This window comes from Mya arenaria, chromosome 14 (assembly GCF_026914265.1).
Source record: "Mya arenaria isolate MELC-2E11 chromosome 14, ASM2691426v1".
Taxonomy (NCBI): domain Eukaryota; kingdom Metazoa; phylum Mollusca; class Bivalvia; order Myida; family Myidae; genus Mya; species Mya arenaria.
Genome location: NC_069135.1, coordinates 24,792,555 through 24,918,715, shown reverse-complemented (window position 1 = coordinate 24,918,715; position 126,161 = coordinate 24,792,555). Strand labels below are relative to the sequence as shown.

Below are 126,161 nucleotides of genomic sequence, written 5' to 3'. Positions count from 1 at the left end.
ATCAAGGTGACCTTTAATGACGACGAGCGATGCGTTAATCATGGTGACCTTTAATGACGACGAGCGATGCGTTAATCATGGTGACCTTTAATGACGACGAGCGATGCGTTAATCATGGTAACTTAAATGACGACGAGCGATGCTTTAATCATGGTGACCTTTAATGACGACGAGCGATGCTTTAATCATGGTGACCTTTAATGACGACGAGCGATGCGTTAATCATGGTGACCTTTAATGACGACGAGCGATGCGTTAATCATGGTAACTTAAATGACGACGAGCGATGCTTTAATCATGGTGACCTTTAATGACGACGAGCGATGCGTTAATCATGGTAACTTAAATGACGACGAGCGATGCTTTAATCATGGTGACCTTTAATGATGGCGAGCGATGCTTTAATCATGGTGACCTTTAATGACGACGAGCGATGCGTTAATCATGGTGACCTTTAATGACGACGAGCGATGCGTTAATCAAGGTGACTTTTAATGACGACGAGCGATGCGTTAATCAAGGTGACCTTTAATGACGACGAGCGATGCGTTAATCACGGTGACCTTTAATGACGACGAGAGATGCTTTAATCATGGTGGGCTTTAATGACGACGAGCGATGCGTTTATCATGGTAACTTTAATGACTACAAGCGATGATATAATCATGGTGACCTTTAATGACGATGAGCGATGCGTTAATCATGGTGACCTTTAATGACGACGAGCGATGCGTTAATCATGGTGACCTTTAATAGCGACGAGCGATGATTTAATCAAGGTGACCTTTAATGACGACGAGCGATGAGTTAATCATGGTGACCTTTAATGACGACGAGCGATGCTTTAATCATGGTGACCTTTAATGACGACGAGCGATGCGTTAATCATGTTGACCTTTAATGACGACGAGCGATGCTTTAATCATGGTGACCTTTAATGACGACGAGCGATGCTTTAATCAAGGTGACCTTTAATGACGACAAGCGATGCGTTAATCATGGTGGCCTTTAATGACGACGAGCGATGCGTTAATCATGGTGATCTTTTATGACGACGAGCGATGCGTTAATCATGGTGACCTTTAATGACGACGAGCGATGCGTTAATCATGGTAACTTAAATGACGACGAGCGATGCTTTAATCATGGTGACCTTTAATGATGGCGAGCGATGCGTTAATCATGGTGACCTTTAATGACGACGAGCGATGCGTTAATCATGGTGACCTTTAATGACGACGAGCGATGCTTTAATCATGGTGACCTTTAATGACGACGAGCGATGCGTTAATCAAGGTGACCTTTATTGACGACGAGCGATGCGTTAATCATGGTAACTTTAATGACGACGAGCGATGCGTTAATCATGGTGACCTTTAATGACGACGAGCGATGCGTTAATCATGTTGACCTTTAATGACGACGAGCGATGCGTTAATCATGGTGACCTTTAATGACGAAGAGCGATGCGTTAATCAAGGTGACCTTTAATGACGACGAGCGATGCGTTAATCATGGTGATATTTAATGACGACGAGCGATGCTTTAATCATGGTGACCTTTAATGACGACGAGCGATGCGTTAATCATGGTAACTTAAATGACGACGAGCGATGCGTTAATCATGGTGACCTTTAATGACGACGAGCGATGCTTTAATCATGGTGACCTTTAATGACGAAGAGCGATGCGTTAATCAAGGTGACCTTTAATGACGACGAGCGATGCGTTAATCAAGGTGACCTTTAATGACGACGAACGATGATTTAATCATGGCGACCTTTAATGACGATAAGCGATGCGTTAATCAAGGTGACTTTTAATGACGACGCGCGATGCGTTAATCATGGTAACTTTAATGACGACGAGCGATGCGTTAATCATGGTGACCTTTAATGACGACGAGCGATGCTTTAATCATGGTGACCTTTAATGACGACGAGCGATGCGTTAATCATGGTGGCCTTTAATGACGACGAGCGATGCGTTAATCATGGTGACCTTTAATGACGACGAGCGATGCGTTAATCATGGTGACCTTTAATGACGACGAGCGATGCGTTAATCATGGTGACCTTTAATGACGACGAGCGATGCGTTAATCATGGTAACTTAAATGACGACGAGCGATGCTTTAATCATGGTGACCTTTAATGACGACGAGCGATGCGTTAATCATGGTGACCTTTAATGACGACGAGCGATGCGTTAATCAAGGTGACCTTTAATGACGACGAGCGATGCGTTAATCACGGTGACCTTTAATGACGACGAGAGATGCTTTAATCATGGTGGGCTTTAATGACGACGAGCGATGCGTTTATCATGGTAACTTTAATGACGACAAGCGATGATATAATCATGGTGACCTTTAATGACGATGAGCGATGCGTTAATCATGGTGACCTTTAATGACGACGAGCGATGCTTTAATCATGGTGACCTTTAATAGCGACGAGCGATGCTTTAATCAAGGTGACCTTTAATGACGACGAGCGATGCGTTAATCATGGTGACCTTTAATGACGACGAGCGATGCTTTAATCATGGTGACCTTTAATGATGGCGAGCGATGCGTTAATCATGTTGACCTTTAATTACGACGAGCGATGATTTAATCATGGTGACCTTTAATGACGACGAGCGATGCGTTAATCAAGGTGACCTTTAATGACGACAATCGATGCGTTAATCATGGTGGCCTTTAATGACGACGAGCGATGCGTTAATCATGGTGATCTTTTATGACGACGAGCGATGCGTTAATCATGGTGACCTTTAATGACGAGGAGCGATGCGTTAATCATGGTAAATTTAATGACGAGGAGCGATGCGTTAATCATGGTAAATTTAATGACGACAAGCGATGCGTTAATCATGGTGACCTTTAATGACGACGAGCGATGCGTTAATCATGGTGACCTTTAATGATGGCGAGCGATGCGTTAATCATGGTGACCTTTAATGACGACGAGCGATGCGTTAATCATGGTGACCTTTAATGACGACGAGCGATGCGTTAATCATGGTAACTTAAATGACGACGAGCGATGCGTTAATCATGGTGACCTTTAATGACGACGAGCGATGCGTTAATCATGGTGACCTTTAATGACGACGAGCGATGCGTTAATCAAGGTGACCTTTAATGACGACGAGCGATGCGTTAATCATGATGACCTTTAATGACGAAGAGCGATGCGTTAATCAAGGTGACCTTTAATGACGACGAGCGATGCGTTAATCATGGTGACTTTTAATGACGACGAGCGATGCTTTAATCATTGTGACCTTTAATGACGACGAGCGATGCGTTAATCATGGTAACTTAAATGACGACGAGCGATGCGTTAATCATGGTGACCTTTAATGACGACGAGCGATGCTTAAATCATGGTGACCTTTAATGACAACGAGCGATGCGTTAATCAAGGTGACCTTTAATGACGACCAGCGATGCGTTAATCAAGGTGACCTTTAATGACAACGAGCGATGATTTAATCATGGCGACCTTTAATGACGATAAGCGATGCGTTAATCAATGTGACTTTTAATGACGACGCCCGATGCGTTAATCATGGTAACTTTAATGACGACGAGCGATGCGTTAATCATGGTGACCTTTAATGACGACGAGCGATGATTTAATCATGGTGACCTTTAATGACGACGAGCGATGCGTTAATCATGGTGGCCTTTAATGACGACGAGCGATGCGTTAATCATGGTGACCTTTAATGACGATGAGCGATGCGTTAATCATGGCGACCTTTAATGACGACGAGCGATGCGTTAATCATGGTGACCTTTAATGACGACGAGCGATGCGTTAATCATGGTAACTTTAATGACGACGAGCGATGCGTTAATCAAGGTGACCTTTAATGACGACGAGCGATGCGTTAATCATGGTGGCCTTTAATGACGACGAGCGATGCGTTAATCAAGGTGACTTTTAATGACGACGTGCGATGCGTTAATCATGGTAACTTTAATGACGACGAGCGATGATTTAATCACGGTGACCTTTAATGACGACGAGCGATGCGTTAATCATGATAACATTTAATGACGACGAGCGATGCGTTAATCCTGGTGACCTTTAATGACGACGAGCGATGCGTTAATAATGGTAACTTTAATGACGACGAGCGATGCGTTAATCATGGTGACTTTTAATGACGAAGAGCGATGCGTTAATCATGGTGACCTTTAATGACGACGAGCGATGCGTTAATCACGGTGACCTTTAATGACGAGGAGCGATGCGTTAATCATGGTGACCTTTAATGACGACGAGCGATGCGTTAATCATGGTGACCTTTAATAACGATGAGCGATGGGTTAATCAAGGAGACCTTTAATGACGACGAGCGATGCGTTAATCAGTGTGGCCTTTAATGAAGACGAGCGATGCGTTAATCAAGGTGACCTTTAATGACGACAAGCGATGCTTTAATCAAGGTGACCTTTAATGACGACGAGCGATGCGTTAATCAAGGTGACCTTTAATGACGACGAGCGATGCGTTAATCAAGGTGACCTTTAATGACGACGAGCGATGATTTAATCATTGTGACCTTTAATGACGAAGAGCGATGCGTTAATCAAGGTGACCTTTAATGACGACGAGCGATGCGTTAATGATGGTGACCTTTAATGACGACGAGCGATGCTTTAATCATGGTGACCTTTAATGACGACGAGCGATGCGTTAATCATGGTGACCTTTAATGACGACGAGCGATGCGTTAATCATGGTGACCTTTAATGACGAAGAGCGATGCATTAATCATGGTGGCCTTTAATGACGACGAGCGATGCGTTAATCATGGTGACCTTTAATGACGACGAGCGATGCTTTAATCATGGTGACCTTTAATGACGACGAGCGATGCGTTAATCATGGTGACCTTTAATGACGACGAGCGATGCGTTAATCATGGTAACTTAAATGACGACGAGCGATGCTTTAATCATGGTGACCTTTAATGACGACGAGCGATGCGTTAATCATGGTGACCTTTAATGACGACGAGCGATGCGTTAATCAAGGTGACCTTTAATGACGACGAGCGATGCGTTAATCACGGTGACCTTTAATGACGACGAGAGATGCTTTAATCATGGTGGGCTTTAATGACGACGAGCGATCCGTTTATCATGGTAACTTTAATGACGACAAGCGATGATATAATCCTTGTGACCTTTAATGACGACGAGCGATGTGTTAATCAAGGTAACTTAAATGACGACGAGCGATGCGTTAATCATGGTTACCTTTAATGACGACGAGCGATGATTTAATCATGGCGACCTTTAATGACAATAAGCGATGCGTTAATCAAGGTGACTTTTAATGACGACCCGCGATGCGTTAATCATGGTGACTTTAATGACGACGAGCGATGCGTTAATCATGGTGACCTTTAATGACGACGAGCGATGCGTTAATCATGGTAACTTAAATGACGACGAGCGATGCTTTAATCATGGTGACCTTTAATGACGAAGAGCGATGGTTCAATCATGATGGCCTTTAATGACGACGAGCGATGCGTTAATCAAGGTGGCCTTTAATGACGACGAGCGATGAGTTAATCAAGGTGACTTTTAATGACGACGTGCGATGCGTTAATCATGGTAACTTTAAGGACGACGAGCGATGCGTTAATCATGGTGACCTTTAATGACGACGAGCGATGCGTTAATCATGGTGACCTTTAATGACGACGAGCGATGCGTTAATCATGGTGACCTTTAATGACGACGAGCGATGCGTTAATCATGGTGACCTTTAATGACGACGAGCGATGCTTTAATCATGGTGACCTTTAATAACGATGAGCGATGCGTTAATCAAGGAGACCTTTAATGACGACCAGCGATGCGTTAATCATGGTGGCCTTTAATGACGACGAGCGATGCGTTAATCAAGGTGACCTTTAATGACGACAAGCGATGCTTTAATCAAGGTGACCTTTAATGACGACGAGCGATGCGTTAATCAAGGTGACCTTTAATGACGACGAGCGATGCGTTAATCAAGGTGACCTTTATTGACGACGAGCGATGCTTTAATCATGGTAACTTTAATGACGACGAGCGATGCGTTAATCAAGGTGACCTTTTATGACGACGAGAGATGCTTTAATCATGGTGGCCTTTAATGACGAAGAGCGATGCATTAATCATGGTGGCCTTTAATGACGACAAGCGATGCGTTAATCATGGTGGCCTTTAATGACGACGAGCGATGCTTTAATCAAGGTGGCCTTTGATGACAACGATCGGTGCTTTGATCATGATGACCTTTAATGACGACGAGCGATGCTTCAATCATGGTAATGTTTTGATGACGACGAGTGATGCTTTAACCATGGTGAACTTTTATGACGACGAGCGATGCATTGATCATGGTGAGCCTTTATGACGATTTTGATGTGATAACCTTAAATTATTTTTTTCCTGTATTTCAATTATATGCAGGATTATTTATAAAAATGTGAGTTTACCGAATCGAGCTCAAAACTGTGCTTGTAATTTTACTTATAGTGAGTTTTAAAATTGCCCTCAGTGAGTTAAAATCAATTGAATTATATATTGTAATCACCAAGGTCAATATGGTGATGCCTATATATCTTTATCAATGCTGTGCAACTATATGTGTCTATTTTAGAGGTATCATCTGATGCTCGCTCTTTGGAATGGGCAGTATGACCGCGGATCGACCAGATTCTAAACTGCCTGCGAGACTGAGTGCTTTCCATCCACACCTGGCCGTCGTTATCCTGATGAAAACGCCATCTTCACAACGTCATCACCAAGACGGATCGCCGGAGATGTCCTACATGTAAGATATGCCAACATTAATGCTGGAGTAGCAGACGTGTACCTGTATAGAATCCCACAACGGGGGAAGCTTTTCCGAGGGACAAGAAGATGACAGCCGAACCCCGTTGGCTCGAACTCGTTTGTCTCGATTATCTCTTTGTCTCGAACTGGATGTAAATGACCGATTCCTTTCAACTGAATGTAAGCAAACTCACTTGGCTGGAATTTTCGATGCATGTTGGCCTGTCCCTGAGTTCGAGCCAACATGGTTCGACTGTATTTAGATATCAAGAGGGAGAGGATTGGACGCAGTGACACACTTATATGTTTGAGTAAGATCAGGTCTCTTCTCCAAAGCATCTCTTAAATAATTTAGTTTACCTTCATGAGACCGGTTTGAGGCTAATTTTACCTCGCCCTTCCACATGCTGTCGTTGTTAAGATTATTTCATCTGATAAGGCTTTACCTGTCATTATTGTTTATGAGAACTCTACATTTTTGTAGTTGATGTTGTTTTTTCTAAAAAAAGTATTTATAATATAGGGGTGTGAGAAAGCTATTCTTTCTAACATTTGTCTATTTATTTGCAATGCGACGCGGATCAATATCCATATATAGCAAGTAAATATGTATTATCAGTAATTCAAAACCAGTTGCTAGCGTCCAACATTTCACGAGAATAGAGAATACAAAGTTCAACACCAGCAGCAATAATATTACCAAATTATCTATATACCATCAGTAAAAAGGGAAATTGATACTTTATATAATTTGATTTTGTCATTGATCTACGCCTTTACTAATAACCGGAATACACTAATTAAGTCATTAAGTTATCACTATTATACATAGAATCCGAAGTCCAAACTTTTGCATGGCATACTTCCTTAAAACAAGGAAAGAAATAATGACTGTTTAACATTGTATCACATTCAAATGTATACCTAAAACAGGAATTTAAGGTTATATCTTGCAAGAGAGCGACGCTGGTTTGGTCTAAAACTTCTTTAATTATAATAATTATAATATTCCTATTTTCATGTTTTGAAAAAACATACTTATTGAAAACATTGAATCCATACTGTTTGTGCATGAAAAAAGTGGTGTAATCTTAAGGAAGCGCGCTTGATAACGTGTCTTTTTATGTCTATTTTTAAAAGCATGCCTCTTAATTTTTGGACAACATTGTATTTCTCAATTCTAGTCAAAGTGACGCCTTTTTATCAACATATAAAGGTCGCAATCCTATTCTAAAAATGTTGAAAAAACACTCAATCGCCTTTCAGCTTACATATATTATTAATGCATTCATATTTCGGGCGCGTAACTGACAGTACGCAAATACGCAGTTGCTTAATACAATTTTGACAGGTCGAAGTTTTTGTCATACCAAAATATAAAATCGATGGGGGTAGGGATGAAGGTGTTAATATGCTGTCCGTCATCGATCTGCGTAATCCCAAATTGGCCCTAGCTATATGTCTGTATTTGTATTATAACCATATTGGATAGTGTCTTCATTGTTTCGGGTAGATTGTATGTATACGTTAGATCCTATATCGGAACCGTAACAAGTATGTAATAACTATCATGTGGATAAGTTTCAATGATAATACCTTAAACGTGCGCTAGTTATTGAATGTTGTCCTTGACAATATTAATAGTTTACAGAACAGTTACTTAACCCATAACCCTCGAGATTGAAATTATACAACTAATGCTTCGCGCTCATCAATAACGTCAATTACATCGGTAGTAAGTGCATTGGCTTTTACTAATTCAGTAGAATTATGTTATACAGATGTTATTTAAAGTGATAGTCACTTCGTACTGAACTTATTGAACCTCATTGGTGCTAATTGAAAATCGCATATTCATAACAATGACTCAGTTATAACATTTATCACTGTCTTATTGGGGATATTGCCTCTTGAGTTTAAGTGCAAGTTTCATCTTATTATTTAAAGGCATGCCATTTCAAAACATTTTTTTCCAGTTTTACGATCGGTCCTCATTTTTGTTGGCATTCGACTAATCTGCTTTCCGGACACAACTTTAGCCGACAATGTTTTTTTCCTGGGTATATTTTTTATACTATATTGCACCAGAAATACTTGTATATGTACATGTTCAACGCTCTAAGTAAAGTTTACCAAGACAAAATGGCGACGTTTTAAAATGTGGAACGCAGCTTGTCCAGAAATTAATAAAAATATCCCAACCTAATCACCATTTTTTAGTGAAATCGGACACTAACAGTTTTCTTGTCTTGACCTTAACAGTACGTCATCATTCACAATTATGTTTATCAATGTGATGTGGACTAACTCTTCGAGGAACACTGGACATTAGATGGCTTTTTATTAACTGTGTGCATGTATCTTTTTTTTTCTCATTTATTTTTTGCATAGCATTCATTTTAACAAACAGATCAAGAACAGATTCATACAAAAACAAAATTCTATGCATTTTCTATATGCGCATACGCACACGTGCACACACGCGCACTCACACACACACTCACATACACACACTCACACACACACACACACGCACACACGCACACACACACACGCATACATTCTTGCTCTCCCCTATGGATTGTATGAGTATTATTATATCATAAATAGTAGAAAAAACAGCTTCTTACGGTTTGTGCTATTATTGCTGTGATATTTATTTTATTATTTGATTTTTAAACACTGCCATTTCCTTATGTGGGTTTCATATTTGTTGTTTGATAGTGCAATTTGCGATTCAATTTGTTCTCTCAGTATTAAGTATTGTTTATACGCTTGAAATGTTGGTACTGCTTTTTTATATTTTACTGAGAATATGAAAAATTTCATTAACAGAATAAGGAAATTACAAATAAGGGTGTTTTTTCCTTTAACAAGAATTCCTAAAAACGCCTCCTGTTTGGTAATGCAAATATTCATTGATTTAGATGTAATGAAATTATTTAGTTCGTTCCATAATGGTTCCATATCTTCAGACATTCCCAGAATAGGTGTTCTACAGTTTCTATCTCCATGTTACATAAGTCACATAGATTGGTTTCTTTTAATTTACACATATACAGATATTTATTTGTTGGTATTATTCTTAACAGAAACCTATACTGAAAACTTCGTAGGGACGAGTCTATTGACGTTGTAAAAGTTTGTCTGTAAATAGTTTCCCATGGTATATTGTTATTTAAGTTTGGAAAAACGCGTTGCCATTTAATTTCAGATGGTGGTTTGAAAATATGTTTTTGCTGTATTAAATAAAGAAGTTTATTTGTTTGTTTTGATGCTTGTATTTTATCAGTTAATTTTGCTGTTGTTAACTGGTTGATAGTTTCACCTTTGAGTTTCAGTTTAAAGGCTGCTGGTATAGAGTTAACAAGTGTTAGGTACTTTAAGAAATCCTGTTCATGAATATCATATAAAAATCTAATTTCATCGAATTTGTAACAAGAGTGAGTTCTGTAATCGTATATATGTTCAAACAGATTCATACCTTTCTGGAACCATCCTTTATAAAATAATGTATGTTCATTTTGTTTTAATGATTTATTATTCCATATGACTTATTTACTCAAAGGTTTGTCAAGATTTTCATCATGTTTATTTTTTATGTTTAACCATGACGCTAAAACATCGTTAAGAAAAGTTTTCTCACTAGCGATTCGATTGATGAATCGTTTGTCTATGTCACATTCAAAAATAAGGTTATTTCCATAGTTTTTTAGTTTTTCGTGCATAAAAATCTTCCAATCCCCTGTATTAGATGGGTCCAGATATCGTTTTATCCATAGTGTTTTTAGTGAGCGAATAAAGTATTCTATATCTGTTAGTTTCAGACCACCGTATTCATGGTTTTGATGTAATACTTTTCTTTTGATTTTTTCAGGTTTATTGTCCCATACAAATTCATACATCGATTTTTTAATATCATCAATTGTTTGTTTACTTGGGTTTGGAAGGACAGCAAAAGGGTATATAAGTTTTGGAAGAGCAAACATTTTAACAACTGTAACTTTCCCCATAAGGGTGAGTTTTCTGTGTTGCCATTGTTTTAAGACGATTTTGAATTCTTTAATTTTGCTTTCTATATTTTTCTGTAAGTTTAACTGCTTATTATTTGTAAAAGTCATTCCCAATGTGGTTGCACTTTCAGATGTCCATATAAAGTTTTTGGTGTTACAAAAATGTGTCTTTGTATTTTTCAATGATCCCACTCTAAGAATTACAGATTTATTAATGTTGAGGCTTAGGCCTGAACAGTCAGAAAACAAATCAAGTGTCATAACAAGCGTTTCAAACGATTGCTTACTATCATTATTGAAGAAGGTTGAATCATCTGCAAAAAATGTCTGTTTTATAGTTTTCCCGTTAATTGTGATCCCCTCGATTTGAGTATTGTTTGTTATATGGTTGGAGAGAGGCTGTAGACAGATAATAAACAATGTCGCAGACAAGGGGCAACCCTGTCGAACGCCTTTTTCTAATCTAAATGATTATGATATGTTACCATTATTTATTATTAGACTCTGAATATCGTTATAAAATAATTTTGTCCAGTTTATAATATCGGGCCCGAAATTAAGTGATTTAAGACATTCAATGATATAACTATGGTTTAAGCTATCAAAGGCCTTGGCAAAGTCTGCAAAGAATAAGAGGCCGGGTTTGTTATTTTCTTCTAAATATTCTATAACATCAAATATCAGTCTAACATTTTCCCCAATATACCTTCCTTTGACGAAGCCAGATTGAACATTGCTTAATATGTTAGGTAATAGTTTTTTAATTCGGTTGTTAAATGCTTTTGTTGCAATTTTGTAATCTACGTTCAATAAGGTAATTGGTCTCCAGTTTGTTAATTCCTCTAGATTTTTATTTGGTTTTGGGATAAGAGTTATTATTCCTTGTTTTTGTAGCTGTGTAAATTGACCATTTATAAAAGAATAGTTTAGTGAATTTACTACATATAGGTGTATGGTGTTCCAAAACAGTTTATAAAAATCTGCCGTTAGTCAGTCGGATCCAGGGCTTTTATTATTTTTCATGTCTTTTAGAGCTGTCTCGCATTCATAACTGGTTAACAATCCTTCTGTTGCACCTTTTTCTTCTTCTGTTAATTTTCTATAAGGGTTTTCTAAAAATATTCTCATGTCTTCTATATTGATTTGTTTATTATTAGAGTAAAGTTTTTTAAAAAAGTTAACTTTTTCGTTTAGAATATTCTCTGTTCCAATTATGGTTTTATTATTAACTGAGAGTTTATTGATGGACTTTTTTTCCGCTCGTTTTCTTTCAAGGTTTGCAAAATATTTTGTATTTTTTTTCATTATTTTCTACATGAAATGCTTTTGCTCTTAGTATGTTTCCGTTGATTTCAGTCATTACGATCTCGTCTAAGTTTTGTTTTTTGTTAATAATATCTTCCGTTATTTTATCTATTTCATATTTATCGTTAGTATCTAGGTTTTTTTTCTAACTGTTCTATTTCGTTTTGTAGTTTAGATTTTTCTTTATTTTTGCTTTTTTTTAAGGTGTGTTGTATATTTAATAGTTTCATTTCTAATAGAGCCTTTGATTAATTCCCAGAGTATGTCTGGGTTGCATTCTTTGTTGTATTGAACAGTTTCTTCAATACATCTTTTAATATTATTCTGATAGTTTTCATCGGTTAAAATTGAATTGTTAAGTTTGAAGTATCCAGGACCTTTTTTAGTTTTTATCATATTTAAGATTATAATGACCAGTGAATGATCTGTTTTAAAGCTTGCTTTTATTTGGGCTTTTGTTAAAATGTTTATTAGATTTTCGGAAATTAAAAAATAGTCTAGTCTGCAATGGATGCGGGGTTTACTATTTGAATGCCATGTATATTGTAATTTATCGGGGTGTTTTAGACGCCACGCGTCGGTAAGGTTTACAGCTGTCATAGTATTAGTAATAATTTCTCTGTTGCGTTTGTGTTTACCTGTCGCCCCATTTTTCTTATCAATGCATTCATTTATAACTGTATTGAAATCTCCACCAATAATTAATGTTTTATCATCGTTTTTTTGAAATATAGTCACCTAGTTTTGTGTTAGAAATCTATGTCATCTTTATTTGGGCCGTATACGTTTACTAGTGTTATTTCAAAATCGTTAAAAATTATTTCAATCGCCAAAATTCTTCCTTCTATTACTTCGGTTTGGCTTATAATTTCCAATTTATGTTTTGTGTTGAACAGTATTGCGACGCCTTCACTATTAGACTTATTTCCACTAAATATACATTCACCGCCCCATTCTGATTTCCATCTTTGGTATATATTTTTTGTGCAGTGTACTTCTTGGAGCATATAGATATCGTTGTTATTCAGATTTAACCATTCAAATATTTGTTTTCGTTTCAAAGTATTGCCTAGACCTCGAACATTAAGTGTTGCTATTTGGGTTTCCATAGTAAGTGTTTAATCACGATAACGTAGCACGCATTAACCATATGTGGTGGGTCTTGATTTATACTAATGAGTAGCATAGGTGTATATTATGATTAAACCATTAGATCGCGTAATTATTAAAAATTTAGTTAGTTTTCAGGTTATGTTATTTAATAATTTATTATACTTCTTCTGAAGTGATGATAAGTTGTTGTATTTACTATTTATATTATGCACTGACTAAAACGGATATTAATTGGTGATTCTTTTAATATACGTGAATAATTATATTTTATAAAGGTTCTTGGATTGTGCAGTATTTATGTTATATATATCGTTGTAGTACTGGTCTTGTAACCATAAGAATAGTCACTTTAGGCAAGATATGTTACACTGGTGTATTGAGACTGGGATAAAGTGAGTATTTAAATCATAACATAAAATACAATGAATATAAAAGGGAACTGTTACAAAAGCATATTCAAAAAGTGTACAACAAAATAATGCTAGGCTACTGTTTGTGCATGAGCTAGAGTAGCAGTCACATTAATAGGAAAAAGGCACAGTCAAAATACAAAAATAATAATATAAAACAAAACAAAATAAAAACATACCTTTTCAAAGTTTAGAGAGTTTTGTGTATGTCTTATTCACAATCAAAGATATCTCGTTGAAAAGGTATGAGATGCCTATATAACAAAGTTGTATGCTGCTACCTCTTGTGCATAAAACTATATTATCGCTAGCAGACATGTAAACAATGAATATGTTCTAAAAGTAAAGAAGCCAATACAATAATAACTAGTATACTTCTAAAAAATTTAAAGATATACAGATGTAACATATACTTCAAGTTATCTTGTTGATACAGATTAATAGAGTATTATCAAATTATGAATTGATGAAAAAAAATATATAAGTTTTTTAATGTGGACATAATGCATGTAAAAATATGGTCTCTTAACCGTCATATAACGTATCATAATTATACAAGTGCGTAACTAATATTACAAATACTATGCAAATGTGTGGATAAGTATATGAGATGGTACTTAAGTAAACAACGTATATATCACTAGTGTAAAAATTTAAACCTTGATATCTTTTACTTCTTATATAATAGATGTATGCTCTTATAAATCAAGTTATTTCTTTCTTCAAATGAAAAATGTTTAGGATACGAAATAGTATTTGAATTACACTTATTTCTTATAAATTTGAATTAAGAATATTTGACGGTATTTTCAATTATACAGTTTTATTAATTACTTGTAAATTCAGTTCACATGTATTTGCCCGTATTTAATCCTGAAGGTTTAAGTACATGCTTTAGGATAGTGTCCTATTGTTTAATAGTATAGTGTCCACGAGGTGAAAAACGAGTTTTGGTATACTGCACTCCGATTAAAGCGTTACTCGGTCATTGATCGTCGCACAATCGTATGCCACTGCTGTAATCCTGTCCAGTATCTATAGTCTCTTTGGTGTATTTGGCGAATTTTCTGGTCGTCCCCTTTGTGGAAAATCTTTCCATCCCATACCCAAACTCGCTCTGATGATTTGTCTGGCTCCTGTAGACTCTTTCTAATGATACCGAAAACAATCTTGTTCATTTTTGTAAGGTCTTCATTAATATATATCTGGGTACCTTTCAGTTCCTTTCTACGCTTTAGTAGTTCATTTCGTTTCATCCGCGATACATATTTCACTATAATGGGTCTTGACCTTCCAAGCGGTTTTCCTAATCGATGACATATGTCAATATCGCTCTCGGATATATTTAGCCCTTCAATTTTGTTATTTAATGTGTGGATAATGAGCTTTAATGTATCCGTCGGGGTTTCATTTTTCTGCGGGGATGATTCGTTTATGCCAGTTATCACTAAGTTGTTTCGCCTGGAGTATTGTTCCATTTCATTCATTTTTCCCCCTTGTATTAGTACCGTCTCTTCTAGATCTCTTACTTCTTGATTTCTGTCATCTATATCCTTTTCATTTCTTTTACTTTGCTCTGTAATTTGCTGTTTAAGTTTGTCGTTTTCTGTTTCTGCATCAAATACTCGTGACTCCAATTTGCCAATTTTTTATTCAAACGTTTTACTAATTTCTTCTTTCACTTGATCAACTATTTCTTTTATTATTTCTTTCAGTGCTTGGTCATTTTTAAGGACTACTTTGTTTAGCTTTTCGTTAAGCCCTTTGAGCTCGCTTCGTATCTCGCTGATAGCTTTCCCTACGTTCTCTTCTGTTTCGTCTTTTTCTTCTAGCATTTCCGATTTACTTTTTGCCTGTGTCATTTCCTTCTTTCCTTTCTTTTTCCGTTGTTGTTTTTCTGACTGATGTTTACTTGTACTGGATGTACTACTATCAAGTTCACTAATACTACTATCACTTTCCCTAGTTCTTTTTTTGTTCATGTTGTTGCATACTTTTTTTCAACAGTATAGATTTTAAAATTTTCATGCTGTGTATTAGGCAGCTAGTTTGTTACCATACTGTATTATCTACCTCAATACTGTATCGATAGTACTTGTTTATAACATGTCCGCATAGAATACACGATCTAATGGTTTATATAAAACGTTTATAAAGTCATTTTTCTGGAGTTTTCTCGACGTAAATATACTTTTTTGAGATTACCTGTGGTTTCACTGTCCATTTTTTATAACTAAATTCACATTTCACTCTAGTTTGTTACTTTAAAACACTTAAAAGGTTGACACGATGTAAACACACATAAACCCATCAGGGGGAGCACTCATGTATCTTATTACGGGTGTGGTTAGTAGTATATCTTAGTTTGGAATGGCATAAATACCGGTAAGAAAATGTAGAATGACATGCTTTAGGCCATCATTAAAGATAAATATTATACAATTTAAAAAAAAAATATATGGCAGTTCTGCTAAGTTCAAAAAATGCACTTATATCTGCTGTAATATCTTCGACTCAAAGGCCTTAAAATGAAAGTGAATTAATGTTTAATAAGGATGTTAAAACTATCCATTCTACTTATCATGTGTTTAAAAACAATAATTATAGGTGGATCTAAAGAGTTCTCTTAGATTGTGTCAGATTTGCAAGAGTTTTATTCTCTTTTAAATGATTATTATGTGAAATTATGTTCCAAAACACTACCCTATCTTTCCCAGTAACGTGATTTAATTGGAAACATAAAGTTGACACTGTTAATTAAACTACGATCTAATCATCTGTTGTGAAGGAAATGTTTAATGAAACTGTGAAGACCAGGAAGAGAAGACAATTTATTTAGGGTCTTTGCGCGTACAAAATATTTTTGTTGCACGTACTGTTAGATGTATAAAATAAAAGTGTTCAATAGTTTCAGGAAACAGAAGGAAAATGACAAAATAATGTAAAATAGGCAACAAATATTTTTCAGAGGTAAGTTCATATTTTTGCGACTGAATTGTTAGTTTTTTATCTACTGAGCATTTTTTGGTACATGTAGAATTATCCAAGTTTTAGTGTTAGCTCACGCAAAGACTGAAATGAATGATGTGAAAGACTTACTCGTTATTAATTGAAAGTATAAAGACAAATTACCTGTTGTTTAGAACAAAAAATATATAGATATAAAGAATGATGTTAAGATTTTTCTTTTTTAAATATAGAAGGTTTTTAATACGTCAACTATGAGCTTAAAGTTTCAAGCCTTTAAGTTCTAAGCCAAAATTTCGATATTCTATTTAAAATACGAATATGATATACCAGCCTGATTCCGTGTACAGTAAATAAATGGAAGTGTCCTACTAGCCTGAAAACGGCTGTTGACTGACATTTAAAAAGCACCATATTGGTATAAATCATCATTAACAAATTCGTTATGGGAACTTCTAGAAGGTATACATATTTTTCTGCAGAACTTTATTTGCACAATACATGGTAATATATTTTTAACATGAGCAATTTATTTTACAAGAAAGTAGCATTTTAGATTCTGTTTTTACGGTTGGGTTATTTTTCTGGTTGACGAATTTCCTTTATTTCAGAAAAAAAAGGAAATGGAAGGATTTAGAAGGTGTACCACCATCCTCTTGACTCTGGCTATACTTGCTGCTGTTATAGAAAGCGAGACCGAGATTGTCCGAAGAGGAAAGGAGTTGTCAAAAATTGTTCCTTACAATGGCAGCTTTTACATAGCTGATGGAAATGAAGTATACAAGTTGAATTCCAGATTTGATGAAGTGGAACGAGCAAACCTAAGTGAACATGGATCAAATGACAATACAGTAACATTGATATTGGTTGATGATAAGAACAATAGTTTGATAGTGTGTGGACCTTTTGGGGTTGTATGTAAATGTATCCACCTTGATAGTTTGGAGGAACAATTTACATCTGATGATATAGTGGTTCAACAAAATGCTTCACATTTGCAGGGAATCATAATTCAAAAAGAAGAAAAGTCTCTTTTGAATTTGGCAGTTTCTTTGAAACATCCAGAGGAAAGTCTCAAAATGATTGAACAATTTGTGATTGAAAACCATTTCCAAAAGGCCAAAAATCGTTATGTTCAATTAAAACGGCCAGTACAAATAGATTATAGAGCAGTGTTTCAGTTTGGTCATCACATTTTCTTTTTTACAAACCAACAGCAAACAATTAACGACGAAGTATATATATCCAAAATATCAAGAGTTTGCAAAGACGGGTTTTTCACGTTTGTTGATTTGCAACTGCGATGCAATGGATATGAATCATACAATTTAGTTCAAGATGCTATATTGATCAATCAAAAAACACTATTTGTTACTTTTGTCGAAGGACAAAAAACAGAAGAAATACAAAGCGATCATGGAATACTGTGTTTAGCTGATTTTGAAGTTATAAACAAAACCATGACGAAAGAGCAAAAAAGAGTCATTGATTGCGAAAACTGGGACGAGAATACATATTTAAAAAACGAATGCCTCCCGAATGTAAGTCGTTTGCTTTTTTATATTATACGCAGTTTTACATGTTATCTTTTATATAATAATGTGCAAAATGTTACCAATTTTAAGCTGGGATTTTTCGATTTTCTGTTTTATTCTGGAGATATGAATATTTTTACGACAAAAGAAATATGCAAAATTATGTGCGTGTGATTATTTAAAGTGTATGAAATAGTACAACTTCAACAATGTGGTGTTTAAGCAATGTTAAGGCAATATGATTAAGCACAAAACATATGTTTAACGTCATCAACGCTATCAAGGACATCTTGAATTAATGAATCTCATCTTTGCATTTAATGAACATAATTGTCCTTCTATTAAACTGTAGAAAAGTTAGCTCACTGTCTTGTTTTTAGCATGTAGCCAACTGGATGCTCAGTATTAATACAGTTGTTCAACTAAAGCTGGGTTAATATTCATTTGGTGTTGTTGTTACGTGGGAAGTTTGCCGGATATGTCAGAAAATTTTATATTAATTCAGTGCACTATTCAATACATACCTTCAATAATGACACGCTCACTGCTATACCGAACATTATTCTTCTAATTGCATTTCAGTGAGGTTGATATGGTTATTTATCGGCCTAGGGTGTAGCTTCACAGTTTTGTACCCAAGCGATTATAAGTGTGGGTAGTTTTGCTTTGTGTTTTAGGCTCCGCCCATGAGTCACAACGTATATTTATCACTAATCATGTGCCCACATTTAATCAAATGGAAAACGCTAAACCAATATAAATGTATAATAAAGTTATTTATTATATCTAAGTATATGCATGATTGGGGACATATGTTTATAAAGAAGTTGCGTTCTTCACGTCCTTTTCCATTGTGTCACGGCACGTCAAGTCAATTCCCACCTCATTATTAGATATCTTGAAGGATTGTTGAAAGTTCATTTATAGGTAGATGGCAGAAAAAAGTACTGCTCACATTATTTGTACCCAACTGTTTCAGAAGTTTTCCCACATAATTGACACTAGAAAAAAACACATTCTTTATTGCATTACTACAATTTGTAATTGAATATATAATATATAATATGGTTAAAAGTTGCCTACAATGACTTGAGGTAAGACATTAGGTATTTAACATTCGTCTGTTGTCCTCTTAAAAGTATATTAAAGAGTTCATTATTATACCCCTCCCAGGAGTCCACTTGTTTTACATGTACTTGTATAGAGAAAATAAAGAAAACTATTCTTCTCCAAAACGACAACACCTTTAGATCAAATACTTGGAATGAAGTATTGTCTGGAGGTGCTCGACCAAGATCATTTTTTACATTGACTTAAATAAGGAAACTTTGTAAGAATCCTTTTCTCTAAAACGGCAAAGCCTAGAGTTAGGATATTTGGTATGAAGCATTGTCTAGTGGCCGTATAACTAGGTTGTATAAATCATGCTTCTGGGATCAGGAATTGCCCCGTCCTAGGGGTCCCTTTTTGAAAAAAAAATCTTCCCCAAAACGACAGGTAAGATAATTGGCATGTATCATTGTTCTGTGGTCCTGTACAAAAAATGTTCAAATTGTACCCCAACAATGGGGTCAATTCTTTTACATTGACTTATATAAGGAAAATATTTAAAAATGTTCTCTCTAAAACTGCAAATATTCAGTATTTAGCTTTGATTAGTGGTCCTATGCCAATTTTCTTTATAAAACTTTACTTCACTAGCAACCATCACCTTCCTTAGCAACCAACAACCTCCTTAGCAACTATACGTTTTGTTTTCAACTATCTCTTTTCTAACCTACCTATGACTTACTAAGCAGCGCCCTGCCCCCTTAGCAACCATATATTCCCTTACCATACCTTAGCTTCCTTCACAAGATGTGTTTAATGCCAATAAAATGACAATGACAATGGCTTGCTATTTATCATCGCATTCCATAGCAACCATGGACCTCCTTAGCAACAACTAGTTTTTTATCACCTTTGAGTATCAAAAACCTTCATTGGCAATAGCTTGCATCCCATAAGAAAATTGGACTTAGAAACCATCAACTTTCTCAGCAGTCACATTTTCTTTAAGTAGCCATTGACTACCTTGTCTATTTCTTTAGTAATCATCATATTCCAAACCAACTATGGATCTCCTTTAAAAAACATTCTTAGGAACCATTAATTTCCTGCAAAACAACCGTAACACCCACTTTGTAAGGTATTTAATTCTAGAGACAGTTACCATTCGAAAAAAGTGTCATATGATTAATCCCACTTGATTGTTTTCCAAATAAATGAACGTATTTAAAACCATTAAAATTAAGAATTGCTTCATCAGCAACAGGTTGCCTATTGCTTGCAAGATGATTTTCTCACCTGCGCCGATCATATGCCATTGGGTTTTCAGTATGTCGCTCTCTGTAAAAAGACATTTCAGCGCATAACAGCATATTCAGAGAGTTCAGATCAACGAAGTTATTTACATTAATTATTATTAACTGTTATAAATTGGCAAAACAATAAAAAAAATGCACCAGAAGATACAACTAAACTCAGTCTGTTCTGCTGTTAGCATCTTCAAAACTTGCAGAAAAATGAATAGAATCTGAAAAGCACACTTTTATATATAGTATGTTTTAATTGGCTATTGATCGACGACAAAACGCAGTGTGTTCACTAATAATTTCCTTTCTTGCCAATGATTTCAGGCGTCAGCTAATCTTGCTCATATAGAATGTGATCAAGGTAAACGTTACTACTCAAGTGGTAAGGAGCCAATTAAGCTTGACTTTTTTGATAAGACGAGTGCGAAGGAAGGATATATTACGACACTTTCAAAGACACAATTGGAACGTTATGATGTCATTTTAGCAGGAACAGCAAATGGATTTGTTTTGAAAGTAAGTAGACTACAAACTTAAAAATGTAAATGTTAAAGATGCTTTTGTATTATCTTTACATTCTGTGGGGTATGATCCTTCAATTTAAAAATAAAATTCATTTTATAACTTACTTCTGTGTTATTTTTAGAAGATGATTTACTTAATTTTGATAAACAAGAATGTCTGGAAAAAAACTGAAGTGCTTGTGCTGAGATATTTGCCATGAAGCAATCAATGTACAACTATTTAATGTATATGTAAGTGGTCCATAAACTCCATAAAAAGAACAATTTATGACATATGGGTAACCATAGGCCCGAACAAGGGGCTTGTATTTTTTCATAAATGCGTATTCATGTGCTTAAAAGCTGTTACAAATTGTTCACCAAAATTACATAATGTATTGATTGTAAAGTGATAGGTAATACAGGATTTGTTGTAATTCTTCTAATCAAACATGGGCATTTTGTGGATCGATAAGAAAATTACATAATTCGTCTTAGTTTTGAAGAAAGAAATCAATAAATTTTGATGTCTGCAGCATGGTAATAATTATAAGGGAAAAAGGTTTTCCTTGATCATTTAGGAAGAAAACGTGAAATATATTCAAAAAGTATAGAGATATGTAGTGGCAGGGGTACGAAGTTTCTGCGATTAACGGATTTCGTGATTTCCGGTTTTCAGTTGAAAGGGTTTTATATTCAGAAAATATACCAATATAATAATATTTATGCAAAAAGCTACAGAAACAAGCTCAGTAGCAAAAAGATTAAACATAAACCCGGTTTAGTGGCACTGGGCAAACGCCAAAGACATAGAACACAAAATCACAAACAAGAAACATAGAAGAACAGCACAAAACTCCACAAACAACACAGTTCATACATACTATATATTGGTATGTTTATCAAGAATTGTTAGGTACCGCCTTGGAACGATCAGTAAAATGTTAATTTATTGGGGGTTTAAACCAGTTTATGTGCACAAACCACACTCTTATCCCAACAATCCTTAATAAAGGTAAAACGCAAAAGGTAAAACTTATCAAAGTTTGCATTAACTTGAGGAAACTTATCAATAAAACAAATAATAATAAACGTATAGGTAAACCCCAAGTTCGTCTCTGATTAGAGATCCCAACTCTATCTGCAGACGGAGGGATACAATTCAGAGCACCTAATGCAAACACTTTTCAAACATACGATCCAGTCATTGTTAGAAACTATAAACATCCCACACAGTCTGCCTTCTAAAATAAAAAGTTTAAAACTGTGTGATCATATAGTTTCATAATAAAAAGCATCATTGTACTACAACTGGGAACAAATAATGAAAACATTATTAAAAATAAAAGCGACGTGTATTCGCTAATCTTTCCTTCCAAATTATTTGAAAACCACACAAGCTTTTTTGGCCTGAAATGACTTAAAAATCGGTCATTTCGCGTCCGATTTGATTTTAAATAAGGAGCAAATATACAAACTGCCGGAACTTAATTTATGTTGCACATTAATGAAACATATAAGTAATCAGGCAACAGTTACCTTATCGAAAACAGATGAGGTCAAGAGGTATCGAAGTTTAACATAATAGATAAGAAGCTATAAGACATTTTGCTTTGTGTGGATCAGATTCGTAAAAATGAATGAAAACTGTTTTGATACACCTTTTGAAATTATTGAGTAACTGCCCTTTGCACAGTAAACATTAAGCTTTACCTCAGTGTTAACAATTTTGTAATAATTTTTAAAGACATGATTTCCATTATGATTGTTAAAAACATATATTCTGACTAATGCTGTTCTTAATGGTAATAGGCTATATAGTTAACTAGCCCTATATAATATTTTTTTTATAGTTCGTGCTCTATGGGCATAACAACCAGGACCACGACAAGTTTACATCCATTCAAATGCAAAAAGACGTTCCGACAGCAGTGAAAAGCGTTGTTCAGATTGAGAAGGACTTGACCTTTGCTTCAACTTCTTTAAAGGCAAAACTAGCATTATGTCATTAAACACTATAATATTATTGAAAGTTAAGCACATTCGTTTGTTGTCAACCATTGTCTGGCAATAAGGCACTCACAACATGTTCGTTTCTTGTTACCCACACAGTACTTATGAAGACACTGACCTTACCCCCTTTCTCACAGATGTAAAACTTGTAATTTAATTTAAAAGTACACATCAAATGATCATGAGTGGTAAAGATGATAAAATAATTATACATAATTCATTTTAGCTCATGTGTTTTTGATGAAACAAGGGGATGTATTAACTTCGATGTATTGTTATAACCTTGTACTGTTTCATTGTCGGTGGTATTGATGAGTAATTATTTTTATTCTTTGCCTTTACTTTAAAAACTGCTTAAGATATTGAAACTTGGTACACATGTTGACAGAGAACATGCGCATGAATACAGCAAATCCCATATGGCTCAGGTTAATACCTTAATTGAATGAAAAACAACAGATGACCGAAAAATCTCAGACGAGCATTTGCATTTGCTCCGTAGCGATCTTGTTTGTCTTTAAAAATATCAATACCTAGCATATATACATATAGACAGGCGTGACAATAAGCATGCCGAGGCAATTGAAATAATAACCTTTTTGGAATTATAAAGCATTGATGTAGTGCATTGATTATGACTTCAAAGCTAATTCATTGATCATCATGTTTGTGCACAAGCATTACTAAATGTACCTTTTATACTTTTGAATTTGAAGGTATACAAGATTTCAAGTACAAATTGCTCTGAGTTCAGGTCGTGTGAACAAACAATGAAAGGAAAAAATCCTCTTTGTGGATGGTGTGTTTATTTTCAAAGGTATGGTGTTTTTTGTATATAGGCATTTCTGTTAATACCTCTGGTTGCAGCATTTTACACTGCATAGTTCTGCCTGGATTGTTTATCCCTCTATTCAAAATTATGACATAACAATTATGTATATCCGGAAATGGATATACTTTGTACCATCTAAAATAGTCTGTTATATATCTGTTATAGCAAAATCTTCCTATTTACTGACTGTAAATTATATCCATACACTTACTCTTGTAAATTATTGTATCATTTTTAATTTACTGAAAAAAATGTTTTACAAAAAAGCTGAAATTTTTACTTTTCTAAAAATTTTATCTAGCCAAAAAGCTGTAATCTATTACTTACTTTCAGATTTTTTATGCATTGCATGATCCTGATGTTGATTTTTTTCCAATTTTAGTGCAACCAGGAGATATGATTGTACATACCAAAACAAAATGAACAATTGGTTGTCAGCCCTGTCTAAATGCCCAATACTACGATTGGAACCCACAGGGATTCCAGTTGGCATAAGCCGAAGTGTAAGTAGCAAACTTGGTTAAATTTTACCTTGAATCTTGAAATAATTGTTCTTCCCGTAACTCATTTTGTTCATAAGATGCTGTTTTATGATAATGATTCACTGGCGGTATGGTTAAATGTTTTATTGTATGCGAACTTAAACAAACACATTTTTTTTATCTTTAGTAGAATGTTTAATGAATGCGTATTCTGACTTGTGACACTTTTTGCTGAAGAATTTCATGCTTTAGACTTATGTTTTTTGTGATGTTCTGTGAAAATTATTTTCCCTCAATATCAAACCTTACTGAAAGTTTATTGCACAAAGTTTCTTGATTTTTTTTATATTTTATTTGGATGTGTGATTTTATATTTTATGAAGAATTCGTAAGATTATGGATTCTTATAAAGTTAAGGTACTGTCCCTAGCCTTAGTGTTACATACCTCGTATAAAGAACTTAACCATGTCCAAATCTAATTAGAAACATCTAGCTATCGACATGACACATAGCATATAAATATGTGAACAGGGTCAATATCAATACTGTGGATATGATATCACGATACTGATTCTGCTTTGTTTATGATTATTAAGTTATTTCATCCCATGCACGGCGAAAACAAGTTGGTTGCTGACACCATTTTTGGTGCTGCTGTTTTTATTTTTAAAAGAAAAAAGGGAAGGTATTGCCATAGTCTTCCAGTTAAGATATATTTTTTTAGAATGCCAAACCTTAGTTTTTAACAGTTATCGATACTAACATGACTCTTGGTACTTATGGTTGTTTACAGTTACTACGTACACATGCATTGCAAGTACCATAACTCATAAACCTGCAAAGTAATATTTGATTTATGCACCTTGGTCAATGAAAATATATCTGAAAATCTGAAAATTGTTGGTAAATGCTTGCGGTGTTCTTTAACAGTACAGTTGTTTTACATAAATAATTATTTTTCTTTCTTTTAAGGTGACGTTATCCGTTGAACATATTAGATTGGGGAATGATGCATTATTCTGCCAAGTTGGAGGTGATAAAGTATCTCCAGTTGAAAGACAAGGTCAAACGATGAAGTGTCCAATTGTAGGCAAAACAGGTACCTTGATCGTAGTAGTTAATGATTAAATTAGAAAATAATTGTGAGAGGAAGGTTGCTTTAAAATATAATTTATTTCGCCATGCTGGCTATCGCCAGACCACCCTCCTTAAATGCTATGGCATCAAGCTTAAAGAAACATGCCATGTGCTTGATTTTAACGTTATCAAGATTATCCACGCATCATTGAAATACATCCAAGGTATTTATCTCTCTTTTGAACATGCACATTTATTTTCAAAGTGCAATACTTAAAGCACGTTTATATAACCAACATTTGCCCCTGTGTTATTTTTTGGACTCGCATATATGGCAATTGAATTTGTATTTAAAAAGCGAGTATTTCGCCTTTGAATATACATAAATCATAGTAAATCAAAGCTATTTTAAGAAACTTGTGATAGAAATATTTTTATTATATATCTTCCGTTGTTTAAATAGATTTATCAGTCAAATAAGTTTGATATTTTACTGTTTCAAAAAGCGAGCATTTCGTCTTTGAAAAATACATAAAAGCTATATTTTGTCTTTGAAAAATACAAACAAACGAATATTTCGTCTTTGAAAAATACATAAATCGAATTTAAAAAGCTATTTAATAGGCTTGTGATTGAAATATATTTTTATTATATTTTTTGTATGGTTTAAATAGATTTATCAGTGAAACAAATTGTTATTTTTCTGTTTCAATTTGATATTTTTAACTTTTGAAACTTAAACCCGTCCTCATGTCCGAATCAAACGCGCACTGGGCTGGGACACACCTTCACCGACGTTATTTCCGAACTGAGGTTACGTTTTCTGAAAAGCAACAAACAAATATCATTTTAAACAGCATCCGGATTAAGTTTGCAAATCCGGAATTTTTGCAAACTTATTTTTTTTATTTTTCACCCAATGTTTTTTATTTTTGTATTTTTAAAATGTGTTAGGTAATACTAATAAGAGATATTTTTTGTTTCCTGAAATTTAATTTAGAAATATGTTTTTTTGGCATTTAAAGTCAACTTTTCCAATGGGAGTCCCATTGGAAAATGGCCTTCCCATTGGAAAAATGGTTTTTCCAATTGGAAAATCAGCCCAACATTTTTTGTTGGAAAATTCTCCCACATTTTCAAAAAAGGAATTAGTGATTAATAACAATCATTATCATTAATGGTTATAATGTTATCTAGAAAAAGTGCGTTTATAGTACTTTTTATCATTTTTTGTAAAAAAAAATCCCGTCGACCATTTTTCCAATTGGATATTTGCCACAATTCAATATGGGAAAAGTCAGGAAATTGGAAAACTCCAATTGGAACATTGTCCCATTGGAATCTTCCAATTGGTAACATTGGCAATGGGCTTAATCCAATTGGAGGTTCTGGCAATAAATTTTAATGGGAAAATATTTCAACTTTCCTAAATCTCTTAAAGAACACCTATTTATTTATTTAGGAATATATTTGAAGTTTTGTTTTATTGTTTACCTGTGTCCTGACATTGTATCCATCCAATTCCAAGCTAATACTTCTGTGCTGATATCTTAGCGATAAGATTTAAGCATCTTTTAATGAATTTGAATGCAATAAATCATATCAAAAATTACCTGAAGTATTCTTACTCAACCAGTGACACAAATTCCATTTTTTAAATATCTTTACACTAGTTTCATCTCCTCAGACGCCATTTTTAATCGATTAAGTTGTGGTTACAAACGACTAAGAACTTATTCATTTTTTCAAAGCTATACTCACTTTTACGCTTGAAAATGTTATTTCGGTTGTTACTTTACACAGAAAATGTACCATTTTCTTGATTTTTAATGAAGATGTAATTAATTGATGGAAATCCATATGAAATGTTTTACCTAAGATAATAGTTTATTTCATACACACTGTTCTGCAGGGGAGCAGGACCTTTCAACCCCAAGAGGCTTTTTAACCCTTCTAAAAAAGAACACTTTTCAGTTTTCAACCCTTAGACTTTTAAACCCCTATTTCAAAGACTTTTCAACCCCTACCTGTTTGGACTTTTTAACTCCTATAACAAAGACTTTTCAACCCCTAGTTGAATTATTTTAATAACCATATTAAAGACTTTTTAACTCCTAAACCAAAGACTTTCCAACCCCTATTATTTGGTTTTGAGCTGGTCCAAGCTAAACACCATTAAAAATGCTGCAAGGCATTTTAGAATGTTAACATGCATCATGTGCCAATGCCTTCCTCAAACAGTATTACTAGTATATGTTTTAGAAAAAAATATCGAACTGTACAAACATGTAAGGCTGGTGAATTTTGCATTACAAAATAAACGCTATTAATTGGTAATTAATGCCATGTTGTCACTTTACTACATACCCGGTAGTAGTATATAAGCCAGTCATCCTACAAGATAGTAGTGAAGCAAAAATACACATATGATGATTACTTGTAGATCATCTTGTATATGTGGAAAAAATGAACTTGTTATCTAGCTGATTGTAAAAACACTTTGTCATTCTTAAAGGGACTCGTACCTCATTGGCACCAAATAATCATTTTCCAGGTAATGTGTCTGAAATAATTAGTTAACTCTTTGATACTGAAATTGCAGAACAAAATACAATGAAAGTATGAAAATAAAGTCTTGTTTTAATCAGGGGTGAACCTACGCTTTTTACGTCATGGACAAATAAATAGCATAACCACTCAGCAAAAGGGACTCATACATAATTTATGGATATTTTGATCATGCATACCTTGGAAGCAACACCTTTTATTTCGTATTTAAAACAAATTTGCTAAAGAACCACATTTTACAAACTACGAGCTATAACTTATACAATAAACTCATACCTGGTTGAGCATTTTTGATGTAGAAATGAGGCACCCAAACTGCCAACAAGTACATATATGCATGCATAAATATTGAAGCAATGGTTAACATCGTCGCTTAAGTATATCCCTCACGCATCAAAATTAATTTTGCAATTGCACTAGTGGCCAGAAGGGGGGGGGGGGGGGGGGGGGGGGGGGTGACACTGTTATTCAAAATCAATACATACACATATATAACAAACATCAATTGTGACTGATAAACCTTTAACTACATACTAAATAATGCATTTATTGAAAATATTTATTACTGATAACAAGATTGTAACCGTGTTTTTAATGGCAGAAAGCGCAAAAAATATTTAATGATTGGTAAATGCTAAAAGATTTATTGTGGTCTACTATAGTCTCATAAGGTAGAAATACCGTGTGTAATGCTCATTTCTTTCAAATTTAACTCGATATCCTTCATAAGAACCATTGTTTTCGACATTTATTCATTTTTTTAGGAATATTGAAACAACATTATTAATTGTGGTAAACCTTATCTGGCAGTACTTAAGAGTGCATCTTTGACTTTATTACTCGAGTGAATGCACCTTCAAACCGGTTTAACACCAACATGTCACAGTAATCAATACCATCTGTGTTAAGATGTCGGGAATGTGTTAGACGAATGATTTTGTTTTATGGAGCTTTGAAGAGCGATGAATGGCACTAAAGTGGTGCCAAATGGATATCTCAAACACCCATTGGTAAGTCATTTATTTTTTTCCATTTAATTTTTTGTCTTGATTTTTGAATATATAAACAGTCAATAAGTAGGACATCTCGTTAAGAACGTTCACTTGAAACAGTCCTCTTCTTATCCACACTTCGACAAGGAGTGGGGCTACTCTGCCTAAATAGCCGTCAACGAGTATTTTAAGAAATATCAAAATAATAAAAAATGGTGTCCCAGTGGTTGCACCAGTCAATTGTAACAATGCCCCCCCCCCCATAGTCCACCTAAATGACCGTCAATGGGTCTTTTGACGATTTTAAGACTATGGCAGTTACAGGGATACACATGAAATGTCAAAATAATAAAAAAAAGTATCCCTAATTGCTCATTATTGTAGCTACCCCCCCCCCCCCCAGTCTAAAATTATAGACGTGTAATACATTCTTCCAATCCTTACTGGTTGACGGTACATTTCCTAACAGGGCACAAATCCTGAACACCGGCTAAAACACGCGTTTGTTTACCGTGATCGATTATTCGATGATCTAGATAAATACAGAGGCTTGCCTTGGTCACACTTGCAAAGTTTCATCTTGTTTTGTTAAGCATTTTTCTAAAAAATGCCATTTATTTAATATAGCATACTTTTTAATTATAATTGTATGACCATGTATTTTCGCTTTTCAAGTGTTCGGTATTTGTGCCCTCCATAGCGTATTTTGAAGGGTGATTTACTATCCATAAAATTGAACGATTTTCGACATAATATTGACGAGATCGTGAATCTGTACTTTGACAGCTGTTTTCACATGAACCAAAGATGTTTCATACGAAAGTTTAACTTACTACAACATAAACTCTCCAAGATAATTGTAAAAAACATCAGAAAGTGTTCGGATTTGTGACCTTAGCCAGTAACGTCTAAACGGGTTTGTGCAAAAACCGGGGGTGTTTTGAAAAATATTGAAATTGTATTAAGTGAAGTATTTTATGGTTTAAATTGATCATAAAGGTTTATATTCATACTTTACCATGTAAGTGAAAAGTTATTTTGCATTAAAACACATTATTTACCATTCCAATAAAACAAAAGTTGACTGACACAGACAACAATTATGCCAAGCGGAACAACTCGACCCAATCGTAATAACTCGGCCACCACTGACAAGCTTCTAGATAGACCTCGAAAATACAATCGTAACAACTCAGCCATGGCCGAAATGTTCCAATTGTTTAAAAATTGTGCCCTGAAGCCTTGCAGGTGCCCTTCATGTATATATCGCTATGTTTTGACAGCAAGAAATGAAAAATAAACGTCAAACTCATAATTATTCATAGGATATGACATTTTTATGTATGGAACTGATATAAAATTACATAATCTGGTAATATTTCTTGTTTTATGATATTTTTGAGATATTAAATGCTTTAACCCAGAATCCCGATCGGAATAACTACCCACTTTTGATACTAAACAATTTGTATGTGAAGGATTTGCCATATCAAAAAAGATACAAAAATCCGTAAACGTACAATTCTTTGGCAGGGTTCGACACTAACAGTAGTCCGGTAGTCCGAGACTACCAGATTTATGGTCGGACTACAAGACATTTTAAGTCAATAGTCCGTCGGACTACTAGAAGAAAGTAAATATCACATCAGTTAATTGAGCATAAAATCTTTATTACGCTTAAACTTGCGTAAAATGTGATGTCAAGAAGCCGATTATCACCGGTAAACACTCATTGTAAAGCTTGCCGAAGATGGCCGGGCAGTTCCGGACAACATGGACTGTTAACCGAATTTCGCGCGCATTTCGTATAGCCTTTCGATTAATGTTTAAACCAGTCAGTAGAATGTCTTTATTTAGAAAGGGAAAAAAACATTTTCACACTCTATGGTGTGTTTTAATCGTCAGACATGTGCACCTCTGCTTAAATGTCAGCAAGGTAGATTTGGGTCCAAGTGGCAGATTTTCTAAATCCCTTGCATTTTCAGTCAAAAACAATGAAAGATACGATGCAGATAAACACTTGACGGTTGTAACTATTTTTAGATTTTCTGAAAATACGTCATGATTATTATGGTTTAGGGTATTGTCAAATGTCGGTGTTTATTTAAAGCAAACAGAAGGAATATTATGTCTGGCTTATGCAATCTTTTAAACTGGCTTTTAGAAGAACAGCTGATAAATTAATCATACTGCCAAAACAGGTATAATGCAGTGTAAGTGCAGACGATGACAGAGTTGTGTGCTTTAATTTTCGCGCCAAAATGTAACATTTTATACATTGAAGCTAGGGCCAATAACAATTAACACCACGCCGATAGCGATAAGGCTACACCTACAGTGTCACATGACCTCCGACAAATACCCAGAAGCAGACGATAATAATACAAAAGTTATAAATGACAATCAGATAAAAAATGCATGGAACATGGTAAAACGTAGCAATAAAACCAAGTATAACATTAAATAAGTTCATTATTATTAATTGTATGCAATGTATAATTCAGGTAGAAAAATGTCTAGACTTTAAAATAATTTATTTCTAAATAACATCGGAATTTTGTTACAGTACAATAACAGTCTCTATTTTAAAACTCAAATAAAGGGAAACAAAACATGTATTAATTTCCTATCCGAAAATCAACAAAAAAAGATGTTTGTATAGATCCATTGTCAAAACTCAATGGATTTCGCTGTTTTTCTTCCTTTTTCGATTCAGAATCACCTGTTTTATACAAGTGTAATGCATTATTATCATTATTTATATAACTACCTTATTGTTTCTCTCAATGAATAAATTTCCGTTTTAAATGACATGCAAAACTGTTCTAACAATAAGCATAGAAATTTTGAAACGACCATAGTCATTATACATGCAAAGGTTTTTACTTTGATTTGCGTCATTTTAAAATATGATTTTGTTTTATCTATACGTATATACTTTTTGTGACCTTAAGCTATATATCAGATATTTAATTAAATCTAATAAAAAAATGTAACTCACATAAATTGAGGTGTCTTTTTCACTAATATGTCAAACAAACTTAAATGCAAATGTATATGCCTCGGTTTTAAAACTTTTCGCACAATAAGGAGACAAATTTCAAAATCAATCTAAATCGCAATATATCATCAATATTGTACACTAATTCTCATAATGATATTTCTTATTTTAAGGCTATTAAAACGGAAATATACGTATATTATGTACGTTTACATTAAGACATTTTGAGAATTGAATTAGTCTACTAAACAGTCCCTTGTTATCAATTATAATTTTAGCAGCATAAAGGGAAAATGTCAGTATTTCGGATTTCTTAAACTGTCTTTACTATCTCTCAATTATGAGACATAATTTGTGTTAAATATATATAACAGCGTAATTACACTACTGTTGATATGTGAGGATTGTCGGAGGTCATGGCGGATAGCAACGGCAACTGATAAGCCCTGCCTAATTTGGACGCTAGTTTGAGTGACAGGCAGCGTCATGTTAATTGTTATCTTACTCCCATACAAAAAATAATTAATAACACTTTCGGAATTTATTTCATCATGTTTTTTTAAGTATTATATGATATGTTGTTTAGATTAACAAAGAATACTGAATAGTAGGATGCCAATAATCAAATATTGTTTATCAGTAGGATGTCTGTCATTTGTGCCATAACTTAGCAACGATCTCAGTCGAGGTGTTTTAGTGTCAAGTGATTTATTGCAACATTTTCCTGAAAGTGACAGATTATGGGGTATTTTAGCATGGTTTTTAGATTTTTAATCTGAGGTATTTTAGCATAGTTTTAAGCATTTTTTTTGGTTTTAAAATTAAATTTAATGGCCAAAAATTGTTTTGAAGAATGTGGAAATTTTAAGATTGAAACAGATAAAAATCATGACCAATCAAAGGGTTATACTGACAATGTTCTAAGAAGGCTAAGTCTCACAAAACACTGAAGGAATCCGTTGCAGGCTTGCATTTTTATGGACTACCATAGTTTTTGCTGGACTACCCAGATTTGGGATCCAGTAGTCCGAGGGACTACCTTGTGAAAAATGTTAGTGTCTAACCCTGCTTTGGTCTACTAAGATTTAGCTTGTGAATGTCATTTTACAGCGAAATCAACAAGTTAAAAAAATACTCATGACCTGTTCCTTATCAATATGAAATATCTTTAAACTTTTAGGAACATTATGCAAAAAAAAAAAAACAGTATGTTTTACCTTCGGTATAAGAAAATAACTATTTTCTAATAAAACTACTGTTGAAAAATGTAAGCTAATGAAATGGAAAATAAAAAGATGCTTCCAAACATGCCATATTTTCTTGAGACCATTCAGGGGGATTAATGTTCAAAAGTCTGAAAATTCAGGGGGATTTTGGTAGTATTCAGGGTTTTTTTTTAGCAGGTCTAATTTGACAAAATTTCAAAGTATTTTAAGACGCAAGTACAAAAAAACAAATTGCCATAATTTTGAAAGACTCCCGAGGGGATTATGTCCAGAATTTAAGGGGATTTGGGTCATATACCAGAGAATTTTCATCATCGCCATGTAGCATTACGGGCATGACACATGTGCCAATTTACCTTGTCTACCCCTTTTTCCAGCACTTCATCTATATTTTAATGAGACACAGCCATATTGCATAATAAAAGCACTCACTTGCAAAATAGAATACTTCACAGAAAAATATGTTTCAGAGACAATTTAATGGGCTTACCTTCCTCTAAAATTGGATACAAAATCTGCTCATTATGATCATAAATGATGACTTTCAGACTAATAGAGAGAATGGAATGATTTATCAATATTTTTCATTTCAATTCCCAAATAGTCAGATTTGTTTGCTTCTGATAAAAAGCAAATGCATAATTTATTGTTTAAGTTCATAAACATATCATCTTTTGGCATTCATCAAAAAATAAAAAACATCACCACCATAATATTAAAATAAATAAAAGTCATTTCATCCGAATTGTCTACTTTCAGTTTCTCATCTGGAAGTTCTGTTATTTTCCGATATTTGAGATGAAGGTCATGTCATGTATGTAAACATATTAGTGGGTCATAACAAAGAACAGCATTGTCTATTAGTTATTTTAATCCTTTTCTTTACCAAATAATGTACTGTCACCTTTAAATCATAAATCATTTTGATGACAATGACACATGTTTAAACACTTTAATTTGTTACATCCTCTCTGATTGGATAAAACCTATAGTTTTAACCAATGAAAATCGTCCTTTTATCTGACCAGTCTAATTGACATTTCTTATGCAAATTCTGACAGTTTCAATCAAAACAATGCATGAAATGTGCCCTGCTGACTTATTAAGTGTCACCCAATTGGTGTAGTTAAAACACACCATCAGTTGATAATCCAATTAAGACAAGAAGGGCATTATAACTGCAAACAGGCATATATAATTAAACCCTGTGATAATTTTGCGTAATTTTAAACACACTTTTTTTAATTTTGGGGGATTTTCATCCCCCTCCGGGAGACCGGGGGATGGGTCAAAATTCCGGGGGATTTTTCCCCCTCCGGGGGATATGGCATGTATGTCAGCTTCTGGGTTGCTTTGAAGTTGAACTGCTCACATGAACCCACAAAAGATGTGTAGGTATGTGCTTAACAATAAAGGATAAAACATTAAAATGAAGCATTTCAAGTGGAGGTTTTCATTAGGGTAGTGCTACCTTAAACACACACTTTACAATTATTTTTTTCTCTTTTTTAATCTATTTTCTTTAACCAATGGACTATACAAACAGTAGGGTCAGTCCCAGTATACAGGACAATTATTCAATAAAATGTTTATCCTTTTGATATCATAATTGGTAAAAAAATATCAAAATGTAAAGAAAAAATAACAGAGACCGGGTTCAAACTGTGGTCGCCAAAATTGCAGTCCAGTGTTGTATCCACTGCTATGAAAGTTTACATTTATTTATTTGATTTAATATATACCTAGCTTGGTAACATTAAGTGATAACATCGACTAGCCAATCACACATAAAAATTAATTATACTAGGTATACCCACCTAGTAATCTTTTTTATGGAAAAAAAATGTGAAAAATCAATTAATTGTAAACTATGTGGTACTTCAGTTAGTTAGTTTCAATGCATTGTACACATTGATACCAAATTCATGTCAGTTTTCGACAATTTTCTCTTCTTTCGCTATTTCATCATACGGTGTATAGCCCCTGAATAAAGTTTTACTCTGTTTCATTGAGTATATTTCTTAAAAATCCTTTCTTTGTTCTAATCTGCTAAAAGGTCACAGTCATGTGAGCATCTTTGAGGCCTCTCAGTTATTATAACCAATGCACCAGTCAATTGTACCAATGCACCAGTCAATTGTAACGGTTACTAACCACGCCCCCCCCCCCCCGGTCCGGGGGTATACTGGGAATAGTCGGGAATTGGCCGTGTTTTTACTTTCTATGTGGCCACGCAGGGCCGGGTGACCGCAGTGGTTTTGTCTTTGAGCCAAATTTAGCCGAGATTGGGCCTTATATAGAGTCTCTGGTGTGCAGGGGCATTTGGCCGGGGTTTTACCATCAGTTCGTTCCCGCAGGGGAGGGGATTAGACCCAGGGTTGGCTGGACCGAAAGTCAAAGTCCCCGCTATTCCCTGGACCTGGGGGCGCCAGGGTTACAATTGACTGGTGCACAACATATAAGATATTTATAAAATAAATAAAAGTACAGTTAATCAATATATTTTAATTTTAATGTGGTAAATTAACAAAGAATTAGATAGATCTATGCTTTATGCAAAATCTCACAAAGATGTAAAAAATTACTAAAGAGTTCAGGTTTGCTAGTTTGTAAAAATATTTCATGGAATCATGGTAAATTGTTATATTATATGTCCAATGACAGCCCATATATTTTTTAACTACTTGAACCTTTCTTGTTATAATTCTTATTATTTTTTTTTTTTAGTTGATGTGTGATGCTGATAATACAGAGACAGCTAGAGTGACAGAGTTTGATGAATAAACTTAAATTAAAAAACAGTGAGTACAATAATCTATTTTAACATGTCTTGTGTGTAAAGTGTGATTCCGAAGCAGTAAATATATATATATATGTATCTTTAAGTTTTGAATCACAAATTTAGATCAAAGATCTATTATCACACAAAACTTAAAGGATATATATGAAAAGTCATGTGAATTGTGCAAGTCATATAATATAAAATTTATATTGATCAAGTCAAGCCATGCCATGTAAAAAAAACTGACATCATATCAAAGATTGTATGAATCATTCTCAGAGCTATTGAAAATATTTAATTGGTTGTAAGCGGACCATGCACGGTAATTTTGAGTAACCCCACCAGCCAATACAATATGGCTAAAAAGGCTTTGATAATATTTTTTATCTAATGTTTATCTTTCCTAAAATATTTATATTTATAAATCTATTTACCAGTATAAATCTGTATTTATTTATTTATTAATGCATTTATTTGCTCACTAATATATACAATACACTTATCGTTGTATAATGTCTAGCTAATACATGTATACAAATATGCATAATATGCATAATTATTGGGGGGGGGGGGGGGGGGGTCATAATTACCTATGGTGTACTGTCTTGTTCTTACGAAGATATGATTTTGACTAAAATCCTTACTGAAAAGGCAGTGCAGACTGGCCTGTTTAAATAATTAATTAAATCTTAATGGGTTTAAATGTATTTTATTTTATTTTTAAAGATATTTTAGAGTTTAAAAGGAAGAGAGTCTGTTTTAAAGACTAAATGATTATATAGTCAGGATAAAAAATAATTATTTTTCAAAATCAAGTTCAAATAATTTTCCATTATTTGGCAAATGGAAAAAAGCTTTATATATTAAGAATGTTTTACTCGATAGAAAGTAGGCCTAGTATCTTTTGCATTGCAACACTAAGAAAGTAAATATTTATTTTTTGTCTTTTACCAATTCCATCAAAGTCTGTGAGTGGCTCATGATGCTTAGGCCTGCCAATTTAATGGTTTTCGAAATCATAAATTGAGACAACTTATAACTTTTGTATAAAATCTTCAAAGCTTTCAATAACTTGTCATCCACCTTATTGTCTCAATTTAAAAATAGTTTTCACTCAACAACTTACTTATTAATCAGGATAATAATTTGATAATGACTATCACTATCATTCTGTAAGATAATGTACTGGTACATAAATTTAATCCCCAATATATCAGATGAGTGTGATAGTATATGCTCTTAATAGTTGTAGCCCAGAATTATACGTAGGAAACAATAGAGTCATTGGACTGTCAATAGCTCGAAATTCACATTTTATTTGTACCAGCATGGGAAAACCCTGTTATGTTAATACATATAGCCCGGAAGTAACAAATAAAAGGTGAATTTCGAGCTATTGACAGTCCAATGACTCTATTGTTTCCGAAGTAATGTGTGTATATTACAACGGTTTAATTTTGTTTGTACCGGAGGATTAGGTCGGAAAAACTAGAATAGCTATAATTACGGGCTACAACTATTCCGGGCTATATGTATTAATATATATATATATATATATATATATATATATATATATATATATATATATATATATATATATATATAAATGCACGAAATCAATGTGGGATTTTCATTAAGTTTTGGTTAAACCATCTTTGTAACAAATTACAGTTACTTCCAAATTACATCTTATTCTACATAATACAAACTGGAGGACAGTTCTTTTTATTTGGTAATGTTAAGAGACTTGAAGACAAAAAAAAAATGTTTAAATTCAGAAAACCTTACACAAAGTAGAAACCTTCTATTAATGTCATTATCTTGAAAAAATGAACATGCCTTTTAGCAAAATTTTTGTATCAGTCTGTGAAAATCTACATTTTGCCTTCGACATGTTATACAATTTAAGGATATTTACATGGAAATTAAGTTCAATTCTAAATTGACAGTCATGTATTTCTTCCAAAATTTTCATAGTATAAGGAACATGAATTTTTTATGAATTTAAGTGCATAACTGCAGATAATGATCATTATCTTAAATCAATTACAAGCCAATTCATAGTCATGCATATAGCCGCCTTTTCAAAATATGATAGTGATTGTCTCAAATGACCAGTCTTTCTCTGCGGGGGGTGGGGGCTGTCAGTCATAAGGAAACCTTTAAAAGGCATATTCATTCAGCCAATCAGATGTCAGGTTCAGTGAAAGGGGCGATGCCAGGTCAAGTAAAAGGGGTGGAGCTAAAATAAATACTGACATTCAATGAAGATAGATCCCCCTTTGGCCTCACAAATATGTATCAGTCACACTAGGGGGTGTGACAGGGTCAAGCCATAATGGAGCCATAGGCAAGCAGACTTTTATTAACCCAACAACAGGTGTAATTCTTACCAACTGAGGAAAAAACTTTAGAGGTTTTATTATTGCTCATTTTTTTATACAAATTAAATATCTAACAATGAGAAATATAAAATATGATAATTCAAGCATAATATTGACACCAAACATGACACATCTTGCAAATGGTCTTGAATAAAATTCCTACACTTTTTATAATGATAATACATGGGACCAATATCAAAACCATTATCCTGTTAAATAGGACAATGGATTTGATATTGGTAATTCGCAGACAATACAATGTAATTAAGTAAAAAAATACACAGTATGCACATCTGGCTTCAAACAAAAATTGTTGCTTAGGCCAAAAAAAAGTATTCATAGTTTCCATTTAAATATCAAAAAAGGTAGGCATACGGTAACTGTTGTTTTTTTTAGGACCATGTTTCTTTGGCAAACTGACCTATATCAGGGAATTATTAAGGTCTTTACTAAAAAAGCACATATTGATCAAAACACCAAAAACAAAAAAGGATCAGAAGGATGAAAATAGGGTCAGTTGGGCGGAAACAAAGATTTTTGAATCCTTATTTTGTCAATGATGTCATGTCAGTGATCAAAATGATAACACAATTTAAGCCCTGCATTCTGGAATGTGGGGCTAAATTCTTGATTGTGTTATAGTAGGGCCAAAAATAAAATGATTCGGTTAGGGTTACATCCTTTTTAAAAACAGAAAGAGTAAAAAGTATAAAGGATTACATTTTTAAAATACATAATATATATGCGTTTTCACTTTAAAATACATGCATTGTTACAGTCTTGTTTTCAGTAAGTAACTTTTCCTTAAATGCATTCTTTGGAAAGTAATTTAAGGTTTATTATTCAAAATATATGTTAGTCAACTTGTGTATGTATTGATTTCCAACTTTTTTATTTTTTGTTTAAACTTTATGTATTAGAATTTCTTTGCGTAAATACCTGCTTATGTGATAAAAGACTGCTGACTAAAGATTAGATTTCAGATTTTGATATTTCCATTCCAAATTTAATGTTTTACAGCTTAAACTGCTACTAACAGTTTAAGAAAAATGCATAAAACATCAATTTTGGATGGAAGTATGAAAAGCTGCAATCTGATATTTTGTCAGCAGTCTTTTATCGCTGGTTTGCAGATATTTACGCAAAAATTCGCTTGTTCGAAGACAAAAATTTTAAAAAAAGTTGTCAAAACGTTCAATCTGTGAGATTGCAGCTTTAATATAAGACTAACATAAATATTAAAAACACATGAGGCCGCTTTAATATTAACATGTCAATATCAAAAAGAAGATGAAAACTGAAAACTATGAGAAAGTGTTTTTATAATTAAAAATAAATTGCTTAAAGCAAATATCTGAAATTAATAATTGTCATGCAAAGCAGCCTGTAATGAATATGAATATTAGATTTTGGCCTTGAACACCTTTTTATGAAGAGTGTTTTGAAGTAAGGATTATAATAATGCTGAACTTAATATTGTACTGTAGCTTTGTAGCAAATCCTTATGATTAAAGTCACTGTGTCTTCCTTATGCTGTGATAAAGATCTCCATAGTAACATTTCTAAACCTAATAAATTAAGTGAAAAAGGGTGTTTATTGGGGGTAATAAAACACATCTTGATAATGGCCAATTAGTTTTAATCTTTCAAGTGTTGGTAGGATGGGAGGGGGGTCTTAACTTTTTGAACTGCCAATATTTTCCTGGTTATTTTGTCCACCATGTCAAAATGATCTGGGTTGTTTTGTCAACCCTGTCTAAATGGGTTGGACGTGTTTTGTCCCCTTAGTCAAAAATGACATGGGATGTTTTGTCCTACATTTTTATAAAGGAGTTCAGAATAAATAACACATTAGTTTTCGTGCTTATGTAAAATAAATGCAAATGACTTTCATTATAAGTTTAAAAAATACTCTTAACGCTGCATTCTCACAGATTTACCATTTTTACAACTTTTTTATTTTTGTCTTGGAAAGAGCAAATTTTTGCGTAAATATCTGCAACCCATTGATGTAAGATTGTTGATAAAAAAACAGATCTTAGATTTTCATATTTTCGAAAATGTTTTAGAGCTTAAAACCTTACTAACGGTTTAAGAAAAATGCATAAAACATCAATTTATGAACTTAAATATAAAAATCCGCGATCTAATTTTTTGTCAGTAGTCTTATTAACTGGTTTCCATGGATTGTAGCGAAAATTGGCTTGTTCCAAGACAAAAATTAAAAAGTTGTCGAAATGTTTAATCTGTGATAGTGCAGCTTTAATTATGGTAGCTTTTCAGTCATTTGCCTATATATGTCTATTTGATTCAGTAAATACTTCATAATATTAAAGCTAGGCTTATTAGGATATGCTTATTTTTCATTGGGTTCTATTTTTAGCACATAACAGCTTCATTACAAGAATATATTAATTATTATTAAAGCTGCATGCACTCTCACAAATTTACCGTTTTTACAACTTTTTTATTTTTTTTGTCTTGGAAAGAGCAAATTTTTGGGTTTAATAGTATCTGCAAACCAATGATAAAAGACTGCTGACATAGATCATATCACAGATTTGCATATTTTCGTTTGAAAGCCAATGTTTTGTGGGTTAAACTATTACTAACAGTTAAAGAAAAATGCATGATCTAATTTTTTGTCAGCAGTTTTATATCACTGGTTTTCATGGATTCTTGAAAAAAAAATACTTCCTCTGTTGGCCAATTGACAAAATCAAGAGGTTTTGGGTTTTGCTGTTTATATGTTCTGGAATTTTTCAAAAGCATTTATTTATAGGACTTATGAATTTTATGTACAGCATTCTGTATATTGTCAAGTGTCCTTTTTTTTAAATTATATACAACATGTATAAATTTAATGTTTCAGGAAATAACCACCATCTCTCTCAGAGGTCATCTTTCTCATTATTGTGGGAAACCTCAAAGGGCATCAGGAAAACCTTCATCAACCTCTTTGTGCCCAGTGGCTTGTGCAACAGTGTTTCAGAAGTATAAATACCTTTTTAATTTGTGTATATCAATTGTATAATGACTTGTTTTTATATATTAAATATATATATATATATGATTTATTATATATATATAGATGGTTAATCTTATGACTTCCTGATAGTATTTAAGTTGTGAAATATTAAATAATCTTATCATAAAAAATGCTTGGAAATGACAATAAAAAAAAGATATTTGTCGAATAGGAAGTTTCACCTGTCCTGTTTATATTACAAATCATTTTAAATCAGACAGAAAATTCAATATACTTGTTGTATCTCACTGTTGATTTGTCTTCACATTTTGTATTGTCACATCAAGCCTGTTTGAACATCCTAGAGAAGATAAGTGTATAGAAGCGGATATGATATAATAAATATGCATATAAATGTGCTTGGGATTATTTTCAGATTATCATTAAAATGGGGATAATGGATGACTGGCCACACATATGGGGCTATGGACAAGCTTCAGAGCAGGCTGCAAGGTGGTGGTGTTAGTAGTTTATACTCCGGGTCCCGGCGTGAGCACATTGAAGGGTCCCAGAGTGACAGTTCAACCACCCACACCTATCCTGGGCAGAACCAGTACTAGGTGCCTTCACCTCTGCAAGGAACTGACAGCTTCTGTACATGCCAGGTGCAGTGGTACAGTGCGAATGGTCGTAGAAAGGATTTCATAACCAATCACAACAGAGGTCACCTGGTCCGCCCGGGAATCGAACCCGGGATGTCCAATTCAGAGTCCAACGCTCTACCGATTGAGCTGACCGGGCGGACATATTAGCTACATTAGATGACAAGCCATCTATGCTGGACATTCTTCACAATAAAATGTGATGTCACAGGAGCTGTCTATCTCAACAGCTCACACTGTCCGTATTTGACTAAAGGAATGAATGAAGTCACTGCAGAAGTTAGATTGAGGAATGTCCATGTCACTACCCATCATTTGGAAGGAGTTGGATAAAAAAAGTGTGGCCTATGTATTGAAACAGGTCCGATTTCCAGTTACGGACAGTCTTGATTTGTCTGATTACATTTTTGACCAACATGATGGTCTAAAAGAACACTTACTGGTAACTGGTAAAATCATGGCCCAGTTGTTCCAAGAGGCAGGCGAGTGGGAAGTTACTAGACTCCATTTCTTTATGGGTTGATCTGAGGTTCCAGTTCAGTTAAAGTACTGATAGAACACCAAGTGTTTGCCATAATACAGCAACATTTCATTTGTAACTATGTATTTGTTTGAATTGTTGAAACAGTACTGTTTACTAAATAATGTGTATGTATATGAAGAATAATATTATAAATAATTTGTAAGAACCTTTTGATATTAAGTAAAATGTCGATAAGTCTAAATATGTATCTGCGAATCATTTTTGTATATCTGTAAAGATTACATTGCCTATATTCCTCAATTTATATTTTTCTTTTAGCCAGTCAATAACTTTGTTAAGTTCTATCTTCAAAATTGTCGGGACAGGGATTATAGCCCTTAATTAACCCAAATATGTAACATTCAATGCAAAATTGGCTGCAATTAGGCAGTTCAGATGCAGGAACAAACATCACTTGGGTCCTTAATAATAGCTTTCCATCTGACATTGAAGATCCAATAAAAGGAATTTGTCATGTGACTGTTTATTAACTCTCAATTTATTGAAAGTGAAATTACTTACATGATTTGTAAGAACTAAATTATAATGATATCAAATGATTGTTTAAATTAAATAAAATAGATGATTACATACATGAACTATTTTTATTTCTTGTTTGTCAATATGAAGAGTAATGCAATGGCTTTTGAATTTCATAAAAAAGGATGGAAAAATGTATGTTTATTGTTTAAGCAATTAATTAAGTAATAAAAGTTTTTTTTTTCTTTTTTTCAAATTGTGCTATCTTATAATACAGATCGTTATTTGTTTAATTTTGGTACAAATGAAGTATATAAGGTATGTCTAATGTTACAAATAGCAAAAATTCAAATGCAAATCATGGTGACTTGACTAAATGTGAATGCTAATTGAATCAAAATAGTTAATAAAAATAATGTTCATTTGAAACAATTGAGAGTATAAGTTTGGTTTGTGTATGCCATATATTCCCAGGGGGGGGGGGAAGGGGGGGGGAATGAAAAAATGAAAAGTATATTACTATGCGCAGTGCTATAATAATTAATAAGTAAATGTTTTTGCGATCACAATTTGTCCGGCGTCCGTCTGTCGTCCGTCCGTCCGTAAACTTTTACTTTAAACGACATCTCCTCATAAACCGCTTAGCCAATTTCTTCCAAACTTTACAGGAATGTTCCTTGGGTGGTCCCCTTTGAAAATTGTTCAAAGAATGGAATTCCATGCAGAACTCTGGTTGCCATGGCAACGGAAAGGAAAAACTTTAAAAATCTTATTTTTCAAAACCACAAGGCCTAGAGCCTTAATATTTGGTATATAGCATCATCTAGTGGTCCTCTACCAAAATTGTTAAAACTATCCCCCTGGGGTCAAAAATGGCCCTGCCCCGGGGGTCACTTGTTTTACATAGACTTATATAGGGAAAACTTTAAAAATCTTCTTCTCAAAAACCACAAGGCCTAGAACCTTGAAAATTCTCCTGGGGTCAAAAATGGCCCCGCCCCAGGGGTCACTAGTTTCATTACATAGTGTTATATAGTAAATCTTTAAAAATCTTCTCCGAAACTGTAAGGCCCAGGGCTTAGATATTTGGTATACAGCATCATCTAGTGGACCTCTACCAGATTTGTTCAAATTATTGCCACAGGGTCAAAATTGACCCCGCCTAGGGGGTCCTTGTTTTTACGTAGTGTTATATAGTAAATCTTTAAAAATATTCTTCTCCAGAACCGTAAGGCCAGGAGAATAGATATTTGGTATACAACATCATCTTGTGGACCTCTATCAAAGTTGTTCAAATTATTGCCACAGGGTCAAAATTTGCCCCGCCCTGAAAGTTATTTGTTTTTATATAGTCTTATATAATAAAACTTTAAAAATCCACTTCTCCAAAATATAAGACCTAGAGCTTTCATATTTGGTATATAGTGTTACCTAGTGGACCTACACCAAAGGTATTCAAATTATTGTCCCGGGGTCAAATTGGCCTTGCTCAAGGGTCATTTGTTTTTACATTGTCTTGTCACTGAACATCTTATCCTCTGAAAGTAAAGGTCAGAATGACTCCATACTTGATATGTAGCATCCTTACATGGTCCTTTCTCAACTTTGTTCAAATGGTTTTGTTTGGCCCCTTTTAGGGGTCACCAGAGCAAAAAATAGAAAAACCTTTAAACAACTTGATCTTATTAACTGCTTGATGGATCTTCAAGTCTGAAGCATCCTAGCATGGGCCTCTGTCAGGTCTTTTCAAATAATTTTGTTTGGCCCCTTTTAAGCTAAAATTAGTAAAAAAACATAACATTTTCTTCGCATGAACCCCTTGATAGATCTTCAGCAAATTTGGTTTGAAGTGTCCTTGCATGGACCTCTCTTAAATTTGTTCACATAATTTTGTTTGGCCCGGTTGCCATGGCAACCTAAAGGAAAATGTCAACAATTGGTTATAATCATCTTCTTCTCCTAAACCGCTTTGACAATTTTGATGAAACTTCATAGGAATGATCCTTGGTTGGTGCTTTTTCAAAATTGTTCAAAGAAATTAATTCCATTTAGAACTCTGGTTGACATGGCAACCTAAAGGAAAAGTGTCAACAATTGGTTACAATCATCTTCTCCTAAACCGCTTGGGCAATTTTGATGAAACCAAGAATGATCCTTGGTTGGTGCTTTTTCAAAATTGTTAAAAAAAATTAATTCCTTGCAGAACTCTGGTTGCCATGGCAACCTGAAGGAAATTATAGGCTGTCGTGTCCGCGCTGTGACTTTCTCTTATATGGACAGATTTTAAAATGAAAATGCCATATGTTTTCAACATACCAAGACAATGTGTCGTGTGCAAGACCAATGTCCCTACCTCTAAGGTGAAAGATACACAAAGTGTTTATTCACAATGGAATGCTGAATATGAGGACATAAAGAGTGTTGGCTGTCATTTAGTATGATTGTTTTTTTTTTTGCTCAGAGGCAATTTAATATAACTTGCAATATGTATTTGACACATAAAGGCAAGATAAACTTTTTATACGCCCGAAGGGTCGTATTATGTTATGGCCTCCATCGTCTGTCCGTCTGTCTGTCCGTCTGTCCGTCCGTTAGCAATTCCGTGTCCGGGCCATAACTTGGTAACTAATAAAGCGATTTTCAAATAACTTTATACAAATCATCACTACATTAAAAGGATGTGTCGCTTTGTCTCTAATAAAGTCATTTTCAAATAACTTTATACAAAGCATCATTACATTAAAAGGATGTGTCGCGCGCAATTTCCAGGTCCATACCTCAAAGACTAGAATCACCATGGGGGGGGGGGGGGGTTACAACTTTGTCACTAATAAAGTCATTTTCAAATAACTTTATACAAAGCATCATTACATTAAAAGGATGTGTCGCGCGCAATTTCCAGGTCAATACCTCAAAGACTAGAATCACCATGGGGGGGGGGGCGTTACAACTTTGTCACTAATAAAGTCATTTTCAAATAACTTTATACAAAGCATCATTACATTAAAAGGATGTGACGCGCGCAATTTCCAGGTCCATACCTCAAAGACTAGAATCACCATGGGGGGGCATTAGCAATTCTGTTTCCGGGCCATAACTTGGTTACTAATAAAGCGATTTTCAAATAACTTTATACAAATCATCACTACATTAAAAGGATGTGTCGCGCGCAATTTCCAGGTCCATACCTCAAAGACTAGAATCACCATGGGGGTGCGTTAGCAAATCCGTGTCCGGGCCACAACTTGGTCACTAATAAAGTCATTTTCAAATAACTTTATACAAAGCATCATTACATTAAAAGGATGTGTCGCGCGCAATTTCCAGGTCCATACCTCAAAGACTAGAATCACCATGGGGGGGCGTTAGCAATTCTGTGTCTGGGCCACATCTTTGTTACTAATAAAGTGATTTTCAAATAACTTTATACAAATCATCACTACATTAAAAGGATGTCACATGCAATTTCCAGGTCCATACCTCAAAGTCTAGAATCACCATGGGGGGGACGTTAGCAATTCCATGTCCAGGCCATAACTCAAAGACTAGAATCACCAATGGGGGGCGTTAGCAATTCTGTGTCCTGGCCACATCTTTGTTACTCGTCCGTTAGCAATGGGGGGGACGTTAGCAATTCCATGTCCAGGCCATAAATCAAAGACTAGAATCACCAATGGGGGGCGTTAGCAATTCTGTGTCCTGGCCACATCTTTGTTACTCGTCTGTTAGCAATTCCGTGTCCAAAAGGATGTGTCACGCGCAATTTCCAGGTCCATACCTCAAAGACTAGAATCACCATGGGGGGGGGGCGTTAGCAATTCTGTTTCCGGGCCACATCTTTGTTACTCGTCCGTTAGCAATTCCGTGTCCGGGCCATAACTTGGTAACTAATAAAGCGATTTTCAAATAGCTTTATACAAATCATCACTACATTAAAAGGATGTGTCGCGCGCAATTTCCAGGTCCATACCTCAAAGACTAGAATCACCATGGGGGGGGGCGTTAGCAATTCTGTGTCTGGGCCACATCTTTGTTACTAATAAAGTGATTTTCAAATAACTTTATACAAATCATCACTACATTAAAAGGATGTCACATGCAATTTCCAGGTCCATACCTCAAAGTCTAGAATCACCATGGGGGGACGTTAGCAATTCCATGTCCAGGCCATAACTCAAAGACTAGAATCACCATGGGGGGGCGTTAGCAATTCTGTGTCCGGGCCACATCTTTGTAACTCGTCCGTTAGCAATTCCGTGTCCGGGCCATAACTTGGTAACTAATAAAGCGATTTTCAAATAACTTCATACAAATCATCACTACATTAAAAGGATGGGTTGCGCGCAATTTCCAGGTCCATACCTCAAAGACTAGAATCACCATGGGGGGCATTAGCAATTCTGTGTCCGGGCCACATCTTTGTTACTCGTCCGTTAGCAATTCCGTGTCCGGGCCATAACTTGGTAACTAATAAAGCGATTTTCAATTAACTTTATACAAATCATCACTACATTAAAAGGACCTCAAGCCGAATCTTCTTCGGGCGTATAATGCTCCGTTTCGCGGTGCTTTTGTTATGTAGTTGTTCATAGATCAATGTCACATTGGGGGGCATTTGTCACATACTTTGACAGCTCTTGTTCAATATTCTTTGAGAAACAAGCTATATTAATAACAAAGGTTAAACTCTTTTACTCAGGTGAGCGATTTAGGGCCATCATGGCCCTCTTGTTTTATGTATTATTTATTTATCATATGCATTGACAATTGATTATAATATCATAATATGTTATTTATTCTTTTATTGTATGTATTCTAGATCATTAAATAAATATAAGTAAATATGCATTCAAATTTCTGTATGTAGTCTTAAATAATAAATGTTGATATTGTTAAGACCCAAATCCGCTGGACTTTAGACCAATATTCCCTGGAATTCAGACTAAAATCCACTGCAAAGCCTCTCAAAAGTATGGTAGCATGTATTTGTGTCTGTCTTTTACCTTAAAGGTTGTACCCACCAGGAATACTTTTTGTATCCTCTCAAAATTCAGACTAGGAAACTGACTTGAGGTTGAATATATAAGATTATGTTTTTCATCATCTTCAGACAAATAGAAAATAGCTATCAGCTAAAATCTTATTCAACAATAAATGTTTGAGAATGCTAAATATTAGCAGTACACATGGTATAAATCTTGTGAAACACATAGCAATAACGTGCTAAATAATGCACGTGAATCTAGGTAACTTGTAGTAGTAGAAGTCAAGTATCATCTTGGTTTATTACAGCAGAAGCAGTGATTACGAACTTCGTAATCACAGCCCCAGAAACAGAAGCGTTTTTGTTAAATCTCCCAGGTTGCGGAAACATGGCACATCGCAGGTGCGGATCCAGGAATTGATGTTAGAGGGGTAGTAACTTAGGGGCGCAACTTTTGACATGTGCTCCTCCCTCAGAACCGAAAGTATATGGCATAAACTGTTTTACGGGAATTTGGGGTTACTCCCTCATGTATGTAGTCGGAAATGGTGCATTATGAGCTTATTTTATTACCTTTGTTTCTCCGATATTGATGAAAACAGTAAACTTCGATTATTTTAGAGGTGGCGCACGCCGGGCGCTTAAACCGCTAGCGCTTCGACCAAATTCCTTGAGCTACACAGTCGGTCCAAGGCCAATTCCCCGCTATTTTGGCGCGAACACAAAACCATCGACTGTCCCCCCGGACCTGGGGTGGGGGATGCTTACTTTAGCGACAGCGATAGGTTTTCATATTACTTTTTCCCTGTTTGAATGTAATATCTTAATTGTTAATATGTTCACTGATAAAACTTTTGCGGCCTGGCACATTGCATCTCATTAGTCATGGCAGTATTCTTCAAGTTCAGGCTTCTTTTTTTCAAAATTCAAAATGTTTATTTTCTAACCCATTCATTGATTTATCAACACCATATTCACACATTCTCATTTACAAGAGGTTTGATAGTGATAAATCAAATGTGTAACGCATGGCACCATCACTCTGGTGAACGAGAATAATTTCATATAGCACAATGTACATGAAATAATGACAGTATGGCGAGTCGTTCCTTCACTATTTTTACCCATACATACCATAAATTAAGCCTTTTCATACAATAGATCTCCATCACCTCTCCGACTCCTTTATAATTTGTGTAAATATATGAACATAATCATGTGGTCTTTAACAAAGATAGAAGTGTAAAAAAGTTTATATCTTCGACTTCAAAGAACTTCATTAATGCTAATTCTTGACCAAATTTTAGTTGCCTTTAACCTTGAAAATAATCGGTTAAATGGCAAGATGTTTGTAATCAAGCTTAACGACAGCGTTTTTGTGACATTGATGAAAGATGGATTTTTTTGTTTGTCTTTTTTTCAATCGGATAAAAAATTGTACTAGTATCTGATACAGGGTTAATGAAGCAATACGATGGTTAGACGTCATGCTAACCATTGTATAGTATAACAGCGATGAGGAATATGGATAAGTCGACAGTTGACAGGTAAGGACATTGTAAGAAGTGTCATTTTGCTAATTTTTGCTTTAAATATGGCAATATTTTTCTTTATTCCCATTTCCTACATGTTCCCATTACAAAATCTTACCTGTCCTTCCAATTGGAAATTTCCCATTTTAAAACTGAACTTTATTCTCCAATTGGAATTTTCCCATTAACCAAATATTCCAATTGGAATTTTCCAATGTTCATACTTTCCCACTTTGAATGTGGGAATCCTCCAATTGGAAAGATTCACTCATGGGAAGGATTCGCAAACAAATGCCTTAAATGAATCTATCGGTTCTTCATTTTTAATGAATATATTATTTTTCATGTAGTGAGTGTAAAATATTCTTAATTAAACAGTCAATTTCAATTTTAAAAATTATGTTCCAAATTCTCCCACAATTTTAATAGAGCCAGTTTTCCAATTGGAAAAGCTTGAAAAAGCCATTTTCCAATGGGAAGGCCATTTTCCAATGGGACTCCCATTGGAAAAGTTGACTTTAAATGCCAAAAAAACATATTTCTAAATTAAATTTCAGGAAACAAAAAATATCTCTTATTAGTATTACCTAACACATTTTAAAAATACAAAAATAAAAAACATTGGGTGAAAAATAAAAAAAATAAGTTTGCAAAAATTCCGGATTTGCAAACTTAATCCGGATGCTGTTTTTATATCCTTTAAACATTAAACAAAAATGGTTTCTTTCAGTGTAAGATCGCAAAAAAGTTCGACTCGTGATCAACGATAGCAAATATTTTACTCGGAGCTAAGCCACTCGTAAAATAGAACTTTTGGTGCTCATTTAGTGTAACGTATTGCGATTTTACACTGAAATAAACAATTTTCCTACGTCAATATATCTAATACTAAGCGTTTCGCCTATTAAGTTACATCATCCAGGTGAATATTTAGAGAAACATATATTTAAGTCCTGTGCCCTCTTTATGAATTATATTAAGACTGTTAGGAAACCTTAATTGTTAGATGTTCATGTTTGTTTTATTAAATGTTATGGAAAAGATAAATAGTTAGAAAATCGTAAAAATTGTGTTAACATATATCAGTCGCTCATTTTAAACATGTTGGCTAGGAATTTCGAAAAAAAATGTAATATGCATAACATTTATTTTTTATCCTTTGTCGGACATTAACTGAAAAACCCTGCAAAAATTAGAAATCCCAAAAGTTTGATATTTATACTACTTAAAATACCCAAGGGGCGAATTTACCCCACCTCCAGATATGGGGTATATTTGCCCCCCCCCCAACCGAAGGTAAACTTACCCCTGTGGGAATTTGTTTTATGTGCACTTATTTGGCCCCCGGCTAAAATTGTCAAAGCAAACTTGTTAATCTTCTCATATGAACGAGCCAATAGTCTTATAAACAGCTTTTGTTACTTCTGCCGATATATCTAATGTTACCTGACGTCGTATCCCTCCGTCACACCCTTGTCCAAGAAATAATTTGGCACACATGTTTACCATTTCAAGCTGAAGTACAGCATGCATGCTCCAGCTACCTTGTAGGTCAGGGTGGCACTAAGGGTTCAATGGTCATGCCATTTTTTGTGTCCACTCCATAACACTAGCCCTGTACCGATGCAAGGATTTTAGAATAACTAGGCACATATCTTCAACATATTAAACTGACGTGCAGAGTGCATGTCTTAGTTGCCTTGCTTCTGGAACAAGGTTATGCTAAGGGGTCAAAGGTCAGTTAGACAGCTTTTGTGTCCACCCCATAATTCCTGTACTGAAAGAAGGATTTCAAATTAACTTGTCACACATCTTGAACACATTAGCCCGACGTGCAAGGTGTTTGTTCCAGTTACCATATTACTAGATCAATATCACACCTAAGGTTCAAGTAAAAATAGTCATTTTCTCTTCATTCATAGAATGATTTCCAAATAAGTCGACACTTATGCTCGTCACATCAAAACGAAAGTCCATAATTACTTTTCCGTATGTGACACCAAACAATATCCTAAAAATAATATTTTCCAATTTGCACATGCCACAAATTCTCTCAACCATGAACCAAAGAGTTAATGATCGTGCTTCTGTCCACAACCAACTACTTTGCCATATGCATAACTGGAAGCTTAATAAACTGTATAAAAAAACTAATTTGCACTTTCTTTTCCAAACGTGTACCCTGTATACATCGTTATATACATCGAGCAAAACTCTTGTCACTACATTTGTTTCGTAGAAATCCTGTGTTTTAATTAGCTTTTTTCATAAATGTTAAGGCTAAATAAATTCTGACTAATTATTGTTTTCTTATTATTTTTTATTGATCTTTCAGAGCATACAGAGGTCTCAATACTACTAATAGTTAAGCACAATTCAATGGACATTCCAATAGCGAACGCAAGTTTTCTGTTTTACAATTGCTCAACCTTTAAAAGGTAAGTTTACAAAAAAAGGATGCAGTTTTGGGGTACTACCTCTTAGCGGTAAATATCCCTTCTCTCACAATTCTGATATTTCATACCTCGGAGTTTTGCCCAAATTGGAGCGAGCGAGCGAAAGAAATTACAATTTTGTCAGTTTTCATAAAACTCGAAGAGAGCGAAGAGCATTTTTTTTCTTATGATCTATATATATAAAAGAAATATTGTTCAATAAATTTGCCCTTAAATCTATTTGAACAATCTAGAACTGAACCTCTAATGGACATTGGGAAAATGTCCGGATACATACTATTTATTCTGTGTGTTTAGTACACACATTATATGGAAAAACCAAATTGTAATATAATTAACACAATAATTTGGAATGACGATCAATCATAATAAATGATAACGCTGTTTTTAGGAAAAAAATGAAACGAATTATATAAATCTACCTGAATCACATTAGCGCCATAGGCAACTGTATTACGACATTAATAAGGATTGATTCTGGATGTTTAAAAAAATGGTGTTTTATACTGGCATCTTCAAACATGAGACTCCATATACATTTAAATTTCTTCACTTATTTTCGTTTTGATTATCACAATAAATGCAATGCATGGCATGTGCTAATCGAGGTGGAAAGTACAAGGGTATGTTTAGAATTCTGTTATGGTCAGTGAAATGGGTTTTTTTTATAATCCAGGAATATGCTGTTAAAGAAAGTTGAAATTAGTAAGGTGATAAACTTAGGTTAAGCTTACATATTTTTTTGTCTATCCGGACCAGTGTTAATATCGCTATTTGTGAACAGATATTCTTTCGAAACAGTTATTTTGTCAGAATTTGGTCAAAAATGACTTTGATACATCATTTTGGACCAAACAATGAACCGTCTTCCTGTTAAATGAAGCTGTCTTCTTCAGCATCGACGTCATAAAGTAAAATTATGGTCAATCGTATTATGGCTTGAATCACATAATACTTAATTGGGTCATTGTTCATCATTCCGATTTCCATCCAAAAAGAATCACTTATAATTAGTCCACCTAAATGGCCGTAAACGAGTCTTTTGACGATCGTTTTACAATGATAAAATACTAATAAAAAGTATCCCTGATCGCTCATTTTCTAGTTACACTACCCTACCGTACCAGTAGAAGATACACATGTTTTATTGCATATTTATTGATTCAATTAATGATCCCTTTGTGCATGAGACGATGAACAATGAGTCCATCATGTCAAAATACATCTATTGTCAAATATAAGATTACATTTCCAAAGTTTGAGCCGTCGTTTCGATTGAATTGATTAGAACCAATACTAAACCGATCGAAATTCAGTATAAAACACCATGTATCTGTGCATTGTGAGAATTAGTATGCCGGTTTTGTTTAAAGCTTTATTACTGTTTCCATGTAATGCACTCATTGCCGAAAAAAATCTTAATATCTATCTCTTTTCCAAATTTAGGAAAATAAACAAATATTTATACAATGACAAGAACATAACCATGGTAAAACAAAATATAACAGCTCCATATTTTTGTGTTTGTCATCGCTGTTTAGTTTTTGTTAATTTTCAAGTAAAAATTCATGTTTGTATTAGCATATGGTTCTCTAGCTAAGAATTTAAGATATATCTGTTAAAAGTATCTTACACCAGTTTCTCGAATTACTTGATTACACGCTTAACAAATTTAACCTCTTAACAACAACGCATGTTTAAAAATTAAATACATTTTGCTCGGTTTGAATAATGATATTATAATGCTGCACTGTCACAGATTTACCGTTTATACAACTGTTTTATTCTTAGTCTTGGAATGAGCACTTTTTTGCGTAAATATCTGCAAACCATCGATAAAAGACTGCAGACAAAAGGTCAGATCGCAGATTTTCATATTTCTGTTCCAAAATTAATGTTTTGTGGCTAAAACCGTTACTAACGATATAAGAAAATGCATAAATCATCAATTTTTGAACTTAAATATAAAAATCTACAATCTAATGTTTTGTCAGCAGTCTTATATATCATCCCGTTACATCACATAAAATGGCTCTTTCGAAGACAAAAAATTAAAAAAAGTTGTCAAAACGTTCAATTTGTAAGAGTGCAGATTTAAGAAATGAAACTGAATAAGCATTTTGGTTTAAAAAGGATTATTTATTTTTTGTTCAAAATATTACCTTAGTATTTACTAAAAAACATTAAGTGTTCTCAACTTTTTAAGTATGTAATGACTTTATAAGTGAGTTAAGTTAAGTTGTCAAAATAAGAAAGAGCCATAATTAATTTCCGATATATTTCCTATATATTTCCGATATACTCAGAATATAAAGGGTGTACTCAGTTGAGTAAGAACTTGAGAAGTATTATTTATCATTAGGTGTGGCAATTGTGTGGGAACCGCTGGTGCTAGCTGTACGTGGAAGCCATACGATGGAACATGTGCTTCGCAGACAGATGATGGGGTTAATAACGTAAGATTGATAAAACATCATAGAAGCTGCGATTGTGTAGTGTTTTGTTGTTAAAAGGTTATTTGTCCTTTTCATTCTCAAATTGAGGGCCATGTATAACAAATAGATAAATAAATAAGTGGATATACAAACGAGTATATGCGTGTATGCGTATAAGTTTATTTTGTCATTGACTATACCAGCAAACTATATATATATATATATCAAGAATTGTTTTCATCTCATAATTTATGCATGTCTTACAAGTATATGCACACTATTTTTTGCGCTTACTTTAAGATACAAGATACAAGTTGATAGACCATTAATAGAATAAAAACCGGGGTTGTTTTCTGTCGAAGATCTACCTCAATATAATGTTTGAAAGCATTTTAAAATGTCAGGTAAAATTATGCGTGCTATTCTGCTTTTTTGGATCGTCTTTTTTATGTTGGGGATTTGGTTTGTTTGGAAAGATCGGACAAAATATAAATAAACAAAAGCCCTCCGTGAAAATTTAGATGTTCCAAATACAAGGCTTAAATTGCCAGACAGAATATACAGCATTAACTCTTTGTCGTTTTGTTATTTATCAAATCAATTTCACATCTATTTTGATTCAGTGATTTAGGCTTAATAATTTATCCTCATTTTACGTTTCATTATAAGACACAGTGTTCTACAAACCATTTTGTTCTCGAATGGTGGCTGTTCATTCAATTATCAAGGGGCCGTATAACGGAATATTTTAAGGTCAACGTGTACCATTTTCTCTAAATATATAGTCTGCAATAAAAAAATGGAACTTTAAATTTTGAAAAAATAAATTTAAAAACATTGATTAAGTTTTATTATAAGAACTTAATTCCTTACACAATGAGATTTAGAATATTTAAAAAGTTGCTTCTGTAATACGGCCCTATATTCGTGTGTGTTTGAATACGCTCATTGGTACATTCTTGACTGCTGGAATGTATAGTTTTCATTGTCTTCTTTGAGATAAAATATCACCATTACAGGAAAGATCTTAATAAGGAGAATGAATATCATAAAAATGTGCACCAAGTACAAACTGATCAGTGAAAATGGCAATTTGATTAGACAACATTTATTAATTATAAGGATATCGATTTTTATTATTTCAGGTCGCAAATTGTCCGCGCCTTGAAAGCATAGCATCCTCAAGATATATTCCAAGTGGCGTTAATACAGATTTGGAATTGAAACTTGAAAATGTTAAAAGGATTAGAGGAGAAGTATGTAATAATTTTATATTTAAACAAACGTATATATAATAATGACATCATATGTGTTTTTGAGAGTTTATATTGTTGGTCGTCAGGCTGTCTGTTGGTTACGCTTGCTTCTTTAAAAGATTTGAGTTTTCCGGAACATAGAACAAAATATCCACATGATCTGTAATTTTGCCTAATAAACTCTTTGTTAGCCTTCAAAGTCTTCAAAAAGGTAATATTTGTTGTTGTGTTTTTTCACATCTTTATGGGAGTTTAATGAGTCCACTTTCAAGTATTTTGTAAGAATGTTCAAACAAATTAGAAACGACTGTGTAGAAGCTAAAGCATTTATGAGGGTATGCCACATCTATGATTGATATCGCACAACTAGCACTTCCGTTAATCACAGTTCAACACAGTGACTTCTAACGCAACTTAAACCTTGTTGAAATGATCCGTCTAACATTACTTGCTCTTAAAACTTCATCAAAAGGAAAATGCCACTTTGCAATTAGAATATACTTTGTCTAACTGATTTATAAGAATGTTCGGACAATGATTCGGTAGGAAATATATTTTTCATCTAGGAGTGTATGTTTATAAGTGTTGGTCACTAGCGACTCTTTGTAGACTTACTTAAATGTCCTACTAGTTGTGCATGCAATTATAAACGAGCAGGGAGCTATTTCGTTGGTCTAGTTTTCGATTCTGCGACAGTACCTTACACTGTTTTTGTTCATTTTAAAATGCTATTAAAGTGTTCACGATGATTAACTGAAACGTAAACACTTAGTTGTAAAAAGATCAGGGTTTAAGAATGGATGTATTCTTGATTGTATTAGAACTTATGACATTGAGTTATTATATTTTTTGCCCAAAACTGAGTTTCACTTTCATTTGTAATCCGTATTTTATAACGTTTTGCTTGAATAAAGAAACTGTTACAAACAATCTGTTTTGTGTTTTTCAGTCAAATATTTCTGATGATATAACCTTTCATGTGGACTTCCAGTCAAGATGTTCATACAGTGAAACAGGGTTACTAAATTGTCCAATTAATCGGATGGTAAGTCTTAAAATAAATTCATCTTAACCAATTGAAATATTCGTTTAAATTGCCATACTATTTGTCAAAGGATGCAGGAGATGTATATTACTACAGAACGATATGCATATAAATATGTTTAATAATACTTAATATGTTTTATTATTAAAAGACAGTAAAATGCAGGTCAATGAAACAACTAGACCTAATTATAACTAAACTTAGCTTTCAAAATAAGGGATAGTGATGCTATTAAGGTGATTAGCACGCACATGTGGGTAATAACTTTGGGATTGCATTTAGAGTCAAGGGTTTCGATGTAAAGGTCACTGTTGCTAAATAGAGAATGGTTTAGTACACTTCTCCTTATTTGACACCCTTTATTTCTAAAGCCAGGTTTTGAAATTGCCTTCTCCGACTTTTAATTATTATAACTGCCATTACTTTAAAAAGGTCCAGAAAAAAGGTCCAGAATTTCGATGTTTCAAAACATTTTCATAACATGATTGAGTTTTACCATATTTTAGGAATGTATTGCGGGGTCGATGTCATTATAGGGTTATGAACGCAATTGGGCTGGTCCTAGTGTGTGGAGTCCGAAGGACTCCATGCGTACTTTGACCGGCCCAATTGAGTTCATATCTTCGATAATGACATCAGCCCCGCAATTCATTACTTATGTTTTCACCAATAGTTCATCATTCCACTCAAAAATTTTTTTTTTAAAAATTCTTTTAAGAAAACCTTTCATTAACTCTTTTCTACCCATTCTGTAAATAGAACGACCCGACTGTAACCGAAAGCATTTTTTTCAAATGACGTCATAATAACGCGGGACAAGATCAGCCACTTGAAATCACTTTTAAGCGTAAAATTCAAACGCTTATGGCAACTATTCATTTAAAATTTAAAAAATAAAAAATACTTTCATAAATGTTGATTTATATTTTACGGGACCTGCTGACACAATACAAACAATAACAGTATCAATATTTTTCATGTATATTGTTATGCAATGAATTGCGATCCGAACATATCCGAAGATGTTGCATTCATCGATTGATGAACGCAATTGCCGAAAAGCACTTCAATTAAGGAATGGAAGTTGAGGTGTAAATATTGACTAATTTTCTCTTTTTGTCATTCAGTTTCTATGAAATGAGAAAACCTTGTATGTTGCTTCTGATAATTATTTGTCTTTCAAAATGTTCTTAATTTCAATTTTAGACAAACAGTAAAACGGACAACTTTAGTATTCAAGTATTTTATACAGTGAATTCTAAAATGTCCAAAGTGTATCTTGACAATCCAAACACAACTGATGGTAAGTATTTATATTTTTAACCGTGTGAATTTTCGGGCACAAAACTCAGGGTCGGTATAAAGCATCGTAAGTGAATCTTAAAGTCTTACATCATTTACTTCATTCACTGTATATGTCAGTAATTTATATCGAGCAATCCGAACAACTGCATCGTGTTTAGATACTATTCAGACCAGTATTGAATACACCTCAGGCTTAAATCTATAAAGTGAACCAATCGTAAGGCTGAAATTGGTATCATTATCTGGCAAATTTGATTTGAAGTTAAACCAGTATTAACGTTGAAATAGTCGAAGAAAAATCTCTTTAACGAGTTTCGAAAACTAAGATATTTCTAGAACAAGTCTCTGATATTTAGGCCAATACGTTGACCAGTTGCAGGTTTACGAGTAATAGCAACCCTTAGTCGCAACTCACTTTTTTAAATTGTCTTTTCAGTTATTGTGTACAATTGCTCCGTGCTTTCTCAAGGAAAATGCAACTATTGTAATGCACTGAAATCCGACTACGAATGTCATTGGCCTTCAACAGAAAAGGGCTGTGTGTACGGTCAAAAAGTGAATCTTGGGTATACATGCCCTCCGCCAGAAATAACTAGGGTAAGAACAAACGTGGTTGCTTAGTTAACTATGTGTTATAGGTTATTCATATATAGTAACACAATAAACACAACGATTGATGTCATTTACCATTTAGTTGGAAAATTAAAGAAATATATTTCGTCAACAAATAAATCACTGCATGGGAGCATTTGAACAACACTAGTTTATTATGCGTTGACAATGCTCCGTCTGTTGTAGTGCTAACAAGCTTGAATTAGTCAATATATGATCGTCTAGAACTTGCATAGCTTGCTTTGGTCTACTGTTTACTGTTAACTTTATTGTGCAAATGAATATGTTTTATTGCAAATGATCCGTTGTTTTGTTCATTCATTGTTTTGTTGCTTCTTTTAAGACTGTGTACTAATTTGGTGGGCATTAAAACTCTGTATGATAATTACACATCAGCCCATGAACTGATATCTGCAAGTAGGAAAAAAGAGAATAATAAAACATCTCAGCATACATTAGGTCATCCAGTTCAGGTTTGGTTTGAACCACCCATGTGTGCAAGGACCCGGGAAAATGACATTATTGCTCGGGGGTTTTCAGGTCAAAGCGTATTAATTAGGACATTTTTCTCACACTTTTAATGAAGGTCAACAGTAAGTAAACAATTTAAACAAATCATGATCGATATAAGAACACATGTTAAATCAGTTTTACATTTGCACAAGATGTGTCTAGAGAATTAAGACGATCATTTTCATTGAATTTTTAATTCACCAAGCTCTAAATTAGCATTTTAAATTGCCATTCGATGTTGTGGTTCATCATAGTTTAATAATATCGATAATGATATCCATTAGACTAATAATTTATTTCGTTTCAATTAATTTCCTCATTTTGTTCACATGTATTTCGTACGAAATTACATTACATGAATAAAACAACCGTTCATGGCCCAATAATCTAAGTACTGGCACTAGAACGTTTCGAAAATCGAGAGCCTCTATTCTGGCAGTTATTTTAGTATTTACAGTCCTTATAAAGTGTTGAAATTAGGCTATGTCAAATAGAATACATATTAAAACCCAATTGGATTATTTTTTGTTATTTATTATTTATATAACATAAGATTAGCACTCTTGTATGTTCGTTGATGTTGGAACGCCATTGTTCGAATGGTAAAAACACAGAACGAACATGTCAGAATATTAGGACTAGTTATATCAGCACACTGAGCTTAAAACTATTTCAACAGTATTCGATCAAATAGTATTGGAACATTTTGAGCTAGTAAAATAGGTTAAACAAATTTTCTAACAATTTGATATTTGATAACAATGAAATGGTAATATGTAGCGCAAAGCATGCAACGGGTTTTCATGTATTGTTTAGTGAATAAACCCATAATCATGTGAAAATTGCAGCTAAGCCTTTGTTTCTAAAGGCAATAATATTTAATTATTTACTTAAAAATAAAAAAGTTGTTGTTCACATATTAACAAAAAGACTTATTGGCCAAGGCTATAGCTGATTTTGTGGTCATTATTACCAGTATATTTTTCAGCAAAGAAGAAAATAAATATTTTTACATATAACGTCATGATAAATAATGACGGCATATGTTAGTAAACAGTTTCTTGTCTTCAAGCAGACCAGTAAATATTTCGTATTTGAAGTGATTTTTCCAGCGTTATTATAACGTCAATTGATAAACTATTTCCGGATTATAAAAACAGTATTTCTTTCCGGCATGATTTCTGTTTAAAAACAGTCTAAAGTTATATACAGGTCAAGCGATACTGCTTACAATTTTGTTTTAAGTCATCACCGAACATACCTGCATTTTTGCCACTGATAAACAACAACCGAAAGAGCAAATTGAACAACATGGAACAACTACATTATATCAGGTTGCTATGACTTATATGCAAGCAGCTTAAAAAGAGGGCCAGCATGATAGTTCAAACACTGTAATGCTAAAGTTATAAATACATTTTCTAATTAGTAGAAAACTCTTATTTAAAAATAAAGAAAAAAACTACTATATTGATAGGTTGAATAATGGTCTTCTTGCACAAAGTAAATGAGTTGTGCTGTCTTACTTTACATCTCCTATTTTAAAATATAACTTCATCAGGCAAAACCAAGTCCTTGAGTACATGTGATATGTATAAATATTTTCCCATTTTAATAATTAAATGTGTACAGTGTATTCGTATTTTTGAACGAGCCTTGCATAAATTGTCAATTGACCAAGATCCTGAAAGACAGCTACCATTACACCTTCTTTGAACCAGATGGTCATATTACCACCATCTATGGAGATGTTTGTTAACATTTAATTAAAAGAAGTGATGGATATAATAAAAAAAATCATTTTTATTCAGATTTTGCCAAGAGATGGCTATTACGGATCCGGAACAGTTATCACAGTGGAAGGAAATGAGTTTGGAACAGAAAAGGATATTATTTTATATGCCCCAAACCCTGGAACTCCAGTTGTTGTTAAGAAAAGATGTGTAAAGGATACTTTTCAAAGCAACAACGTCAGAGGTATTGGGGACCCTGACGACTTCAAAATACGAATTCGTGAAAGGTATTAAGAATTTCATAAAACTTTCTGCCAATTTTCATTTAAATTGTGATTGAACTTGATCCCAATTTTGGTAAATAATCATTTGCTAATAAGAAATGTAATATGTCACTTGAAATAAATAGTAATTATGTGACATCCGAAAGCAATAATTCAGAAGAATTTGAAAAACGGTCATTATGTTACTCTTTATTAAAATTGCAAAAACACATTTGTAAGCAGATTTTTCAAAGAAAAGCATTGTTATTAGGTTGGGGTATGTCTTAAGTTGGACGGGAATATATTTGTGTGGGCTGGTGGGCGTCAAACAGGTGGTTTCCGCTTAACTTAAGTATTAATGAAAATTATTAAATTTGGTAAGTAGTGGAGGCGAAGCTTTGGATTGCTACCTGAGCTTGTTAGATTAAGTCACAATCATGTGTTGTTTCCAAGGTACTTTTTAAGAATAATTAATTGATAAAGAAGTTTATTCATTGTCTAATAAAAACCAAATATAGTATTTGGTTTAATAAACTGTAGATTTTTGTAGATACAGATTAAAAAATAAATGCAATGCTATGGGGAAAAGCTAATGCAGCTGTGCCTCAGTAACTTAGCATTTTTGGGGCTTTCTTCTATTTAAATTAATTACATTTAATTGTGTCCTGTTCATTGTTCTTTTTACCGACTGATAGGTTATAGTAATTATTTATATTTGTTAAGTTCGAGAAAATACATTGTCTTACACAATATTGAATTAATAATCAGACTTAAACTTCACCATTTTACTAGAAAACGTTTATAAAAGAAGAATATAATTTACTTGCATTTTCATGTGGAATGGACCATGCATATTTATCCTTTAAATAGGATTCTTAGATTAATCTACATTTCAAGCACTGGATACTCTTGCAAAAAATTATTCATCCTAAGAGAGGCTCGGGGTTCTACCCCACTTATTTTTTTATTATCCACTGAAAGGCAAAGGTGACATTGTTATGGTATGCGTTTGTGCATTGTGCATCCGTATGTGTGTCTGCATCCGGACAATCTTGTCCGGAGCATTGCTTAAAAAGTATGCGAACTATTGACCAAATCGATCTACTGGTATTTTCTCTATAAACAGATATATTTCGGAAAAGTTGTGTAGTTTACATGAACCAAAACTCTTTATCAGGAGTTTCTATAGTCCAAATAATCTTTGAGGTATTAAATTCAAAATATATGTACAGATATATTTTTTGAGGACAAGTGCAGTGCAAAAGAACCATTACCCTGTCTGTAGTATTTTGATAAGTTATTGCCATTGGTTTTTCATACTTTGTTTTGTCTGGAGCATAACTCGAAAGGTATTTGAGCTAATTACTTCAAACTTCTTAAACAGATCAATCTCATTTAAGACAAGTGTAGTACATATAAACCATAACTCCGGCTACAGTATTTGTTAATTTATTGATCTTTTCTATTTGCCAACTTATGTTTTTGACCTGTGCTTCTAATCTTTTTCAATCGCCAAGTATCATAAGTTCATATCTAACAGTTTAATTATCATCTGAAGAAATGAGGTGAGCAAGATATGGCTATGATTGTGGTCCATGATTTTTTTATCTAATATTAAAACAATATAATGCAAAGTTAATTAGTAATTGAGGAATAATTGATCTAAGTTATTCATTTCACGGTTACGTACCATTTAATTGAAGTTGCTTAGCGTTTAAAATGGGGGAAAATGAACATCCTGGAAATCACAATTTGTTTAATGTGAGTAATTGTTTTGATTAATGAAATAAACTTTTTTAACACTATGTTCTTATACTTTTCAGCTTTCAGTGTAAACTTGGAGATTTTAGCAAGGACAATATAAATGAAACTAGATTCTTTATAGTTAACGAAACAATCCAGTCAGAAACTGCTCCAAATCTTGTGTTGCCCACATGGACGGTAAGTAATACATTTAAGCTCACGTGAGCACGAAGTGCTAATGGATAAGCTGTGGCTATAGAGGATTTTCTGTTGTCCGTTGTCTGTCGTCAACAGTTACCTTTAAACTTTTTATCCTTCACCGCTGAGCCAATAACAACCAAATTTCACAGGAATGTTCCTTGGATGGTCCTCTTTCGGAGCCCCTAAAATAAACTGATTCCATGTAGAGCTATTATTGTCATGGCAACGTAAATCAAAAACCGTTTGCCAGATTTCAAAATATTTTCACAGGAATTTTCCTCAGGGTGTCACCATATAACTCTATGGAACGCTTAAATCTTCTCAATAACCGCTTGCCAGATCTTGAAAGACCACAGAAAGGTTCCGTAGATTCCGTTCACCGATATTTTTAAAGTTATGCTGTACCTTTTGGAATATTTGCACAGAGATGTTCCTTCGCTAACTCAGATAAGCATAAAGGGCGGTATTGGCCCTCTTGGTTTAGCACACAGATGCACAGCTCTTTCTTATCTGATATTAAAATAACTCAGTTTAATAGCTAGCTGGAAATTGAAAAAAAGAAATGCTATGATCTTTTTCGAGAGATCCTGAATTAAATCAGTTGCCACATAGTGTCTGCCTCCTGTGCTGTTTATTTAGGAGCATTGCCTTCTCTCTAAACTCGCATAGAAGCCAAACGATTGCACAGTGGCATATACTACATGCTTTTTCATGTTTAAATGAACATTTTGCTCTTTTTTATTGTGTCCCAATTGCAATTAATTTATCAAACAAAATGGTTGCTTGCTTCTTTAAACAATCTCAATAACAAAATGTTTTTAGAAGTTTAAACTTGGCGTTTTTTACCTGGACTGTTTGTTTAACTAACTAACCATCTCGATGCAGTGGAGGTCACTATAATAGTCAAGAAGTTTAGGTTTTAATCGCATACACAATTGACTTGCTCGACTTGTTCGTTTTAAACTATATGTCTATAAACCTACTTCATTTTTAGCCGGTTTCTTCTACAAAAACATACGGGTAATTAATGGCATAAACCAGACGGACAGGTGTTGGTGCCGAATTGCGGGGGGGGGGGGGTAATGTCGTTAACAATTATGCGTGAAAGTTTTCCTTCCGTGTCATGAATTAAAAAATCCATTTTGTATGAAACTTGGTCAGAATGATTGTCGGTATGTTGTCTCGATTTTAAACTAATAGGGGTTAAATCAGGTCAAAAACGAGATCAAATCTTGGGGACAAAAATCAAAAGGATTTTTATCAAAGTGTTATGCAACTTGGCGGAATACTTGTCTGTATGTTGTCTTTAACAAATGTATTTATCGTAACCTTTGGTTAAATAATACGTCACTAGAATATATATTGTGGCAAAGTATCACAAATAATGAAATCAATAGTTTTGACCCAATGGTTATGAAATTTTGTCAGATTACTTGTCTGCATGTTGTTTTCAACAACAATAATTATATGTGTCACCGATCTGGAGAAATGTTATCTCATGACCAGAATTGATCAATCTTAAATGTGATTCACTAAAAAAACACCAAGATAAGATCACATAATGGCACAACCTTGAATCACATATCAAACTTCAAACTGTTACCAATCTGCACAATAGACATAGTCAGGTTGTTCATCTGGCATTGGGGTTTCCAACAATGTGCCTTTCAATAATAATTGTTTACCGCAGACCAAATGCAACGGCAACTTGTTTCCTAGATATACTCACACAAATTTAAGCCAATGACAATTACGGACCACTTACCATACATCCTATAAATATGGTTATAATGCGGCGGTAGGCATTGCCCTTCATACAGTCTATTACTGTTGTAAATTGTGAATGAGTTTTTGTTTGTAACATCACTATTTAGCACTTGCGTTCTAAGCAAGTAGCCACGTATTGATATTGTAGTATAATGTTCATTAACTAGCTAGATTTTTTCTTATAAAACGTACGGGTTAAAGATTGTTGAAAACCGGGCGTGTGGGCTAGCGAGCTTCGTCCGGGTGTCATTAACAATTTTGCATTCAAATTTTTTGTGTCATCAATAAAAAATTAAATATCAAATCTTTGAACTTTGGTCAGAATATTTGGGTCATCTAAGGTTTTAATTAGGTCACTATGTATAATCAAGAAGGAACTGCGTGACAAACACAAACATATAAACATACTAGCATACGCAAACACTTACGAAATGCAAAAACTGACTTGTACGCACGCACGAGCGAACGAACGACAAAGAACTGCTGCATACTCACGTTTGGCAAATGAAATATCCGGATGAAATAAGGTTTGGATCTTATTATTTTGACCTTGTAATTGTGCTAAAATAAGTCGTTTTATAATTATTCAGAACGTTGTGGCTGTGCACTCAATATAACCTAAGAAAGGTCCAGCTAACGGTGGAACAGTTATTTCACTGACTGGAAAAAACCTGGGTATTGGTAATCGAAAGTTTGAGAGTGTGCTGTTCTTGTTTGATGGGAAACCCTCTAAAAGTATTTGTTATAATTTAAAAATTCAGCCTGATTTGACACCTAAACAATTTCCAATGTAAGTGTTTTATTATTACTTGATGTAATTTTAAGAGTAGATTAGTTAGGTGTATTGCTACCTTGTCTTGTCTTCAAAAATGGTTAGTTGCTATAGCTTGTGAATTGTATAGAATATTACTAGTAGTAGTATTTTACATGACATAAACAATCAATAATAACTTTTATACTTTTCATTCACTTGTCTTCATACTTCACATAATTGTTCAAGGCCAATATACAATCAGGTTATATAACTTTATGTTATCCTTAATAAATTAAGCCTCAAGGTCGACTGATAAAGTTTGCTTAAAGTTTAATCAGGTAACATAACTCTATGCTATCCTTAAAACAAATTGTGGCTCTAGGTCGACTGAGAAATTTTGGTTAAAATTGAAGAGCAACTTGGGGTTTTAATTAAGATTTCAAATGTTTTTTATTCAATGAACTTCATACTTCACAGTTTTCACGGCCATCACACAATTAGGTAACATAACTCCATTGTACTACATATATCAATTATGGTCCTTGACTGTCTTAGAAAGTTTGGTTAAAGGTCTTTCACAGTCGTTTGAAGGACCAACATAAACGGTTAAATGTTTTATTTTGTATTGAATTTTGAGGTTCAATATTTAGCAAGCATTATACAAACATCCTATGCAACATTTATAGGTGTAATTAGGAGTTGAGGTATTGTACGAAAAATGTTTTGATGTCAAAATAGTCAACAAGACCCTGTCGACAATACATTGTCGACTTCAGGTGATTGCAGCTATTTAAAAAACATATTTGCATTTTTGTTAACTATGAAATGAATTTATTCCTGAATTCTTCATAATTTTATTGAAGACTTTTATTATTGAAAAATATTACAGAAATATACCACAAGATATCGTTGTTTAGTAGTCTGGTACATTTTTTAAAACAAACAACAAGATAATTTATTGTCGACAGACTTTTTCGAAAAATTGCATTAATTCCCTTTCCGTCTTTCATTAAATTTGGTCATCTCCTTTATACCCCTTTACATGTAGCCAAGGATTTCTAAAAAAATTCTCAAAGAAAAAAAAACATGACCTTTTGAAACATTCTGAATAATAGGCCTTCCCATTCCCCTTTTCAATGTGAAATGTTACGGATCAACCTGGTAGTTCAACTCAGATTTTAAAAATTATACATATATTAGGGATTTATACTTCGCTATATTGTTTACGGCCGTCTTACAATTAGGTTACATAATTATCGTAAGTATCATTAATCTGAGTTCTGGTCCTTCATCAACTTAGAAAGTTTGATTAAAGTTGTAGGGCATCTAGGGGTTTTAACTCAGATCTCTAATACTGTTCGTTTAATATGCTTTATACTTCACAGTTAAGTTACATTACTTCATATCAACCTTAATACCAGTTATGGCCGTTGATTTCCTTTTATCGACTTTTTCATTACCTTTTTTATCATTTTTTTAGACAGGCACATATTTCATCATTCATGCATTCATTTCTAAGATAAAGTGATGCATGATCAAGCGCGCTATGCTATGGCAGCTCTTGTTTTTGGTGGCAACATGGCTTTTGGCGTGGTGCAAAACTTACGACACTTGTCCATAATTCAAAACCCATTAACATATAACAAAGTTTATATTCAAAATGAGCGTATGAGTGTGTAGCTAGCTGATATTGTCTATCTTTAATATATTTCGTTACTTATGTACTTTGATTGTAATGTATATAAATGCCAGTCAAGCACACGCATCGGTGATGTGCTGCTCTTCTGATTTGTGTCTGCTTTATTGATGCATTTAGATATATTTTTCTTTTGTTCACACTTTCTATTGCAGGACAGAGCTTGTGAGTTTTAACGTCACATGTGAAATAAGTTATGATGTTAAAAGAGCGCCAAACACAAGTATGACATTTTTGGAACTGAAGGTTCTTGATAATGAATCTGTAAAACGGAATGAAACGGGAGATGTTTCTGATCTGATTTTCCACTTTTTACCAAACCCTGTAATCAGAACCATTAAACCACATAAAGGTTTCTTGAGGTAAGTTTACAGTTTGGGTGCTACCTGCTTACATAAATTAAGGATGTAACTTTAATACAGAAGTGATAAAACCAGTTTATGTTTCAAGAATGTAGAGCAATATAATTATTATAGCTTACTTATTGTCCTTGCACCTGTCCGCCGCCCATACCGATTATATCCTTAATGATACCACTTCATACATAACGAATTCAAAACTCAAATGTGCAAGCGCTAAGTGCGTATCCATCAGTTTAAAATATCGGGATCAAAATGCCAAATTTAGTTCGCCTGTTATTCAAAGTAGGTGTAAATGTCATGGCCTAGGTGTTGTCCAGGTCGTCACAGCGCACACATTTGTACACTGTATAACCGTTTAAGATTTTTAAATGGAAATTTGTACATACGCACACGTATAGCAAAGCTCCCTTTTAGACAAAAATACAAGATAAGGGTTGCTGTTCGCTTTTTGGTTTTTGTTGTGGTATATAAGCATGAATGACAAGGTCCCTTTATATCGTTGTTGATTTTTTATGATGCCGTTTTAATGACTTTAGTGGTGGTACAGTATTAACAGTCGAAGGAGAACATCTGAACAGCTCAAATATTTGTACTGTGACTATTTCATTTGGAGGAGAGATACAGGTAGGTTAGAAAATATGCATGCTTTGTGAAGAACCATTCACTACTTTGAAAGAAAAAAAAATATAGTTGAATAGATGGGCGCGAGCAAATCCCTGAAATGAACTAGCATTTTCCTCGCAGTCCATACAGCATGTACAAACGATGAAAATGTTTAAAACATATTTTTCCTACCTTAAATGTAAAATGGGGATATATTAAAACCATCTCGCACAAATATTTACCAAACTATCATTTTATACAAATACAGTTTGAAACGTCAATATTGTAGACTGATTTTGCATGGTAATTTTTTATCAAAAATACAGTGGAAACTACAGGGGAATCAAACCTACACATGAAGCAAATATATTGTTATATATGTGTATTTTCTTTACTTTATAGGTACAAGGCTGCACAATTGATCCGAATTCTGCTGACCAAGTTCTTTGTAAAGTACCACCAGCCACAGCTGGTGTCAGGAATGCTTTAGAAAACAATGCTCCCTCCAATAGCCAAAGACAAAAAAGGTCAACACACTGTGATGGATGTGTAACAGTCACAATCACTGTTAAAATGGACGGAGTTGAGATGTCTTTTAACATTTCATATTTTCATGATCCTTCCATCAACACATTTGACAAAACTCTTCTTTACGAAACAGATCAACAGTATTTGGAAATAAAGGTTTAAAGTTCACCACGATTATAAGATAAATTTAAAGCTTCACATTAACTAACAATTACAGTTCAAGCTTTGTATGCAATTCACAAACACGGTTTACGCTTTGCTACCAGACAAGTACCAGACATAATGACATATGCTTAACGTACCATTTTTTTAAGGGCGATAATCTTAACCTTGTTGCGGGTATGCATGACATCCACATTACGATTGGATTAGGTGAATGTAGTGTTGTGGAGCTCACAGGCAGTTATATGCGATGCAAGGCTCCAAGTTCTCAACCGCAGCCAGGAATACAGGGAGCTTCTCTCCCTGAAGTTAACGTGCGTACTCTTCCAAAACTAAATTTGTTAATAAGTAGAGTTGTGTTTAATCCCAAAATATTCCAATAGTAATGTACAAGTTTATTAGTACAGAAGGACAGCTGACAAAAGTGTCTGATTTAAGTGAATTCAGGTAAGAATTTGGATTTGAATGTTTTGCGATCGTGCCGCACGCCGTGTTACATGTGGCATGCTATATATTGAGACCATAGTCATGTGAAACAAGATTCTGATAAGTTTGCTGTAACATGAGTAGCTTAATCGCCTTAATGTTTTTCATAAACAACAAAACATATGCGAGTTAAATGGCACACGGAACTTTATGTTGAATAGAGTGATATCAAGTATCCTGGAGAGATTCCGAGAATGGGACACTTAACTATGTTAGTCCTTTCATTCTTTAAATTAAAGGTGACAATAGGAAACATCCATAAAACTGTGGGGTTCATTCAGTACCAACAAAAGTTAAAAATGATCCTCATCATAGCCGGGACAGGAGCTGGAGTGGCCGTGTTTCTTCTTGTGACGGGTAAAAATGTTTTTAAATAATGCACTAATGCAAATTAATAAATGCTTATAACAAGATGCTTAAACATTTACTGTGGTCTACCATAGTATCATAAGGAAGAAATACCGATTTTAATGCTCACTTCTTTCAAATTTAACTCGGTATCCTTCATAAGAAAACCATTGTTTTCGACATTTATTCATTCTTTTAGGAATATCAAAACAATATTATTAATTGTGGAAAATCATATCTGGGAGTAAGAGTGCATATTTAAAAAATAGTACATTGATAGTCTGTTCACAAAGAGATTATCAAAATATATTTTATATCTAGAATATTAAATGATAGCATTCTTTGTATATTGTTGTGATAGAATCTATGATACTTCCAGTTATAGCATTCTGTGTATTTTTGCTTACAGTGATAGCATTCTTTGTCTGCAAGTTTCGGAAGGTGGGATCCAAAGCAAAAGCTCTGGAAAAACAACTCAACGACCTTGAAATGGAAATCAGACAGGTGGCAAATGAAGGTCAGTTAGATCGATATGCCCAATTAGAAATAAACATGGTTTTATCCCTATCAATAAATTAAATATATATGCTTCAGATCATAAAATAAAATCAGATCTCAGGTTGAAAACCTCATGCACGTTGTATAATTCCGATGTAATAGCTGTAGCTGTTTGGTCTGTTTTAGAGTTCCTTGACATGCAGACGTCCATGTCGATGGTTAATCGTAACCTTATAGAACAGGGATTCCCCTACCACTCGTACCAACAGTACGCGTGTAACACCATTTTCGCTACCGACTATCTGATGTCAGATCCTGTAGTAAGAGAGTACAAGATACGCATGCTTTCTATCTTCAAATATGAAATGCCGCAGTTTCTGTACAACAGTGAATTGAAGTGTATATGTAAAATATAAATGTACAGTTCAAAGCCTTTGTTGATGTATTATATAGAAATGGCGATCTATGAAATATAATGAATTCGCTAATGTGTTAATGTCCAATTTTAGCAGGTAATTTCGAAAAGCAAAGTTTGACATTATTTTTGTGCTGATTTTTTAAGTCCCTACCGATGGATGCTAAAAACCAAATTTCAGACATCAGGAATAATAAATTTATCAAAGTCTAATGCTGCACAATGGATATTTTTTTGAAATTTGATTTGTCACCATGTTGAATGTTGTTATGTGACTATATGTTACCCTCCTATAATTCCCCCGTGGATAATTTGTGAATGCGTGAATTTGTACTAATTTCAATAGAGAATATGAGTCGTTATTTCAATGATTTTAATTCTTTAGGAACGCCGCAGATGACATCAAGTTAATTCCTTTCGTTTCATTAACTCTGTTTGAAACTTGTTGACTGACTAGAGCTAACTGTTTGCAAAAACAATTCAAAATATTGAATACATGCCGCTAAAATTTATATCTTTACGGCTAAGTTCATTATTACTGCTGGCTGGTTTGTTTTTGTCCTATTGCGAAGAAAGAAAAGACATTTTAATTTTCACACAGCCGACCGTCGTTTGAAAAGGTTGAATATACAAATGGATTCAAAATCAAAGCATGTTGTCTTTCATTGTTTACGTAACACCTGAATTCTGATTTCTCAATTGTTAATAAAAATTATCCAAAGTTGCTTTGTAAATGTTAAATCGTCACTAGCTTAAAATAAATAATCAAACAATATTATGCTATGATATTAAGGTAGTGGTGTTTTTCACTACCGTAATAACTTTAAAAAAAAACATTTGACTCTAAAAAACGAAACAAAAAAACTGATATCTCACTCAATGACATCTGACCAATTTTCAATTTCTCACCTGTAAGATGTCGGATGAGTTGCGGGCTCGAGCGAGGACGGGAATGGAGCGTTTCCAAGGTCTGCTCGAGAACAAGTTCTTCCTCGTTTCCCTGATAACGACCATGGACAAACAGAAACACTTCTTTATCAAGGAAAAGTATGTGATAAAGATATAATCATTCATGAAGCTTGAGTTCTAAATATTCAGTAAAAGTTACCGCACCCATTCCTGAAATTGAACATGACGAGCTAAACCAATAAGGTATGTATAATTTAAATAACATTGTTAGTGGGTGTTGTTACCGTTTTGTACCATAATGTCACTAAATAATTAGCTTGCGTATAAGTAATAAGTACATTGTTGTATGCAAGCTACTGTATGCACAGCAACAGTTCGTTGTCGAATAGTATCCATTCTGATATGAGAGTTAATACATAAACGAAACCAAATTAGGTACTTTCATACGTGACGAAATTGTGTTCCCTTCGACGTTATACAACTTTCTTAGAGTGATCTAAATAAGCCCCACTGGACGCCGTAATAATAAGTGGAAGAATATCGTGTTTTCTGTTATCACAAGTCAAATAAATAGCGACCTTTAAAATACCGATATTCAAAGTGTTCTGTTTCTTATGGATACCTTTTGTTTGGCATCTCGAAAAGGACACACAGTTCTTGTTTTGCCCAGGAAAAGGAATTGAAAGTTTCAGCTATCATAACAATCGAGCTGGAGTAAATAAGTATTAACTAAAATTGGCCTTTCATCAAGGTCATTAAAAATAAAATATTTTGTAACTTTTCATTGAATATTATGAGAGCTAATTCTGTTGTTTGGCCATTTAGTAATATTTTAATCATTTAAAATCACTTACAAAGTGATATTAAAACTTTTTTAATATAACTGCTCTCAATTTATAAATCACAATAAGCAAAACTATTTCTTAAAGTGAGTATGATAAATGATGGAATTAAGAATTTTGACCTTAGAGCGGGAAAGTTTATGGGGCGGGAAATATGACGAAAACGGGAATTAAGACGGAGGCGGGAAATATGATGTAGGTTGGAAATAAGACATAATCGGGAGTATTGACGTAAGCGGGAAAAATAATGACATAAGCGAGAATTATCATCACGTATGTTTAAATTATGACGTAAGCGAAATTAGGACCTTAGTGGGAATAATGAAGGCTAGAATTATTGTTAAAGCGGGAATAATGATTTAAGCGGGGATTTTGACAAAGGCGAGAAACATGACGTAAGAAGGGAATTATGATATGAGCGAGAAAGGTAAAATCGTAGTTTGCTGTGACCACAAATAGAATGGCGGCAACTATAGTGTTCAAAAGACACAGAATATACAGATAGAAGTGTTTAAAGTTCATGTTTTGTAAAAACTAATTGAAATGCTAGTAAAAAGTGTAATATCTTTAAAAACAACTATAAAACCTGATCCTGTATGTTGCGGTTCAAATGTAACAGTTTCCGATTTTGATGTATTGCCAAGGTGTTGGAAATAACAATATTGGTATGTTTTTCATGTCAGAGAATAATAATTTTACATTTTTTATACTTCAGATCCAATTTTGCTGGCAATCTATGTGCCATTATGATGGGGCGTATGGACTACATGCATGAGTAAGCTAATAATAATAATACTAATTCTAATAATTCTAATAATTCATGTATTAATACAGAATCACCTTGAGGAAAAATAATGTTTTAACAATTGTTTTGATGTATTCTGAAAGAAACATTAACTATTGCTTTGCCAGTTCAATTAAAGGAGAGTAACTGTTGTTGCTGTTGTTTGTATTTTGTGCTTCTGAAGGTTCAAGTTTCTAAGTATGAGTGAAGACAGGCTACATAAATGCAATAGTTTCTTATGATTTCTTAGATAATTTTCATCAGGAGTTTCTCAATATTTTTTCGGAGGTGCAGGAATTTTGTTTCGCTAATCCTTATATCAAGCGTATTAATTTATATGCATATATATGCATTTGATTAAAAATATTTGTTTGATATTGTTTTATTGTTCTCTCACAGCTTAATACATGTGTTATGGTGAAGGAACATCAATTATACAAAGCTATGAACATTAACATGGGAAACCTACACTCCATAAACATGGCGGATAAATGATGTAGTGGTAATACTATAAGGTCATTACTACTGCTCTTAGATTCGGGTGGTTGTATTCTACTCGATTGGATTTTTTCAGATTCTGATAATTATACGAGAATATCCACGAGAGTCGAATACGAAATTTACGATCAATAATACAATGAAAAATACAGTGTCAAACCCAGTAGTCAAAATTTCAAAAAGAACACTAATAAAGGGCACAAGGCAAGGGCCCAAACGACAATGAACTATAAACACAAACATATTAACATCACATATACAAACACCAAAACCAAACAAACATGACAGACATAAATACGAAAAACACAAACAAACCACACCCTAATCAAAATCGCTTGACCGTTAAATACTGGAACTCTACGAGCTAAAAAATAGCATGGTTATGTCTTATATTTGTTTTGTTAAAGAGTGTTACAAGGTCTGATCACCCAATTGGTTGAGGACCCGTCATCAAAAAGAGGCATGAAATCATTGTTCAGAAGGTAAATGTATTTACTTTTTTACACTTATATGTGAATTTCACACGTTTGGTACCCTATATTATTCTGGTACCTTTGTGCGGAAGAATATAAAAATAAATAATATAAAATATGAATAAAACTTCAGCTACTTTGGCCTTGAAAAATATCAAGTTGGTTATTTTACGTCCATTTTCAGTTAATATTAAGAGCAAGCATAGAAATTGTAATAAATTTAAGTAAACTGTATTTTCTATAAGTTTGAAATATAAATCAGCAAGTTTTGGCCTTTCAAATGAAACCAAAATAATATGGGGTCACTCGAACAGACATCGAAGTTGAACATGAGCTTCTTTGTCGGTTTGATTCCTTAACAATTAGTTGGCCTATCAGAATACTTAATCACCATGAACATATTACGATTTATGATTTAAACTTGTAATGGGCTTAAACCTTAAAAATGTACAATGACAATTATGGCAAGACAACTTGTATAATAATTTACAACTTGGGCATGAACATACTAGTCTTGATACACTGGTGTCACAGTTGTCACTGGCTCAGGTCAAAATGTATGTGATTTAGTCTAGGCCATTTTGCAAAGTGTTTGAACTTCTAGTGGAGAATTTCAGAGTTTATCCTGAATTTATATTGACCTTTTCATAATAATCTTAAAAATGAAATGATTTGAGTGAGTTTCAAACTGCGTTTACATGCAATGAAAAATAATGGAAACAATATTTTGTACCGCTTATTTTGGATAATATTTTTGTTTTAGTTCACACATATATATATATACTCGAAAGAAAATATAATCGTGATCAAATCTGATGTTCCAATTCCCAATTTGATTCTAAGCTCAATTGTTAGTTTTTTTTGAGACAACAAATAGAGATAATGTGAAAACATTAATATCGTCGTCGTTCAAAGTCTTTAACCTAAGTGGCCATTACTCGAAATATTAAGAAGAATTTCAAAAGAAACTCGGTACATTTGTTGCTCCTAGTGCCAAAGCATTAACGTATAGCAAGACATACAACTAGGGCTATCATGTCTGTTTAGGTATGCTTCTTTCGTTGATTTTTTTAATGTAATAAGATACAAAAAAACAACACTAATAATGTTCTTATAATGTGTGCAAATAGATTACTGAAGGATTGTAAATTATATATTGACGGCAATACATATGCGATATTTATAACTTCCTATTTACAGGAGTGAGAGCATAACAGAGAAGCTTCTGAGCAACTGGCTGTTCCTCTGTATGTACCCTCACCTTAAGGTAATGTTTTAAATTGTTCTGCGTAGATAATTCTTAACATATAGCACATGACCCCTAACTTCAATGAAATGCACTTGGTTGAATTTATTTGAGTTGAGTAAGTCATTTTTAGCAGATCTTAGTTTAATTTAGGGAATATGCCGTCACCTTAAAATAATGTTCTGAATTCGGTTGAGCAAATAAGTCTAAGCATATCCTGTGTTGAGTGAAGCATATCTTCCTTAGTAGATCATAGTTTATCTAAGCATCCTTATCCCCACCTTAACGTTATGTTGTTAGTTGAGTTGAGATGAGCAGACTGTTCTTAGAAGATCTTTGTTTATTTAAGCAGGTACAAACATTAAAACAGGCAAGTTCTTATGGACGAGCTTAAATATAACAAACGTGACACTGCTACAAATATCGTTTACCATATCCTGTGAAACCCAAAATTAACTTTGCCAAGATATGTCATTTAAACAGCTTGTCAAAAGATAGTTTCTTTTCCAAAAAATTATGAATGAAAATAAAATTCAAATGTTTCTTTTTTGGTTAATCAGACCAAAATCAAGCCTTGAACGATAGGTTTGATTGGATATTTTATACACCTACAAAAATATGAATTTAAAGTGACTTACAAAAGGTACAATAGGACCTCTTTTGCCATGTTTATAATTGTTGTCTGATCCACCTCAGCTCAGTCTGATAAATAACCTTTGAATTTGTCTGATGCATTAATAAGCGACATTAGATATAGACAAAAAGCAAAACGTATGTTAAATTTCCATTTTTGTAAAGTCTGGCAGTCAGTCATGATCTCAAGTCGTGCAGGCTATCAAGAAATAAGAGCAATGTTATCAGAATTGAACAAATGCATATGAACATGTATTCAAATGAATGTTTTTTTCTCGATTTCGTATTGATCTTTTTGTGTGAAAAACATAGTTCATAATCAAACATTCGTTCAATTTTAAGCATCACACTGGTTCACTGCTGTATCTGTTGTACATCGCAACGAGGAAAACGATGGAGGCTGGCCCTATTGATGCTTTAACCAATGATGCAAAGTACACACTGTCGGAAGAAAAACTGCTCCGGAAATACCAAGGCTCGCCAACTGATGAGGAAACGACCGAACACGTGAAGTTTGAAGCTAAAGCACTGGTACGTGTTCAGCGTAAAATAGGATATGCATGTTCTGTGTCTTATTTATAAGTACGTTCATTTCATAGTAGTGGAAATAAAATAAGATAGCGTTGACAGTAATATCGTGGACACCATTCTTGGTGCAGACCTTAATTAACACATTGGCCTTTGATTGCTACACCAGGAATGCATTTGAAACGTTTACTAAATTTCTGAATTAAACAAATCCTAGACATTAAACGTAGAGGTCGACAACGGAGACGAAATCTACCTATGTAAGGCTCTCGACTGCGACACAGTCAACCAGGTGAAGCTTAAGTGTATCGACCAGATCTACGTCAACTATCCGGCCTCTCAACTTCCCGCAGATCCAACTGAGCTACATCTTGGTAGGCTTTGCATTTTGTTTTATTATTATTCAACAAAACTGAAACTCTGTCATGTGACTTACATAAGATCTCACAATTGTAACAAGTACCACACTTCTTTATGAAACAAATTTAGGAAAAGTTATAAAGTGAACCTTTCACGAGCTTCCAACCTTTCCTTTACGAGTTCAATAAATTCTGTATGAAATGGAAAAATGGATGTACAATTTATATTATCATGTGAGCCCTTTCGTCACCAAATAAAGGTTTTAATCATAGTTCAGGAAAGAGTTTAATGCTAAATCAAAAGGGCGAAACGACCCCAATATAATTCATATTCTGCTTGTTCATTACAAGGAAATACGTAATAGTTGTACATCACTCGAAACCAGGAGAGTCTTGTGATAATTGCACAATATTATACCTCACGTTATTTCTTATTCAAGAGTGGCATGCCGGATACAGTGGATGTATGGTACTTCGTGATGGAGACAACACGTCCAAGCGTGATGGTGGCTGGATTCGTGTGAATACACTGGCGCACTACACAGTGACCGACCAGAGCAATATGGCACTCGTAGAACCCCGCAATGCTGAGAATAATCAGCAGGAAGATTATGGTAATGTATATTGTATTAAAAATGTATTGCAAAAGTTTTAATTGACAAATATTTTAAGTTGATTGTTTAATAGCAACTTGAATTTTTAACTCATCAAAATGCCTCTGAATTTGAAATCATGAAAAAGTACCTCGCGAAATTAAAGCGATCTAAAGTGTTTGGTTACCATTAAAGAAGGTCTAAAATGTGATTATAATTAATGGTGAAAAGAAAAGTATCGAAAATTGATAAATATAAAAATCTATTTAAAAATAACTATTGAAACAATGGTTTGAAATTTATTTAATAAATATTACAGAGGCTTTGTATGTTGTAAGCTGTGGGCATAAGGTTTTCGGCGTAAACCCTCATTGTTTGCATCAGTTTTGAAATTTTAGTGAACAAAACATACTTTGGTTTTTAGCTGATGTTACGCATATGCTTAAAACCGTACTTTATCGCTGTTATGTCTTAATCGTTCATATCAGACAAGAATCCCCTTAATTTGCGACTGATATCTATATACAGTAAACTTGGCTCAGATTGTCGCTGGCTTCGACGTCCACAGTATAGGGGCTGCCGAGTGTTCCACTTTGAATGATCACGAAAACCCGAGGGAGCTGCAACGGTGGCACTTGGTATCATGCATTATATTTTTCATAATGTTTTGTCTGTTAAACTTACTTGTACTGAGTTAAAAATGACAAAATTTTAGATCACATAATGTTTATAAAAAACAAATATACATGCTTTACGTCGACAAAGAACACATTTAGTTACGTCAGATTTTTTGAAAAACTGAAATGAATTTTAATTACTGTTATATTATATGAAATAAGATAAAAGCTGAAAAGATAAATATTGTGTTCTCATACTTGATTCAATATTTTAGAAATAATGCGTTTAGTTACTTACATTCATAATCAAACAACAAAGTAGTAATAATTACTCTCTCATAACGAGAAATGCGTAAGACAAACTTAACTTCTTTCTTTAATAACAGGAGTTACGTCCGTGTTGCATTCTCATAATCCAAATGTAAAATCAAATTTAAGCTGAAGGATGGAGATAGTAACAAGAAGGTCAAATCAGCAACTGATGAGCTGTACTTGAACAGGCTTGTCAAAACCAAGGTAATTTAATAAGTTTGGTAGTAAATGACAATTTGCAAAGGCTGATCACAAACAAGGTAATTGTTATAGGTGGGGTGGTGAATCACTTCTTGAACAGGCTTGTCACAAACAAGGTAATTGTTATAGGTGGGGTGGTGAATCACTTCTTGAACAGGCTTGTCACCAACCAAGGTAATTGTTATAGGTGGGGTGGTGAATCATTACTTGAACAGGCTTGTCACAAACAAGGTAATTGTAATAGGCGGGGTGGTGAATCACTTCTTGAACAGGCTTGCCACAAAAAAGGTAATTGTTATAGGTGGGGTGGTGAATCACTTCTTGAACAGGCTTGCCACAAAAAAGGTAATTGTTATAGGTGGGGTGGTGAATCACTACTTGAACAGGCATGTCACCAACATGGTAATTGTGATAGGTGGGGTGGTGAATCACTTCTGGAACAGGCTTGTCACAAACAAGGTAATTGTGATAGGTGGGGTGGTGAATCACTTACTTGAACAGGCTTGTCACCAACATGGTAATTGTTATAGGTGGGGTGGTGAATCACTTCTGGAACAGGCTTGTCACAAACAAGGTAATTGTGATAGGTGGGGTGGTGAATCACTACTTGAACAGGCTTGTCACAAAAAAGGTAATTGTTATAGGTGGGGTGGTGAATCACTTCTGGAACAGGCTTGTCACAAACAAGGTAATTGTGATAGGTGGGGTGGTGAATCACTTCTTGAACAGGCTTGTCACCAACATGGTAATTGTGATAGGTGGGGTGGTGAATCACTTACTTGAACAGGCTTGCCACAAAAAGGTAATTGTTATAGGTGGGGTGGTGAATCACTTCTGGAACAGGCTTGTCACAAACAAGGTAATTGTGATAGGTGGGGTGGTGAATCGCTTACTGAACTGGCTTGTCACCAACATGGTAATTGTTATAGGTGGGGTGGTGAATCACTTCTGGAACAGGCTTGTCACAAACAAGGTAATTGTTATAGGTGGGGTGGTGAATCGCTTCTTGAACAGGCTTGTCGCAAAAAAGGTAATTGTTATAGGTGGGGTGGTGAATCACTACTTGAACAGGCTTGTCACAAACAAGGTAATTGTTATAGGTGGGGTGGTGAATCGCTTCTGGAACAGGCTTGTCGCAAACAAGGTAATTGTTATAGGTGGGGTGGTGAATCACTACTTGAACAGGCTTGTCACAAACAAGGTAATTGTTATAGGTGGGGTGGTGAATCACTTTTTGAACAGGCTTGTCACCAACCAAGTTAATTGTTAAAGGTGGGGTGGTGAATCACTTCTTGAACAGGCTTGTCACAACCAAGTTAATTGTTATAGGTGGGGTGGTGAATCACTTTTTGAACAGGCTTGTCACCAACAAGGTAATTGTTATAGGTGGGGTGGTGAATCACATCTTGAACAGGCTTGTCTCAAACAAGTTAATTGTTATAGGAGGGGTAGTAAATCACTTCTTGAACAGGCTTGTCACAAACAAGATAATTGTTATAGGTGGGGTGGTGAATCACTTCTTGAACAGGCTTGTCACAAACAAGATAATTGTTATAGGTGGGGTGGTGAATCACTTCTTGAACAGGCTTGTCACAAACAAGGTAATTGTTATAGGTGGGGTGGTGAATCACTTCTTGAACAGGCTTGCCACAAACAAGGTAATTGTTATAGGTGGGGTGGTGAATCACTACTTGAACAGGCTTGTCACAAACAAGGTAATTGTTATAGGTGGGGTGGTGAATCACATCTTGAACAGGCTTGTCTCAAACAAGTTAATTGTTATAGGTGGGGTGGTGAATCGCTTCTTGAACAGGCTTGCCACAAACAAGGTAATTGTTATAGGTGGGGTGGTGAATCACTTCTTGAACAGGCTTGTCACAAACAAGATAATTGTTATAGGTGGGGTGGTGAATCACTTCTTGAACAGGCTTGTCACAACCAAGTTAATTGTTATAGGTGGGGTGGTGAATCACTTCTTGAACAGGCTTGTCACAAACAAGGTAATTGTTATAGGTGGGGTGGTGAATCACTTCTTGAACAGGCTTGTCACAAACAAGGTAATTGTTATAGGTGGGGTGGTGAATCACTTCTTGAACAGGCTTGTCACAAACAAGGTAATTGTTATAGGTGGGGTAGTAAATCACTTCTTGAACAGGCTTGTCACAAACAAGGTAATTGTTATAGGTGGGGTGGTGAATCACTTCTTGAACAGGCTTGTCACCAACAAGGTAATTGTTATAGGTGGGGTGGTGAATCACTTCTTGAACAGGCTTGTCACAAACAACGTAATTGTATTAGGTGGGGTGGTGAATCACTTCTGGAACAGGCTTGTCACCAACCAAGTTAATTGTTATAGGTGGGGTGGTGAATCACTTCTTGAACAGGCTTGTCACAAACAAGGTAATTGTTATAGGCGGGGTGGTGAATCACTTCTTGAACAGGCTTGTCACAAACAAGGTAATTGTTATAGGTGGGGTGGTGAATCACTTCTTGAACAGGCTTGTCACCAACAAGGTAATTGTTATAGGTGGGGTGGTGAATCACTTCTTGAACAGGCTTGTCACAAACAAGGTAATTGTTATAGGCGGGGTGGTGAATCACTTCTTGAACAGGCTTGTCACAAACAAGGTAATTGTTATAGGTGGGGTGGTGAATCACTTCTTGAACAGGCTTGTCACAAACAAGGTAATTGTTATAGGTGGGGTGGTGAATCACTTCTTGAACAGGCTTGTCACCAACCAAGTTAATTGTTATAGGTAGGGTGGTGAATCACTTCTTGAACAGGCTTGTCACAAACAAGGTAATTGTTATAGGCGGGGTGGTGAATCACTTCTTGAACAGGCTTGTCACAAACAAGGTAATTGTTATAGGTGGGGTGGTGAATCACTTCTTGAACAGGCTTGTCACAAACAAGGTAATTGTTAAAGGTGGGGTGGTGAATCACTTCTTGAACAGGCTTGCCACAAACAAGGTAATTGTTATAGGTGGGGTGGTGAATCACTACTTGAACAGGCTTGTCACAAACAAGGTAATTGTTATAGGTGGGGTGGTGAATCACTTCTTGAACAGGCTTGTCACAAACAAGGTAATTGTTATAGGTGGGGTAGTAAATCACTTCTTGAACAGGCTTGTCGCAACCAAGGTAATTGTTATAGGTGGGGTGGTGAATCACTTCTTGAACAGGCTTGTCACAAACAAGATAATTGTTATAGGTGGGGTGGTGAATCACTTCTTGAACAGGCTTGTCACAAACAAGATAATTGTTATAGGTGGGGTAGTAAATCACTTCTTGAACAGGCTTGTCACAAACAAGGTAATTGTTATAGGTGGGGTGGTGAATCACTTCTTGAACAGGCTTGTCGCAAACAAGGTAATTGTTATAGGTGGGGTGGTGAATCACTACTTGAACAGGCATGTCGCAAAAAGGTAATTGTGATAGGTGGGGTGGTGAATCACTTCTTGAACAGGCTTGTCGCAACAAGGTAATTGTGATAGGTGGGGTGGTGAATCACTTCTTGAACAGGCTTGTCGCAAACAAGGTAATTGTGATAGGTGGGGTGGTGAATCACTACTTGAACAGGCTTGTCGCAAACAAGGTAATTGTGATAGGTGGGGTGGTGAATCACTACTTGAACAGGCTTGTCGCAAACAAGGTAATTGTTATAGGTGGGGTGGTGAATCACTTCTTGAACAGGCTTGTCACCAACCAAGTTAATTGTTATAGGTGGGGTGGTGAATCACTTCTTGAACAGGCTTGTCACCAACCAAGTTAATTGTTATAGGTGGGGTGGTGAATCACTTCTTGAACAGGCTTGTCACAAACAAGGTAATTGTTATAGGTGGGGTGGTGAATCACTTCTTGAACAGGCTTGTCACAAACAAGGTAATTGTTATAGGTGGGGTGGTGAATCACTACTTAAACAGGCTTGTCACAAACAAGGTAATTGTTATAGGTGGGGTGGTGAATCACTTCTTGAACAGGCTTGTCGCAAACAAGGTAATTGTGATAGGTGGGGTGGTGAATCACTTCTTGAACAGGCTTGTCGCAAACAAGGTAATTGTTATAGGTGGGGTGGTGAATCACTACTTGAACAGGCTTGTCGCAAACAAGGTAATTGTGATAGGTGGGGTGGTGAATCACTACTTGAACAGGCTTGTCACAAACAAGGTAATTGTTATAGGTGGGGTGGTGAATCACTTCTTGAACAGGCTTGTCACAAACAAGGTAATTGTTATAGGTGGGGTGGTGAATCACTTCTTGAACAGGCTTGTCACAAACAAGGTAATTGTTATAGGTGGGGTAGTAAATCACTTCTTGAACAGGCTTGTCACAAACAAGGTAATTGTTATACTTGAACAGGCTTGTCACAAACAAGGTAATTGTTATAGGTGGGGTGGTGAATCACTTCTTGAACAGGCTTGTCACAAACAAGGTAATTGTTATAGGCGGGGTGGTGAATCACTTCTTGAACAGGCTTGTCACAAACAAGGTAATTGTTATAGGTGGGGTGGTGAATCACTTCTTGAACAGGCTTGTCACAAACAAGGTAATTGTTATAGGTGGGGTGGTGAATCACTACTTGAACAGGCTTGTCACAAACAAGGTAATTGTTATAGGTGGGGTAGTAAATCACTTCTTGAACAGGCTTGTCACAAACAAGGTAATTGTTATAGGTGGGGTAGTAAATCACTTCTTGAACAGGCTTGTCACAACCAAGTTAATTGTTATAGGTTGGTTGGTGAATAACTACTTGAACATACTTGTCACACCTAATTATAGGCGGGGTAGTGCATCACTTCTTGAACAGACTTGTCACAACCAAATCAATTGTTATAAGTGGGGTGGTGAATCGCTTACTGAACAGGCTTGTCACAAACAAGGTAATTGTTATAGGTGGGGTAGTAAATCACTTACTGAACAGGCTTGTCACAAACAAGGTAATTGTTATAGGTGGGGTAGTAAATCACTTACTGAACTGGCTTGTCTCAAACAAGGTAATTGTTATAGGTGGGGTAGTAAATCACTTACTGAACTGGCTTGTCACAAACAAGGTAATTGTTATAGGTGGGGTGGTGAATCACTACTTGAACAGGCTTGTCACAAACAAGGTAATTGTTATAGGTGGGGTGGTGAATCACTTCTTGAACAGGCTTGTCACCAACAAGGTAATTGTTATAGGTGGGGTGGTGAATCATTACTTGAACAGGTTTGTCACAAACAAGGTAATTGTAATAGGCGGGGTGGTGAATCACTTCTTGAACAGGCTTGTCACAAACAAGATAATTGTTATAGGTGGGGTGGTGAATCACTACTTGAACAGGCTTGTCACAAATACTTGGTAATTGTAATAGGTGGGGTGGTTAATCACTTCATGAACAGGCTTGTCACAAACAAGGTAATTGTTATAGGTGGGGTGGTGAATCACTACTTGAACAGGCTTGTCACAAACAAGGTAATTGTTATAGGTGGGGTGGTGAATCACTACTTGAACAGGCTTGTCACAACCAACGTAATTGTTATAGGTGGGGTGGTGAATCACTTCTGGAACAGGCTTGTCACAACCAACGTAATTGTTATAGGTGGGGTGGTGAATCACTTCTGGAACAGGCTTGTCACAACCAACGTAATTGTTATAGGTGGGGTGGTGAATCACTTACTGAACAGGCTTGTCACAACCAATTTAATTGTAATGGGTGGGGTGGTGAATAACTACTTGAACAGACATATCCCATTCATGTTAATTGTAATAGGTGGGGTAGTGAATCACTACTTGAACAGACTTGTCACACCCAAATTAATTATTATAGGCAGGGTAGTGCATCACTACTTGAACAGGCTTGTCATAACCAAATCAATTGTTATAAGTGGGGTAGTAAATCACTTACTGAACTGGCTTGTCACAAACAAGGTAATTGTAATAGGCGGGGTGGTGAATCACTTCTTGAACAGGCTTGTCACAAACAAGGTAATTGTTATAGGTGGGGTGGTGAATCACTTCTTGAACAGGCTTGTCACAAACAAGGTAATTGTTATAGGTGGGGTAGTAAATCACTTACTGAACAGGCTTGTCACAAACAAGGTAATTGTTATAGGTGGGGTGGTGAATCACTTCTTGAACAGGCTTGTCACAAACAAGGTAATTGTTATAGGTGGGGTGGTGAATCACTTCTTGAACAGGCTTGTCACAAACAAGGTAATTGTTATAGGTGGGGTGGTGAATCACTTCTTGAACAGGCTTGTCACAAACAAGGTAATTGTTATAGGTGGGGTGGTGAATCACTTCTTGAACAGGCTTGTCACAAACAAGGTAATTGTTATAGGTGGGGTAGTAAATCACTTCTTGAACAGGCTTGTCACAAACAAGGTAATTGTTATAGGTGGGGTGGTGAATCACTTCTTGAACAGGCTTGTCACAAACAAGGTAATTGTTATAGGTGGGGTGGTGAATCACTACTTGAACAGGCTTGTCACAAACAAGGTAATTGTTATAGGTGGGGTGGTGAATCACTACTTGAACAGGCTTGTCACAACCAACGTAATTGTTATAGGTGGGGTGGTGAATCACTTACTGAACAGGCTTGTCACAACCAATTTAATTGTAATGGGTGGGGTGGTGAATAACTACTTGAACAGACATATCCCATTCAAGTTAATTGTAATAGGTGGGGTAGTGAATCACTACTTGAACAGACTTGTCACACCCAAATTAATTATTATAGGCAGGGTAGTGCATCACTTCTTGAACAGACTTGTCACAACCAAATCAATTGTTATAAGTGGGGTAGTAAATCACTTACTAAACAGGCTTTTCACAAAAAGGTAATTGTAATAGGTGGGGTGGTGAATCACATCTTGAACAGGCTTGTCACACCCAAATTAATTATTATAGGCAGGGTAGTGCATCACTACTTGAACAGGCTTGTCATAACCAAATCAATTGTTATATGCGGGGTGGTGAATCACTTACTGAACTGGCTTGTCACAAACAAGGTAATTGTAATAGGCGGGGTGGTGAATCACTTCTTGAACAGGCTTGTCACAAACAAGGTAATTGTTATAGGTGGGGTGGTGAATCGCTTCTTGTACAGGCTTGTCGCAAACAAGGTAATTGTTATAGGTGGGGTGGTGAATCACTTCTTGAACAGGCTTGTCACAAACAAGGTAATTGTTATAGGTGGGGTGGTGAATCACTTCTTGAACAGACTTGTCACAGACAAGGTAATTATTGTAGGTGGGGTGGTGAATCACTTCTTGAACAGGCTTGCCACAAACAAGGTAATTGTTAAAGGTGGGGTGGTTAATCACTTCATGAACAGGCTTGTCACCAACCAAGGTTATTGTTAAAGGTGGGGTGGTGAATCACTTCTTGAACAGGCTTGTCACAACCAAGTTAATTGTTATAGGTGGGGTGGTGAATCACTTCTTGAACAGGCTTGTCACAAACAAGGTAATTGTTATAGGTGGGGTGGTGAATCACTTCTTGAACAGGCTTGTCGCAAACAAGGTAATTGTAATAGGTGGGGTGGTGAATCACTTCTTGAACAGGCTTGCCACAAACAAGATAATTGTTATAGGTGGGGTGGTGAATCACTACTTGAACAGGCTTGTCACAAACAAGGTAATTGTTATAGGTGGGGTGGTGAATCACTTCTTGAACAGGCTTGTCACAAACAAGGTAATTGTTATAGGTGGGGTGGTGAATCACTTCTTGAACAGGCTTGTCACCAACCAAGTTAATTGTTATAGGTGGGGTGGTGAATCACTTCTTGAACAGGCTTGTCACAAACAAGGTAATTGTTATAGGTGGGGTGGTGAATCACTTCTTGAACAGGCTTGTCACAAACAAGGTAATTGTTATAGGTGGGGTGGTGAATCACTTCTTGAACAGGCTTGTCACAAACAAGGTAATTGTTATAGGTGGGGTGGTGAATCACTTCTTGAACAGGCTTGTCACAAACAAGTTAATTGTTATAGGTGGGGTGGTGAATCACTTCTTGAACAGGCTTGTCACAAACAAGGTAATTGTTATAGGTGGGGTAGTAAATCACTTCTTGAACAGGCTTGTAGCAACCAAGTTTATTGTTATAGGTGGGGTACTGAATCACTATTTCAACAGGCTTAGTGTGTGTTCGATTAGACCAATTGACTCACATAGAAAGCGATTTGTTTGTATTATGAGGTGACCTCATCCACGTAGTCTTTATTTTACTAAGCTTAAATTTACTTACTTGGTGTAAAACAAAACAATTGTCTTTGTGTGGTAAAATTGGTATGACCCCTATAAATTAAAGCATTCTTTTTAAAGTTATGTCTACTTTACTTACTTTCCATATTATGGACAGACTATGATTCACAAGTCATGTATCTTTAGAGATATGGCCCATGATTGGAGTATTCAAATAAATCGTATATTATCATTGGTTTAAACAATATTTATTTTGATAAAAACATAAACAACTAGTTCAGTTCAGCATATTTTGAGCTTAATCATAATTAACAAATACCAAATATGGTATGCATTGAAAGAAACATGTAAATAATGTACAAATAAATAGTGTAGACATAATTGAGAAGACAGCCTTGCATCTTTTGCTATGTCTCGCTTCTGTAAGTCATTCAGGCTGCAACCAATGTTGCTGGTTCGATGGTTGCAGTGATTTGGATAAATATAATCGTAAAGTTGTACGGTCTATACACTGGTATGTAAAAGGAAGTTGTTTCAATCAATGAATTAGAAGAAAGGAAAGGTAAGAGGTAAAAGAAAAGGATGGTTGGATGATACGGATGGGGGCTTATATTATATATTATATCATATTATCCTTAAGCTGGTATAAATTCATGTCTATGAAATGCAATCACACCTACTTCTTTCCACACAGTTGTCACTTATGAAGTACATAGACGACTTGTTCGGCCTGGTATTGGAGAGCAGCAAGTGTCCTCCGCCCGTTAAGTTCCTTTATGATTTCCTAGATGGTCTTGCAGAAAAACAAAAAATAGATCCCGACACACTCCATGCCTGGAAGAGCCATAGGTAAGAAGTACGTTTTGCTTGGAGGAAAAACCATTCGTAAATAAGCTTGTTGTTTCGTATGCAGACTGAAAATTGTTATCATTTGTAAAGATGATTGTTTATTTTCTATTTATGACAGATTTATATGTAACAAAACATAAATAAAAACCCAAATTAATTATGTACACGTCTGCAGCCAGTTGGAATAATTGTCCACAGCTTATCTTAAGTATAGCTTGTACATTTAAATGATATGATTGGTGTGCAGTAATAATTGGATTAATATTAACCAATCATTCGAATTATTTTAACTTTGCACAAATCAGAAGATTAACAACTTTTATAACAACGGCTGCTGTATTTTTTATTTCCCTCATAATTTCCTTTTGGATCGATTTTAATCTTATTTTACAAGTTTTTAGTGGAGCGTTATTCATCATATTCTCCTACTTTAAATGCATATATGAATGTTTAACTTTTGCTTTTGTTCGATGTTCAAATATTGTTTTACAAGCGTTTTCGATTGAGGTTAGCGATGGATTCAGCGATTGCTGGGTTCGTTTAAACCGTTTTCTGCTAGCCGATGCTGCCGCATTTATAAAAGATTGTTTAGAACATTTTTTGTATGTTTCTGTCATTTCTTTTTTATATCTCGAAGGATATTCGACAGCATTTATACATTTTTATATTTTATTATATCATTGTGTTTTTCCTCCTGGTGTGTATTTTCATTATAAGACTATTTGACATAATGGTCAACACACAGTCCTGCTTCAACAGGAGTTAGAACAATAGGATCAGCGTATCCAAAAACAAAATTATCAGATGTTGTAATGATATATGTTCTAGCTTTTCCATTCGTATCTGGGCTATGCTGATAAAGGATCCGTCAATTCTATTTGACATCAACGTCCCTCCCTATGTTACGGAGAGCCTGGATATTATCAGCCAAGTCTTTATCCAGAGTTTCAGTCGCAATGAGCAGGCCGTTTCAAAGGTTTGGAAAACTTGTGTTTTTAGAAATTACTGGTTTAAATGAATATCACTTTTTTCGCTTGTGTGTTTAATAAGGAAATAAAAGATGTTTTGTCATAGCCTTGGTGTCTTTGCTTCCAGCAGCCCCGTCGTGCAAAAAGGTCACCTTTGCAAAAACTTATTCAAGGTACTGAAATGGAAGTGGTTCACATGTTGCTTGATTTAATATTTGATGAAAGTATGCCCGTGTTTGGTTGTAAAAATGCAGATTAACAGTGGCTCCGCGGCTCTCTTGTTCAAGTTATTACATTTCTCTGAGATTAAACGTCTGCATTTTCTGTGAGCCAGACCAATCATTAATCTCTAATTATGTTTGTAGCACAACTGGCGATGTATTGATTTTAAAATGCATACAGTCATTTTCTATTAGAACCAATTGTATGTTATGCAAACGCATATCATATCTGCTTGCCATCATTTATGTTGCCGGTTAAAAGTTGTGATGACTATATTGATGTTTTCCACATACAATCATGATTGTGGTGAAATTTATATAATAGAAGAATGAAGTAAATGTGCATTAATAGTATACAGGTTCGCTAAGTACACCAGGAATATAGGCTTCTGAAGAGAATGTATTTCTGACAAATGGCACATATATCAAAGTAACATTGAACTAGCTCGACAACATATAAGCATCAAACGTCTAACGATGATTTAAGGCGAAGTTCGTACATGCACATTTTGTTTCTACTGCAATAGTTTTAAAAGAATGAAAGTCTTTTCCCTTCATATTCTAGGAATCGTCGACCCAGAAGCTCATTTTCCGAAGTGAGCTGTCTAAATACAGAACACATGTTCAGGAGTTCTTCAGAAATGTCCAGATGAATATGCAGTCACCGGATGAGCTGAGACAATACTTGACAAGTATTAACACGGTATGTATTTAATCATTTATCAACATTAAAAACATTGCCCTAGTCTTCTTTTTAGTGATAACGTTTATTTTCCATTCTTGATTCACTACTCTGCGTTATGACGTCATTTTTTTTGTTTCCATTGCTCATCACTTACTGGACAAGGATGATCATCATTTGACCAGTGATAAACCCTAGGTATTTTTTGAGGCGGTCAAAATATACATAAAGTTCAATTTTAGTGTGTATTGCAACAATAGATAAACTTCAAAATGCACGAACAAAATGACATCATAGTTTCTTGAGACTGGGAAAAAGACATACCGATAGTGAAATGTGTTCCTTTCTTGTCTGAAACGTATTTGATTCCAAAAACGAATGAACACGTATCCACTTAACGCTGTATATGAGCACTGGTACTTTGGCATGAACAGGATTCAAGTTGAAATACAACAGCTTGATCTTGTTATCATCATCATTGCCCTATAAGGAATAAATCAATATTTGAAATATTTATCTGGACTAATACAATTAAAACGCTAGAATGTTTTTTGAAGACAATATGACATGGTATACATTTGACGGTTTAAACAGCGGCATCGTAAATGGCGTTACTTGTTTTGTCAACTATACGTAAATTTAACCGCAATAAAATGTAATTTGACCGTTCGTTATCATCTGTATTGTACTTTCCGAGGTATTCCGAAGCTATTGCGTTTATCTGAATATGATGAAAGCAGAATGTTGTTGGGAATAGATGATGATGAATTTCTTTGAATGTATATAAAGAAATAAAAAATCATGCATATAGAATATTAATTTTAAAAGGATTTCATTTTGGCATTTTTTAAACATATTCAGAGCCAGCAGGAAATCACTTTCAGCAAGAACGCAGCACTTTACAGATTATATGTGCAGATCAAGCCATATGCAGAAAAGGTTTGAGAACTTTTATTTGATATTTTATTCAAGGAATTTAGTGCACATGCTATCCAAAACAGTAAGCAATGAGTAGCATGGTATGTATGTCTGGATATAATTTGTATGAGTTATGCCCCTTTTAGACTAAAAACTAAAATAAGTTGGATGAGCGTTGACAATTTTGCTTGTGATGCTCTTGTAAATCCTTTCTGAACATTTGACTATTAATTAACATGACCTGTATAGCAACCCTTGTTACTATCATACTGGTACCTCGAAGTTTTTTCAGCTTTCATCTGTATTAGATAGTTCTAATGTTGATGACCGTAAAGTTATGTACCTAGCCCATAACACAACTAACTTAAGCTCATATTTGTGTAACAGTAAATATTAGAATACTCTTAATTCGTTCAGTATAGTATTTAAATAAAAATCGGTGACACTTAGAGCATAGCATTATCATACATTTCTGAAAATTTTGGAAAAAAGCTTGACGTCACAAAACAACAATTCAGTATAGTTTTCTGTTGTTGTTTTTTTATGACGGAGATGCACAAAATAATCATATCTTTAATGGCAAAGAGCATTTTAAACGCGCGTATTATATAATAAAACTACCATATCAACGATAAATATAAAAAATGCAATAAAAATATATTCTGAGGATAATCTCAAGGCCCCTAAATGACCATGTTAATTGGTTGACCACAGGTTATGTCACCAAATAAATAGATGTGAGGCTGGACCGTAAACACGTTGATTTATAATAAATGATTGGAAATAATGCTTAAATTCAACATGTTTTTATTCCAATGTTAGTATACCCCCAAACAAACGTTATTTAAACTTTCACCTTTTCGACATAGAATTTCTCAAAATATGGTGTCTGATCATTTAAGGAGTGAATTGCGGGATTTATGTCATTAGCCGCCGGGTATGCACGCAGTTCGGGTGGTAAAAGTGTGTGCAGTCCATTGCCGAAAAGCAGATCATTTAAGGAATGGAAGTGTTGGCAAATTCAAATAATAGTTGGTAAACAGGTGTAACACAATAACATGCAGGCCAAGTTTAGCTTTTGTTACAAACTTCTTTTTTAAATGATACTCTGCCTTCTCAACTTGCACAACAAAAACGGACTTACGACAGGGTCGACGGATTTAAATATTTTATATATATTTTTTCAACACCATTAACTAAATATATAAACAGTTTTGTGGAAGTTATTGCCTCTTAATAATTTTTCAAATCATTACATCTGACAGAAGGAATGGATTTAAATACTATTTCGGACACATGTTTTAACACTGAATTACTGGTAAAGAGCGACTTCTGTTACAACTCACCTAAGTTTGACGGAGTTAAGACCCCTTTTCGATGAAATAGTTTAACTTTTTTGTGTCTTAGCGGCATGTGGGCATAAATCAATCAATCCCGTGATAGTGCTATTTTATTTTCAATTGCTTTTCAATCACTTTTACAACTAATTGCGTATGTACGTGCACACTATTTCAAATCGCAAATATTCACCTCAATACCTGTCGGTATGATATCAAATTCCGTTATAAAACACACTTGGAATAAATTTATGATCTTTGCAGTCTGGTTTATACAATGTGTATAATGTGTTGATTTTTATGTCTTATTTTTGATACAAATTGTATGGGGGTTTTACACAATCAACGATCATTACGGACATACATCATACTCTCAGTAGATGTAAGTTATGAGATGTATTAAAATAGAGGTACCTTACTTTATCTTTTTTCTTTAAAGATTCATGACGATCTGTCGATCCGCCGAGAGACCAGTTCTCTGCAGTTAGACAATGCATTCGAGGACATCCTCTCTTTGATGGAAGAATAAATCATGGAGTATTCATCAAAAATCGAGGAAAAGGGCAGATTTAAATTATACATAGATACTTGTGATTAAGTGGTTATACAGTAAACGAGTAAGCATAACTTTGGTAAGCATTGTTAATTGAAGGCTATAAATGGTTCTGCACAAAAAGACTCTCATAGTTTATACCTTGATGACATTTTATTATGATGGTATATTTTGTTTACTATACACATTTTTCAGTATTTATACACAATTCATGTTACATATAATCTTTCCTGTTCAAGTAGTCGTTATAAAAAGTTAAATTTTATTTGTAATCAGATTGTGGATTTTGAGACCAATATTTTAGTGGAATATATACTCATATTTTCGCTGTTTGTATATATCTAATTGAACAGTGTCTGTACTATATTACGCGTATTTGTTATGTATGTATTAATTTATTTTGTTATCTTATATTTGTTATTTTGTTGTGTTAATTGTGTGATATGATAGGGTTATAGGTACTGAATTCTGATCCGAGAGGTTGTATTTGTCTCGAGTGGATTTTCAATTTGTCAGATTCACGAGGCGCAAGCTGAGTGAAATCAAAATCTGCAAGAATCCACGAGAGTCGAAAACGACTCTCAGGATCAAATTGAAGCACGAATAACTCTTGTATTTATACTTTACTGGTCAAATCACTTAAAAGACACTTGTTTTTATAATAAAAGTCATTTTAATGACGAGCTTTTTTAAATTACTGACGTAATTTTAACATCGCGCAACGATACGTGTAAAGATGTGACGTCAGCATAGTGGAATACGGCCGTATTGCACTGATGTGGAATACGGACTACCGCATTTTACAATATTTATTGCTTGTGGATTTACGATGGGTATAAAATAACATTTTATATCACACAATAATATTTGTGTTAGTTTTCGTTCGTTCAATGTTTGCATGCTGCAAAATGCGTTGAGATTGAGATTTGAGTGTTTCCTTTATATTTGGCCCTAAACTCTTGGCATCCTTTTTGGACTGTGTTTTGTTACCATACCATACATATTTTTATAATAAACAGCAGCCAATTTTACCACACTGAACAAACAAGCCACGTGTTATATTTTGGCTAATTTGCAAATAAAAGTGATACGATTGGTCAACAGTAATTTGTTTGTATAAATTTAAACCAATCAAAAGATTAACAAATGGTATACAATTGACGGCTGTTTATATCCAAGAAAAGGGTATAAGTCACGTTTTAGTTACATATTGCATGTCCAAATATATTTCTAACGGATAAAGGAAATACGGAATGCGTGTAGTAAGAGGTTTGTTTATAAACTGATCTGAATTAAACATTTTATTTTATATACCATTTTTTATAAACCTTCCATTAGAGAATTAAACCTTACTTCCCGAGATATGGTTCAAAGAAATATCTTAAAACATAGTTGGGAAATCTTATCAACGAATGAAGCACAAAATATCGAGTGTACAACAAGAGAGCGTACGAACTAAATTCCAGTTGAGTATTAAGTGTGTATCAAGTTCTGAATCAACACATTTATAAGTTATTCATTCGGAAACAGATATTAGAACAACTTAGAAATATCCATTTGTTAAAGCGAACACACGATACGTGCGTTGATAATATGGCCTACTATTTTGTTTTTTTTAGTTCATCATTTCATTTGTTTTGTTTATTCTACACATATGATTAATTTGTTTGCATTCAAAATATTTTATTTAGTATATTAAATTCTGAAATTATTTCCCCTTCAAATGGTGTTTCGAACAACTTAATTAATATTTGGTAGTGTTTTAGTGTCGTTCGAACTGGTGTCTTCTTGTCAATAATGGAATTAAAAAGGTTAACGTACAAAATCGGTTATGCTTAAAATTTGTTATTTCTTCTTTCATAAAATTCCATCTTTCATTGTTGTATGTAAATAATATCATCACATACCTCTGTACTAACACTTATCTTCCCGCAATAAAGTTCTTACCTAAAGGCTTTGTTGGTTAAATTAAATTATCAAATCCCTTGACCGATTTCATGATGTCAAGAGGTGTCGCACCAACACGAAGTTGTCCCTCTACGATGTTAAGAAAAGCCGTACTACAGTAAAATAATAAGTTGACACCAATGAAATAAGCTGATCTTAAGTTTCGTCGGCCAACTGTGTCGAGCGAAAGTGAAGTTGTTTTGCGCGACAGGCCGTTATTTATTTCCACGTTATTTGAAATCAGCGTATGCCTGGTAATGTTGCAGTCAGCACAACATCGGACTGACAAACGGTTGAACAAACATACTAACGCACGCAAAAACATTAACTTAACCGTTATCGAGCTTACACACCTGGCATTGTATAAATATAATAACTAATGATATGCCTTTCACATTATGTGACCCTTTCTACATCCTCTATTGCTCAATACGCTAAATCCATTTTATCCATTGACCTTCAAGAGTACCATCAATGGCCTATAACCGACAAAGGGCATGGTCGTGGTCGCAGCACACTCATTTTATGCATGGCCAATGCTGAAACACAATAAAATATATCCAAAAACTTCCGATTGTAACCTTGACCTTTGACCCATTGAGATGGAGTTTTGCAAGCGATACACGAAGACTTTTATGATAAACTTAATTTAAGATCCTTCAATGACTTAGTTGCATCCCGGATAAGCCAAAATAAAAAGGTAAGTTAAACCAATGTCCATGATCTTGACCTTTGACCTACACACGTTGGTATTGTACACGGCTAGCCGTTTTCTCATGGTGATTTATGCCAAACTATTTTAGAGGTTCCATATGCAGGGTCAAGTTTAAGCCAAGAAAATCTCGGATGGAGGGACGGACGTACAGTTGCTAGCATTACCATACGCAAACCCGCCATTCGATTTCTCCAATATCTCATCCCCCCCACACACACACAACACAGCCACATTGTTCACATTTCCTGTTTTTGATGTGACATGATGCAGCAGTCTTTGATTTCAATATTATTGTGCAAATTTACCTAAAATGCATTTTTTTCGCCTGATTCGTCGTTTTACACTTTGCTGAGTTATGAACTGCTAAATACATTTCTTTAAAAAAAAACTGATCCATCAAAAACATTGCGGTAGGTAGCATAATTGATAACGTGGTCTAATTTGTTGGGTACGGGTACAATCTAGTGGCAACACAGATTGTAATGTAAGAATGGTCGTCTAGTAGGCAAACCGGATTAACCTTTATTAATAAAAATAAATATTATTATTATTATCAAAAAAACATGCAGAAGCCTTGTTTTAGGCGCGTGGCCTCAGATCACGGTTGAAGATCCTAGCCCAAAATTTGGTAAATATTTCGCGTCTGCTCCTAAACGCCTTTTGATAAAACTTTGTTCAAGTCTAAACCTCATTGAGACGACACGCAGAACCTACTTACATGCGAGTATTTTCAATTATTTTCAACTGTATGTGCTCAATGACAAGGTCAACGAATAAAGGTAAATTATTCCAGCCCGAGAAATGTGCCTGTTCTGGTTTACATATAGAGACGATGTGTTTGCAATATTTATATATTACTAAGTGAGTTTCTTTTTATTTCACATTTGAAAATATTAAGAAGAGGTCACTGCCATTTAGCTCGACAAAAAAACAAAACAAATAGGGAACAAATCGTCAATTTGCGCATAGTTTACGCTGCTTTACGAAAACAATAATGCTTTATGCATCAATCATTCTACATTTTCTGTTCTATCCATTAGTCTGTAAGACAACATCGTTTAAAAAAACAGAAATACAAATCCCGACAGGTGCTTAAATAAATATGACACAAGCAGGTTATTTCAAAGGAAAGGAAAAACGTTGAGGCCAAGGATGTAACTCAATATTGGTCATAATTTGATCATGGAACGATGTAGCTAATTTATAAATAACGAACTTTGCAGTGACACTAGCCTACTGTACATATATTTCTTCTCTGAATGCACGTGATCGGTGGTAAGTGTCTATTTAAGGGACTCGTCCATGCTTTGTAAAATGTATTTTTTACGGATTTTGTTTTTATTAATAACGAAATAAAGTGTGGCAAATCATTATGAATGTCAAAATAAAAATACTGACGGCTGGAACCCTTCAACAATTGTTGATTTGTGCTGAAATATTGTCTGTGAGGTCTATAATTTTGAATAGCGTTAAAAACGCGATTCAACAAAAAGCTGTGCGTGATTGGTTGATTGACATTATCACTTGATACTAGCCATGTTTTCTTAAGAAAATTCTAAATTTCCATCAGCCTAGTATGCGTCAATGTGGGAGAGTAGATAAAGTAACGGTTTTCTAAAAATAATCTCGACTCTACCCGTGTGGGTTCGCTCCCCACTAAAACCAAATATTTTTTATAAAATATATTTGTATTTAATTTCTGCGATTTCGGTATCAAAGAGTAAAATAAATATAATATATAGAGGATATTTGTTTATTTCAGTGTAAGATCGTATTTTATTTCACGAGTGTCATAGAAAAACATATTTTCACGAGTGGCTTCGCCACTGGTGAAAATATAGTTTTTCTATGATTACGTTTTTCTCTGCTATTCATTCTTATAGTTAATTATTGCTCATTTTTTAGTGCAAAGCTTTTAAGAACAGTAATCAATGAAGTTTAATAAGTGCACATATGTTCCAAAAAATAACGAAAACACTTTTTTTTAAGCGGAGCATGAATATATAACAAAATCACTACGCCGCGATTTAATGAATGAAATTTTGGAAAGTCAAATGTGTTAGCAAACAAATGCGGATAATCATTGGATTTTAAACATTTTTCTTAGTTTTAAAGTGTGCTTCATGATACATGGATATTCAGTCATCTTAATGTCAGAGACCAGTCTATTTTGCTTGAAGACCGGTCGTTTTCAAAGTAATAATGAGGACCACGCTAGTTTGTTGACATATTTTGAGACGTGGGTGGGGTAAAGAAATATCAGATTATCTGTAAATTGTTGTGTGAATTTTCCGGGATGCTCGTTTTACGTATTACAATGACAAACAGTTCAAAATACATTTGAACGATGATATAACATTATTTTTATGTTCGAACAGTTGTTTTCATCTGTAATTTGTTTGGTATGAAAGCAGGTGTTCGAACATTCAGCTTCAAGATCAAGGAAACGTTTGAAAAACGGGATAACCGGTAATAAACGGTAAGTTGTTAATTTCCAAATATATATTAATTTAAATTTATAAAACATTTCTTTAAATTTGCCAACATTATCTGTTTCAAAGTGAAGTGTTCTGTTTTGATCAAGGGAAGTAACAACAAAGGATTATAAAAGTAGTTCTGAAAATTAATATTTTCACTCCTTATTTTGCAGTGAAAATATTTTCACTGTTGTTATTTTACTGATAAAACCCTATATTTAATCGAAAAGCAAAGTGTTTTCAAAAGCGTTATGTGGAAATTATTTTTGGTGCCAAAAATGACCGAGTCCCTTTGAAGTCATTGAAACAAGTCACATGGTACATGGATATGTATTACAACCCATTCACTGTACGAATCGTGGTCATCGCCATATGTCTTCAAGGTAAAAAACTTATTGTAATAACCTTTGATTAAAACAAAATTAAATTATTATTTAAGTATGTTTTTCACTGTAACATTCTGTTTTCGCTGTAGGGAACCTTCGTCGAAAGCATTTTTTTCTGTCAGTTTGTTGAAAATAAATAACAAACTAAGGTTTACTTTTGAAGGTAACCTATTAATACCGGACGTACTTTACCTGCCATGTTTACTTTACCGGTGTCAGAGTAAGATATACGCGTGAAGGGTTAAATAAGGAAAGAAATCGAGTGTGTGCTGGTAAGGACCAGCCGCCAGCTTAGCGTAGCTGGTTAGAGCTCCGTGCCAGTTGTCTGGCGGTCGTGTGTTCGAACCCTACTAGGTTAACTTTAGTGTATGTATACCCGGTTTTCGCACTTATTCTTACTTGCTTAAGCTTTTTATCCGTTCATATATTATATTTCTCAACGAGTGCTTTCCCTATTTTTGCAGGACCGTCCGTGTCAAACTTTTGACAACTATTGGACAGCTTGGTACATACCTGAAGGTCCAGCTGCTGACCACATTGAGCCATTTGGTTCGTGGCGTGCATCTTTAATTAATGCATGAACGTCCAGCTGACCATTCGTTTTGAGTCTTCGTAGATGCCCGTACGATGAACCACCATCTAATAAGTGTGCTTTAACTATATATCCGAAGTAAACGTCGATATAGTAGTATTGTCATGCTCTTGGTTTCGTCGTCGGTGTCGGCAGTGTCGGTGTCAGCGGTGGCGGTGTGATGGTGGTGGCGGTGGTGGTGGTAGTGTCATCGTCGGTGTCGGCAGTGTCGGTGTCAGCGGTGGCGGTGGTGGTGGTGGTGGCGGCGGTGGTGGTAGTGTCATCGTCGGCGTCGGAGGCGATAGTGGCATTGCCATTGATGCAATGCAAAAAGCATCAACTTAGAAATCATTTGAAAACCTTGCCATGAAACTTGGTACGAATGTTCACCATGGCAATACGATAATACGATATTCTGTTTAAATTTATCCAAATAGATCTACTATCTCCACACCAAACAACAACTGGCAGACACTTATTTAAACAGGATTTTGTCAATCCAAGACTTAATTCATCATCTTTCAGTTGTGTTGCTTTTCGGCAAAATAAAGCATTCTGTCATATTTGTAAAAAAAAATCGTTTTTTTATGCAAAAAGGTTTGTTACTGTTGGTATCGCCATCTCTCAAAACTTCTGCTACAGTAATATCATTTTTTTATTTCAGTTAAATAAAGTCAACCACGGGCATCCACGTCACTCCGACAGCCCGACCCTCGACACCCCGACCAACGTCAAATCCCAGACACCAGACATGTCCATATAGAAGTCGTGTGAGTTATATTGATTTATAAGTGTAATTACATTAGCAAGCATAATAAAATACATTATAAAATTCGACTGTTAGCCCATCTGAACCAGGACTTTTGTTCAAATTCATATCTTTTAATGAATCTGTGCATTCAGATTCAGTTAACACACCTTCACCTTTTAGTTTTTCTTCATTGTTTAATGATTTAAGAGGAGCGTCAAAAAAGTGTATTTCACTATTGCTTTGCGTCTGTTTTTTGTATAATTTTTCATAAAAGTGTCGTTGTTCGGTTAAAATATCTTTAATATCGGTTAATATAGTTTGGTTTGCTTTAGGTTTTGTGATCGTTTTTGTTCATAGTGACGTTTTTCAACACTTGAAAAAAAACACTATTTTTTTCATTGTGTTCTACATATTGTGCTTTTGACCTCAGTATCATTCCATTATTATTTTTTCTGTTGTAATAAAATCTAATTCCTGATGAAGCAAAGTCATTTCTTCATCATCACTAGTATTGTTATTTGAGCCTGCACTGCCTACTGGAAACCCTTCAGATATGAAAGTTGATGCATAAACAAAAATAAAGAAAGAAAACACTCTGCAATATGGTTATGGCGTCACAAAAAAGGCGGGAAAAAATAATCACTACAGAACATTTTAACGTTAAATTGAAACGCTAATAGTTTGCAGCGTTTCTTGTTATCAAATTAAAAAAAAAATGAATCATTTGAATCATCGAATACATGGAGGATCACAAATGAGTGTTCATTTTGTATCGAATTTATTAAACGAGTTCATTTTAAAACGATAAAAACGAGGATCTGTCGAGTTTTCATCGTTTTTAAATGACGAGTTTAATAAATTTGACACAAAATAATCGCGAATTTGAGATTCTTTTTATAACATAACTCCATTACGGTTGAAATCTAGGTCAAAGTTTCTTCAATACACATTCTCATGTCCTTGAGCGAAGAATTTACATTGCCAGTAATTAAGATGCCTCATCCGCAGGAAAGAAAATAGTACGACATAAAAACATTTTATTCACAATAAAAAACATAATTGATGTCTTAATTATCAACCGATTTTCAAAGGTTTCACATATAAACAAAAAATAACAATATTTAATCCATTTAAATCAAGCAAATCAATAATTAGATTATCATCACTGCGTGACGTCATTAGTAATCACGCGAGTGTGTACATGTCATTTGGCGGTTGAAGATTAAACAGGCCGTTAGTCAGCGTCACAGTCGCTTTAAATAGTGCGAAATGGCTTTGTAGCTGTTCGATTACATCATGGATTCTTTTCATTTGATAGATATATGCACAATGAGTTTTACCTCCATGAATTGGCGCACCATAAGTGTTGTAATAATCCAACGGAAAAAAATGAGATTTCATGTGGAATCAGTGACTGTGTGAACTTGAGCACTGCTTGCGAACTGTGCGCATACATTGAGCATTGTGCAGGTATCTTCACTGGAGTACAGGGTGTTGGATATTTGCTTGTGTTGATTTGGATTTATATGGCTATGGTTGTTTAAAGATGTAATATTATTGTGTCTCGATATTTGCATAATCTGGTTCGCAGGAACATTTTTGTCATTCATGATTCAATTCCTGCACGAGGTATTTTTGGCGCTGTGATCAGGGAGGTGTTTGTTTAGATTAAGCCCAGCCTTCTTCACCATTCTTATCATCAAGGACCTGAGTTTGTTGACATCAAAAGGATTTCTTTTGAAACATTGTTTCTGATGTTTGTTTACGTTTTTTGACAACGCATATGAATACATTTTTCTGTGATGCGGATACCTAATTTGCAGTTATAAAACTAGTTATATATGAAACATATTGCATGGGGTTATATCACTCCTGCGCCGTAAGTTATGTTATAAATGTACTTTTATCATGTTTTTATTATTCTATAAACATTACATACAGTTCAAACATTGCACTCATCATGTAATTTAGTAATCAGTGATAGTTTATGAAGTACTTAAATTGACGACACACATATCATGAATAGTGACTAGATACATCATTAATGCAAGTGTCTGTGTGATAATCACTGTCACTCGTCAAATAAGGGCTATCCGCAGATACGACCATTTCATAGGATGGAGGTGGAGGCAACTCTGACAAATCTGTTTCAGCGTGAGGTGGAGTTTGACTTGTTTCATTGTTATTACTAGTTGAGAAACCTGGTGTTCTATGTGTGTGTCTGTCTTCACTCTCTTCAACGCTATACTGTACATTGTATGCTCCATTTTGAGGTGGCTCTCCACTATGTGGTGAAGCTGTTGGCAACTGAGGAGAACAATGCCATGCTCTAATTTGAGGTTGTTCGCTTATAAGTGGTGGTGCTGAAGGATGATTTGTATTCGAATCCGTAGCGGATAAATAAGGAGGAATGGATGGGTCCCTTTGTTGTGCCCCATATGTGTCCATCCCATTTACTATGAGGGAGTCATACGGGGGAGGGGAATTTGATCTTGGAATAACCGGCATATCTACTTGAAAAGGCTCGTGGGATAATAGCCCGGCCGTACCAACAGTCTGGCCTGTGTGTAAAAAATATTAAATCGATCAATAGGTGATTGATTTATCACGCATTTCTTTACAATGTGGGTATTATTTGATGCATTGTTTACGAAGAAAAGGACCATTTAAGAAATATGAAATACAAATATATAAGCTAAAGCTATACTCTTGTTAGCATTCGTATGTTAGAAATATCTATAATGGATGTATAAATATACCTGACGGGGGTGAGGAATTTGATCTTAGAATAACCGGCATATCTACTTGAAAAGGCTCGAGGGAAAGCCCGTCCGTTCCAACATTCTGGCCTGTGTGTAAAGAAATTAACATTGATCAATAGGTGGTTGATTATCACGGATTTATCACCATTTCTTTACAATATCGGTATTATTTAATACACTGTATACGAGTAGAAAGATCTTTTAAGAAATATGAAATACAAAAATATGAAACATAGCAATACTCTTGTTAGCATTCGTATGTTAGAAATATCTATAAAGGATTTATAAATATACCTGTCGAATTTCGACTTCTAATAACTCTGTATAAGCATGCGCAGAAAGAGACGAAAACAGCAACTATCACAAATGCCACGCCCCAACTCGAAAAACTAGTTTCCGCACCATCGTCATCATTATCTTCATCATTATAGTTGTTGTTGTTACCACTATCACCCCCAGAATCGTAGTGCCAAGTTGTGGTAGGAGCTGTAAATAATCATGACAATTCAATCATATATACATGTTTGTTTACTTAATCTAGTACACCTGTCACGTTCTATGATATTCTTGGACAACCATCGTAGAACAATGGTACTAAATAAAATAAATATGGTACAAAATAGGTTTCTACGTATAAACGAATGTTTCATCATTTTGTAATTTCATGTAAGTGATTTAAACATAACAATCAACTAACGTGGTGTATATCCTCGAATATTAAATGCATTATAAAATAGATAAAAAAAATGTTTTTATAAAAACGCATTCCTTGTATGAATACCAAAATGTTATTGATTCATAAAGATGCACTCTTACTTCCAGATAAGATTTACCACAATAAATAGTATTATAGTTTTAATACCGAACATGATAGATAAATGTCGAAAACAATGGTTCTTATAAATGATATCGAGTTTAATTTGAAAGAAATGAGCACAAAACAAAGTATTTCTACCTTATGACAGGATAATTATCAAAGTAAATCTTTTAGCATTCACCAATCATTTAAAAAGAAATGCGCTTTCTGCTATTAAATTCACCGTTATAATATTGTTCATAGTAACTAACTAATATTTTCCATAAATGCATTATTTAGTAAGTAGTTGAGGGTTTATCACTCAAAACTTATGTTTGTTTTACATGTATATGTACTGATTTTGAATAAGATTGCCACTTTAATGGATATACGAGTACTTGAGATCTGCATATTTTTAACCGTTTAATAGAGAACCTTTTCAGCTGTATTCGTTTTGTTTAAATATATGATAACACCATCAAATAGCTCACGTTGTTAACTTTAACAAAGTTCTGAACAAACATTGTTTGTTATTGCGTGGATCATGAAAATAGTTACAAACCTATCAAGTAAGGACTTAAAATAGAAAAACGAACAACTGGACGAACAACTGGACGAACAACCGGATGAACAACTGGACAAACAACTGTACGAACAACTGGACGAACAACTGGACGAATAAAGTTCAATAATTTGTTGTGTTAACTAATATTCGCTATTACTCGGGCAATATAACTAGTAAAGAATACATTCACAATGACAAAAATGATTAACACATACCTCTATACCGGGTGTAAATCTTTATTTCGAAATCACCCTCTTTGAACACGACAGGGTAAAAGAAGACAGCCAACGCTTCCTCGGAGTTTTGGCAGTTTCCTTTGTTCGTATATCCAAAGCACGGCTGAAAGAAAAACAATATGTTGACAAAAATATATTAGAGTGATATTTTTTCAATAACCTTATTGTAGTGTACTTGCATAATTGTCCGCTTCTCACACAAAAGTAGTCTTGGGTTCTAGCTCACCAGGAAGGTTCTCCTGTCCTCTCAAAAAGAGTACCAGTATCGAGGCCATTTGTATAGCCATTACACGACTAATGTTAAGCAAAAGAAGAACTAAGATAGCAATCTACATTAAAGAAGCCATGAATTTAAGAAACACTTTCCTTGTCCAATAGTAATGCTCCTTATGTTAACCCTTGTTTATTTATGTTTTTTCCCTTCTAAATATATAATGTATATTTATTATTATTCCGTTACTCTTTATAGTTGATTTATGTTTTTGCCATATTTATGTTGTTAAAGGGGCTGTACACCGTATGATTAAATAGAGAAAAAAGGGAAATTGTCCAAAACTGACATAAACTTGGTATCGATGTGTACAATGTATTGAAACTTACTAACTGAAGTACCACATACTTTATAAAAAAAAAATTCGCAGTTTTTTCGTATTTTTCCATTAAAAAAAGATTACTAGGTATCAACCTAGTAGAATTCATTCCTTATGCGTGATTGGCTAGTCGATGTTATCACGTGATATTACCAAGTTAGGTATATAGCTTAAATGATCCAACCGTTTAGGGAAAGCCTTCGTAGCACAGTGGATACAACACTGGACTGCAATTTTGGCGACACCGGTTCGAACCCGGTCTCCGACTCGATTTTTTTTTACATTTTGGTATTTTCTTTACAATTATGATATCAAAGAGTAAAACATTTTATTAAATTACTGTCCTGAGATTCGTTACAGAAAAAAACTTTTTTGGTGTCAATCTGGTGTACAGTCCCTTTAATGGCCATAGGCTATTTTATGCCGATCTGCCAATACACTTAGAAACTTGAAACTCTGTATAAAACTTGATAACTTTTCCGCATGTTATGTTTTGGTTAGTTTGCACATGCAAGCATTTTAATTGGCCAACAGTCATTATTGGATTAATATTGACCAATCAATGAGCATTTCGACTAACTTTAACCAAACCAAAGAATTAACAGGTTTAGTCAAGTGGCTGCTGTTTCTACTGGTTTCTAGGGTTTAGCCATTCATATCAGCTCATAGCTGTATTCACACTGGAACTAAATAAATTTAAATAATAGAATTTCCACTTTTACCCAATAGATTTTCATTTCAGTAAGACAATCATTCTGACAAAATTTATTTGTGTAAAATAATTAATCCACTTTTTATCTTATTTACTTTGTCTAACCAACAGGATCAAAATGTAAAGTCTAAATTTTATAAAGACAAACATTTAACACTCATGCTTGTAGTTTCTGATTCTAAAACAATACATAAACCGCGACAGTGGCCTAGTGGTTAAGCGTCCGCCTACGGAGTGGGAGGTGGTGGATTCGATCCATGGCCGCGTCATACCAAAAGACGTTAAAAGTTGGTACAAGTAGCTCCCTTGCCTGGCTCTCGGCATTTAAAGGATAGTGCTTGGAAAAATGTGTACTCAGTACTGGTTTAACCCAGGAAAGTTGTACCCCGTGTATCGGTGCTTTACACCGAGCATGTAAAAGAACCAAGGGGTCTCTTCGAAAAAGAGCTAGGGTATCGCACCCGGACTTCCTTGTATCCCACCACTGTCTCTTTAGCGTGCTGTCCCTTCAGCAAAAACAAACGACCCCGTTGGAAATAAGTGCTTGCACTTTCACAGGTTATCCTTGACTGCAAGGTCTAAAGAAATACATACAAACAGGAAGAAATATGTAAATATTAACTATGACGTCAGCGAGATATGAAACGTCATAGTTTCTTGTGACTAAATATTATACCTTACACAATAATAGTCATTCTTTAATTATATACGTATCAGCTGGATTTTTAACAGTATTATTTCAAAATGTAGTTAAGCGGACCTTATAATATAGCCGGAGACTAGTTGCGTGGAACAAACGAGTAGCTTTGACAAGAAAAATATTTTACGAGTACATGCCGAAACAAAACAGAACTAGTTTAACAGAAGAAAGAACGCTATAATATAAAAAATGACCAGAAATAGTTGAGACAACTTTTTAGACTTAGTTCCGTTTAACGTTTGTGGGCTGACTCGTCGGTCACTATAACACAGTGACACGGAGGCCCTCCGTGGTCTGCACTTACGGCGGCAACAATAGTAAGCATTCGGAACACCTCGGTCATTTTTCATCGAAAACAACCTCGGATGTATATGTACGGTTTACAATGTCAGAAATCATAACATTAAACTACGCTGCAAGTAGATCGCGTAGTAATTTTAATTTAGCAGTTTAACTTAATGACTTTACTCTTGGGAATCCTGTAATTTATATAATACACTTTATTGGCAATCAATTAAAACTTAGTATCAAATACAAATTACACTTTAAAGCTACACTCTCACAGATTGAACGTTTTGACAACTTTTTTTTATTGTTTGTCTTAGAACGAGCCAATTTATGCGAACATGCATGGAAACCAGTGATATAAGACTGCTGACAAAAAATCAGATCGCAGATTTTCATACTAAAGTTCCAAAACTGATGTTTTATGCATTTTTCTTAAACCGTTAGTAACGCTTTTAGCCATTAAACATGTAATTTTCAAACGGAAATATAAAAATCTGCGATCTGATCTTTTGTCACCAGTCTTATATCACTGGTTTGCTGATATTTTAATACGCAAGAAATTGCTCATTCCAAGACGAAAAATAAAAAAGTTGCAAAAACGGTAAATCTGTGAGAGTGCAGCTTTAAAACACCACAATTAATTAATACTATTATTTAAAATTTTACTTCTACCAATAAACCGGCATACATCCGTGGTTGTTTTCGATGGAAAGTGGCCGAGGAGTTCCAAATACCATGGTGTGGTGTGTTTACAAGGCCAATGGTACTTTTAAGGTAGTTTAAGATTCCCGTTCGTGAAAAACTTTTTTTATAAATATTTTAATGTCCAAAACTGATGGTTCATACATTTACTATAATTGAAACGAGTATTACCAATGCGTAATAGTAGAATCTGAACTGGAACCTTGCTGTGCACTTGCCAACCCATTCCATAGTGTATCTTGAATACGGTGATGCAATACATAACTCTGTATCTTTATGTTTGTTGGAAATCTTGATCTCACATCTTCGGAAATGATGTCCACCTTCGTCGTACCATTTGCTACCGTCATAATGAAAATGTATAACATCCGTCGATGCAAATGAAATTTCCTTTCCGCACGTGTCATTTGTGACGTAAATCGCTTGGTCTGAAACAAAACAATGGTAACATAAAAAAAAATCCATATAATATAGATTTCATTTTAGTTACCACAATTAAACATATGTCATTCTAACACTACCTTATGAAACATAAGACGACGTATATATATATATTGTTATATAGTCTTCAAGGCTCCTTTAGCAACTTCAGTTAAAAACATTTACACTTCATACAAGGAACACGGTGCTACATAAGATGGTCTTGGTGCTGCATAAAAGGGACAGGGTTCTGCATAAGAGGGATAGGGTTCTGCATAAGAGGGATAGGGTGCTGCATAAGAGGGACAGGGTGCTGCATAAGAGGGGCAGGGTTTTGCATAAGAGGGACAGGGTTCTGCATAGGAGGGACAGGGTTTTGCATAACAGGCACAGGGTTCTGCATAAGACGGACAGGGTTCTGCATAAGAGGGACAGGGTGCTGCATAAGAGGGACAGGGTGCTGCATAAGAGGGACAGGGTGCTGCATAAGAGGGACAGGGTGCTGCATAAGAGGGACAGGGTGCTGCATAAAAGGGGCAGGGTTTTGCATAAGAGGGACAGGGTTCTGCATAAGAGGGGCAGAATTCTGCAAAAGAGGGTCAGGGTGCTGCATAACAGGCACAGGGTGCTGCATAAGAGGGACAGTGTGCTGCATAAGAGGGGCAGAATTCTGCAAAAGAGGGTCAGGGTGCTGCATAAAAGGGACAGGGTGAAACATAAGAGGGACATTGTTCTGCATAAGAGGGTCAATGGCTGCAAAACAGGGACAGGGTGCTGCATAACAGGGACAGGGTGCTGCATAAGAGGAACATAATGCTGCATAACAGGGACAGTATGCTGTATAAGAGGGTGAGGGTGCTGCATAACAGGGACAGGGTGCTGCATAACAGGGACAGGGTACTGCATAAGAGGGACATAATGCTGCATAGCAGGGACAGTGTGCTGCATAAGAGGGACAAGGAGCTGCATTAGAGGGACAGTGTGCTGCATAGGAAGGTCAGGGTGTTGCGTGAGAGGGAGAGTCTGCTGCATAAAAGGGACAGTGTGCTGCATAAGAGGGACAGGGTGCTGCATAAGTGGGATAGTGTGCTGCATAAGAGGAACAGGGTGCTGCATAAAAGGGACAGTGTGCTGTATAAGAGGGATAGTGTTCTGCATAAGAAGAACAGGGAGCTGCATAAGAGGGACAGTGTGCTGCATAAGAGGGACATTGTGCTGCATAAGAGGGACATAATGCTGCATAAGAGGGACAGAATGCTGCATAAGAGGGAGAGTGTGCTGCAGTAGAGGGACAGAATGCTGCATAAGAGGAAGAGTTTGCTGCATAAGAGGTACAGTGTGCTGCATAAGAGGGACATAATGCTGAATAAGAGGGACAGAATGCTGCATAAAACGGAGAGTGTGCTGCATAAAAGCGACAGGGTGCTGCATAAGAGTGACAGTGTGCTGCATAAGAGGGACAGAATTCTGCATATGAGGGACAGAATGTTGCATATGAGGGTCAGAATGCTGAATAAAAGGGACAGGTTGCAGCATAAGAGGGACATAACGCTGCATAAGAGGGTCAGAATGATGCATAGGCGAGACAGGTTTCTGCATAAGAGGGACAAAATGGCGCATAAGGGGGGACAGGGTGCTGCATAAGAGGGTCAGAATGTTGCATAATATGGTCAGAATGCTGCATACGAGGGACAAGGTTCTGCATAAAAGGGACAAGGTGCTGCATTAAAAGGGTCAGAATGTTGCATAAGAAGATCAGAATGCTGCTTAAGAGAGACAGAATGTTGCATAAATATTGTCAGAATGCTGCATAAGAGGAACAAGGTTCTGCATAAAAGGGGCAAGGTGCTGCATATGAGGGTCAAAATGCTGCATAAGAGGGTCAGAATGCTGCTTAAGAGGGACAGAATGCTGAATAAGAGGGTCAGAATGCTGCATAAAATGGACAGGGTGCTGCATAAGAGGGACAGGTAGCTGCATAAGAGGGACAGAATGCTGCATAAGGGGGACAGGGTGTTGCATAAGAGGGTCAGGTAGCTGCATAAGAGGGTCACTATAATATATAAGAGGGTCAGTTTGCTGCATAAGTGTGACAGTGTGCTGCATAAGAGGGACAGCGAGCTGCATATGAGTGGCCGAATGCTGCATAAGAGGGTCAGGTAGCTGCATTAGAGGGTTAGGATGCTGCATAAGATGGACGGGTGCTGCTTGGGAGGGACTGTGTTCTGCAAAAGATGGTCAGGATGCTGCATAATAGTGTCAGGGTGTTGCATAAGAGGGACAGGGTGCTGCATAAGATGGACAGGATTCTGCATAGAAGGGACAGGGCGTTGCAGAAGAGGGACAGTATGCTGCAGAAGACGGTCAGGGTACTACATAAGAGAGACAGTGTGCTGTATAAAAGTGACAGGGTGCTGCGTAAGAGGGTCCGGGTGCTGCATAGGAGGGACAGGGTGCTGCATAAGAAGGTCGTGTTGCTGCATAATTATGACATGTTGCTGCATAAGAGGGACATGATGCTGCATAGGAGGGACAGGGTGCTGCATAAGAGGGTCAGGGCACTGCATAGGAGGGACAGGGTGCTGCATAAAACGGACAGGGTGCTGCATAAGAGGGACATGGTGTTGCAGAAGAGTGACAGTATGCTACATTAGAGGTACAAGGTGTTGCATAAGAAGGACAGAATGCTGCATACGATGGTCAGAATGCTGCATAAGAGGGACATGGTGTTGCAGACGAGGAACAAAATTCTGCATAAGAGGGACAGGGTGCTGCATAAGAGGGACAGTGTGCTGCATAAGAGGGACAGGGTGCGAAGTGACAAAAGAGCCCATTGTATCGGGCTGTAAATAAGTTGGACAATTAAAAAATTGATAAAAATGTTAGGAATTGTGTAAATATTTAAAATTTGTATGAATTTTTATCCTAATGTAAGTGTTAATCGAAACAAAAAGAAATATTTGAAAATCTTAACCATTTAATTCTTTGAAGGCAGAAGAGTACGCATGCTGCTCATCACGAGGGCAAACACTGCTACCAAAAAACCACAGAGTGCTGCACCCTTGCATAACCCTTTAGCTAAGATCCTTACGGTACCAATAAATAGATACCTGTTATTTGAAAGGCTAGTGAATAGGCAACACTATGGAAAATATATTTAATCTTTGTCTTCAAATCAATAGAGGGACAGGGTTCTGCATAAGAGGGACAGGGTGCTGCATAAGAGGGACAGGGTGCTGCATAAGAGGGATAGGGTGCTGCATAAGAGGGACAGGGTGCTGCATAAGAGGGACAGGGTGCTGCATAAAAGGGGCAGGGTTTTGCATAAGAGGGACAGGGTTCTGCATAAGAGGGGCAGAATTCTGCAAAAGAGGGTCAGGGTGCTGCATAACAGGCACAGGGTAGTTTAAGGTTTATCACTTCAAAAGTATGTTTCAACTTTGTTATACATGTGTATGTATTGATTTTGAATACGAGTGTCACTTTAAAATTTGACCATTTTATACTATATATATATATATATACTTCCCTATCGTTTGGAGATGTTTGTGGAAACAAAGAACTTGTTTTTGGCCTTACCATACATCTAGGTCAAATAATCATACATGATGAGGTTTCTAACGATTAACTGCCTAGTTGTATAGTATAGGTCATAACACTAGATTCTAACCTTAAGATACATACGATTGTTTAACTTACCTCCATTGACAAATACACGACTGAAGCATAACAACAGGAGGATATGGGCACATAAATAACACAGCAAAACATCACAACAGTTGCTAGTTTCCATTCTTGTATATTCAGATCTTAATTTCCGGTTTTGTTTTCCAATATTGTTCAGTCAGTAACAAGTTATATAGACGCCTGCGTCAAACAGAATAAAGCAAGAATTGATCACTGACTCACAGGTCGATTGCAAAATACGACAGACGGATAATGGTTTATCCAGCTGCATGTTTAAACGCGCTACTGTAATATTAAGCGTCATCTTGTTGATAGCTTTTGGGTTAAAACAACGTGTTGTTGTTTTTTAAATAAATATACTGGTTGAGAAGCAGTTTCCGACAGTTTTTAAACGTTTTTATTGAATTATTTATACGTATTGAAATATCTACTAAAATTGTTCACAATTTATATAACTACAGCTCAAGCTGCTATTGTCGATATATTTCTTACATGTGTGACGTCACATACAGTATAGTGTATCTAATAGGGGCGCAAAGATTAGTTCGACTGGCTGCACTTTGGATGATAATGTATATGCACAAAAATTATCGACGGATTAGTTATTCTGGTTGCACTTTTCTATGATAATGTGCATGAACTGAACTTTCAGCGAATAGTTTCGACTTGTAGCTCTTTTCTATGATAATATGTATGAGCGGATACTTTCAACGGATTAGTTCAACATGTAGTACACACTATACAAACTGTGAATGTCATTGGACTAAAATGTCGACGGATAAGTTCGACTGGTTATAATAGCACTTTATATGATATATATATATAGTTCTGCTCATACACTTTATATATATATATAGTGTATGAGCAGAACTTTTTCAAACTTACCGTCTGGCAAAGTTCATCATTCCGGCTTAAATAGCTTTTAAGTCTTATCCCTTTTCGATTGAAGCAACAACAACAACAATAACACAACAACAGACCAGCAGACCATCGTTGGTGTTTGCAACGTGACGTTGTTTTGAAGAATTATTGTTATGCATATATGGAAATTGTGCTTACATTTTCATACTTTCCTATATATATGTATATGAACGGCAGCACGAGGAAATTATGAAAATGTAAACATTTAAAATAATATAAATATAATTTTATTATCATTCAAAGTTTACAGTATAAATGTACTTAAAATGAATTTGGTACAATTTCGATCTTCTCTATACATTTATTTGGACAGAGATAGAAAGAAATTAAATTCATTTTAGATATAATTATTTTTGTTTTAGAGCAAGTGATTGACGTCACAAAAGACACGTGCTGGTCGGAAATAAACTTAGAAAGGACCGATGTGATACGTGTTCAGTATGACGGAAGCAAGATATATTGGAAATATGTTCCTATAATGAAAAAATGTAGAATCATGATTGTCAACAATTTTAAAGACATAAAGAGACAAAGATTGGATCAAACGATGCTCATCGATTTTTAAGTTTTCTTTCATAGATAAACACGGACCTAACCCCTATCTGGTAATGTTAATTTGAACCGTTGCAAACAGAATCGGGTCTTAAAGTGAACCTTCAAACAATTCGTTTTTGCTATCATATCAAATATTAAATTCATGAAAAGAATGAATAAACTACATTACAAGATCGATGAAACATCAAAGCACGCTTTATAAAGTCAACATTTAACATTCAACATGCAATGCTAATTATTCGTTTGGCTAATGCCACAATGTACCAACACCTACTATTTAATATCGCTTGGTAGCTTCTGGCATTAACAAGTCCGCCCGGTAAGCTCAATCGGTAGAGCGTTCGACTGTGAATCGGACAACCCGGGCTCGATTCCCGAGCGAACCAGGTGACTTCTGTTGTAATTGGTTATGAAATCCTTTCTACGACCATTCGCACTGTACCACTTCCTGCCCCTGGCATGTGCAGAAGTAGTCAGTTCCTTGCAGAGGTGAAGCACCTAGTACTGGTTAATCGCCAGATAGTCTGCCCAGTATAGGTGTGCGGTGGTCGGACTGTCACTCTGGGACCTTCAATGTGCTCACACCGTGACCCGGAGTATAAATACCCTAAACATTATCGTAACTCTTGTTTTATCAAGTTGTTTGACCTCGTAAATAAGTTTCTTTGCTCCAATAGAAAAACATATATAAATGTATTATGTATCGATTCAATACGTTTTCTAGAAACAATACTTACCATTATCGGTGTCTTTTTGTGAGGACACGATAACGTCCCTGGTTGGTTCGAACCCTAGCTTTTGTGGATGAGAGCCGGACACTTATATTACAACATGAAAAAGTAATGCATCTAATCTACAAATGCTATTGAAAAACCAATCCGTTTTGGCATGTTTTTGTGTCAAAACATTCGTTCATTTCAGAATTGCTCTGCACTTGCCACCAATGAATATTGCCACTCTTTCATTGAAGCGACTGCTGTTCTAGCTTTCTCTGACCCTCCTTTCAGACTCAAACGTGATTTCGTAATCAAGATCGCCAGAAAAATAGATATTATTATGGAAGCCCTTGTTTTAACTTATTGATATAAAAATAGTCTAAATATTTAAAACATACAAATAATTATAAATAGAAATAATTAAAGCTGCTCTGTCACAGATATATCGTTTTTTGACTTGGAATGAACCAATTCTTGCGTATATGTCTGGAAATAGTGATTTAAGAAAGCTGACTAAAGATAAGATCTCAATTTTTAGCTCGACTATTCGAAAATAAGGACGCTATACTACTCGCCCCGGCGTGGCGTTTACGTCGGCATTAATGTACGATTAATCTTTAAGGACTTTTGGCATTTGGACTTATAAAACTAATACCCTTCATTCAATTCACTTAATACAGTTGTTCAGGACTATCACACAATGAGGTAACAAAACTCCATGTTACCCTTTATAAAAAAAATATGGCCACTGATTGACTTAGGTTAAAACTAGAGGGCAAGTTGGAATTTTTATTAATGCCTTATATATCCTTCATTCAATTGACTTAATACTTAACACAATTATTGACTGCAATTTTAAAATAAGGTGACTTAACTCCATATACACCCTTAATACCAATTACGGCCCTTTTATGCTTTTCTTTGGTTTTGGGGTCCCTGAGGGGCAAGGTCAAGGTCACTGTTACTATAAATAGAAATGATTGATACTAAATAACTTTTGCTAGTTTCATGTGATTGTGTTTGGGGTCTCGAGAGTCATGGTCAAGGTCAATGTTACTGTTGCTAAAATAGAAAGATGGTTAGTACTACATATTAACTAAAATTAGGTTGACAAATTGTGAAAAATCTTGGCATATTGGTATAGTTTATGGAGACCTTTCATGGGAATGCGTTTGGGACCCTAGTGTCAAGATCACTACTACTAAAAATAGATAACCGCTTGGTATTAAACAACATTAGTCAGGGTTGACATATTGTGACCAAACTTGGAATGTCGGAATAATAAATGGAGTACGTCCATCGGAATGCGTAATGGGCACCTAGGGACAAAGTCAAGGAGCGTTACTTAAAATAGACAAAACAGTAGAAACTCATCTCACAACAAAGGCCGATGTTTTTCTGTCAATCATTGGAAACCTGGTTTTGTTGCATTTTTATTTTTATTTTATTTTATTGCCTTCTATTGTGTTAATTTCTAAGACGTAACGGCGTATAGTCTAGATCGATGTTCTTCGACAGCTTTCTGCATATTTTTGGTCCAAAGTTGATGCTTTATGTCTAAAAGTGTTACTATCAATTGACATTTCCGGCCGTTTTTCGAACAATTCAGATTAGTCAAATCGGTCAATCTGTGAGAACGCAGTTTTAATATTATATGTTGATATATGAACCATGTACAGTCTTCTTAAACAAACTACTATTGGCGTTTGTTTAGTAAAAGGTTGTTAAAAAGCTACTCTCGGCGTTTGTTAAGTAAAAGTTGTTAACAAACAACTCTCGGCGTGTGTTAAGTTTGTTCAATTTAAAACATCATGAAAGATGTAATTGAACAAAACTAATCAGCGGAGAAGGACAAGGATATCGGAGCAAGTGGCAGGGTTTACACGCTGATTCTTATTTATAAGTAAAAATAAATAATGTCATGAGATTGCTTGAAGTACTGAATGAATTCGGAAGGTGTCAAATTGAGAAATCCTGAAACGAAGAATGTATCTTGTCCAAAGACCTAATTATCTCTGGCATATCTATAGTTTTGACAAACTAAAACCGTTCGGTTTGTGTTAACAGGGTGTAATTGGTGGACACAGTGTAATAATTATGTGACTAGAAGTTGGTTCTTTTAATAATGTTTAGAAGACTTTCGCAGAAGATCACCTTGACACAGTTGAAAGTCATACAAGTCACGGATTCGTTCCGAAAACCTTGCAGGCAGACTGCGGAGCAAAAGCTTTCTGCAACCATTTTTCCGACATAACAAAACAAATTCATGGACGGTTTGAAGAGATTTGTGTTTGGCCAAAGCACTGCCAACCAGCGAACAGATGAATGGTGGATAGGTCGATAAACCCACTTTAAGTGCTTGTGAAAGATTCGATGTGTTGCACCTTATTGATATGGAATGTTCTTGATTCTATGCAACCGACGTACTCCAAATAGAGGTCGACCATATTGCTATTTATTGAAAATTACACAATGAACAAAAAGGAGAATATAGAAATTTGCACTTGTAAACCGGGAATGTTATTCAACGACCCAGAACTATTTGGCAAAACGTGGTCGATAGATTGAAGTCATTTTCAGGATATTCAAACTTGCTTAAAACCACATCAATGCAAATGTGAAGTAATTATTTCAGAAAACAGCCCAATGTTCTTAACTCTGATACTCAGATGCCACATGATGCTAGCAAAGATTAAAACTATATGGAACAATGTTATATGTTTATGAAAGGGAACTAAATGTTTGATATGTAATTATTTAAAACATGCCGGGATTGGCACATCATATGTTTAACTTGTCATGTATCCTTTCTAATTAAATACGTTATTGCCTTGCTCTGGAACTGAAATACACAATAATAATCTGTGTGTCCAAATGTCCCAGTCAGATTGTCTGTATTAAACTTTTGTTTCTAGTTTCAATGAATAAAATGCATGTAATTAAAACACAATTGCGACTATCACTATAATACCAAACGAAGAGAAAACAGACATGTCTATGTCGAGCAAGGGCCGTAATTTTACAATTATCAAATTTTTATTTTAGTGTGATGTTACTATCTGTGAATCGTTCTCTGTGTTTAAATCCAAAACTGAAATTGATAATTAGATATGGCTGCTATTTTGTAACATAGTAAAATAGTTCATATAAGTAAACAACAATATTGAACATGTACACAATAAATGCAAAAATGGACCCGATTTTGACTAATTTTTTTGTTTATTCGTATCAAAGAAATCTTGCATAAAGGATATTATTGGTGCCTACGTGAAATTCACGAAATATGACTTCAAACTCAAAGGGCTTTACCCGAGTGTCCAAGTCGCACACGAGAGTTAGTATTTTAGAGTTAACACTGGGAAGCCTTGGTGAAGTTACATTCAAAGCATTCCATTCGATTACGTTCATCGATAGCTGTACTCAAGTCAAGTCTCAATACTAACACATATTTAAGACATAAATATATCTCCTTTACATAGTTTACCATGTTTTATAAAGATTGTATTTGTTTGGTATTTTTACTTTTACAATTGCTTTAAAAAGTTTTAGAAAATTATAGTAAATGACTTGTATACTTGTGTGTGTAGACAAATACGTACGTATGTGATTGTAATTTCATGATTATTTACAGCTCCAGCTAATAGATCACCGAAAGATGATGATGGTGCTGATACCAAAAAAAAACGACTTGGATTGTTATATTTACAGTGTTCGCTATTTCCATCGTTATTTGTGCATTGCTGGCCAGAGTTTGTATAGGAAGAAAGGATTCAGGTATGTGTTTTGGTTTACCTGTCCATAATTTATTTCATTAAACCTTCTTGTGTACAAAAGAACAGCGATAGCTTGTTAAGTGCTATAGGCCATCGATTTGATACATTATCGTTCTCTTCCTCAAATAAAGTGCTCTCTTAAAGCATACCTATATTGCGAAGCTTAACCTGACAAAGGGAATCAACTATACCGACTCATTCCTTGTGTACACAGGTCGGAACGATGGATCCAATGAGCCTTTGCAAGTAGCTATGACGGATATTCCACAGCCTGACTCCCCACTCCCGTATAGATCACGCATACTGGAACCAGGAAGGGACCCATCACTTCCTCCTTTTTTATCCGGTACGGATTCCACTACTCATACAATACGCCCTTCAGCTCCACCGCTCATAGACGAACCACCTCAAACTGGAGCATTCAATGTTCCTTATCGATTGCCATCAGCACCTCCACATTGTAAAGAGCCATCTCAAAATGGAGCATACAATGTCCAGTATAGCGTTGAAAACAGTGACAACAGACACACACATAGAACACCAGGTCTCTCAACTAGTAATAAAAATAAAACAAGTCAAATTCCACCAAACACTGAAACAGATTTGTCAGAGACGCCACCTCCGTCCTATGATATGGTCGTCGCTGCAGATAGTCCTTATTTGTTTAGTGATTTACTTACCTTTATGACTATATGTTTAAAGTCAATTTATTGAAGCGCGACATGAAGAAATGGGCTTCTTGTGAATATGATATTGTGCTTCATTTTAGCATCAGAAACAGTGTTTTAAGACACTCGTACTAAGTGTGAACAGCCTTTTTCCCCGTTTAAAAACTAAAAGTGTTTGCTGTAAAATATAAATCATAAAATATATATGTTATGTACAGTATCGATTTCCCTAACACTGCTATGTTCAACTTTATTAAATAAAATAGATATAGGTTCTGTTTTAACATGTTTTGGTCACATGCTTGTTCAATGTTTTGAAGTGCTTTTTGTTTTCGTTTCCTACACAAACTCCCATATTGGAATGCAGAGCCTAGCACTGATGCTACTGTGTGGATAAATTACAACATTAAACATCTACACCGCATACTAGTTATTGAACGTTGTCCTTGACATCATGAATCACAAACGAACCGGATTAACAATAGAAAATATAATTGGGCTGGAATATGGTAGACAACGTTTTTAATGTCATATCCAGTATGTTAATATGTTTCTTTAATCGATATTAAACGTTTGGCTAAATGTAGGGGTTATGTGCGAATAGCAAATTTAAACCCCGTGAACTCAAGACAACTGCTTTTCGGTGTCCACAACATTTATTTACAGAGATCCCCAACATTTACTAATAGAGTTCCCATTATTAATTTATAGACATCCCCAACATTCGTCAATAGATATCTCATCATTATATTTTAGACATCCCCAATGTGTATTCAAAGGCATGGTATCATAACTGTGTGGTTTGTTGGTGATGTTTTGACACTGTGTGGTTCTCGCTGAATATGGGACTGAGCCATTAAACTGGATATTTTAAAGATAAGGTGAAAAATTTGTGATGCAGCCTAGTAAGAATGATCAAAAACAGTAACACTAAAACTGATAGTTAAAGTAAAAATAATTACTACTTTATTTTATTTTATTCCACTCTATGATCTAGTTAACATGTAAGTTAGGGCAATATTTTTTTCAAACATATGAAACTTAATGCCCGTTTTTACTATTGGCTCCTTGCAGAAAAATATTGCTTTAATTACTCTATTTCACAATCGGCTTCGTCTGGTCGGGTTCAAAAAGCACGTGATTGAATACTGCCTATTCAAGAAGCACTTCTTAGATCCATACCAATCCATTTTTCCTAACGAAAGGTAGCCCTCGAGGTTTAATTTAAAAAAAATGCAGCATAAAAAAGGAGTGTATGAAAACGAATTCCAAGTTCCTAGTCAGAAGTCAGAATATCTTTCTTACAAGATAAAAAGAAGTTCTTGCTTTATCTTGTAGATTGTCCCTATAGGTTAGTGGTAGGGCGTTCGCTTTGGGTGTGGAAGGTCGGAGGTTCAAACCCCATTCGCGTCAAACCGAAAGACGTTAAAATGTGGTACATGTCCCGTGCCTAACGTTCGGATTTCAAAGGGTAGGTCTGGGAAAATGGTGCACTCAGTACTTTACAACGAACATATTCAAGAAGCAAGAGGACTCTTCGCAAAGAGCTAGGTTATGGCCCCCAGAACCCTTGCATCTAGTTTCTTCAAGGCTTCTAATGTCTTAATGTGACCGCGAATTGCTGTCACTTTTATCTCATGTCACTTATGGCATTTAAACACAATTTAAGTCGTGATGGCGTCACAGCGTGTTCAAGCCATATATTGATAATGCGAATGTGCGCGAACAGACCTTGATAAACTCAAATAAACAAATCTTGCCTTTATTTGTAAAGCAATGTTAGAGTAAGAACATAAATTCAATCTTTGTTATGTATGTATTAATAAGCTCCATGAACTTACACAATTAGAATACACTTAAATCAACATTTAAATAATGTAGCAGACACTCAGAAAAGCAACCATTCAATTATATTGTTGCACCTTCGTCTGTTACTAGTAATTAAACTGGACCTGTTCATGGCTCGATCACATACTTTTAAACTTGTTTTATTAATATATTAGCTTCATAAATGCAATTTTATTTGATATAATTTGAGTTTTAAAACTGTTGTTCTGTCCCAAATCCTACCAGGCAGATGACGCTAAATATATAATTAATTTTGCATGTCCTCATAGCAGAGCGTTACCATATTCAGTGAGAAACATGTATAATACATTATTAATATGAAATAAGATACTGCCTTCTATGGACTTTCGTAGTAATGCACCCGGCGGTGTATATATTTACAACGAGTTTCACTTGTTAGTTATTCTAATTCATACTGGTCAAACCTCGTACTCATGTGGGTATGGTCAATGGTAATACAATGCTTCATTTCAATACCTTGAACAAATTGTACTAATTGTGAGGTGTGGTGAATACAATAGCTTTTGCAACAATCAAAGGGTGTTACCCCACAACAATAAAATTAAAAAATATCAGCCCTACTAGACATCTGAATAACTGGTATGGAAATCTGAATTGTGATAAAACAGCATCCGGTATAAGTTTGCAAATCCTGTTTACTTGCAAACTTAGTTTTTTTATTATCTTAAATATCAACTTCAAAAGCGACACATAGAAAGTTTGCCCATTAAATAAGAAATATTTTAAGTAAAATTAAAAAAAAAGTTTTAAGAAATATGAAAATTTTAATTCCAAAATTGATTTCTCCCGTTGGCCACCAATTGGATTTTAGGTCCCCCGCGGGGTTTTGGCAAACTCCAATTGGAGAATTTTCCATATGAGCCGAAATGGGGGAAAAAATCAGTAATTTGAAAAAAATCAAATATTACAATTTGGAACAGAAAATTACATTTCTATGTATGTCTGTAGTACTAGATTCATAAACATAATTAAAATCTAATAAATAATCAAAAATTATGGTTTTGTAAAAACGGCTCTCCAATTGGGGAAAATTCCAATTGGAGAATTCCACAGTCAATTCCTATTGATAAAAGCCACCAATTGGAGATCACAGAAGTTGGTGATCACAGAAGTTGGAGGAATCACCAGTTGGAGATTTCCACCGTATAACATCTGCTGGGGAGAAATAAAGTTGGGATATATACATGTCATGATATTATTGCTCATTAATTTAATATTGTAGATTATTCAAGAAAATAACATTGCAAGATGTTACCTGATTTCGAGTAATACATCGGTGTTTTCACTTGTGACGTTGTGTGCAATCTAAAACAGTGATCTTATATACAACTGCGTCAGATTTGCGAATTATTTATCCTGTTCTGAAGCCTTGTGGTCCTAGATGCTCGAAAATATTAAATACTTTTAAAACGAATAACTTAATAATTTTTATTTCCTGGTGGGCTCAATTTGTATCTTTCAGTTAATCGAATAGGTTAGAGAACACCATCTTATATTGTCAGTAGGTACATTAAACTATGTTGACTTAGTGACAAACTTAATTTGATCACTCCAATTTAAAGAAAAAAACCTTTCGATGTGTATCTTTTATCCTATGCAAAAGTTGCTTCTTTTTATTATTTCGTTTCCATCACTCACGGTATGTTATTTTTCTTGCCATATGAAATGGGAACATGTATGTATGATAGCACTATCACGAACCTATTATAGGTTAAACACTTATTTATAAGTCAGTGATATTATTTATAAATGTTCTATAATATTGTGTATTGACTTAATACTTCGTAAAAAATAAGCTCAACAATCATTCTTTGTTTCAGAATTCATCCATTTCAAATTATTCTTTGAAAAGGCGCCATTTTCTCGGTTCACTTATTGTCAGGGTTTAGGAGCTGTAGCTAAAAGCAGTGACGAAATTCGTTTACACTCTTAAATTGTGCTCATTTACATTGAACACCTGCCGTAACTGAATGATAGCTTTACATTGATAAATAAGAAGTAAATATATCCAAATACTATTGCAAGGGGTATTTTTTTGCAAAAGTGTATAGCCCTTCACGCAATTCATGATAGTTTAAAAACTCATGTCTTGAATGTCATTATCTTTGATCAAGTATACGTTCTAAGCATTAGGAATGATATTGTTCATATTGTTTCATCCTGCTACCTGTTTGCATGTTTTTGTTCGTTTATCAAATATACGCATGTACTTCGCTTATCATGTCCACGTGTTTGTGAATGGAGGATAAAGATACTGTAATAATGTTTCAAAGATGAATGCTAGATCGTCAAACACGTTGATTAAATATTAACATATTTTTAAATCACATTTACGAGAGTTAGGCGAAGATTTTGTGATGGATTTTATATTTGCTACTGTACAATAGGGGAGGTTACTGCGTAGGAGACGAACATTTTCTTAAACCGGTTTAGCAGTCAAATCAAGTAGGACCTACTCCGGTGACCTCAGACGAGAACTTTCGTGTAAAAAATGGATTGAAATGGACAATCATAAAATTTTGGGCTATGGACTTATTGAAGACAACTGTATGGTAAGTCTAAATGCCGTTTGTATTCATGATGGTTTAAATGATAAGAATTGTTTGTTATTTTTGATCAGGCACAGGTATGCGCCGCCCCCCCCCCCCCCCCCACATAGTGACATTACTCCGCAAAGCTTTGTCTGCTTTTTCCCCGCAAAATTTCCCCGGGAATGGGCGTTACCTAGGTTCCCTTGGGTGCGAGGACATTTTACCATCAGTTCATCCCTGCAGGGAAGGAATTTAAGCTGGGGTTAGTCCACCTAAATGGCCTTCAACGAGTCTTTTGAAGATTTTTAGACTATGGCAGACTCGAGACAGGGATACATAATGTAGTTAGTGTCGGTTAGAACCAGCCGCCCGGGTAGCCCAGTTGGTTAGAGTGCCGTGCTAGTGTTCCGGCGGTCGTGGGTTCGAGCCCCACACCGGTAGCACTTTTCCTCCCAGGTTTACTTTAATAACAAATGTCAAAATAATAAAAAAAAGTATCCCTGATCGCTAATTATTGTAACTTATATTAAGCCGGGGTTGGCTGGACTGAAAATCAAAGTCCCCACTATTTCCCGGACCTGGGGAGGCCATGGTTTCAATTGACTGGTGCAATAGTCAGCAATAGACTTGGCCTCAATTGAATTTAGTTTGAAGGATAAACAATAACACTTTTTTACCTTTTTTCAAAAAAATGATTGCAGACATAGAAACAGTGATTCGTCACAATCGTGAGTTTATTTGTTTGTCATACTGTACCAAATTATTTGGGAATATTGTTAGCACATGTTTTAATAATACCATTTTACCTCAGGACAATTTTTCAATAAGAACTCAGTCAAGTATGAAATATTTCCATTTTGGAAGAATGCTGTAGATCTTTTACATTTGAAGAATTGAAAATTATTATTGGTTACTCTTTAAAAAGTGTCAAAATTTGAGTAGATCTATGGTAATGCAATTAGTAGCTCAAAATTTTAATCCTTCAATTGTTATTTTAAAAACTGTTTTACTTAATGATAAAGGAAATTTATTCATTTTATTAAACAGATGTGCACAGGAAGGTATGCAATTCTAATTTTGTTAATTTTATCCAAAATTGAAAAATTATGGCTAAGTATCTGTAGATGTTGATATATATTATATATACAACTGACTGTTTTTATTGCTTATTAGTGTTGGGAATCGGACTGAAATATTACTATAGATAATCGGTTTATGAAAACAATCAATGATCGATTATTAATCGATTTAATCATTATTTAACTATCTTTGGTCATCATAAATAAGGCATATAGATACACTACATGAACCAGTTTAAGAAAAAATGTTCCCTTACAATATTATTTGTACATTTATTTGTATAAATTACATTATTTGTTAAGAACGCAACTATGCTTTAATATTTACAAGTTACTATTACAGATCATGAGACCGCAGGCTCTAAATTTTGTGTACGGTATTGAATACATGTGTAAAGTAAACACAAAGAAAAATATCAATTTCGTTTTGATAATCAGTCAGTAACAAGTAAAACAAGCAGTTGAATATTCTATGTTTTACAAGAACATTTTCTTTCAGAAAACTGAGAAAACTAAATTCTTACATGATATAAGAAGTAAACAATAACATTTTAAAACCACAAAAGTGTGATGTTGAAAACCAATCCTTTTGCAGTTAAATTACAAACAAAATTTGTAATAAGGTACTGTAGTGAGCTACTAACATGATAATATGACTAGATAAGACAACATAGTACCACATGAACATTTCAACATTAACATGTATTGACCAGAAACAAAATATATTTTCAAGACAATCATTTAACTGGTAGTCGGTAGTGGTTACGTCTCTTGTTTCTATAATCGATTGTTCAAATTTCACTATCGATTGTCGCCGATGTAGGCCTTTCCGATCAATTGTCAATTATAACTGATCATCGGCACAACACTATTGCTTATACTTCAGTGTTTTGAGATTTCATTAAGTTTCAAGTAATATGTTTCATATACTATATCAATATAATTTCCATGTTCTTTTTTTTAATAATGATATAGATAGACTATACTAATTAGTGATTTTCTGATGATCAATTATAATGAAAAAATAACTGGTATGTTCCTGAAATCAGTTTTTCTTCTTTCATCTTGTCAATTTTGTTCAGTTGTAATCATTAACAATATGGCTAAAGCAACAACAACATTAATAGTGTTTTTTTGGTGAAATTTACTGCCTTACTGCCTTTTTCCCTAGTGAAAACTTGTCCATTTTTCACCATATTTTATGTTTTCCAAATTTGAAATTGACTGTGGAATTCTCCAATTGGAATTTTCCCCAATTGGAGAGCCGTTTTTACAAACTATCATCATTTACATACCAAGCTTAAATGTTGAAAAAATCCATAGGTTGCAGTATCATCAAAGATGGTAGGTAGCAGTACTAGGAATTGAATTGTACTTTCAAAACATTTTGAAACGCAATGGTTTATTTTATTTGCTTATACTATTTTCTATTGTGCTTATACTAAGCTGCGTAAGATTAACGGCTTGCGCAAATGGAAATGAAAGTAAACATTTGTTAAGAAAGTTAATGTTAATCTACGATAGTTCCTTGCTAACAAAATCTAACAAACCTTCCATAAACTCGACACAACAGGTCTACAGCATTAAATTAGTGAATTAATATTTTATCTAGTTTTGCAAGAAATAACTATCCCTCCAACAAACATCTCATTTCAGAAATAGTATGTATATAGTACAATGTATTAAGAGGTAGAAGGGTTTTTAATTTAACTCTTCATCCTAAAAATAACATACGGCTGTTAGAGTTTTGGACTTTGAAACCGAAAACAACAGCTTTTAACAATCAAAATAGATCAAAGAAAGGCTGTATTAATGAAGCTTATACGACAGTGAGACAAGTTTGGCAGTATATTATAAACCATAAAAACAGTTGCAATAAGTTTCCTATGAATCTTGATGGTTTTTTTTAGGATTAACATTGTCAGATTCTTTTTCCGATCCCTATTGTTAATATAATTTAAAGGGGTTGATTTTAGGATATTGTTCTTTTATTTTCCTGCTTGGAAAGATAGAAAGATAATCTGACGCTAAGCATGTACTCCATAACGATAAAACTGACCCGAAAAAAATATGATGATATTATATTTAGTCATATTGCTTTCTTTCGAAATTGCTATATTTCAACTACAAGAAACGAATTCCTCGAAGATAAGATATGTTAAACAGACGTTATGGAAAAGCTTGACAACAACAACAACAACCTATATTTACCGTTCGCAAAGTGGCTTTACGTAGATTGTATTTTTTTAAGGTCGAAATTTGCATCACAATTTTTTTTCAGTATGAATATGATATGATATAATGTTTAAATATCAGATTCCATGGAAGGTGATAGTATATGTTTTCCCGAGAAAAATGATTTTTAACTATACATAAATAGCGCAAATTGCACCCAGGCGCTTGCGAAAGTACAATGTCGATTTTAAAAGCATTACTTAAATAAACCAATGTAATTTAAAATGACAAATATTTAATATTTACCTATAAGACTCATAGGATCGGCCACAACGGTAACATACAGGTCCGAAATAGCCAAATTCACGATGAAAATGGACTCCACATTCCTCAGTTTCCTCTTTGTAGCAATGACAAACAGAATCAAAAAGTTACCCAAAGTTCCAACAATTGAGGCAAAGCCAAGCACAATAATGCATGGAACTGCTAGCTCAGGCCTAGTCTGCAAAAATTCATGACGTCCGTATACAACTACACTTGATGGTATGTTGTCAGCGACGCTATTATTATTGGTAACAATCGTGTCCTCAGAGTTGTTCATCGCTTCGTTTTAATATTATTTTGTAGTCCGAATAAACTACATATGTTTAATTTGTTAAGCGTACAAGGAACGAGACTGCTATTAAGGCAAAATTAAACGTAAACAAATCGCCGTTACTTGTCGCAATGCTACATCGAAGATATCATGCAAGTCTGTAATCATATTTAGTCGGAAAGAAACCAATACGGACTCTATTCCCAGACACGACAGTTTATCAGAGGATTTTTCTCCAATGACAATGACCAAATGTCAAAGCACCAGAGTCATGTTTCAAAAAACGATTTTAAGCATTGATTTAAAAATCTTCAATTTGTAGAAAGTCGCAGATAAGGTTTGTTGGTGTATATTAAAATGATCTTTGGGTCAAAGTTCAATCCTGGGTGAATTGAACCGTATTTATTATGAAAACATAGTTTCGGAAAAAACAAAAACAACTTGTTGCCATTTTTGCCGTTTACACGGATAAACAGGTGATACCGAAAAAAGTTTTTTTTGTGATTCGCTACAGTCTTTGT

The 126,161-nt window shown here is 34.8% G+C and overlaps 3 protein-coding genes and 1 long non-coding RNA gene across 5 annotated transcripts; 3 read left to right on the top strand and 1 right to left on the bottom strand.

Annotated features, from left to right (window-relative positions):
• Window positions 1-16,589: 16,589 nt before the first annotated feature.
• LOC128217870 (plexin-A4-like) lies at window positions 16,590-65,615 on the top strand. The gene is made up of 16 exons (XM_052925308.1): window positions 16,590-16,667; window positions 17,276-18,205; window positions 20,878-21,069; window positions 22,910-23,044; window positions 23,786-23,886; window positions 24,284-24,404; window positions 25,357-25,483; window positions 51,899-52,001; window positions 54,382-54,475; window positions 55,600-55,710; window positions 56,660-56,755; window positions 57,962-58,058; window positions 58,497-58,657; window positions 60,997-61,205; window positions 63,005-63,122; window positions 65,483-65,615. Exons 2-16 carry the CDS (start codon window positions 17,288-17,290, stop codon window positions 65,507-65,509), a joined length of 2,610 nt encoding a protein of 869 aa, XP_052781268.1. The 5' UTR covers window positions 16,590-16,667; window positions 17,276-17,287; the 3' UTR covers window positions 65,510-65,615.
• LOC128217875 (uncharacterized) lies at window positions 28,883-42,734 on the top strand. Its single transcript, XR_008258277.1, has 4 exons — window positions 28,883-29,039; window positions 35,976-36,049; window positions 41,287-41,408; window positions 41,819-42,734. It is a non-coding gene; the product is annotated as an uncharacterized LOC128217875 (long non-coding RNA).
• Window positions 65,578-94,408, top strand: LOC128217874 (plexin-B-like). Its single transcript, XM_052925311.1, has 22 exons — window positions 65,578-65,682; window positions 67,498-67,704; window positions 68,241-68,328; window positions 68,710-68,991; window positions 69,150-69,311; window positions 69,723-69,840; window positions 70,241-70,348; window positions 70,516-70,649; window positions 71,661-71,791; window positions 73,211-73,270; window positions 74,185-74,259; window positions 75,451-75,517; window positions 76,472-76,660; window positions 76,875-77,031; window positions 77,457-77,630; window positions 78,138-78,247; window positions 78,665-78,742; window positions 87,620-87,774; window positions 88,603-88,750; window positions 89,529-89,666; window positions 90,507-90,584; window positions 92,340-94,408. Coding segments are annotated over exons 1-22 (2,751 nt in total). The 5' UTR covers window positions 65,578-65,680; the 3' UTR covers window positions 92,430-94,408.
• A 6,633-nt stretch (window positions 94,409-101,041) lies between these two features.
• Window positions 101,042-110,921, bottom strand: LOC128218437 (uncharacterized). Of its 2 annotated transcripts, none has more exons than XM_052926102.1 (6): window positions 110,771-110,921; window positions 106,823-107,079; window positions 103,639-103,762; window positions 102,357-102,548; window positions 102,060-102,149; window positions 101,042-101,861 (listed from the first exon to the last, which is right to left on the bottom strand). In XM_052926102.1, the coding sequence occupies exons 1-6, from the start codon at window positions 110,862-110,864 to the stop codon at window positions 101,317-101,319; spliced, it is 1,302 nt and encodes a 433-aa protein (XP_052782062.1). In that variant the 5' UTR covers window positions 110,865-110,921; the 3' UTR covers window positions 101,042-101,316. The 2 variants fall into 2 exon arrangements, with proteins under 2 accessions (XP_052782062.1, XP_052782063.1); XM_052926103.1 differs by having other exon boundaries at window positions 101,442-101,607.
• Between the last annotated feature and the right edge of the window lie 15,240 nt (window positions 110,922-126,161).

Excerpts from the sequence above, each read along its gene's own strand:
- LOC128217870 (XM_052925308.1), top strand. The coding sequence starts at position 17,288 with ATGGAAGGATTTAGAAGGTGTACCACCATCCTCTTGACTCTGGCTATA. Across the intron at positions 61,206-63,004 it reads AAAATACGAATTCGTGAAAG|CTTTCAGTGTAAACTTGGAG; the intron begins GTATTAAGAATT and ends TATACTTTTCAG. Across the intron at positions 63,123-65,482 it reads TTGTGTTGCCCACATGGACG|AACGTTGTGGCTGTGCACTC; the intron begins GTAAGTAATACA and ends ATAATTATTCAG.
- LOC128217874 (XM_052925311.1), top strand. Across the intron at positions 67,705-68,240 it reads CCACATAAAGGTTTCTTGAG|TGGTGGTACAGTATTAACAG; the intron begins GTAAGTTTACAG and ends TAATGACTTTAG. Across the intron at positions 77,631-78,137 it reads TAATCAGCAGGAAGATTATG|TAAACTTGGCTCAGATTGTC; the intron begins GTAATGTATATT and ends ATCTATATACAG.
- LOC128218437 (XM_052926102.1), bottom strand. The coding sequence starts at position 110,864 with ATGGAAACTAGCAACTGTTGTGATGTTTTGCTGTGTTATTTATGTGCC. Across the intron at positions 107,080-110,770 it reads TCGTGTATTTGTCAATGGAG|ACCAAGCGATTTACGTCACA; the intron begins GTAAGTTAAACA and ends GTTTTGTTTCAG. Across the intron at positions 101,862-102,059 it reads AAATTCCTCACCCCCGTCAG|GCCAGACTGTTGGTACGGCC; the intron begins GTATATTTATAC and ends TTTTACACACAG.